Here is a 120,179-nt window from a genome sequence, read left to right as displayed (position 1 = left end):
ATTATAATTACAAACAAACATTGCGGTAATAATAATATGTTTCGGCTTTTCTTTTTAATTATTGTCGTTAGAAAAACCTATAAAATAATAACTTCGGGTCATTTAATTTGTTTACATATTATACGCGACGAGTTTGAGCAAAAAAAATTCAGTTTATCTTCTGTCACGTCAACGTTTTTGGCACATTGGAGTTACACAGGGTGAGCGGTTCACAGCATACCGGTGCGTTAATGGAAGGGACGCAGCGGAAATACAAGAAATTCTAAAGGACAAAACAAATTTGGTTCAGATCTGTGATAAATCATCCCCCTGTGTGTAGTGCTTGGAAAATGAACGATTTGAGCACATTCAAAACCCCTTAGGATATTTTTGCAATACAAACAGTATACGTACGGACGTTCGAGACATTTTCGCGAGCTGTTCATTCCAACTTTAACACTAATCTAAAAATATTAGTAATATTATTTGTTTTTTTCTTAAACATCATTAATTATTTTACACAATAGTAATAAATAACATTTCTTTTTTTTTTTTTTTTGGCACTTAAACTAACTAAGTTGTATTTTTATATTAATAATAACAACACGGTGGTTATACAGTACTGTTTTTTTTTTGTTCATTAATTTTGTAAATAATAGAATTATTATTTTAATTATTATTATTATTTTAAATAACTCCTCTGAAGCAAATTAGTTCTAACTTGAGCATTTTCATCTATAAATCTTTTTATTTCTTATATGTTTATTTTCCGCCGTAGATTTCGATGATTTTGTCCTGGTCGACAGTCTCGAATATGTGAGGTGCATCCATCAGTATTCCAAGGGTGCCGGCGGTGGTGACAAAGAAGAACAGATACAACTGCAGTCGATCAATAACCATCGCCACGTACTTCCAGTCTTCTCTTATCTGCAATCAAAATAAGTGGAGGTAGTGGTATGGAGAGACCCCACTCCCACCACCGCGTGAGTGAGTAATTTATAGTAATCATTGATATAATGATCACTCAGTTATTTGAGTGTTGTACTCAATACATAGATGTCAAATAACGAGCACTTGTTTCATAAGCGTGTTGATTTTAAACATGGAAATTTATCGGACGATTAATAAAACCTTTAAAACTATAAAATTGAATAATGATAAATTATCTTATTTTATGATTCACTTCTGTGAATAAGATTATCTTGTTTTTTTTTTTTTTTTTTATTGCAAATGAGTAAATGGATACTGAATAAAATTCAGTATGGAGTGATAAATGTTTTATTAATATTTTTGATAGTTTCAAGAAAGATTTTAAAGATTTGTTTTAAATAGTTTATTTTTAATCGTAAAAATATTTATTTTATGATTCTACGACGGTTCTAGATTTCTGGTATTAATTAATACAGTTAATAATTCATGTTATATTTTACCTTATAAAATTAATATTTTCTAACAATCGTTTACTGAAATACCATATTTTTAATAAATACTATATTTTTTTAATTTAAATATGTCTGGGTTTAATGAAATAGGTGACATGGTGTCACAATGTTACACATTGACTATGCTATCAATTCATTTTGATTTTATGTTAATATACAAACATTACAAACCGTATACTTTATTTCAAAAAAAGTAGTACGATAATAATATTTAAATTCTTTTATTATTCAATTTAAATTTACAAACAATACTTATTGTATTTTCAAGTAGACCAGAGAAATATAATTTTAATATACTTATATATTGTATTGAATGTTTCAAATTATTAAAATATTTGTGTTTAAGTTATTGTATGTAATATTTTTTTTCACTTTATTTTAAAACATACAATCTATAATTTAAGTTTACAATAAGCATGTATGTGGATATACATTAATTGGCATGCGACGCGCGAAAAAAGAAGCCACCCATTAGCGACACTTTATATATGTAATATAATAAAAAATAATATATATTCTGATGATCTGATGTTAATATGCTTTTATATCTGTAGTAAAAAAAAAAATTATTTAGTAATTTTTTTATATTTTTAAAATATTCATTGACAATAGTTTTGTGTTAGTGGTAGATAAAAATGTATGAGATTCAATAAAGAAAATAACCTTTTACGAAGTAAGTTTAAAAGGGTGGGAGAAAAAACAGTAAACTGTTATAATAAAATGTTCTTTGCAAATCATAAATTTTTTCTATTCGTAAATTAAAATGGATCTAAGTAAGGAAAAATTGAGAATAAAAGTAAATGTTAATACAAAAATATATCATTGTTGAAAAATTTCCAGAACTTATATTTTCTTTTTGATTTTGAGTGGTGTGAGGGAGATATTGGTTTTACAATGAATTATTTTTTCTTTTGGATTATATTTTCGTGCAGTAAAAAGTCACCAAAAGTTTCATGCAATAGTGTAATAATTCAATTTAGATTGGCAATAGAACACAGATTGTGCTTTAATACTTTAGTTATTGAGTTTCTTAGTAGTTTTTCGTAAATATTGAAAAAATAATAAACAAAAAGCAGTTAGGAAGTTTAAACAAGTAAATATAGTTTTTAAAAATAGACTATTTTTAGAAACCATGTTTTTTGTTTTTAATGGAAAAACATCAATGCACTGAGGTAATCAAAGCGAGACGATTGTCTATTATATTATGTAAGAATTTTTGAACAGATACCTTTATCAAAATTTCATGCCATTATTGATTAATGATTATATACTAAATATTTATAGATAGTATAAATTAAATGTTATGAGTTATTTAAATAATTATTCATAGTTGAATTAATAATATTTTTAGTTAGAAAAAAAAGTATAAAATAATATACAATTAAATACTCGTATAGTTCCACCGCACATCATAACCTGTCTAAATTTAAAGCATTAGGTACACAGTAAAAAAGAAAATTGTCAGCCTTAGTGTTGTTATTATTTGGCGAACGTAAGGTAATGTTTTCAGAAAATAAATCGCTGTAAGCGGTAAGCCTACGTACGTCTATCGAATCCCGTAGACGTATATTATATGCTCTTTACAATAGTTTTCAGACATCACATTTCGAGTGGAATAAAAATGGAGCGCGCGTGATTGCAATATTTTCAAACACTCACAGGTCGCTATAAATCACGTGGATAGCATGATTCTTATATCACGAAAGTCATTTTCTCAGTTTGAAAATGTATGAGTATTTTTGAAATATTTTTTTCACTTAATTTTAAAATCATAACAGAAAAACATTTACAATCAGCAATACATGATATTATCATACGTCTAATGTTATATATTTCGGTGAGAAGAACATTTTTTTCCGAGCATTTCTTGTAATTTTGTAAGCAAACATAAACATCGAATAAGGGCGTGACACGTAAACGTCTTGAAAAACAATCGAATGGCTACACAAGAATACGCGCTCTAAAGAGGCAGACGGGTAGTACAATGTAATATGGTGTGACCATTTACACGGTCAAACGAGGTCGTGAGTGCGCACCTCTATTGGTTTGGTATAATTTGCACATTAATATGGCATTAAATCGTCCTTGGCCATTTCGCGATTAAAGCGGTCAATAAATCACCTGTATGTATTGATCCTCGTTCCTCAAGTGTTCGGCGATGAACTCCACTGCTTCGGTGGCCTTGGACGCCTCCGGCGACAGGATTAGCGAGTCAGAGCTCTCGCTTTCCCTCCGCTCTGCGCTTGCCTTACGGTTGATCTTGCAGTTTGGATGATGTAGGTCGGCTAGCTCCATTGCCTCCATCTTGTGTTTGGACGGCGTCGCGGAACTCGGTGGCGCGGGCGCGGGCAGGTCCGACGGCGACGTGTGGTGTGGATGTGGCGGACCACTCATGCCCGGCATTTCCATCATCCACCTTAGTCGCGTTTTCTTCGGCCGTTTCATGAACATGCACGCCGGTAGATAGTATAGGAACACAGTCCTAATCCAAGGTGGCATGCGGTGGGTACGAGGCCCTGTGAACAGACCGATTCGCATTGCATACAGCTTAGAGTGGTCGCCTGGTCGACCGACTCGACTGTGCATCTCTAATTTTATTTAAAAACGAGTTGCGATCCAGAAGATTTTAAATGATTAGTCAGGCGTTCAAATGCCGAATTAATATTATAAAATATTATGATACTTAAAGATATAATGTTTTTAGTGATGTCATTTGTGGGACGCAAGTGTGAGTTAACTTGCAATTTCATTAGAATTTTTTTTTCTCAATACGCCTGTATCGATCAATCATACCCATTATTTTACGACCTATGATATATGGGTCTGGTTTTGCTTATAGTTATCATAGACTTATATCCTCCGAAATCGCGTGAAATGACATCACTTATACAGTCATGGACGTGTAATACGGTGGTTTAATTTCAACTGGAATCATCTTCAGAATCAACTAAAACAACGTATTACATTTCCATGCTGTAACTAAATTATAAATTCGTCTTTTTTAAACGTTCTGTTATGGATTTAAATAACTTATGAACTAATATTCGCAAAGTACATTATATTTTTATATTAAATACATGAAATATATCTTATAATTATCACATATGTAAGATAAAATAATTTATATAATAAATAAATACTTAATGATTAACATGCAAATACGTATTTAAGCGTCATGGAATAGATTAAAACTTAATTTACCGTTGCTTCAACTACAATACTGCACACAAAAACACACAGACTCACACGCATACAATTCATTTTATTAAGTTCATTAAATTTAGTTACCTAATAAAGTAAGTAGCAAATATTTTATATAAATATGGTCATCGAATCTATGCATATTTTGCATACGAGAATAATATTATTTAAAATTTTTTTTTATAGAAATTGTTGATTACCAATCAGTAAATATTTATATAAATTAATGTTAAATCCATACAATAAATATTCTAAAAAAAATATTGTTACAAATGTCATCAAAATTAATTTAATTTAATTTTTAAATAATTGTAATCAATTTGAATATAGCCAGGTTTTCCAACATTTTAAAATACCAGTAATTATTTTCCATCAAAACGGATTATAATTTAAAAACTAATAATCAGTTTATATGTTATAGAAACTACAAACAGATTAATTAGCATATAGCTGATAGTCTGGACTTATGTAAATACGTGATTATAAGAAATTACTTATTTATTTTTTTAATTTGATAGGAATAAGTTACATTTTTGCCCGACAAATAATTAATGAAGAAAACATGTTTAATATTTATAATTTATAGTTTCACTTTATTTGGTTATAATAAAAACCTAATTTATTTATTTTTTTTAATTTTTGTATCAAATAATTTCTATTACTTTTCACTTAAATAAAAAAAATATTGTATTAAGGATATATTATGTTTAAAAAAAAAACTATTTAAGTAGTATCCAAATATTAATTAAATAATAAAAAGTAATTAATTATATTTATATTTAATTAATCGTATTACGAATACACTAGAAGTATTTAATCTAATCTATAAATTGGTTCTTGTTTTTAACGTTTCGATACTTAAAATGATTTGTTTTTTTTTTTAATGATATTTCAGATTAAATATTCAAGTATATAATATACGTTGTTATTTTATTCATTGTTTCTATGGAAACTAAAAGTTCAATCGTTTTTAGTCATTTTTCAATTTGTAAAATTCATTTTCTTAAGCATACCATGTTTTGTACTCATTTTTGATATATGATGATAGACTTCAAAGGAAATAGGATTAATATTTGCGCATATTATTTTTATGTGTTAATGGAATTTGAATTGCTGAATTTTAATAATTTGTATTATATTCTCTTGGGGAGATTATTTCTTGTATAGACATATACAATGTCAATGTGAATGTAAAATTGTAATATGTTGTTAAAATAGATTAGTTTATTAATATTTCAAGGATCCGACGTTTAAAGCACTGTGAAGCTCGTAGCATAGCTACTCGAAAACAAAAATATTACGAAAAATGACGGAAAATCTGGGAATTTTGTCATAGCTTTGTTCAATAGACAAAATAGGAACAACAAGAATCATATACTCCTTTAAATTATGTTGGAGTTATATTTATTCGATACAAATTTGTCGTTTAGTAAAATAATTGTTATAAAAATGTTAATAATATTAATAGTGTTATGCATTTTCTTTAACGATCACACGGCATTTTGGTTAGGTATTTTGGGTATATCACTGTCGTATGATCACTGATCCTTTTTCTCTGAAGTAACTTTTAAATATTATGCTTTATTAAAACTTTAAACACATTAAAGAATGATAACTAAAAATAAATTAAAACATTTTTAAATACTTTCATTTTATAAACTAAACAATTAATGTAAGGTATTCTATATATACATTTCTTCAAAAAGTCCTTCTTAAACTTTTGATTGCCTATATTATTATTTATTATTTTATACTTCATAAAATCAAATATAATTATATTATATGACAAATGTTTATTAACTAGTGAAAATTTAATCAACGTTTTAATAGTTAGAGTTTTAAATAATAATTCAATTTATATTTTTGTTTATCATTTGGAAGAGAGAATTTAAATTGGATAAATATTATTATTCCTTTCTTTTACTTATAGAGGTTCAATGCATAAGAAAACATGAAATATTAGATTTTAATTGTATTGAAAAAAAGGATTATTTATCAAAAAATACGTTTGTCTTCTAGGTTTCAGAACTTTTATGTTGAAAACAGAGGGTGAATACGGGTTACTATACGACCGTGCGTATTATTATTTACAATAAAAGTTTATTATATTAGACAAACAATACTATCATTTTATCTGTTACTTAAAATAAAGGTTTTTAAAATAAAATCATATTTCATAACATTTAGCTGAACTCAATTTGAGATACTGGAGTATAGATAATACGAGCAACAATAAGGCAAAACTATATTCAGATCTCATATAAATTCGTCATGTATACAAATAATATTTCATAAATAAGTTAAAAAGTTAAAGCACAACATAATTAACATTTTGTTTTAAAGTTATATACGAATAATTTTAAAATGGAGTTTTAGTTTATCGTATTAGGTATATCGCGAGAGAAGCAAATTATGTTCATTTTTCTCAAAGCTGTATCGACATATTGTACCTATTTGAAATATTATTCGCAATAAGCACAGAAATAATAACAATCATTGTAAATGTCCGTTATAAATCTTTAAAAGCTGTCAAATAAAATATAATATTTATTAAAAAAAAAAAAAAAAAAACCATTATTTTAAATATAAGGTATATATAGTGTCCGCGTTTTGTATTTCTCATATTATTATTGCCTAGCTATTACTTTCACAAAAACACCCCGTTATATCTGCGTGTACAAGTGCTTAAGTGTATATATATATCATATCATATTGTATACATATAATATCGAATGTTTGACGTGTATTACACGAACCGTTGACCAATTATTGATTGCTGGTTCGCGGTATAAATTTCATTTCGGGCGAGCACGCGTGCAGTGCGGATGATGTCGGTCCGGGCTGAGTGAGCGGTGAAGGAAAAAAAAAACCATAATTCATGATTTAAAACTCTGACGGGCGATGTAGAGGAGGGGGGGAAAGGCTGAGCTGCCGTGGATAACGCGTACGTCGAGCCCTTCTCCTATTATTGTCATTATTGCACCCGTTTATACGTCGTAAGCATAAAGGGAAACATCATATATATTAATATTATTATTATTGTACGACGACGAGACATGGTGGCAATCTCGTGACATCCGTGGAATTTTCGTAAAAACGACCGACGGAAGAAATGCTAAAAACAAGTGCGTCTGGCGCACGGAACGGCGCTAGTCCTAGATCGTTCGGGGGAGGTGTTAAGGGGGGTTGAGGGGGGGTGGTTCAGTGTTAGGTATGTCTTCGCGACGTGGCGCGGCATCGGCGATTGCGGTAGAAGTCGGTCGTGGCGGTTACGCGGTAAGGGCGTTGGTAAGCGCATATACACACAGCATCTGCCACACGCGCACAAACACACTCGCGTGAGCTCGCACATTTCGGTGGCGGAAAAGCGGCGGCGGCAGCATCCCCAAATGCCCGGAATTATTGGCCTGACGTACACGCGCGCGCACACACACATACACACACACGCACCACGCACACATATACTTTTGTGGCAAAGCCCTTTGATCGCCGGTCCCGAGTCCTCGGTTAAGGCTCACAAAGCGTAATATGGTATTTTTTTATTTTTTTTTTATTATCATATTATTATTATTTATCTATCTATATATATTCACACACATACATACGGATAATGATACTGGCAAATTATAACGTTTTTGTGTGTCATACGGTCGGTTATATTATGGCTTTATGGCTATTGTTTTTGGAAAAGGGTATAGTTTTGGCACTGTTCAGATAACATTACTGTACACGGCGTACTGTTTTAAAATGATATACACACGGACACACGTGCGCAGTGTCCATTCACGTTGGTTTAATGGGTTTTCGTCCCCTCGCCACCGTCTTCACCGTCGCGCCTGCACCCCGATTTAGGCGTTTTGGTACGCGCGATGCAGTCCGAAGTGACCCGGGTTACAGTCGTTATATTTACTTGTACAACGAAATATCGTACCATCACGATACCTCCATGCATAGGTTGCCTCGGTAAGAACGCTACAACGACAACGACAACGACAACAACAGCAACAACAGCAACTGCTAAAGTAACACACACACAGACACACACACACATGCGAGCGCACATGTAATATTTAAGCTGCGTTACGTTACAGCGAAACCTCAGTTTACGGACACCCCTTAATAGCGAACATATTTTAATTCCCCTATGGCGTCCGCCGTAGAGTGGTTTCACTGCAATATTAATACGCTCCAAGTCCACTGCTGCAGGTATGTATTATTATTTAAATGTAAGCGGTGTACTACGGGATTCGGGGCCACGTTTAAGTTTTAATGATGGCGCTTAATCTTTTTGTCTGTTCGTTTTTTTCTCGTCGATATTTTACAATATCGTTGTATCAGGTAAAATAGGTATACATACTGACGAGTGTATCAGTAACTCGGATTTCAAGGGAAATACAAATTAATAACTCGGCCGGGTTATTTTTTTAAAACGCCCCAACAATTAATTTTCTGTGTATCGAGGTTTTTTGATCGATCGATATTCCACTGTATAGAATGGTTTAATAATACATTGTTTTAACGGCACAGCGGCGTATCGGTGATACTCCAACGCCGCAGATTTTTTAATTTACCTAAAAATGATTGTTAAATACTATTAGAGAAAATGGTTTTTCGAAATATTTTTCATCCGTGGCAGTTAAACTCTATTCCTCCCTTTTTTTTTTTTAACGTGGCACCGAGAATGGTATGTGACTGTCCAAGTGTCACACCAATAGTTCGTAAACTGGAATACTAACCTCGGAAATTCCAGTTGATTATGATGACAGTGACCAATATGCTGACTGTGTTCATGATAAACGTGAATAGCAAGTATTTGGCGATGAGCGGCAGTACTAGAGAAGTGGGTGGCAGTATTTTGGAGACGAGCAGTAGGAAGACGACTAGTGACAGTAAGATGCTGATGCCCAGCGTGACTTTTTCACCGGCTTCGGCTGGTAAGTAGAATACTAGCACACACAGGAAAGATATGAGGACCGTGGGCAGTATTAAGTTCACCGTGTAGAACAGAGTTTTCCTTCGAATCACTATGTAGAACGTAATGTCCGTCTGGGTAGGTGACTCCTGGTATACGTTCAGATACGCAGGTACCTTTGAACAGCGATAAGATAAAATTAAAGAAAATTAGCTTACAAGTTTATTTTTTTTATACATGTAACGTGTATTGGTACATTCTGTACCACATGATAGGTACTTACATTGTTTATGTATAAGTAGGGTAAGTAGGATCATTATACACTCATTATTATGAAACATATAAATGTTTAAAAAAAAATACTTTTCTTACTATATTTTATCGTTATAAAATGATAAATCTTGTAATTTTTCATAAGACAGCATATTTGTACATTTTTAATTCCATATTCTTAAGCAGAATAATTTTCTGTGAATCTTGTTATATAAAAATCAAATTTCAACAAGTTGTTAATTTTATTAAATTTATGTAAAAACAAATATTCTTTAAAAAATTGATACTTTTTAAATAATTTATGTTTACTGTTTGTTAAAATAATTATTGAATATACATATAAATATGAATGGCGTGTTCAATATTCTTGCGTCAAAAACTTGATATATATTTTTTGCGCAGTCATCGATAATTTTTCAAAAACTTTTTTTAAGAAGAATCTTGTAATATATTTTATTTAATGATTAAAATATATAATAATATTCGGAAACTTTGAATGCAAAATGTTTATGTATATATTACTATGAGAAGTGAAATTCTGGGAAGGTTTGCTTTTTATTAATTTAAATAATATTCAGAAGTTTAATTCTTTTCATTATTTTTCTGAAGTTACAAAAAACTTAATTATTGCACTAGAAATTAGTCTCTTATGTATTTAGTTACTTATGATGTCATTCATTAAAACAAAAAAAAAAAGTTATATGAGTTATTACGAATAAATAGTAAAAATATAAGCTTGATATTATTTTTATATTTTTAGTTAAAAAATATAATAAATATTCAATTTATGTTCATCATTATTGGTTTTAATGTTGACTAATATAAAGTAATAATTTATAAGTAGTTCATAATTACGGTAAAATTAGAGCATACATTACTTGTATTAAAAAATAAAATAATAAAACTGAAATTTTAAATTAATATCAATTTTATTAATTTTTTTTAAATTTAATTTCTGCTACATAATTATTAATACTATTTATACTTAGTTAGCTATATTGTATAGTAAAAATTAAGTAAGTGCAAAAATGTATTTTATTTAACTAAAATATTAATTTATCATATTTTTATACAGTTATAATAAGCAAAATAGTGGGTTTACCTTAATTTATGCAGCTATGTTAAAATATAAAGTAAATTTAGATTGGTTCCTTCCTAATTTTTATAATGGTTTGTATATTGAATTTAGATTAAATTTTTTCTACGTGCATAAAATATTTAACAACGTACAATAAAATAATGTCTAGGATAATCCATGAAAACAGTTTTTAGTACCTATTTATGTCCTATATTTAAGAATTTGTAATATTTTTTGTTTTCGATTATTCTTTTATAAATCATGTGTTCTTAAGAAGCCATATTTTACTATCTACAATAAAATAAAATATAGTGGTTTACTGGTGCCGTTTTATTGTAAATTGAATTAATATTATTCCAGTGAGATCAAATAGAAATACCAAGAGAATTCTAAGATCCAACACGAAAACTGTAATAATATTAGGCACATCATAAATCCATATCATTTTTATAAGTGTTTCTATAAAATTTGATTATAATTTATTTCAATAATATTAAAAGTGTGGTTTAATTTTGCCTTAATAATAAAATTATAAATAGTTTATTTTGCATAGTAATACATTAATTTTTAAGATGCATAATTTCATAGCTCCATAGGTAACCATTTACTATATACCTAGTAAAATATTAGAAAGTATAAATTAATTATTTTGACTAAATATTTATTTATTTTAAATAATCCAAAGTTGTATTAGCGTTATAAATATGACGAAAGTTATACCAATATTAAAGATATATAATATGCATACTTTTACTGCGTATTCCCTTATGAAATATAAAGTTTATTTTAATATTTAAAAAAATACATTCAAGTATTAATGATATAATTTTTAGTTACATTAATTAAAATAATAATACCAATATTCTAATAATTTCAATATTATTTAAAATGTAATTTGATGAATAATATAATAACTTATAAAATATTGAAATATTGTAAAAACCCACGAGTTAATGTAAATAATTTTTTAGGTACCTATAGGTTTAATAATAAGTTAATAATATTTATTCTAACATTTAAGTTACTCGTAGTATCAAAAAATTAGAACTATTTAATGTAGTTTTTTCATGTTATTTATTTGTTAGATAAAGTAACATATGCATGTGTGACATCCTTTTAACATTTTTGAAAATATTATTTTTTTTTTACATGATTTGAAGTCATTATAAGATTATATTTTTGTTAAAAATATAATTTTATATTTTGTATCATAATAAATTTTTATGTTTTACTTTTCCAATGACAAAATAAATTATTAATTTTATATTTTAAAGTAATATTATTTCTAAGTATTTTAATGTATGAAAATGTAATTCCAAATGAGTAAATAGTTAATTAGTTATAAGTGTTTATTGTTTTAACAATCTAAGTAGTGATTTAAATTTTTACGAGGTGCATTTAAAATACTTTACCCATCTAAATTTTAAACATTTAAAACTTATGAGTTATATCTAATATTGTTTATTTCGAAAAATACTAGCTATTTCGAATTAAGTTCTTGTAATTGAAATATACAGAATTTTTTTTAATCAAAAATTTAAACATTAAATAGAACATTTTTTTCTTATATTATAAATGTATAATATCGTTCAAAGAAATAAAAACATGATAACAAATAGGAAAAATATATTTTTTTTCTTCAAAAATTTGATTTTGTGTTGAGTTAAAATTATTAATTAAAAATATTTTTATTAATGTTTATAGTTTTCTAAATAATAACTGTATTACACTAAACAAAATTACCTTATATAGTTTTATAAAATTGTTTTCTCTAGATTTGCATTCATAATAATTTTAATTGATATAACTATTACATCTGTCCATACCTCTATAATATCCCAAGTTCCGGATTTCCAGTAGTCAGACAGGTCGACATACTGTTTGTTACTGTATAACGCTAACGATACTTGATCGCCATTAAATGTCCAAGAGCCGAATTTCATAATGCAAGTTTGTTGATCAAAAGGAAAATATGTTACGTCTATAGTGCAGGAGCTCTGTGAATCATAAAAAAACATAATGTATTTAATTTAAGATAATAAAAATATATTCTTAATACATATAGATATAATAAGGACACAGAACAAATATAATACATATTCAATTTATAAATTATTTTTTTATACAAACATGTAATAATAATTTCACTAACGCGGAAAAAATGAAAATTCCTTAGGTTTAATTCAAAATTAGGTGTATTATAATACGTGTTTATAATAACATTTTTTACTCTATTATATTCGTTTACAAACTTAATATTGAACATGTTAATGCTATTATATTTTGTATATGTTTGTGATATTGAATCTTCTCTTAGGTTTTTAAGCAAAAAAGAATTCGTACATGTTTAACATTTATTTATGTATTTATTAATTCAATTGAAATAAATGTTATTAGGTAGTATTGAAAACTTTTTTTTTTTTTTTTAAACACGATAATATCGTTTTAGTATAGCCTGTATAGGAGTATAATATATGACTACATCTTGTTATTTTGTAGCTTCATCGAATACTAAAATAATATTTTACACAGTAAATATTAATATTTATTGAGATATTATTCTGATTTAATATTTTTTTAAACATGTTATACCATGCCATATCCAATATAATACATATTTATAGTTGTAATTACATTGACTTTATTCGTGAAATGCTATAACGATGTTTTGTACAAATATAAGCAGTATATTAGATTCATGAGTTATGTCTAATGACCGAGTAAAGGTATTTTCCAAAATTATACAACTTTTTAAATCTTTATAAAAGCATAAAACTATACTTTAAATTTATAACACCCCTGAATATCGAATAAATGCTTTAAATTGTAATACAATACAATCCCAGTAGTTTGATTTGTTCCTACTTTTCAATGTTTTTGTCTACTTATTTTCATTCAGCTTTTTTTTTTTTTATACAATTCAATTATACATCAATACACGAGATTATATAATTGGTATTTAATTATTTAAGTACTGAATTATTAAATTATAAGATTAATTATTCTGTATTCATGTATTAGATTTTGAACAAATCTAAAATATATTGAAAATAAATAGTTGTATAAATTTTATTGAATTATACAATAGTTATCTTTTTTGTCAAGTAATTATTTTTTTTCCTGGTAGTCCTCAAGATATTATAGAAATAATTAAAAAAAAAAGAAAGTTAAATATAAACTGTAATCTAAGATTTTAATAAATATTTTAAGTTTTTATTAGATTAAATTGTATTTTTATTTAAAATTAAATGAGTTTATTTTAAACTGATATTTCTACTCATATTTGTTAAAAATTCTAAAAAAAAAAATGATCGATACGGTTAACTCATTCTTATTTCCTAATATCATTATTTTTTAAAATCTGACACCAAGATTCATAAAAAGAAGGATTATGTTAAGAAAGAGTTACTCGTGTATTATGATTTTCATCTCGTATCAATACATTGATTTTAGTATATTTGACATGTGTCAAATTTTTGTAATCTATGTTTAATAAATAAATTATATTGCCTGCTAAGATGTTGTAATAAAATATAAATTTGTATAATAGTTATTATTTTTTATAACCTTTGCTTAACACGTGTTTGTAAATAAAAATATAAAAATATTTAATAGCAACAACTAACAATATTAAATATCTGAGTAATACACATTATTTTTTTCGTTTTTTCATAAAATGTATCAAAGACATCATAAAATACGTACAAATAAAGAGTAGATTCGTTTTATCCTCATTTTTTGTATGCCAATAATATTGTGTTGTTTTTTTTTTTTTTTGTGTGTTTCATTTGCATTGATATGAATACATAAATAAACGAGAAGTATAAAATTGCGTCTTAACTTTATACTATTGGACGACGGCGGAAAAAATTACTAACGATAGGTACTGTTTCGAAGTATCTACAACCGTACAATTGTCTCATATTTTTTTAGCGCTGTGTATGTGCGTGTGTGGTCGCTTCTCAGTATTAGTTTTATTTTCATACAGAAACGATACTTGTGATTCAAAAAGCGTCTTAAATTATATCGGTGGTGGAAATCGCCCGGAGGGGATGATGAGAACAGTGATGTGCAGCGTATTTGCTTTTCTCTCCTTCACTCTCTCTTTCTCTTTCACTAGTCTTTATCGCCCATTATTATTGTGATCGCACCTGCAACTGACCGAATGCGTACCGGTGGCATGTGAACAAATGTACTAGTGTGTAAGTATAAAGTGTACACATACGTCACACACACACACACACACACACGCATGACGTGTAAGTGAGGTAGGTATAGTGTGTTATTGATCAAAGGTCAAACAGACACTGACGGGACGGATGGACGGTAGTTGAAAGGCTGAAAAATCGTTTTTATATATAATACCACCTCTGGTATAGTAGAATCCACGGTGAGGCGGCGCGCGCTCGGGACTGTGGAGCGTATACAGAGCGCGATGGTCGGAAGGCGTGGGACGATGCGCGCGCGCGCCACTCCCGTCCATCCGGCCGTTCGCCCACCCGCCCACGCTGCAGCGTCAGCGGCCCCGCGCGGGCATTTGTCTCCGGGCGGCATTTATCTCGGCAGCCGTTTAACTCCTCCAGCGGCGGCTGCTGTTTCGTAGTTATTATTAAATTGTGAAAAACCCACAGACGTTTCAGAGAAATTCGCCGAAAAATTGCCGACGCTTTCCGACAGCTGCGTGCGCGTATTATTAATGACACTCTTCCGTCGCCCTTTTGATTGCGACGTGTTTCTGACCGCCATCCCTTGCCCATCAATCGCTCACACCACATTAATTTCCTCACACTATCATCACTATTCGGCCCGACCAACAGTGCCAACAGTGGCATTTCTTTTACTACGCAGTCACATTATTGTTTCTCGTTGCCAGCGCACGTTATCACAATTTACGACATTGCCGATCGACATTATTGCAGTCAAATTTTTTATTGTTTTTAAAACGATAAATAAACAATAATACATGTATATGGGGTAATTATAATGGTAAGGTTTAGGTAGGGACCTATATAATGATACTCATGACTTTTCCGATTACAAAGAGCCTCGCAGAACATCCGCCGACTAATACTCGGGCGGATATTCCTTTTACTAAATAGCGAAGGACATAATTTGCTGGTTGCAAAGAACAGAATAAAAGGATACGCGAATCACAAGGGAGAGTTGATCTCCGGATTCTCACTTGTGGGTGTTTGGAAAATGATCTGTTCTTGGATAATTAAAAAATGGAGTCATGTAGTCGATAGTTTCACATCAGGAATGGAACAAGAAAAGTTAACATGAGATTCTGGGATGGCAGGTTAGCATTATAAGCTCACCTTCTGATGTGGTGTGCAGGACTTATAAATTATAAATTGTATTTTTAATTAAAATAAACGATGGTGACTAGCAGAATATAAATCATTAGGTTTAACTACAGTCTCTCTTTAGTCATCGTTTCAAAATAAAACGATATACCTTAGCCAGAAAATGAGAAACAGATAAAATGATGATACCCTGTATGGTATTAGTAGCAGTAAATCTGGTTCACACAACACCACATCGTGTAGAGTTTATCATTTAACGTGGTTCGTCATCACATATTTAGGTTTTTATTATTAATTTCTAGAATTCAGAATTTGTAACAGCGTTTGAAAACTTGTGAAGTTCTTTCAAATATGAGATTGCCATATTGAAATCTTTTATCCAGTTTCATCACAGGTTTGTATATTTCAAGGTTGCCATTATCGTTAAAAAAAATCTTCTAGGTAATTGTTATGAAATGAGGCACTCTTCGTTTAATAAATTTGAAGCATTTTCTAGAGCGCAATATTTATCTTTATAGGTACTGAAAAAAAATACTGGCTTTACGGAATCGATTTTTCACACATTCTGGTTTTAAGCTATTGCAAGCCAAAGCTATCCAGTTGACTGCACCTAAGACACTTATATCGTATTAGCTGTCAAGTGATCTTTTACTCTCCTTAAATATACGACTTATTTTTCAATACTAGTAACGCTATAACCAAAATAGATACTTTTAGAAAAAAGACCAATCATATCTTTGTCTTAAATATTGTCCTAAATTTTAAGTAATACAAATTAAAATTATTCATTTTCATTCCTTTGAAATTTTCTGATTAGCACCATTCGTCTTGCTTTTGACTTGTTTTTAAATAATGTCATTATTTTTTTAAATTCCTTTAAACAACCACTAGAAACTTTTAAAATATTTATTCTCATTTTACAGCTTACTTTATAGTTTCTGTTTGTAAAATTATACTGAAAATAGATAGAATTTTTCAGATCAATATGTTCGAATTTCGGGAGTTTTTACCTTTTTCCTAGTTTTACTCTTATTTATCCACTTGTCCGTAATTGTATCATTAATTTTATTTTGTTACAAACTTAAGTTTTACACATACTTTAAATCTAGTAAAATGTTCTTTCATACTAGTACATTGATTTTCTTTCTTTTTCAATTCAATAAATTTAATTTAGTCTGACTATGTCAGATTGTTAGAGTTATATGAGACGTATTATAGTGAGTTAAATCGAACAAAATTAGTGCGTATCTATAAAATATAGGTATATAAACACTGGATGTTCAATAGATAAATTGAGATTAAACACTGTAATTAGTTAATATTTTCAATAGTCAAAATTGCAGAATATGTTTTTTTTTTTTTTAATTTAATTTTAATAGTGGACACGTGAAATTTTACTTGATGTTTTGTATAAATTAAATTTAGTGACATTGTTGAAAACTTCAAAGTTCGGATAAAATTATGTAACTATAAGTATTTTTGAATACAATTTATAACACGGCATAATGCATTATAGACTCAAACAGTTTTGTAACAGAATTTAAATCAGAATGTCAATCATAACATTAAAAAATACTTAAATAGGTATTGAAGTGATTAAATTATTGTTTGTTCACATAAATATGACACATTGACATAGTTCCTTTATATTTTCAATAATGAAACCATATGAGCAAATAGAGTAGAACGAGTTTACGTCTTTATCAGCTAATACAATTCACAATTTATTTGGATTGTCTTGCAAATATATACGAATTATTAAAAAAATAGTACAACAGCAAATTTAGGTATTGATACTATAATTTATTATGTAATACAAGACACAAGTATTTATTTTCTGGAAAAGTTACCATAAAATTGTATTAATATTCTGAATGGCTCAATTTAAGTTATTATCTTTATCATTTAATTATAAATCAATTATCTGTGACTGATTCTAGTGGGTTATGTCAATGACATATCGACTTAGTCTTTACACTAATTAGAAAAAACACTTCTATTCAGTTCAAAAGATGTGACATCAAAAATGTTATAATTTTTTTTTAATTTTAACGGAGTAAAAGGTTTAAAGTGCCGTAACGTATTGAAAATATTAACGAAAATTGGCGCGCGCACTTAAATATCAATAACACCGCTGTGGTAGCCGAATACGGTTTACCGGGACGTGATACAGTGTCACTCATCTTGTTATTAATGTTTTTTCGCTTAAAGAGTTTTGAAACATTTCTATTGATTGGTTTGATTGCAAATCTTATGTAATAATAAAACAATTAAATTGATCATGATCTCTGTACGACAGTTAACTTGGTCTACCTATTGATAATAATAGATAATACTTTTGCAATGTTGTGAATAACTCAATCTCAATATTATAATATTAAGTATTATAAAATATAAATAAAGATATTAAATGAGAATTAACTTTTTTGGAGTTTCTCCCATTGCAAAACGTCGAATTATTGCTGAATTATTAATACCAAATAATTCTTGATGAAAATGTTATTCATTATCAAAATAATATATAATATGTATATATATATATATATATATATATATATATATATATTTACAATTTGATATAGTTTAATAAATAAATATACAATTAACCCAATAAAATATTATTCAATACGTCAAAAAAATGTAACTAATTAATTTTAAGTAATCCCAACACAAATAATATATTTAAATATAAATACCAGAAGTCGAGTACATTATTATAGATTATATTTTGATTTTTGAAAGTGGAATGTTTATTCACTATCGTACTTCGAGTATACTCTTTTACACTTCATAATTACAAAATAATTAAATTTTATAATTTGTTAATTTTACTACAAAACAATTTTTTTTTGCTAAATATTATTGATATTATATATTTATTAAATCTTATTTATTTTAGATTTTTTTTCCAAAATGGTGTTTATTTTAGTTTTAGACATACATTATTCAATACGCTTTAAAGTTTAAATATCATCACACAGAGTTAAAATGCATTTTGATAAAATTTTAAGTTGCTTATTCTTATTTCATATTAGTAATTTAATATTTAAATAAAAATAAAATATTTTACATTTAATTAAATGTTAGTTTTATGAAATTATTAAAAATAATAATTAAATAAATTAAGTTATACTGTTTTATTATTGAAGATTTTTTTAATGATACATTTAGTTAATTTTTATGTAGTATTGCAGTATTTTAGCAAATTTTATATTCTATACAGTAAATATTTAATAAAAAATCACATAATTAAAAATATTATGTTATTTTTTAGAAAAAAAAATATTAGATATTTAGTTATCTATTTTAAAATCGAGATTCAGTCACTAAGTTTTGGTTTAAACTCCATTCGAGTTTATTTTTTATTTAAATAAATGATCTTATGAACCAAATTTAATTACTTAAAATTTTATAAACAATAACTGTAGAGTTTGGAGGCAACAGGAAGACCATTTATTATTTTAAAGTGAATTGTACAAAACTGTCATTTTTTCACAGTAATTAAGTTGAAATTATTTAAAAACCAGAACTTAATTTTTGAAATCTTTGATTAAAACTTTTTTTAATGCTATATAGTTGTCAATTATATTTTATTATTATATCTTTTTATTTTATCTTATTATATCGTATTATTTAAAAATGTATGTATTTCTCTTTTCTCTGATGAAATGGCCTGTCAAACATGTTCCATCACTTTTTGTTAAAAGGCCATGTCCAGTTTATCTTTTAATGTTAGTTTTTGTCATTTGAATTCCTATATTGTTATTATCTTTGTATTTAATTACAACTTTTAAGGAATCCTCAACTCAATCAGTTTATTTTATCATTCCAAGTTAAATAATTAAAAATATCAGTATTATCATCGACTTTTGATAGTGAGATTTATTACTTAATAGTAATAAATGATCAAGTTAGTCTCACATTATTTTAGGTTAAATAAGTAATGTATATGTTACCGAAAAAAATTATAATCCAGAAATTGTCGTGATTTACTAGTCATTGTTGACAATGTTATAAATCCCTGTTAAAATAAATATCAACACCGCTTTATCGGTGATTGATCTGATTATGAAACATAGGTAGGTACCTAAAGTATACTCATATATGGTAAACCCGGTTGTATGTTATCATAACCTATTGTAACTATTTTCAAAAACATATCTGAATCGTAAGGATTTACAAGATACTATTGTAAAACACAGTGTAAAACCAATAGAAGTGCTTGTCATGCATCTACTAAATGTAATTTTAAGTGTAATAACAGTTTACCATGCAATAGTAAGGACAACAAAATATAAAATAATGATGTTACATAAACAAAAATCAAAAACAAATCAATTTAATAATGATAATGGTTAATCCTAAATATTTTAAGATCATGATTTATCTTAAATAGATAATAAGTATTATAATAAATATTTCGATTTTTAACTTAATTTTTAATGTTATAATTGGGGTTAGGGTGTTAATGACCTTAAAAAGACTAAAAAATACACGCGAATATGCCAATAAATAAAAAAATATACATTTAAAAAAATTAAATATGTCATTTACGTTATATCGAAGTTTATTTTATATTTAAGTTATTTTTAAATTTGTAAAATAAAATTGAATGTATCTAATTCTATGTCAACGAATTTATTACTGAATCTTTAATGTGTACGACTAAAAGAAAAAATATATAAAAATCATAAAAATCTTAATCCTAGTTATCATTAATGAATTCTTTTATTAGGAATTATCATCAATGACTAGTTATTAACGTTAATTTCTTACTAAATCAGGCATTATCGTTATTGACTAGACATTGTCAACATTGACTAAATGTCATCTTTTCCGGCAACATATATAAATATATTATAAGAAAGAATAACTTAAATCTTTTTTTTTAATTAGTAACTTTGTTGTATGTCATATTATTACATTATGAGCTAGTTGGTCTTGTATTTTTATATTGCATTTGTTACATATTTTATGAAAATTTAAATAAACATTATTTCACAATACATCTTATTATGATCCTTTATTTTAAAATCTGGTATTTCATACTTGTTTGCTAAAAAAAAAAAATTATTTATGTAATAGAAATTTTAAAATAAAAAAAAAATAGGTATATATTGCATTTAAATTTCTATTATACTGTAAACTAAAATAATAAAAATATTATTTAGAATTTGATATATAATTGTAGATTTTTATTTATGCTGCTTAAAATATACATAAATAAAATAATACGATTAGGTTATTCAATTTATGATTCTTGTGATGACATTCGATATACCATTAATTTAAATAAATTTCAATAAACATTTTATAAAATTAATTATCTAATATGTAAGATGAAACAATATGTAAAAATGTTAATTATTTAAATATCAATTTATCTTTGAAAATATCGGTTGTGGTATTTTACATAGGTAGTACAGTAGATTTAATAAATTGGACATCTATTGAATTTGAAGGGATGCAATGGTAAACTCAATCGAAAGATGTTAATAAGTAGGTTAAAATCCGATTTCCCGTTGAAGATTTTAAGGGGTAGTAAAGGAGAAATCCGATTCCACTTCCGTTATTCTCCTATCGTATAATAATATAGAAGACGGAGGTGTCGATAATCATATCCGGGGCAAATATCTCGTTTGATTCATGCGCACAGAACGTTTCCTATTCGGTATTCCTTATTGAATATATTCCTTTGTAGTACCAGATGGTTTTATTAATTGAACTTTGAGTAGTGGTGGAAAACACTTATATTGTAAACTTGGGAAACAACGTATGTATTAGATTAATTCATAGAAAGTTAATATTATGTTCTCTATGTTTAAACAGTGTGCATGGGAATTGAAAAAAAGATTCATTAGATTTTCTGTAGTTATGAATGTGATATATCGTTAATAATTTATTGTATATATTATTATGTTGTATATGATTTCACAATAAATTTAATGTGTATACGAGGTATCTAATATAGTTTTAATTTAAATTTAATTCAAATATATTGAAAAACAGATAAAACATTAAATTTTTATACTTATAATTAATGAAATAATATATATACAAATTTAACAAAAACAAAAATTAATAAATAACAAAAAATAATAATTTTATGAATATTATATTAGATTATGCCATGTTTATTGAAAAAGTTTACCATGTTTATTTTAACATTTCATTATATTAAATATTATGAAACCAAACTATATGCATATTAGTTTGGTATAGCTTTTCCTTCTAGTCATGTCATATTTGTGAAATTCAAAAGTTTTGTTCTATCAGTTCTATTTCAAATTTCAATATACTGTCAAAACGCTTGAATATTGCTATTTATGCGATTCGCAGAAGTTTTAAGAAATCAATTACCTATTCAACTATTCGGTTGATTTTAACATTTAATTAATATACGCTAACGATCAGGAGTATTGTCAATTTAATTTAGGAATTTTATAAATTATTATATTATTTAAATTTTAATCTCATTTATACGAATTATGTATATTGTATATAGATATAAATTGCAAATGAGGTTTTTTTATTTATAGTTTAATAAAATATTTTATACTATTAACAACTAGAAATTAAATTCCTGTATAAATTATATATACAAGTATTATTATCTTAGTAATGTTGTTATATAAAATAATATTTGTATATAACCATAAAGTACTTATTGTGTTATTGTCTTTAAATTATTAATATACGAATTTAAATATTAAATATGTATGTAGGACATTTTGCAATACATTTTTTAGTTTTAAAACCATAAATGAAATAATTTAGATTTGTATACATAATATTACTAATTAATGGATTTTTATTGAAATAACGTTAGTTTTAACGACATAACATAATATATTATATTATACTTTTAATGATGTTAAAATGTATTGATTTTATAGATTTAAAAATACGTTATGTTGTAGTGCAGTATAGATGTTATTAAACATATTTAAATTTTAAATAGGTATTTGAAATGTATGTTCCTATGCATTTTGGAATTATTTAAAAACTTAATTAATGCAATAATAATAAAAAAGATCAAATAGCATTAAAAAGGAAGCGTATTGAAATCGTTTGTGTTAGCCGAGTATGTATCAACAAACAGCCATTATAAACCTTTTATGTATGTTTATGTGTTTTGTTCTAACACATTTACGTTATACTCATGACATTAAGTGTTCATTAAAGGGTTGGGAAGTGTTCATTAATGAATAAGAGAGCATTTCATACATTTCAAAATTAATTTAAAGTATAATTTACATTATGTACGTTTTTAATTATAATTTGAGAGTAAATAAAAGAGAATTTTCTGTATTTTAATTATTTCATCCTTGGTTCATTTAAAATTTGTATTATTGGTTGTATTAACAAAATGTCCAATAATATCATTATTAACTTTTAAATAATAGATAACATAATTAACATTAAATATTTAGTTAAGAAAATGTTAAATGTACACATAATTAAATGTTCAATTATGTAACACATAATTGACTATTAAAATTATTTACTTTTTTATTTAATACACATTGAAAGTTTGAGACATATTTGATTGTATATATTTTATACTGTTGACTCTATGGTGTAGAGTATAAACAATTTAATTCTTTTAATACATTTTATTAGTTGAATAATACTCAAAAATATTTTAAGTTATTTCTAATCTATAATTCATCTATGATTTGTTTATGTATAGTAAAGTTATCATAAATAATAGTTTTAATATATTTTATTTATTTATCTATTATAAGTAAAAATAGTATAATACACGAAGACAGCATTATACTTTTTATTAAATCAGATATTTGATGTGTTTTTAACCATATTACACTTCCATTATATATGTACTAATTTGGTTTTAACCGTTCTTTCATGTGAGTTTAGTGTCCTTTATTATAATATAAAATGCTTATTTAAAATTATCCGTACTCACAAGAAAGGAGACTTTTATAAAAATATTCTTCAAAGATTACTAATTTAAAATTGTTTATACTTAAAAGATATTTGCTTATATTTGATTTGATTTAATTTGATATCTTATTATTTTGATAAATATTGTGCTTTATGTGTATGTATTCTGCGAAAACTTATCGATACCTATTACCTACAAATAATGACATACCTGGTAAATTGCCGGTGGTATCCATAGAAGTTCTCCGTTTGGTCGAATGAGCACGTTCGATTTGTAACGAACTTCATAATTTCCATCAGCACTATGGGAAAAATATTGCATTGTCATATTTATATTTATTTTCGTCATAAATGATAATTACGTTTGTAGGACAAATAGTACTGATAACAGAATAACGAATATCAGAATACATAGTGTAAAATATTATATAGAGTAAAAATAACTTAAATTTAAAATTTAAATAAGTATTTATCATGACAAATTAGATACGTAGGTATCATCATAGTTTTTAGATACGCAGCCCCTGCGTAGAATATTTCTTCATTTCGCCTACATCATAGTTCTCCATTTATTACTGGCCGACATTATTATTGCTGTGTAAATACAAAATGTTCTTAATTCATTGTAGATCCACAGAATAATCAAAATAAAAAAAATTATTATTCGGTGGTAAATCTGAGAAAAATGTTTTTCTCATTATAATTCGTAAATCGTTACCTAATTTATTCTGTGTACCTACTTAACTACTTCTGCACCGAATAAAACATAATTATTCGTGCTTTAGTTAGTATATTTTGCTAAAAAAAATAAAAAATTGAAGTTTGATAATAATATCTAATGATAACATGGAAAACTAAATAAAACAATTAGAAGTAGAGAGCTATGACATAGGTCGGAGGTGAAGGAGATGCGCATACTGCGCAAAATTAGAACAACTTTGATGATACCTATCTAATTTGTCATGGTATTTATGTAAATAGAATAGTACCAAATATAATAAAAATATAAGTAACTTATATGTATAACTTAAAAAAACTTAATTATAATCTTAGAAAATACATTTTTTCATTATTTTAGAAATATTTGAGAAATTATAGTTGTTTAATCGTTTTTATTTTCAAGTCTTCTAGATTATAACCATAATTGGTTTTATACTGGAGTTACTAATAGTCAAAACACAAAACTTGTCTGTTCTCTTGGGCTAGTACACGCCATTTGTTTTGAAACTTTTTGATACAAATTAATCTGTTTAATTGCCATTGTAATACGTTCATACTCGCTGCGTACCGCGTACGTCGAAATAACTTTTACTCACTTGTTGAACAACACTATATCCGGCTTCCACACTTTGTCCGGTGGTAACCTGAGCACCTGTATACCACCATAGTCTGCCTCGTCCCATTGTAATTGATAGTCCCTCCATACCTATAACAAAAGAAACATAGAAAACTGTTAAATAAAGTAATAGTTAACCAGCATTTTGAACAATACATATATTGAAAAATAGTATATATATTATTAACGAGAACTTTGTGTGTATAAAATATTTTAGTAGTTATTAAATCATAGTATTATACTATACATTTAAACTACAAATATTTATTTCTGTATGTAGGTTCCATAAGATCATATAACTAAGAAAATATTATGTGATGCTTGCATTTTATTATTAATCTTCATTTGAAGTTCTGGAGATTAACAAGAAAAACGTTGACCATACAAAAATTAGTAATTTTTACTAAGCATTTTCTATAATAAAATAGAATTTATCGTATACCCTTCAATATTTATGATTTAATGTTAACAATAATTGTTTGTACTGTTATTATGGAATTTATAAAGTTATGTCGACAAGAGACTTATCGAGCAACGTATCATTCAAAATCATTGTAGTTTAAGACTTTCAAAATTTAAATTTAATTTAAAATTTTCGGAAAAAGAGATTTAGAAAATTATAGGTTGGAAACTTATTTGATCAAGTCAAAAGTTAGTTTTATTAGCAAATAAATATTCAGTACCCTAGAGAGTTCGTTATACTAGAGTGATATAGTTCGTAATAACGTTTTTGAGAAAACTTATTTTCTGTACACCTTTTGTTAAAGGTGCTGTTATCATAGATTTTCAATATATAATTTTTTAAATATGTTAAATAAAATTGAAAAATTGACTTAACAATATTATTATTTATTTAATAGTCGTGTTTTAAATATTGATATTTATATATGACTGTATACATGCCACAGCATACATATTTGAACATTATGTACTAAGTTATTGTCATATCATAATTATAATAGATAGGTACACCTTAATTATACTTATATAATCGAATATTTTATTTTTAACTTTAACTACTTAGATATCACTTACATAATAGTAAATATTGACACTTATTATTAATGTTAAAACTTGTGATTGAATTCATTTAAATTTAAATTTAAAATATTATAAACCAATGTAAGATAGAATGTAAAAACAAAATATAATATACTCATATAATAAATTCGTTATTTTCATTAGATGTTTAAAACAACTTGCTTAGTTCACCCAATTACTCCATTGTATGATTTAAATATTGATTTTATCGGAATATAATATTAGTAAGCTTCAAAAGTATCCATTCATTTAAATTAATAGACCTAAAACTTGAATATAAAATTCATAATTTCTAGTTTTCATAAGCGTTGAAAAAATCAATAAAGTTAGAAAAATGTCATGCTTGATGTGTTATCAATTTTTCACCTTATCAGATAGTATTAAGCTAAAATTATTTTGTGCTTTGGCTTGTAATTTATTTGAACGTTTGTAGCTTGTAGGTAATCTTATGGGAATTACTCAATTTCACGAGATTGTTGTTTGGGTGTTCAGTGGTGCATACTCTATAACCTTGTATTCTCTTGAGACTTAATTACATGAAATAGGTTTCCAAAACTATCGTGATGTCCTGATTTTTCATTTTGTACAAATATTGTTGTTGTAGTATATACTTTATTGTATTAATATTTGCTAATGATTAATGCTTTTTTAATAATAATTATTGAAAATTGAATACAGATTTAACGTTAAATTAATCGTTTTTGTTTTTAATTTAATATTTTTCTCGGAAAAAACCGAGAAAAATCATAGTGAGAAGATTAAAAGATATGAAAGCAACCCATTTTTTTTAATAAAAAAAATGATGATACATTTACTTCACTTAGAATCGTTTTTCGAATATATTTATTGTTGTTTACAAAGTTTTAGAAACCGATCTAGTTCATCCATCTCAATTGTCAAATATTTTTTTTTTAAACTTAAATGTATTTATTTTTAAATATAGATATGTTTATAATACATTGTATACGTAATTAATATGGTAATTTTACGGTACGAACACAAATTCTAATTTTTTATAATCAGTTGAGTTGATTATTGAGTAAGGCTTAAATTATGATATCATCGCTACATACTTGCATTTACGTATAATATATAATGCAAATATTTTGAGGTAATGCGAAAAGAGCTTAAAATTATTTTTATTGTGTGTTGACTCAATTCGTATAAAAAATAATAAGAAGAAATTTTAAGCACTTATTTTTTTGATAGGGTCAAAGATTATAGCCTTATTAATCATATTTCCTATATTATTTCAAATTAACTTATCACACAGATTTATTTTTTTATCATTACTTATTTATTTATATTCACAAAATATTATTACTATCTTCATATTATTCTATCATTACCATTAATATTATTTATATCATGTTAAAATTGTCAAACTTAAATCTTGTGTATTCTTAGATGTAAATAGTCCATAGGCTAAAAGCTTTTTATTATTATAGAAATAATAAAAAAAAACTAATTCATTGAATTTATTTATCGACTTTCATATATTTAGGCTTGTATTAGTTTACTTAATATGATTTTTAAAAATTTATCAGGTGAGAAAAAATATTTAGGTAAATAGGGTTATTTAATTTAATGAATAGTTTGAAATAAATTAACCTGTTATTTTACTTCCATTCGTCAGAAATAAAATAACATTATAGATGATTAGTATTTAGAGGAAAGATTATAAGCGAAGACTCCTAGAAAAATAAAAAATTAAACCATTATTTACCTAATTAAAATGTATTATATAATTTTTGTCTTAAAAATTAATTTGAAATATCTTGAAATATGAGGGAATGATATACAATATTTTAATGAAATTAAAATAATAATAATATTATTGTTTTAATTTTTAAAATAATGGTTTCACTATAACAAAAGCAGCTAATCAGAATGCTTCATTTACTTTTTAAGTTAATTCTATTAGTTTACGTTAATGACAAATGTTCATTCTATTGTCTAAAATCTGAATATTTATGATGGTTGTAGTGACAATACAAAACGGTCTTCCGTTCATCAATTACAGCAGTCATAACTAAAAACATCAACCCAAATTCTACCTCTTTTGAAGTCTTGACAAGAAGACTAATAAAAGGTAAGAACTTGAATAATCTTTATAATGTTTATTTGTCTAAAATTAAAATACCAGTCTTTAAAATAAAAATAAAATTATTTTTAGAATAGGTATTAATACTCCTAATGCATAATATTATGCAATTTCGTATGTTTAAATTAATCTATATGTGTTATAAGATAAATTTCATTAGTTAAATAATTATAATTCTTATCAGTTTTAAAAAAGGATTTCAAGGATTTTAAGAAGTATAAAATTGAAAATTATATTAATTTATATATTTGTACATTTTTTACTAAGAATTATATTGTTAATTTTTATAATAAACTCGTAAAAATATGAAATTATTATAAGAATTTTTAATTATAATTGTTAAAAATATATTATTTATTTGCGTAAAAATATATCGAGGTATAATTGTTCCTATTTCATTTTTTAAGTATAGATAATTTTTTTAAAGTGTATTTTTAATTATCAAGTAGTAAACCGTGACATATTGTTGGTCATAAAGCTCTCAAGAAAAATTTATGCTTACTTTAGCACATTTATAGATAAGTTCATGTAATTATATATAATTTAAAATTATGTATATCGTTAATTTTCATATGAAATTAGTATAGATATGGTTTTTAAAATAATATTATTTTTATAATTTATATAACTTTAACTTATCTGGTACTACATGTACAATGTATAATGTACATAGTAACGTAATTGTAATAGATGGGTTTTTTTTTTTATTAATTTCATGAACATTATATTAAACACAACTTAGATACTCCTATTTTTTTTACCTTGAACAGATAATATCTTAACTTTTGTATACTTTACTTTTGAGTTATGAATAATTAATAGGTATTCATTTAAGCTACATAATCATAATATTATATTATTATTTGACAGCATTTTATTTTTGTTTTTTAAAATATAATTATTTAGATAATTCAGTATTGTAGTAGTGAACATTTAATTCAAAAACTAACAAGTGATAAAAATAAATTTAATTAGAATTATTTTATTTTATGTATAGTTGAACCATTTATACTATCTACTCATAAATTAAAAACCAATGTAAAATATTTCTTCAAAAGTTTTTATTAAATTCTTAATTAACAATTATGTATTATTTAATATTTTAACTAAAATATTTAATCTAAATAAACTTTTTTTTAGCCTATTATAATTAAAATAAATTAAGTAATTTTGTAATTAGTATGAGTACCTACTAAACATTAAATCTATTTTTAGTAAACAAATTAAAAATAATTTTATAACGTAATAAGTAATTAGTTCTAAGATTTGTCATGGCTATTCTGAAATCACATTTATGGTTATTAAAATGAGATAAATCAATGAATAGGTTAAAGAGATACTGTGAGACAAAAATATGCTTTTATAATTATCATCACTATCATATTTAATTTGTTTTACTCACTTAAATGAAAAGTGGCATTTTGTGAAAAGAGAACCCTTTAAAATTGATACTCGACCAATTTATGAATTAAAACTGCGTAAACATTTTTAAAATTATCCACAGTGAAAAATAATTTAAGAAAATTAAATAATAATAACGGATATTGAAATAGAACGACACCAATTACGTTGATTAATTGAAGAAAATAATAAATGAACGGTCCGCAGTCAAGCAAACATTAAAGAGAAAAATCGCTGAGTAGATTTTCTCCCTTTTATACGGTATTAGCTTCTTATACGGTAGGCGGCCAGAAAGTCTAATACGTCAAATAAGAAACTGTGTATTTTTTAATTTTCTAATTTATAATCTGAAAATAAATATATTAAATTGGTACTTACAAGTCTCAACCAAACGTTCGATTTCATTATTTGACTCTTTTCGTTCTGAAACAAGTAAGATACATATTATTTGTTTAAATATTTTAATAATAAGCAATAACTTAAAAATAATTAATAGGTATTATTTTATCTATTTTCAACGAATTATATTATTATACTTATTTAACTTAAATTGAATATAAATTAGATAAAAAAATTAGATAAATAATATTCGTCCTATATAAGTGTAGTTTGTATGTTTTAAATCAGTGTATACAAAAATTATGAAATAATAAAATGCATGTTATACATATATTATATATAAAAAAAAAAAACCATGAAATAAGAATACATAATGTTATATATGTAAATAAATGTTATGTTTAAATTTATAAATGTTAAAGATATTTATTTTGAAATCAACAATTAATGTTCAATCTATATTCAATATTGAATAGTCATATAAAACAACAAAATAATTTCTATTTCTATTGTATAAATGCATATAAATTATAAGGTATAGTTGAGGAATATTTGTATTTTATGATTTTAATTTTTTTTTTCTATAGATAGAACAAGTGATCTAAAAAAGTCATGAACTCATTTATGTATTATAGATATTATCTAGATAATAATACAAAAACTTAAATTTTAGATAATCAAATTTTTTATAATTTTTTTTTTTTTTCATACAAAAAGAAAAAAATTATAGACATTCGTAGAAAATTTTTAAAGGAATGGTAGCAAGTGTAATTAAATTAGTAGTAGGGTAAATTAGTAACTTACTATATCTTATATAAAATGTAACTGTTTGATATTAGGTACTTTCAAATTTGTATAAATTTATCACGTTAATGGCGTGTACATAATTTGTATGGGAAGGTAGATTAATAGAAAAAATTTATCTTATATACAAATAATAGTTATTTTATGATATTGTTAATGCTTTAAAATAAAATTAATAATTTATGCTTGTTATGTTAATAAAGTTATGTACATTTAAATAAATTACCAATGAATTTTATACATTGTATACATAATGTTTATTTATTTATTTATTAAGTTAAGGTCAAGTGTATTTTAAGTACTGTATTTTTAGTATATAGTAATTGAGATATATACAAGAATAATAAAAAAGATTCATATAGAATGAAGAAATTACATCTAATTTAATTAGTGCTTAAAGAAAAAAACTATAATTAATTATACATATTTTAATAGGTTAAGTCTTAAGACTGATGGGTTTAATTTCAAGTTGTGTATTAAAATTCTCAAATTATAAAAAAAAATTTATTTTATTTTTGCCAATTTTTGAGTAAACGATTACTTTTTTAGCTGTGATATGAGTATCGGTACTTACTACCATTGTGTGGACCCATCCATCTTAATAAGTGATGGAAAGATCGGTGACTAAATATATTGTGTATATAATATATTATAGGTAGTAGTAGATACTACATGGATAAGTTGCATTATATTATATTAGCATAATATTTTGAATATCTTAAGATTTTTAAGAAATAAATGTTAACAATATTATATTTTTAAGCTTTAAAAAAAAAAAAATGATTTTTGTTATACCTGATCAAAAAAAAAAAAAAAAACCGTACTTACATACTACTTACATCCTTCTTTGTTTACACATTTGTATTACATTACATTATTATCTTCTATTAAAATGAAATAAGTAAAATAAGTACTCAGTTCCGTATACTATTCGGCTGTTTTTTTTAATTTATTTATTGATAGGATATACAAGAGTATATCATCGATACGTGTTTTTTCAATAGTGTTGGTTTATGAGGTTCATAGTTTACACCCTTTAGTTCTAAATGATATAATTTTAGTTTTCATATTTTTAAATATTGTTTATTTAAAGTAAAATTTTATATTCAATTTTAATTATTGATGAAATATAACGAATTGTTGTTATATATAATATATTTAAAGGCAGTATTGAAAGTTCGATTCAAATTATGACATTGGTAACTTAACCAGTTGAAAGTGTTATGTTTAAACATGTGTATATGAGTATAATACAACCTATGAATACAAGTGAGTGACGTAATAACACGTGGTGTACAAATGAAAGTAATTTCAGATTTATAATTTCATAAATTTTAAAGACACGTATTGTTGTTTCAAGCATTTTGTAAATTCTATTACTAAGATTGAAATAAAAGTTTTGAATGGAATTTTATTAATATTATTTACTATAAATGTTAGTATTTTTAGAATATTATAATTAAAAAAAAAAATACAAATTAGGTGAATTACTTAGAGTTAAGCAATATTATTCGAATTCATTATTTAAAATATATATTTTAGTATTTTTAAAATTATTAAATTTTATTTATCAACATTTTTGCATTGTGAATTTTAATATATTTTAATAGAATTAAATGCATATTTATTTTTTTATTTCAATTTGTATATTAATAGTAAAAGAAATTCAACACTGTTTATAAATTATATTAAAATCAGTCACATATTAAAATATACAACTATTAAGTATTAATGGATAATTAATATATTGTATATTATAACATACCACGTTGATGAGTTGAACGAATGCTAAACCAAACTGTACATTGACTTTTTCGGTCATATTCTGGACTGGTCTGATTAGTTTATTGTAGCCCCTGAAAAGATCTCTAACCAGACGCTCCTCGTCTTCTGAACACCAACAACCTAGGGAACACAAACAAAAAACACAGATGTTATACGATGTTGTTTTTTTAAGACGTATACATACACACACACACAAATAGTCTCCAACTTTAGTAAAGGAGACTTTGGTTTTTTAAGAGATGTTAATCTTTTTCTTGGTTGACTTAAGTTTTATTATTATTAAAAGTAAACGGTAGAAGAAAAATAAATTTAAATATAAAACTAATCCAGCGAGCACGTCTTGCCGAGTGGATAACGAACGACCTGGATGTCTAAAGATACGAATGCACCGGCCGGAAAAAAAAACAGATAATAATAATAACACCGTTGAAAATCCATTCGGTACGTTGAGCTTTGTCTACCGACAAACATAGGAAAACAAAAACCGCAAGAAAATAAAACTTGGTACATGATGGAAATATATACATATTAAATAAAAAAAAATCTTGTATATATAAAGAACGAGTAGGTAATTGGTTTGAAAAGTCATTTTACTTTTCTCTGTTCTTTTCATCCACAAATGATGTGATGTTATATATATTATTATATATACCTTCAAAATTCACTAAATTGAAAATAATCGAGTAATTTAACTTTTTTGTCAGGTTTATTTATGTCATTTATTTAATAATCCACGGCTTATTTATTAAAAAAACAATTTAAGATAAAAGTGCAATATATTTATTGGGAAAAAGTAATTGCGATTAATATTCTCCACAGTAACATGGTATGAATGCATGATTCAGTTTAAAATGGATCCTGAAAAGAGAAATAATACTGATGGAAATAAACTGTCAGTTTCAAAAACTTAAATACTTTTTAATACTATATAAATAATGAAAGTGATGATTTTATAATGTGATATAATGGTTTCTGGTTCTATTTTAATGTTTTATGAACTGATGTAGTTATACTCGTATTTATAATGAGATTTGCGTTTTAATATAGTATCGATTATGTGGTATGGTTATAATTTGGGGAATTAAATTTTTTTTTCAAATTAACTATGAGTTGTATTGATAGTAATAGTAGCTACGTTAATGTATCTATATTACTCATGACATAGATAATCAAACATAATCAGTCTTGTTTATAGACACATTTATACTTGAGTCCTAATACAGTTTGTGTAGCTTAAATCAGGTTAAATATATCTATGAATAAGACACGAATGAATCAAACACGACTTTTCTATTGGAAACCCAATATAAAGTGTTTTTTCCATTATTCGAATGGTCTGAAAACGGATGTGAATAAAATTGATGGGGTCATATCGAAATAACGCTTTCTACGTGATCCGTCTAAAGCTGCGTTGTTTGGTTGAACCAAATCCCACGCACCAGAATCAAACTATAATAAGTAGGTATATTCTTTATGGTTTTATTATGAACGTCCAATTTCGTTTCACATATGTTTTCATTTTAGACTGATCGGTACTCTAAAAAGTATTAGATGACAACCTCAATTCTATGGTTTAAAAAAAAAAAAAATGTAGGTTCATGACAAAAACAGATAAATCAGACTACTTAAATCGTGGTACCTTCGGTACTGGGTTTGCTAAAATATTGATTTATTATGATATTAAATTCAAAATTAATTTTAGAAAATTCTTGGTTAACATGACGTTAACCAAGAATTTTCTAAATGCATACCGAATTTTCTTCAATATTTTCTTGATGGTTGTTGGTAAATTTGTTTAAAGAAACTATGAAACTATTAAGAAAAAAAATGTTCTTTTCAAATTATTATTTAAGGGTTAAATTCCAACCTAAAAGAGTACTGTATAGAACTTTTTGAACACACCTTTTATCCCAAAATATGAAATATTTGTAAAAAAAAAAAAAAGAAAAGAATTTAAAAAACGCTTTTTATCATGCTAAAAAATCAAAACATAGAAAAAAAATATGTTATTTTAAATTTTTGGTTGAATACTATATTTAACGACGTATTAAATTCTTTTTGATAATGTATATAAAAATATTTAAATGTTTTTAAATGATATTTCTCATATTTTTATTAGTTTTAAATAATTATATGTATTTTGATTTTTTATAGCTAATCATTATTGCATATTAATTATTTGCATTAATTGTACGTGTTAGTGATTTTATAAATTAGGAACAATTTGATAATGGACCACACCGAAATTAGAAAATCCTATTTGTGTTTTTATATTATAATGCTCAAGGTACCCTAGATATATATTTTTTAATTTTATTATTAATAAAAATAAATTTTATTTTTGGATAAATTAGATATTAAAATTTTTAATCTTGACAATAAAAATAAAATAAAATATTTTAACAAAATACGTTCATCTTTAATACTTAAAAAATAATTGTTCAATTGTAATACCATGTCGGGGCGTTAAATTAAATTGACTACATACACATATTTAAATAATAAATTTATTATGTTATAAAAAAAATTATTTTTTTTTATATTTATTGATTAATTTAAATTATTATTTTAAAACCATTAATAGCTACTACCTACATGTTAATATATTACTATAACTGCATTTAAATTTACGTTTAATAATACAAAAATATTATTAATCTGAATGTGTGAAATAATTATTGGAAGTAGTGACATGGAAATTATTTATTATTAGTGTTAGGTAGGTATATCAGAATATTGTATTAAAATATAATAAAATTAATTACATACTTCATATTTATATTTTGTTCAAAATAAGAACAATTTTATAATTGTTGAAGAATAGAGGTGCATTTAAACTTGTAAGCATTAATTTTTATGAGTATGAATAATCAAATTAAAAATATATACCTATTCATATTTTTTTTTTTTATAAGTAAAGTACTTTCTGGAACTTTAGTCAAAATAATTTTTAATAACTATAAGTAAGTAAGTATACAATATCATATTATATAATAAATTAACCTATAGCTGTTTAATATTAATAATAACTGATAAAGGAATTCCAAACATTTCTCATTAGCGTATATTTAATTAAATTTGTATACCTATTGCATTTCGAATACAATTTAAAACATTTTTTATCTTTAAAATAAATTGAAAATATTTTTCAACTACTATTCGTATGGAGTTATGTTTGATTTTGACATTGTTATCGATGGTTTGTCATCTACAAACGAAGTCATTTATTATAGATCTACTTTTTCTTTTACGTTTTTATTAAGTACATTACTTTGAACGAACAAGTCATGTTAAATTGTACCTTCACTCATTCCATACTGGCTTCCCATGCGCCTCTCATTGTTATCGCACAATATTTTTCTATTCTTAACACACTCTCTCCCGAAAACGGGTGTAGCTAAAAGGACTTTCCATGCTGGTCTAGCGGCTTTTCGGTTGATGACTCCAAAGATGTTGTGGGGAAGTTCTTTGTGGGTGGGAGAGTCTTACACAGGCGGGTGGGTTAGTTGTACTCGGCGAATAATATCGGGGAGGCTGAGGGGGGATTACGTGGTAAGGGGCTGATAGCGTGTAGAGGAATAGTCGACGACAAAGGATGAGGTTAGGCTGAGTGGTGACGGCGGCTCGCAACGTCCGCGGTGGCAACGACGGCGGGCGGTTCCCTGGCAAAGTACGTTCGGAGCACCGCCGACGACTGCGGCGCGGCAGCCTCGGCGGATGGGTGGGGACGATCGATCGAACCGCTTTGACCCGGGTGTGACTGCTGTTGCCGGAATTTTCGCGAGGATATTATTTTATGCATGCGAACGCCCTTTACTTTCAGTTATCGTCATTCCCGAATTATCTCAACGTCCCACTCCAAATTCACGTACAACCTGCTGCAGTCGTTTGTCCGGGACTCGGCTAACTATACGGCTTTTGGAACGTTTACATCTATTTATTGTAATAACGTCGCGATACCTGTAAATGTATCTTATGTAGGTAGCCAATACCCAATAGATATACCGCCGCGATGTACAATAACAACACTTAAGCGGTGTACTCCGGTAGGTACCATAATAGAACATAATAGCGTAGAAGTACCTATCTATGTATTGTGTATTCTGCAGAGCGAAGCCGCAGTTTCCTTTATAGGAATTATTGTAATATTTTCAAACAGGAGTATGGCATACGATATTTAAATTATTATCATTAAAGACATCATATCGTTGAACCGGATTTATCCGTTTTCAGCGATGTCGTTATTGGGTGTATAATAGCTTAATCATTTTTATAATTTTTCAATAGAGATAATATTATAAGTAATAATATTATAATTGACATATCATACTTTCTGATTTAAACCATTTTACCGTATAGGAGTAGCCATCAAGATATAGCATACCTATAATGTATATTTTAAAGATAACTTAAAAATTCAAGAATTAATTTGTTATCCACAATAAACGTAATAAATAGTTATTCGTTATAATGTAATAACATTATATTTTATAATGTATGGGTTAAATCTTATATTCTTACTTAAATTTTAAATTAAAATAAATTGGTTTAAATTTATAGTTTCAACGAATATTACTTTATTGGCTACAATATATTAATGACCATCGATATAGCTATTCTTAGTAGCCATGTCAAATATCAGCCACTATAAATCGTAGAATATTTATAAAAGGATAGTATACTTCAAAGTTCAAACGTATTTTCATTGTTTTTAATAATCTATAAAGCGGAGAATTTTTTATTTTGTCTGCAAAAAATTCAAACAAAAGAATCATTTGATATATTTTATGAATGAATATTCAACTTAAGATTTTTTTATTTAAAAGTATTTAAAGCATTGATAATGAAGTATAGCACAGAGTAAATTTGTGGATTATTTCATGAAATCTCATAAATCTTATTTAAATTTAAAGTGATTAAAAATAAAAAACAAATTGTTTTATTACAAAATATATTTTATGCGTCAACATTTAAAAAAAAAGTAATCTTCTTAAAAATAAAAGAAGTCATTGTTAATTTTAAAATTTTCTACACATAATTTCAAATAATAATTAAATTTTTTTACAAAATAATAGTTACCATATTTTTATTAACTGGTATTTCAAGTTTTAAAAAAATTATTTTTTCAAACACAAACATTGACTGTAACAATGAGTTTTAAGTATCATCCCGTGTACTGCATAGTGTTTTTTTTCAGTAACATTTTGTGTAAATATAGTTGGAATAACTTTTATTTTATTTCTATTGTTTTTATAACAATTAAAAATAATTAATTACGTCAAATAATAAAAAAAATAAATATTACAGACAAAAAAATTATATAAATGTAGTAAAATATTTTGTGGAATTCAAGTGAAAAAATAACTTAGACATTTCAGTTAATGATACTAAATTATACTACATGATTTGAACGTGATATTAGCGTACAAAATATTTGTAGAGTTCATATTTTTTACACTTTCTTTTTTTTTCATTGTTAAAATGTTATTATTTAAATCAAATAGGTACCTATATAATATTTTGAATTTAATGTTAATGGCTAGAATCAAAAAAATTAGACAAAGATTTATATTTATTATTAGACAATAGTCATCAATAAAAAATAACGGTAATAGATATACAATTTATATTGTAAATTTTTCCTTTTATTAATATTATGTTTATTTTAAATGAATTTTTCTCATTACTATTGTTTATAGTATTTAAGGAATTTATTAAAAATTTTAGTTTTTAGTTGTTGTTTGAATTGCAAAAAAAAAAAAAATAGTATCAAAATAAGAAATTTTTAAATGAAATAGACACATTAATTACACATTTAATTTGATATTGCATTACTATATAATAAAAATATAAAATAAAATTTCGATACACTTCACATATATAAGTAATAGATAGATCAAAAGATTTCTTTTCTATTAAAAAAAAAAAACTTATAATCTTTTATTTTAGAGTGACTAATTAAAAATTAATTTGGTGTAATTGTAATTTGTTGGCAACTTAATTATTGTTATTATTAGAATTTTTTAGTATTAGTACTATTAGTTTAAATACAAAATTTTAGAGTGACATTTAAATTAATGTTTTTCTTTAAATGATTATGTAGTTTATTAATGAAATATAATAACTTTAAAATTTAATTATTTCAACTAATTCTTACGATTAAATGATATTCATACTTACGTCATTTATAATACTGTCGTTTATATTTTTATTATAATCACATTTTTCAAAAATTACATTCCTTACGTTTAATACATCTTTGAATTTATCAAGGGGATATGGAATATGTACAGTAAACAAAGTTTACTCTATTTTTGTTAATCTTATATTAAAATACCATGATTATTAGTGTGATTGGAAAATATTTAATAATAAAATTATAAAATAAATGTATTCATATTATAGTTATTAAATTATAATAACATCATTTATTTTTTGTTCAAATTTCAAATATTAATGATTTAATCTTAATGAAATTAACATTTATTACAATATAATTTAAGTATGTGGTAAAGTATAAGATGAAGTAAAGACGGAAAGGGATTACCATTATATTTTTATTAATTTTTCAATATTATATATATTATTAATATTGTTATTTTTGGATAACTTTTACAACATCTGAAAGAGTTTTTCAAACAAACTAAATGCATTATTGTAAAACCAATATGTCGCACGTTTCGATCAAAGTCTATGGACTATGTTTTATGTAATTAAACGAATGGTGATTAGTGGTTATCCCATAAAACAAAATACCTATAAACACTAAACTGAAGAATACAAACTATATATTATTCACAGATAATATCTACTTGATTTTACGAATGGTTTAGAAAATTATCTCAAAAAGTGAATCCACCGTAAGTACCTTCGTTAAACATTAAACAGTTTAATTTCATTAAACCTGTGTAATACTATAATGTAATTTTATTTTATTTATACGCTTAAATTTTACTTAAAACCGCATTATATATTATAGGGAGAGATGGGAGTGTGACTTTTTAGGCCGTAGTACACTCGGCTCACGTTCGTACAATTTAAATTGCTCGTTTTATATAATATTATAATTAATTTTCATGCGATATTATGTGCTTTGGTTTATGGGTTTAAAAGAAGGCCGTCCCTTCACCAATCACCCGTCGTGGTCATACAATTAACCACACGTAATAACTATTTATTAATCGTCCTCTTTTTGATTCGATTATAATATGCACAATTTGGTATATGGATAGAAAACTTGAGGTTTGCGTTCAATTATTATAATTGTAATTATATTATTTTCCCCGTGCTCTTGTCGGATCTGCCGCATAACATTGAACGCGCGTTGTATCAAAGAGAGTATAGATTCGTTCATGAGAATCGTATGAGTATAATGCGGGAAAGAAAGACCGATGAAAAAGAACATAATAATAATGACGGATAAAAAAACCACCGTATATATAATAATCGGCTGGTGTTCGTATAACAATGTATATATATATATATATGTGTGTGTGTGTATAATGTATTCAACGAGAGGAGCGAGTGAAACGGTATAACGATATACAACACTTTACCGCGTTTACATTGGCGAGTGGTGTATATTATATATTATACGATGCGTTCATCGCATTTTGATAAATTAAGCGAGTTTTAAATTGCTCCTATTCCGTCATTATGTACGAACAGCAAAAGGAGTGCAGTGTACGAGCGATGTATACAATATATTGTAATAAATACTTAAGCACATACACACACATACGCACAACAGCCGTCTGTGCAGCTCTTGCCGACGCGCGAGAACTTTTTCGCCCCCAGAGTGATGAATGGCGGTAGGACAGCTGAAGCGGATTAATTATTAGAATTTAGAATAGCAGCTCGTGTGTGTGCAGCGTGTCTGCGTGTATATGTTTAATAATAATATACATACCGTAACCTACAGTATGTTCGGGGCAGAGCAATCGTTCAAGACATGTATTTCGCCCCTACAACCACGTCTATCTACGTCGGATACAATGCCTAATAAATATACAGAGTGATTCACCGGATGTACTCGACCCCATTTTTTCATTCAATAATTAATTTATTTAAAATCTGATTTTTGCAATTTCAAATTATATTTAAAGACGAAATTTTAAAAATCTTGAGATTTTTTTGTATTATCTACTTAAAAAATGCTCTGCGGAGATACAATAAACTTCTGCATTTAAAATGAAACCCACCTTTTTTTACTGTAAATTATCTAGTGTAAATTTTTTTTTTTTTTAATTTTTAATTTATCTAAATCAGAAACAAGTAATTTTTCAGTTATTAAAATTATAAGAATAATAGGCCTTAGAAATGGTTTAAAAAACATATAAGACACCTAAATGTAATGTCGAATTAAGTATTTTTTATACTAGAATTATTCTTTTAATAAATTACGGATATAGTAATAAAAAAAAAGACCATAATAATTTATAAATATGTTGTTTAAGTATATTTAATAATTCAAAAAAATTGATTTTAAATAAATCTCTGTTAAAGGGAAAACAATGAAGGACATTAAATTTGGATAATCACTCTGTATATAAGTATATTCATAAATTAGTGTCATAAGACCCCATGTTCAAAACTTACCACCTACTAGCATAAGTAAATCACTACATCAGTATCTACACAGCTAAAACATATGCAGCATACATTATGATAGTGTAAATCGCAAATTTAATAGATAGCGACTTTATTTTAATAATGTACAGCTTGATACGTGCTTTAACTTAACTTAAAGACCAATACTCTAAAAATAATATACAAACTGATACTGCATGGCCAATAACACGTGATATTTTTATAATAAATAATTGCATGTAGGTTACGTTTTACGTAGGCATTTTAGTAAATGAAAAAGTATGGCTAACGAGATATTCACATCTGTAACCTAACCTTTGCAAGGAATATCACAGTAAATAAAATACCAACTAAAGACACAATAAATGAAATCCAAAATATTATAACTATAAAAACACGGTAAAACCACTGAAGCTCAATTCCCAACATCAAACTGAGAGCATTAAAAAACAGTTTTCAAATGGGCATATCTAAATAATTCAACTAGAAGAGAGCTAACAGTCATAAATATAAAACTAGAGTAGGATACTTGTATCTTACTCACTCATACCTGATTATAAAGGTACCCACTACCTAGACCATGTATTATACATAAAAAACCGTCCTTAAACTCGAACATACAATTAGTCACTGTCCAAAATACTCAACAGCTATCTGTACAATAATCCAACATCATCGGAACTCAGAAGCTCTTGACCGACATAATACTGAGAATAGAAATAGAATTTAAGTTTTTTAACATATAGTTATAATATTATAATTTAAACCTATAATAATGTATTTACTCCAAAGCTATAGGCTAATTATCTATATTATAAGCTTGTATCTCTAAAATAATAATAAAAAAAATTAAAAAATCAATGCAATAAGTTAACGAATTGATGGAAAAATATATGCTTGGAATATAAATTCAACGAGGCAATAAGAGCATGGTAATCAGTGAACGAAAACTTCCTTGAATGGTATGCTACGCACATAATATTATCATTTTATTACAGTACTCCACGCGTACTCCATTATTACGTTGCAGTAAATCATAGAATTTTCAAAATGACACTCCAATCACATTGATTTCTGTCACGTGTAATTATATAATATCCCGTTGTGCATCAAACCTAATTAACTTCTGTTTCTGAATTCTGACACCTGTCATATTCTTCTTAACTGCTCTTTTTTCCCACTAAAACGTCAATCACTTTTAAACTCCTCTACATTAAAAATAAATCCTTTTTTACTTTTGCATCAAACACTGCATCTTTAACCATCTATCACATTTTAAATAATTTGTTCTTTTTGTAAGTTCAAGATTTTTAGTAATTTAACTATTGTAAGCATCTATTAATTATATCGTATTTCTTTTAACATTATTGATGAATTACTGTTATTACTATAAAATATTTACTACACAAAAATATGTATTAAAATAATACAGTTTATTCACTCTAAAACGCGCGCGCCACACACACACACACACACATACACATAATATTTATATATGTACGAAATACATGTATATTATTTCTTTAAATGAGTGATGTGCATTATGTTTATGCAGTCAAAATGTCGTTGGGGGCACAATATACTAATCTGTGCATGTGTGAGCATTATGGGTGGTTTTAATGAGCGCAAAGGGAAATTAAACTTTATGCGCTATTAACAGTTCCACTCGAGGCAGCCATTTTATTTCGATTGGTACAGCAATCGATTGTGCAAAGAGTGAAACCACTACAAATGCCATTATAATGCTATTCTACCGAATAACTGCAGATACTACTTCTATATAATATGTACCATTTATCCATATATGCCAGTTACACCACCGTAATATTATATTATACTACTTGATACTTCTATATAACTACTTGCCACTACTGCAACCGTGCTAAATTTACTAAAAATAGTTACTTATTTACTATATTCAAAGCATAATATGTTACAGTACAACGTTGATATACTCGTATTTTTTCCGAAAAATAATGCGATTTCCATTATATTTCTCAAGGTCAAATACACGAAACACAATGGTTAAACATTTACCGCCGACGTCAAATAATTTCCATCGGCTTATTACTATAATGTGATACCGGTAGACGCGAGAAAAAAATTGTCAACGCGACTGTGTCGGTCCGCTGCACACACGTGAGACGCGTGTAAATAAAATGATATCATACTAACTATTCCTATGTGGCTATATTATATTATATAGGTGCTGTCCAGGGATCGTAAACATAGTGTAGTGCATTAGCGTAGTGAGGTATACATAAGATGGTTTAAAAAGTCGTTATGTTTTATTTTGACAGCAGGGACACAGTGCTTGCAGGTGCTGACGAAGATATCATCATAGCCATCAATCCTACGATGACACTATACGTATATCATAAGTACTCGAGGTACCTATATTGTGCATCAAAATGCATCGTTATTGTGGAGACGAATAAAAAATGGAGTGACGCGAATGTACCGTAAATCGTAATATACCGTATTATATATATATATAGATATTGTATACATATATAAATAAATGTTGACTACTCGGCAGGTCAGTCAGGCGGTGTACAATATACAAACACGTACATAGACGTACAGTGTATAAAGGCGTGTTCATAGAAATGTTTGATAGCCTGAAAGCCTTGCAGTGTATACACCGTACATTATACATGTATCTTCGCACTCGATGCGACCACTTTTCACCCTATTGTAACGACGGTAATTAGACTTGTCACACGCGTTTTGTACTCAATATTATTAATTATTAAACATAGACATAATGTAATATGCTTCACATGTCCATTCTCATGGACGTTTATACACCGGCCTTTGCGTCACGGATCATTGTTTCGAATTTTATTTTACAATTTTTGAGTTTATAACCTATAATCGGATTTAATTTCAGACAAAATAATATTATCATACGAACAATTACTACCATAACCTTAGCATAATACTGTGGAATTATATAGTCACGATGCAACGTGTAATTGAAGATTTTTGAAGCATTCGTCTAATCTAATATCTATAAAACATTTATAGACTCTATATATTTATGTATTATTATTTATTGTATATTAATTTGTTTTTTAATAATACGATTGATACGAGGTCTACTAAAAAATATTATATTACGCAAAACGTATAAAGTAAGTTTCGAGTAACTATACGCAATTTATTTCTCTATTAGTGTATTATTGAAGATTGAACTTGATCTAATTTGTGCGAGTCATCGTATGTATTATAACATTTTGTTATTTAATTTTGTTTTTATGATTGATATCAAGCTTAAAAATATTCTGACAAGTGTCATGACAATATACTCGTATTTTTTTTTTTAATTATTATTAAACATATTGTTTTTTTATTTTATTTTATATTTGCTGATTTAGTATAGTTCATAATGTTTTATTTTATGACGAAAGTAATTGCAATGACGGCACTTCAATTAGCTATTTCAATCCAGCTATTAGTAAGTCAAAATGTTTCATTATTTTAATTCTTTTTCATGGGAAAATTACTGAGGAGGTACTTATATATAGCTCAGAATCTCGCAATTTATAATATAATCAAGTTAATAAAATATTAAATGATTTCAATTAATAAAAAAATATTAATTTTTTAATAACCCCGCAATATAATATAATATATTTTATTATAGACTCGGAAAAATATATTATTGAAAAATGAAAAAAACTCAAAAATTAATTTTCATAAAGTACCATCTCCTCCAAATGATATACTTGGAATTAGTCGACATGAATATGAATTTCGCGAGAAAGAAAGTGAAAAAAAATACGATACAGAGCTAAGCTCAAAGTTAAAGCCCAAAGTCAAAGTTCCAGAAATAAATAACGATAGCACTGATGATTTACCAGATGTGCCATCTCCTTCGGTTGGTATACTTGGAATTAGTCGACACGGATACGTATTCCTCAAGAAGGGAGATGAAAAAAAAATATGACATGGAGTTCATCAAAGTTTCGAAAATGGATGACATTTTTTTAGAGGTATAACATTGCAGTACTGCACACATTTTATTCGTTAATATTTTTTACCTACTTCTATAGTATTTACTGGTTACCAGTGCTTAAATATTTGTTGACAGGGTCATATATATTTATTTTCTACCTATAGTTCTAACTGTCCAAATTGTATTAGCTTCATTAATTCTACAGTAACACAAACCGTTGGCATAATCTGATGTCTCCTTCATTACTTTTTTCCGATCCAAGCACTGATAACTAAATCTTGTTTTTAAATTTAAATTCACACTACTAAAATATCGGTATAACAAAAACCAATGGCAAAAACAAATGCTATATTTAAATATACATAAAATTTATAAGCTATAAAATCTTATTTTTAAATGTATGATAATAATCCTTAATATATAAATAGCATATATTTCAACAAAATGTGCTTAAACCTTAAGTTGATATTATTATATTAATGTGTTTAGTGGAAAAATTTAAAGAAAAAATGGTCAGAAGAATCATAAAAATAATCCTTATTAAAAGAATAAGATTAAATCATGTTTTTATTGTTGACAAATCATCTGGAACAAATCTTGCGGAAGACGATAACTCTTAAAAATGTCGTTCATTTTCGAAACAGATAAAATCCATAAAGTATTTTTATTTTTTTTTTTCTTAGTCTTTCTTTTCGTGAAAGACATAACCGTGACGACTAATTCCAAATATGCCAAATGGAGGGGATGGTACGTTACGGAAACTTATTTCTAATTTTTTTTTTTATTCTATATTATTTATGTCGGATCTATCCATGTAGATATGAACATACATACGTAATATAATATGCACTAATAATTTTGTAAAAAATGCGATGTGAATTTTAACAAATAAACTAAAATAAACAAAATTATATATAACAAGTAAAGATTATAATATATCGATTAAATACATATAACATACTAAATGTATTATATATATCATTATACTATTCAATAATATGCAGCATATTATAGGCCATGGGATTTATGAAATAGGATGGTTCAACCTTAATGTCTTTTTCATATCATCACGCTAATGCATTTTTAAGTCACTCAGACTCTAAAGGCGATAATGTTTAAAAAATGTGTATCCGCCAAACTTATCGGTTTGGTAGAAGAGCGACGAACTTGAGAGGAGTTATGTATATGTAATGATGTTACACACTAGACTGTAGTTTACATGTAAATATTCGGAAAGTGATCATTATAAAAACACTAAAATAACACCAAAACATTTTAAACGCATATTTTGAATTGTTTAGTATACTATACTTGTTTAATATATTTATATATATAAATAAAAATATGTAGTAGTTTTATGTTAAGGATAATATTATCAATGTGATGTATACAAATATTTTATTTTTATAATATAGATAATGTAGATTAAGAATATAATAAATCAGGTTATTTATTTTACTATTAAACAATTATAAGATTCAAAAATATTTATTTAGACGTTATTTAGTTCCATATGTATACATTTATCTAAGTATTTAAAAGACAACTTTTTAGTTATCAAGCTCTAGTATATAGCTTATGCCCGTTTTATTCATAATAAATTATTATTATAAACAAATGTATAATAACGTTCTTTGTTTAATTTATGTATCTTAAAAAATATATATCATCATAGAAACTTATGTAATATATTACGTGGTTAGTTTATTGGTGGTGTATATAATTCAATTGTATGAACATTAATTTGTCAATTTATTTTTTTATCTTCAAAACTTTATTAGTAAAATAACAATAATATTAAATGTGTAAAAATTATAAAGTTTTGTTCAAGTTATATTTATTAACTATAATAGTAACGAAAAATAAATATCTGTTAATAAGTTGAATTATTTGATTGTTACATCTTTGAATCCTTATAATATGCTTTACCTCTTAGTTATGTCATGTAACGAAATCGTATAAGTTCCTCTTCGTATATTATGACAAAAAAAACTCTAGAAACATCTATTATAATAATTATTATACCTATGTCCAATGTTTGTAGCTTTTTTAAAATATAATAATGAATTTATTATCATTATATCATCACTGAAATAGCAAGGAAAACGAATTATCATTTTTAAAAACAAATGCAAGATATTATAATCTATGGTGGTTTTTTTTCGTCACATATGTAATTTATATGTTAATTTCTTTTGTAAAATGTCATGTGAATAAATAGGTTTTGAATTATACATGTTTTAAGAACGCGCACCTGACTATTCCAAAATAGAAACAGTAAACCCTAAAATACGAGTATATAAATAAATTAATATTGCGCTAAAATGTATACGTATAATAATTATTATTGCAGTGGTATCAGTACTATCCATTATTGACGCCATATGGCACCATATACGGTGCTTTTCGTTGACATACGGGGTTATTTGATATAATTTATTAAGGGCGTTAAGATTTCACCTAAATTATTATATCCAGTGTAAATAATATTATGTTCGTAGTTTACGTTACATATTTTAATATTATACACGCGTGTAATAATTTTTTTCAATCATATTCCTATTGTATATAAGTAATATCGTTATAAATTAATACGAATATACAATAATTGTAATTTGAAATGCATTTTATATAAAAAAAATTGTACGTGCATCTACCGTGATAACTATTATTTTTAATTTGTTTATCCACGTGTTTCCCAATCAGTGGGTCGCAAAATATTTTTTATGAGTCACCAGTCGCGACCAATGATTAAAATATTTAAAATAATTTTAACAGTAAATTTATAAATGGCCCAAGTTATATTTTATTTGATACCTCTACGTATAATAATAATTAATGTGAAGTCTCGCTAGTATTGCAGATTCTACAATGTATATATCAATATATCTTTAGTAAAGTTGGTATTATATTTTTATCTTATCGGTAGATGTATGTGCTAAATGCTAATGACTGTCGATGTGGTATCGGTAAATTGTCTATACAGTTGAACAATTAGCAGTAAATAGAAACAACGAAAGTAGGTACAAACGAAAAGTATTAGTTTACGATTAGACATTCATTTTTAAATAATTAAATTTTATATAATACTAGTAAATATTAAGTTTAAATTTTTTAATGGATAAATTTATTGTTCGTAAAACCACACTCGGTGGTACCAGTCAACCGTTTCATCAGGAAGTTCAGTACAATACAACATTTTTTTGTATTAGTGTTGATGGGGGTGGGTCGCGTAACCAACAAGCAGTAAATTTATGGGTCGCCATTACAAAAAGGTTGAGAAACACTGGTATATTCTATCCATTTTCTTCAACCTGATTTTACAGGGTCGTATACTGGTATTTAAGTACATTATAATTTACTAGCGATGGTAGTTCGGCGTTTATAGCGAAAGTCGAGGTAGCTCGTGATGGAACATCAGCAGTTCGGTTCACTGTTTAAGAACATTTAATTTCCCTGTAAATCTAAATCATTTATACCTGCTGAGGTATTAATAAAAGAAAATTCGAAAAATTTGTCCTTGGCTCGGCGCCCTTTACGAGATATGAATACCACGCGGTCGTGGCAGCGGAGACACGTACGCAAAGGGTCATATGATCTCTCAAACCGTTTGTTCACACACACACACACACACACGGTTTACTTAACATTTCGGGACCAGAGTAATTCCGGAATAACACTAGAAGCGGAGAATATAATATATGAAAGGTTCCGGGGACACACGGGGCGGACAACTATGCGGCGGACTCGGCGGCGGTATTGATTTCAAAACGGCTACGCGCGCGTGGCCGAGCAGCAGCAGCCCGGGTGGAGACGCGCTCTTCTCTCACATGCGATTGTCGCGAGTCACGAGACCATGCACACTTGCCATCTACCACCAGTACTATACGACACATTATTATATTATTATTTTATTATCGTTTATTATATCATACATGATGTACGAACGTGTTGTGCACTCCGGAATTGCATATAGACGGTTATTGACTACTGCTCTAAGTCTCTAGATATATCATTGTTATAATATAATATTACCTACGCATTTTCTTATTTTTTTAAATTTTGGTCAAACTCTGCCCCTCGCGTTGACCGAATATCGTATTTAACCGGGACGTATCCTTGAGTGTAGCAGTTAAAAATACAAGAACAAGAGTATTACACGTATAAAAATATATAGTTGGTTTTGATATTTATTTTATTTTATTAAAGGTCATTTTTTTTTTTATTCGGTCTTTGATGTTGATCCGACGGTTATATCGTGTACTTTGTAGAATTTCAAGTGAAGATCCATATCATACATATTATCATAAATTATTATAAATATTATGTAAGCCTATTTCGATACATGCGCCATTTTTATAACCATAATAGTTTCAAGTGAAACATAAGAAAATAACAACTAACAGTTTTCATTGAGTTTACAATTCTCTTTTCTCTTATCGATATTATATTTTTAAATCGTTTGGTAACATAACATACAAGTACATCAGCCTTTTAATGCGTGTATCATCTATATAGTAGCTATCTTGTTTATTGTTAAGATAGAAATTCTATTTTTTTATATATATATATATGTATAAATAAATAACTATTTCACTTTAATTGCATTAAATTACAAAATAATATTTATTTATAACTATATAAATCAAGTTGTTCTACAATATTAGAATTTAATTAAACTAATATATTGTGGAACAAAAATTTTCAATTATTTTTATATTATTCGTCTTGTTACCATTTTAACGTATTTTCTTAAACCATATTATACTTTATTTTTTTATTAATAACCATTATTATTAAACTGTGGTAGATCAAAAATAACAAAGCCTATTATACTTATTAAACTCATAATTCTTATTTATTAAGGATTAATAAAATGATTGACATGATTATTTTACGTGAAAATGTACGCTCAAATAAAAACACGGGTTATTAAGTAAAAAATTGTATTATATCGTGATATCCCTACAACCACTAGATCTGCATATTTTTTTTTTTATCGGATGTCAATAGTTCATTAAACTATATGTGTACTGTGTGTAACTGAACAAATTATTTTTTTAAATAACAATAATTATTAACTTATAAATTTAAACTAAATATTAGTAATTTATTCTTATTAATTTGAATCTTTTTTATTATTTAGTGTAGATTTTCTTAAATAATCATTTTTGTCATAAATATTTAACTAACATAATATAAATGAATAAAATATCATTTATATTTACCATAAAGTATGTTCAAATGTGTGGATTAATGATAAAAATTAAAACTTGTTTAAACATAATTATGTAAATATTGATTATGTTTAATTTATTAGTAATAAGATTGTTTAAAATACAATCAAATACAATTATACATTTTAAAACTCTTTAAAAATAATTTATTATTAATTTGATTAATTTTTGTTATCATTTAACTTCGTGTTTTAAAAGTTTTCAATTTAAATATACTTTTACCTAAAATAACCATAATTCAAGTAAAATATAATAAATACATTTTTTTTTAGATTTTAATTATCATAGAAAATATTCGTTGATATTACCTTACAAATATTATATACATTATAAATGAGCTTAATAAATAATAATAACAATATAATGTATTATCTAGACATTCAAGTACAAATAGGTATTGTTTGTTTTTTCATATTATGATTAAGTTAAAAGTTTCACGGACCATTTTCTTTTCAACCAATAGATTGTATTAACTAGGTTAATGAAAGATAAATTTGAATGATGATGTACTTTTTATGGAATTATTTGTAGAGTTCAGATGCTTGATTAGAGATGGTTATAATGGCTTAAGGTCATTATAGAAATGGTTCGATTATTAACATACCATGGGGTATTGATTATTATTCTGATTTCTGGAGGATATATTGTCATATAATAACTGAAATAACTATATCACTTTTATATTCGAGTTTTTGGATGCTCTTAAAAATTGGATTCTTCAAGAAGGTAAATTAAGTATCATTTTTATATATTAATATTATTATTTTCAGAGATAGTTTGGATTTTAATAGAAAATTGAATATTGATAAAATCCAAGGTGTAGTGATTTTAATTTTGCTTTAATGTGAGTTTCTCGCATGAGTCATTATCTATTTATATTATATATGAATGCTTCTTAGGTTATTTTATGGATTAGGTTGTATAGATGGTATTTATCAGATGTAAAATTTGACTGTTTTGATGTAAACTGGTTTGCAGTTACTAGGAGGTAGTACTTGAAAGGTTTTACCTATTAAAGACGATTTAATTTCCTTAATTTGTATTTTTTATTGTATAAAACAGCATTATAGTTAGGATGATTTTGTAGTTAAAAATATATTGTTATAGGATTTGTATCAAATGTATTTACACCAGTGTCATCAGCAAAAGATCAAATAGTTATAGTATCATTATAAAAAATATCTGAAGTGTATAATATATTGTGACGAGTGGGTGCAAGAATTCTTCTTTGAGGAAATTCAGTGTTGATAGAATGGTATTCAAAATAGATATTTCCACAGAAAACTTTAAAAAGTCGATTGCAATAATATTCGGGGAAATCTCTGTTTGTATAGTAAATCAGTAATTTAAACTCGTTAAAATGCTTGAGCCACGTCTAAAAACACTATTGACCAATAGTGTTTTTATTTTTCTTGGTTGACGCAATAACATCCATAAATTCGTATCTTTAGTAAATGATGAAGTGTTTATATTTAAAATCACATTGTGTATTGGAAATAATATTATTTTGTATTAAAATAAGATAGATTATTTTTAGAACGATTTATTCAAATAATTCGTATAATATTTTTGGGAGGCTTATGGAATTATATATTGTAAGGAGTTTAGATAGTTTGTTTGGTTTTTAAAATTGCTGTTATGTTGAAATTTCTCAAAAATACGAGAGTCCAAGAGTAGCATTGTGAAAATATATTAAAAATTATATTGTTTTTTTTTTCATATGTTTATTAAGATGAAATTATAACGCCATATCCATATTTTAATGTTTGATAATTTTTTAATTATAAGTATAATTGCAGGTGTTGTATACATAGCTGGAAAAGAAATCGGAAGAGGTTGGTTTATTAAGTATTCTATTGTATGGGAATGTTTATTTTAGTATATGTCAGTATGCGCTTGGAAGTATTATTTTAGATACGTACTTATAAGATAAGTTTTTTCGTTATTAGATAACCAAGAGAATTATTTGTAGGGCCATAATTTTACGATAATTTAAAAAAAATTTTTACTTATCCAGATTCAGTTTTAATTATTTGAGGGGAACTCTGTATAAGGTCGATATTTATCTGGAGATGGTTGATAAGTGGAAGATAAAGAGGATAAATATTTAATTTTTTTGATCAATAATTGTTTTATTTAACATTCTAATTCTTGTATTAGTTGTTAATAAACCCCAAAAATATTTTTGGTACTGAAATCATCCTTTCACCATTATGCTTGTATTAGTAAAAGAATTAATTAATAATGAAAATTCCTAGTATATTAGTTTCTTATTAAACTATGAGTATACTGAAGATTATAACGGAGATAATTTATAGATTATTTTATTAGAAATGATTTTTGCGTGTAGATTATTAAATTAATGTTTTAGGAGGAGAAAATGCATAATACTTATTTTCATTAAAATTACTAAATTTGCACGAGCTGTTCAATCTTGATGATTAAATACTTAGATATATGTAATGTAATTAATGAAATTGCTTAATTTTAACCTGTAATGCTATTTTCAGTTAAATTTTATGCTAAATAATTAAATTTGAATTTCAGAGATGTATGAAAAGGGATAGAAAAAATTTGATATTTATAAGTTATTTTTTAGAATTAAGTTGTTTATAACTATTATTAAAAGAGTAATAAATGGATTGATAAACGATTTTAGCTCATCTAGGAAGAAAACTAATTTTTGTCAAATATTATTGTTGATACTGATAAAGAATTATAAGTATTTAAATAATTAAAATACTGATTAAATATTTTTTTTTAAGTTAAGCTTGTTTACGGGTAAATTTTTTAATAAAGTTATTGAACCAGTGTAACTATTTCTGTTTTAATTATAATATATAAAAATTGATTATGTTAGTTTACATACGGTAACATATAATTACATTTTAAATAATAATAAATATTACAGAGATATCACTTAAAATCTAAATTGCTTAAAATTTCTATTAAAATTCCAAACTAGATAACAAACGTATTTCGTACTAAAATTTGGTTCCTTTCAAAAAAAGCTGAAGAATAATAAACTCAATTGAATACATCTCTAAACTCTAAACTACTATTAAATTTTAAAACGTTCATTATTATCATATATTATTTGTTAAGAATTAAGATTGATTAAAAAGTTAACATAAATACTCCAGAACCATAAGCTATAAAGTATAAGTCATTCATATTAATTTTCAACTATAAACCAATAAGTATAAAAAATATCATAGTATGTATAATACATTGTATATTGTTTATTTTACTATCAAAAACATTCTAAATTTTATTGAAATTAAATATGATATAATACATATAATATAATAATTGACATAAAACCAGTTTAAAATAATTTCTTATTTTCACTTAAAATAAGGTAAGGCAATACGGTATATTGAGATTTCTAAAATCAATAAATAATCAATGCACGTATAATTTTAATTAGCCATTATAATATCTTAAGACTTATAGTCAACCCTGTTAATATTATTTTAATAATAAATATTATTTTTTTCGTCCATTTAACACAAAAAGCGTTTTTTAGGCATTTTATTAATGAAATACGAACTTGTAAATAAACGTTTTAAAAAATTAAGAAGACTGAACGCCAAATAAAATAAAATATTAACCTAATACAATAATAATAAATTTAAGAATAATTTATTATTCTCAAGTCTTGACAGATCCCATAAATTCACCTAACCTAACCATTTATTCAATTAAATTTGTATGCACATACAATTTTAAACTAAATACAACAATTTTATATTTATATGAACAAATTGGATGCAATTTTATTTAATGACTTTATACCTTCTATGTATTTCCTATGATTTGACACATTGTTTTCGACGATGGTTTATCGTATTATTTACACGGAGCAAGTCATTTTTGTTCAATGATGATCCTGATTATCGATAGGCACCTATAGGTTTCTTGTCAACCTTAAACATGAAATACCATAATATACGGTTATGCAAAACCGTGTACTCGTTCACAATACCGAAAACCTATAATTTCTTCAATCTGTCCGTCTGTTCTCCCGCCCATCCGTCTATCGGTAGTCTATCTCTCCGCATCAATGGTTACAGCAGACTTCTAACAAGCACTATCTATACACACACACACACACACACACACACACACACACACATGTATATACTATACTATACATGATGGTCAGGTGACTTTTCGGTTCACGACTTGAAAACAGATAAAGGGGAGAGGGAAGCAGCGCACTCGGTTAGGGACTGATAGTGTGTAAAGGAATAGACGACTGAGGAAGAGGTTAGTCTGAGTGTTGTGGTGGAGCGGGTGGCGGCGGCGGGCGGTTCCCTGGCAAAGTACGTTCAGATAACCGCCGCCGCCGACGACTACTACTACTACGACGGCGGCAGACGATCGATCGAACTGCTTTGACCCGGGTGTGACTGCCGTTGCCGGCGTTTTCGCAAGGATATTATTTTATGCATGCGAACGCCCTTTACTTTCAGTTATCATCTTTTCTAAATTACCTCGTATCCTCATCCTACTTTTACACGTACCCAAAACCCGCTGCACCCCGATAACAACAATTATTTTTTAATAGTTAATGACTATGACATATTATGAGTACTTATCCTCGCGTGCTCGTCATACAACAACAAAAACAACAACAACGACGTAGCTCGGTCTCTTCAAGTGCGTGCCCAGTAAAACGGGCGAGGCCTCAGTTTCCTTTGAGAATTGTTTGTAATATTTTCAAACGTCAACAACTTATGCATAGCACGTAGTACCTATATTAGGTATTAAAATATACTATAGCGAATGCCATAAATACAATTAAAACAAATTTGTTTTTATAGATACTGATTTTGTTTTCTCATTTAATATTATGTAGGACAACATCTCTAAAACTGTTGTCCATAGCCCCCTGGAGGTCTGTGACACTAATGCGGGAGTCCCTAGCGTTATTAGGTAAAGCTCTGAAAGTTTTAATTCCATCCTTCACAAATTATTTATTCTAAAAAGCCTTCTACACTGTTGTTTTTATTGAAAACAAATTCTCCAAAACCGCATAACAAAACAAAAAGAATTCGAGATTTTATTATTAAAGCTTAAAGCTTTCATGTATTGAGTACGATATTCAAAAGATGATGTTTGATGTGTTACACCATCTTCCACATATAGGTTACATTAAATATATAAAAGAAACAAAATGTAAATATTAAATTTTAGTATATTAAAGATAATTATGAACCATACATGATTTTGTGTATTTCCTTATAAAATGTGTAGTATTATGATATTGACATCTATTTTTTTTAGATTATATAAGATTTATTGTGAAAATTTTATAAAACAAAAGGTTATTTGAAAGAAAATTAGACAAGGTATCTATGGACTTCAAGAGGTTAAGAGGTTAAGAGTTTAATTGTTTTTCCACTAAGATAATAATATTGTTAGAGAAATATTTTCACATTTTTTTGATGACTTATACACCTACATATCGTCGGATAAATCCATATCCATATTATGGATAGTTTATTTTATAATTTACAGACATTTCTATTATTAAATATAATATATTATTATAATATTAGTTTCATAGTTTTAAAATATAACTAACCTAATATGTATTCATAAAAATGTGTCGTCTGGTATAAACGAATTGTGTTTTTCCCCAAAATGTGTTGTGTATCTTATTTTAATGTTTCAATTTTAAATTATGAGTGTGCATAAAAACGAATAATTCGTTTCATAATTCATGTGATGCATGTATGTATACATAATTAGTAGTTATTGAAAGAATGGAATTCATAGTAAATATATTAAGCCGTGCGTGTGAAAATCGTCAAGCATGATTAATAGATGTTTGCAAACATTGATGGGCGCAAATATTTTACAAAATAAAAGATAAAAAGTTTTAAAGGATTTGTGTAAACAAACAGCGTCGTCAGCATACAATTTTAAAATTAAAAAAAAATATATATAATTTAATCTTTTAAACATTTTCTCTGATATTGATTTTTTTTTTAAACGTATATTTAAACAAGAAAAAAAACGTGACGACTGGTAAAACAGACAGTTATCTCTTTACATGTATATATTTTTTCATTTTATTAATAATATCACTCAGCAAAGGTAAAATAATGAAATATTCATCATTTTGATAATTGATTTAATTAACAAAAATTCGTTTAATTGTTTTTTTTTTTTTTTTTAGTTTTAATGCATTTTTTAGTTTCGATTAATTGCCGTTATATTAACAACGAATTTATTAAAATTTACCGTACGGAAACGCGCTGATATATACATTAATATATATATATATATATATATGGTATATATATATATATATATACCATATATTATTATTTCATCGTAAAATATCATTAATATTAGACTGTTAATTCAACACAGCTATATTCAAAACTTTTCCCGTAGCAATTTCCGGTACGATAGACTTACTCGTCGTTGTACAGTATATACTGCATATAGTAACTATAGCGATCGCCAAATTGTTATGCGCAATATAATATTATTTAAGAACTGAAACAGGTTGAAATCGCAATATTATTCGTAAAAATTTATTCGTCGGCAATCGAATTCAAATAATCGCTTTTTTTTTTTTCTATCAATAATACCGTACAACAGTGAAAAAAACGACCAATGGCCGCGAACGTATTATCCGCTATGAACCGGATCGACGCCGCCTTGCGGACCACGTCCAAACCGTGGCACAGGCTGTTCAACTGGGCCGAGGACCGGAGCGGCGTCAGCCGGTTGAAGCTGTTCTTCGGTTTGGTTTGCGCCACGTGCATGTTACTGATCTCGGGCAGCCTGTGCTCGATGCTGTTGAGCGACCTGCTGGGATTCGCGTATCCCGCTTACGCGACCACCGCGCTGATGATGCGCTCCGTCGAACAGTTGCCGGTCGGCCAGGCTGCCGACCACCGCGCGTCCGTGTCGCCGGCCAACAGATGGTTCACGTATTGGATACTGTTGGCCACCGCGCTGACGGTGCAGCAGCTGTGCGGCGGCCTGCTCGGTTGGTGCCGTTCTATTTCCTGATCAAGACCGCGTTTTTCGCGTGGTGCGCCGCACCGATCGAGGCCAACGGTGCCGCCTACGTGTACGCGGTCGTCGTGCGACGTTACTTCGGCCACGACCGTTGATCGGTCCGCCTCGCGACCGACACGAGTCTCCGGGTTTTGACTTCGGTAAAACCATTGATTATAGAATATACTATATTATATTCTATAATCAATGGTAAAACTAACAAAACAAGACCCGAGAACGTTTTCACTCGCGATCTTTTCCCACGATCAAATCCTATCCACTTGTACACCGATCGTATACAAATAATATACGATATCGTCTCGAAAGGACGCCGCTTCCGCAAGTTTTTTCTTCTACGTTTTACAAGCGCGTACACACGATAAACGTATGCGCGAGTACGGAAATTCACGTTTAGCACGGTTAGGTTCGACATTAGACTTCGTGTTTAACTGTTCTCAAATCCAAAGCCAAAAGTATTAATTGTACGTCGAGTTTTTTTTTTTTTTTTTACGACGTTTCGACGATTTTCGAGCAATTTATGGATATGTGAAGTATAGAAATTTTAAAACACTCGCGACGACTCGCTTAGACACGTCGTAAAATACACACGTACAAACACGAAATTCGCACCGACAATGATATTAACGAAGTTAAACTTCAGCTGATGTACTTAAAATTTGTTATGTCACTCACTTGTCACGACGAAAACAACAAATGCGGACCCGTTGAGTCTTTTAACAGTTATTTTATTTATCTTTTAACAGTTTATAATGTATATAAACTATTGACAATCGATGTAAAATTTAAAGTTGACCGTGGAAAAAAACTAACACGTGAGTAGGATGAAATAGCCAATTCAAAAACCTAGTTCTACTCCCTACTTCCTGTCGCCGCTGCCGCTGCAACCACCTACTCCTACTCCCTGTCGCCGTGCCGTACCTAACGTCTATTATCAGTTATTATCAGTTATTATCAGTTATTATCTATTACATTTTCATCAGTTATCACATTGTTATCAGTAATCAGTGTTATGCTTCGTCATACAGCCGAAGAAAAAAGAAGGATGTCGTATATTGTTCGTTAAAAATTATTTGTTGAAATTACAATATCTAGAGGAGAATATTTTTGAAACGATCATAAGAAAAACCAATATCATACGACCAGCTGTCTTAAATCAATTTGCGATGGTTGATAATTATATTGACTGAGAATTTACCGATGTTGAATCACTACCAAAAGCAAACGAAGAAATGATCATTTTTATTAAAAACCTCCAGGATGATCAAATCATGACTTAAATTTTGTTAGGCAGTTAAAAATGTTTACAACAAGACAATTAGCTGAACAATGGGTACAGCGATAGGTCAGGGAAATGTCACCAAAAGTAAATCTTTAAATTATATGACTTGTAAAAATATTTAATGTATTTTATTATTTTATAGTTATTAATTGATACAAAATGGTATAAAACCTAACCTATGCCACAGCCATCACCATTTTTTAAATTCTATTCGTAGGTCTACGGTCGACGATTTAATGCTGTCATTCTGATGTGATAAATCGAAAACAACGATCGAAACATAGTTTTAAAAAATATATTCTGACAATAATGATTCGGAATAATCTCTTTCGTAATACGATTTTTAAAAGACTGTATAAGCTTTAAACAGTAAACTGATGGTGTTATTTTTAAAATTGGCTCAAAAGTTTTCATATGAATACACTACAGAATTTAAGTGTACCTTAAGATTTTTTATTTGACAGTGATTGAATCGCCCGGCATTAGCTGCTATATTTTTTTTTTAAAAAATCTAATTCAAGTTTTAGTTTGAATAAGTTTTTAAAAGAACCACATGAATATTTTGCTTGTAAGTTTTTTAAAATAATAATAATTTTAAGTGATATATACGTTAAAAATATACTAAATAATAAAAATGTTTTTCAGTAAGGGTCGACAAATAATATCAAAGTATCACAGTTAATTTAACAACTATTCAGTAAAATAAATAAATTTGATTGCACTACAAAAATACTAAGCCAAAGCATAAAAGATATTGTAACTTATTATATTTTTGAACACACAGTACTTCGGGAAATAATAAGCTAATTGTTCTACTTTCTTTGGTGCATCCAAATTGCATGCAAAAATAATAAACGTAAACTGAAATGTCCGAATTGCATGCCACCTCTTAAAGAGGCCTGTACGAATTGCATGCCACCTCTTAGAGGGGTATGTCCGAATAGCATTCCGTATACCCACAAGTTTATCTTTATTTATCGTGCATTTATATCCACAACTTTATTTTTGATTTTTTGATTTTTTTTTTTTAAACGCATGAATAGAATTGATTAATTTCAATTATAGAGTGATTGATACGTATGACTGTGAAACAGTCACAATACACTGCAATATGTACAGTTTGGTTAAATGTTTACTCGGATATAAAAATATTTTAATTTAAAAACTAATCAGTTGTAACAACCCTATCATAAAGCGTTTTTATTCATGATTTTTTTTTTTAAATTAAAAAATTCAAAAATAAAGTTTAAGTTGTGCATACAAGTGTATGATAAATAAAGATAAACTTGTGGGTATACACTATACAGCGTGCGATTCAGACATACCTCTCTATGAGGCGGCATGCAATTTGGATGCAGTCTTCTCTTTTAAACTAGCGAGAATAATTCTCGTATTTCATCAGACAGTGAAGTTAATGTAACCAAAAAATTCATAAACACTGACGTTGATTCAATGTTTGCGGTTGATGAACATAGTTACGGTATAAATCCTCATACAGTTAAAATTGCTTAATTAATATGGTTACAATTCTAAATTTATTTTTTGATTTCAATATTATTTAATTTGTAACATTGGTTAAAACTAAATGAAAATTTAGAAAGACTACAAAGAAGCGCAAATGGTGAAAAATTTGTTGAAATTTATGGACTTAGGCAAAAAAGGAAGGATTTATTTTCGGGCGTCACGATTAGAGATTTTCATGAATTCAATCTTAATTATAAAACACATTTTCAAACTATACATAGTTATATAGAATCACACGTTGTTATTATTATTATTATTATTTAAAAAAAAAAGTTCAATGTACACCAAGATGCATCGAATATTTGTATTTTTTATTGTTGGAGGAAATGCTCAAGATAATCAAGGAAGATATTAAAAAATTATAAAAAGACTAGTACGCTTATAAAAGATTTTTTAGAATTAAAAAAAGGGGGTGATGTTAACGCATATTGAAATAAAAAAAAATCAAATTAAAGAACATATTATTAAGGATCCTGAAGCAACGGAGATCATTAAATTTTAATGAATTATATATTAATAGATTAATAATTATCGATATAATTTATTAAAATTATTTACATAAAAATAATTTATATATTATCAAGTATTACTTACCTATTTTATATTCTATTAAATTATTAACAAATTATATATTTGAATATAAAATTAAAAATTTAACTTATGAGGAATGCGTGTTTAATTATTAAGGAGAAAATTAAAAATACACAGGTACACTCTACTCAAATCACACGTAATTATTATTATTTAAAAGTCTAAATCTAAATAATAAAAATGTTTTTCAATAATGATCCTAATCTAACTTGAAACAAAAAAAAAGCATATTGTACAATACGAAAACATTGAAGAATCTGGAGTAAGTACAAACAAATTGTTATTAATTGATTGTTTATTAGTCAAAGTCCAGATGAAGGAATATTTGGGCATAGTACATATTTTACAGTTTATTCTAAATTTATTTTTAAGAACTATTTTTCTTAGTATAAGTATTAAGTATACATGCCCATAATACTAATTCAGAAACCTGCGCATTCGTAGGAGTGGTCGCAACATTTTTGGTAGCAGAATATGGTTTACCTCAACATAATGGCCAACAGTTTCCAATACGTGAACTTTCTGTTGGCCGGCGACACGGAAGAGCGATAGTTGGCTGGCAATTGTAAGACGGAGCGCACATCATCAGTGCGGTGGTCGCGTAAGCGGGATATGCAAATCTGCGTGGGTCGCTCAACAGCAGGAATGTTAAACTCAAAGTATTAAGTGGGCCAAATATATTGAATAGTTTACTATACTATATTATATATAATATTATATAAAAATTTAATAAAAAAAATAAATATTTTATACAAATTTTTCAATTTTTTTTCTTTTTGTTTACGAACATAGCAGATACAACTAAATTAAAAAAGTTTAGCTTATCAGAAGACAAGACAGTATAATAATGAATACAAAATAAATCATTCTCTAAGAATCCAAGACGGTTGTGACACGGCATTAATATTTATATATTATTATTTTTTTTTGTCCATTAATATTGGTAGCCGTGGGCCAAAAAAAATGAGCTGAAGGCCGCGTGTTTGACATGCCTGCTCAACAACATTGCGCACAGGCTGCTTGGAATCTGTAACAAGCGCATGTCGCAATCCGTGCCTGAGTACAGTTTCAAACGGCTGAAGCCACTCCGATCCTCGGCCCAAGCGAACAGACTGTGCCACGGTTTGGTAGTGTTGATTTTATTTTTAACGATAGTTAACACTGTGTAATTTAAAATATAAACGTTTTTTATTCCGTTTATTCTGTCTTACTGTTCGCGAACGTTTTAATTTTTTAATCTTTTAATTTTCAAAATCATTCCACCGTAAGTATTCAAATATTTTTCGTTCGATTTCGTCTCGAGTTTTAACTTTTAAGAGCTTAGGGTAAAAGTACTTGATATCAGTGTCTCTCTCAGTATTCATCGAGTGTATATTATAGGTTTTTTATGGCTTTTTTTATTTCACCCTTCCGTCCTCTCTTTCAGTCACCACTCTATTTCTCTTGTATGATAAAACGACTACTTCGCGTGTTATCATCAGTTTGTCTCGCCAGAAGCGTTGTTACATCGTCTTTACACTATCATCCTAGACCTCTTTTTAGTAGTTTCCGGCTAATCGTACGACCTGATAATGGTCAAACGCGCCCCTTAAAATGGAATTATATACTTATATACATATATATATATATGAACATAACAAATAAATTCAGAAATTTCTACGTATTTTAGTATTTGTATGTGTATATGTGTGTGTGTAAATGTTTATAAGAAGACCCTGAAGCAATTTTGGCGGGGAGTGCCGACGGACGAGCGTTCCACTATATTTTCACTATAGTTAATGTCCTAGTATCGATTTTGGTACGTAGTTGACTCAGGCAGTCGGCCGACTGGTGAGTGGGTGGTAGGCGGGAGGAGATACCAAAAGATAGGGCGGTGGGTGGTGGGATGGATAAAATTCTGGCAACAAAGGGGCTTCTTTTACCAGGTCCGCGCAAAAGGCTTCTCTCTCTTTCTCCGCTTCACTTTCTGTCTCTATCTATCTCCCGTTTTCTCCCACCATATCTTTATCATTGTCTCTTGTTCACCCCAAGACACTAGCAGGCTCGTGTTTCTAAACCCGCATGAATGGTTATGTTGGCTAAAAGCACTTCAGAGAAATTTGCCACACACGCAGAAGTACAATTTCGGACGTATAATGGAAAAGTTGGAAAAAGATTAAAGTCGGAATGTAACGCAGTGTTAATTAAACAGGGGTTAACCCCTCCCAATATACACCAAAAACAAACTGTGACAACTCGTTTATTACTATATTTATCTGCACAAAAAATATATTACGGACAATATATTATGATGGCTTAAAGTTATGTAAATGAATAATGAAGATTTCTCTTTTTGATTAGATAATTTGTATTGTGTTGTGATGATGTGATATCAAATGATACCAGAATGTTATTTTATTGTTATTTATTATTACATCAATTATTAGTTTATATCATACATTATTGTTATTAATCTGAAAGTAAATATTGTAAATCGTAGAATAGTTGAATAGATTTGTGGTATAAATAACTAAACAATTTTTCTTAATATTTCGAAAATTGTATTTAAAAAAAATTAAAGTAATTTAAATTTGTATTAGTTTTTTTTTATTAGTAGCGTAATAACTAAATTACATTATAATAAATAAATGCAAATTTCCTCGTTGCTTTCAAATTTATAACTTCACTGAAATTACGCTTAGCTGAATAAAATGGCAATGATTCAACATACTATACACGTCCAGTAATCAGTACTCTTTAAATTAAATTAAATAACTTTTGGTAATTTTTAATTATTATAAGTAATGATATTTTCTAATTAATAAGTTATAACTAAAATGTATAACTAATACTCACTTTTCTTCTAAAAAAACTCGGCATGAGATCGTATCATACTTTTTGAGAACCTTATAACTTTGAATAGCACAGCCTATCCAAGGAATTTATTAAATTTGCAATATTTTATACTTAAAATAAATTCATTGCATAAAAGTAAGTCAACACTTATTATTATTTTTCAAACTCATTAGTATACATCAGATACAGTTAGAGTCATAATACATATATATATATATATATATATATATATATATATATATATATATATATATACTCGTAGTTATCAATTTTGAAACATAAACATAGGTACTGACAGCTCTGTTACAACTTATAAAATAATAATTAAAATGTGTATAATTGTACTTTAATTTAGTAAATATAAAAGATAATTATCCTTTTTTTTTTTTTATCAACTTTTTCATTAACTTGTTTAGATAGTTCACACATTACGTTTGTTATAGGTGAATTCAAGTTAAATACAAAACCTTATAATATGGATACCTGCATATAACGTTGGCAACGGAAATAACAGTAATGTTAAACTTGGCGCTGTGTTAAAACGTCGAGTACATGCTATACACCGTTAATATCGCTTTATAGTTAGTTGGCGATGAAGTTTAGGTGGTTACAGAGTTTAACCACAAAGTTTTGGCTCTACATATTGATCTCAGTGGTATTTTTTTTATCGTGAACGTAGTCCACTAATACATCCTAAATGTTTTAATGTCTTAAATGAACAATATGAAAATTGTATTTCAATTAATTGATTTTATCTCCCATCACAATTTTTGCTTACGAATCATAATTATTTGATATTTTCTTAATACATAATTAAATTTAATTAAATCAAATTATCAAATATCAATATTTATTAATGAATCATAATATTTAGGTGTTGTATATAATTTAATAAATTATCTGTTAGAATAATTAAAATATGATTTTACTAGAACAATATAATTTTCAATTCATTCAAAAAGTAATGACAAAATATAATACATTTTCAAGCTAACAATAATTATATTTATGATAAGTTATCATATTATTTTTAAAACTCAACATTAATGAATAAATCTAATTTTTAAAATAATATATTAAATTGTTTTTTTACATTATGATTTAATTAATTACAAATTACAATAATTATTTTTAAAATTTTATATCTACGTTAATTTATCATAAGACTACGATCTGAAAAATACTATTTTCTTTGATAAATTTAATTTTTAATATATTTATAATAATCAAAACTAGTTAAAAGTACTTGTGTTCATTTTATACCAAGTTATATGAAATTGTATATTTTATTCGTTTATGAAAAATGTTGTTTGTTAAAATAATAAATGGTATTTATTATATCTTAGTGTTGAAGAAGCAAACAACTTTGTAAAATGGATATAAACAATGCACATTAAAGTCTGTAATTCACAACACTAATATAATTATTAAAATGATGGTCAAAATTATATTAATCTGTACAATTTTAGTGGGTTTATAGTTTATTAAACTACTAACTGAATTATTATCATTATTAACTCAACGCTGTTTCTCGAATTTTCATTTAGTCGCAATACAAATGGCAGACGTGAAAATTTAGCTGAATCATTACCGTTCTGCATTTTCGAAGTTCGTCTTGGAAATCAGTTTCCATAACATAAGAATCGAGGAAAATATTTACCTCGCCAATTTTGGTCGAACTAGATCCATTCGTTTTCAGCCGATGATTATACTCCAGTTAAATAGGCATGAAAAATGTTTTTTGAAAATATAAACGTGTATGTAAGTGCTAAATGTTTGTAGGGTACCAAAACGTGCTATGAACACGATATTTGTTGGAAATGTGTATTGCGGGACTGACAGTGAACACGTACACCGATACAATAATGACGGCTTATAAACATTCGAGACGAATCATTGATGGGTTTATTTATAGTTGGAGATGAAGTGTTTTAATGTAATATAGTACCAAACTATCAAATATACGATATAGTCTCAGACAATTACGTCGGGCGTACGATCGAATTGGTAGCACAAAGACAACTTTATCGTTATTATTCATAAAAACAATCGATTATCAACCTGAACTTTTAAAGCATGGGCAGGTACCTACTAACTACCGTTTCGTATTTTTAAATGCATCATTGTTCCTTTGTGTTTCATTAACTGCCACAAATTTTCTTCATTACACGTATGTATGTAAAATTTAAATTAAAGTTATAATTAATGTAACACAGATCCTGCCTAGTATTTACAATAATTTTATATTGTTTAGCTGTCTGATCGCTTTTATCCGAATTTTCTAAAATGTATATCTGTAAACTTGCTATAGGTTTTCAATTACTTAAAATTAAAATAATCCGTTTAAAATTAATAACCTAACAGTCGATAAATATTTTTAACAGACTCATTGAAATAAAATATGTTAAATCTATATTTACACGTATTATATCAAGTGATATTTTTAAGTAATGCTTTCCTTGATAAAAAAATTTAATTTTCCAAAATAATAAAGTATTAAGAATAATTATTATTCATTTTTGAAAAAAGATTTTATAATCAAAAATCGTGAAAAATAGATATATCTTTGCTCTGAATACCATTTTAAAAATCATAAAATAGTCGTAAATATTATTTACATTATACTAAATATCTAATACATTTATAAATTATAAAATGTGAATTAGTAAATTACATAAGCATGTTATTTTGTTTCTATAATATGTTTCTGTGCTAAATTTTGATTTTAATTGAGTATTAGACATGTAGTTAATACGTAGAAAGAGATTTACCACACATTTAAGGAATTTAATCCATGCTACACCATTTGAAACTTCGAAGAATTCCATTAATTTTATAGTGAAAATTATATTTAAGCATTCTACAATAATATATTCTTTAATTTATAACAATAATATAAATAATATAAAACACAAAAAAAAAAAATGTGGAAAAATAGATAAAAATCTGTTTTGCTGTACACTGTATAGTAGAAGTCGAGTATACCTCGTTATAAAGTAGGTCATAATGGATATGATAAATTTAAATTAATGATAGATTGTTGCATTTTTACGAAAAATCATTCTAAGTGGAGAGGGCCTGTCGGCATATATAATTATGTATAACTAAGTATATTTTATTATTTATTTTTATTACAATACAAAATAAAAAGGCAATATCTTAAAAGTAATCTAAATATTTTGAAAATGCAATTACGTAGGTATAGTAAAATAAAATAATATACAATGTATGTAAAAATTTTAAGCCCCACGAATATTTCTGAATTTCTACAAAATAATTAAAACCTTTGTTCTTTATTTGAATATCAAATATCATAAAAATGCGAACTTCAAAAGTCTATAGATGAAAAATCATGGCAATATATTTATTAGATTTTTTAGCAAGAATTCCTCATAAGAAACCTTATGTTAAATTTTCAAACTTAAGTTATAATAATTCAACTATTTATACAATACTAACTAAAAAAAAAAAAAATTAAATTTGTAAATTTTTACGATTTTGTCATCATTTTAACTTCAAATACTTGTTAATATTTACATTTTTTTAAATTTATTTGAATATTTTGAAAATATTTATTAAATATAGAAAATTATAATTTAAATGCCAGTAAAATGTTATAAGTTATCTTGGTTCGTGATTTTATATGTAAATATCTAAGTTTATCTAAATTTAAACTTCAAACATTCATAAAAAAAAAATTGAAGAATTAGATACAAGTTAAATATCTAGTAAAAACTAAAAAAAAAAAAAAAAAACCGTAAATTACAAATGTCTATACCTAAATAACTCAAAAAGAGTTAAAATATATCTAAAATTTTACCTTGTTTAGAAAATTCTACTATGATAAAAATATAAAATCGATTATGCCAAATTAGGTTTGCACTGATAAAAATTCATATTTTTACCAATTATCTAGAAAATTACCATGAATTTTTTTATTGTTGACCCTTAAAATCATCAACTAGATTCACGTTAGAAAATAAAAATATTGAAAATTTTTTTTGATGATAAACGAAAAATAAATAAAAATATATATCATTGTAAAATATATACATTCATTACTTCGATCATAATCTAAAAAGTATTAACTTATTAATTATTTTTGAGAAAACACTTTACTTGTAATTATTTATTTAAAATATTGACAAGTTAGATTACATGTCACTAATATGTAATGATTGCAATGTGCCAATGTGCATAATACACTGAATACTATATATGTTTTTGTTTTATTTGAATATGAGCAAATTTTAATTTCAGCTTTATGAAAGGATCTAACAATATTTCTGTTAAGTCAAAAAATTTTAAAAAAACCTAAATAATCTGAAATTTGAACAAATAAAAAACTACACTTTAATATAACGTAGATTAATACTACATACAATTTTTATTTATAAAAATAATAAGTAAAACATGTGTTTCATTTTAATTGTCAATGAAACTACATTTTCGGAACCATTGTAGCATTCCATTTTTAGATAAAACGTAATACGAAGAGTTTATTAGGGTCTGTTTCCGTATTAGTACAAAACGAAGGTCTATAACATAGACTGAACTTTGTGATGTTACAATGATTACTCTACGCATTTTGGCATTTAATCTACTAGTAACTTCTAATACAAAGAACGGAGTTGGTATTTGTGACCGTACGTACCGCATGTCACATACATTTTGAAAAATGTACCACGCCATTGTGTGCGAGTACTGTTGTGAAAAAATATGATACATAGCTTTAAAAACAAATGGAATATTTATTTTAACTTATTTACAAATAGGATTTATTTCTGACAAAAATAAAGTTTAAGCCATGATTGCAATCAATATTATACTATATAAATTTTTTGAACTGTATTATATAATATTACGCACCTGCTAATATAGTTAGTTCTCTCCTCGATAAGTATTTTTCAAACAATTATAGTATAATATATGATATTATATTGCATATTTAAGTAGGTATTCAAAGTTTGGTACACTTAAACTAGATTGAGCTTAGTTCAATTCATTATTTAACAGTTCTTACTATTTCAATCTAAAAACTAATTTGAACCCAATTGGTTGCTTTGTATAAATTATTCCTATTTATTTGAAAAATAACAATAGATTGCGAACTTTTGTATTGATTTACTTTTGAAATTTATTCAGCTCATTTAATATATGCAAGTATACTCGTATTTGATTTAATTACAGCCACAACGGTTTTTCAATATTAATATTATATGATTGGTATATTTATTTGATTTTACCTATGCATTTTTCCAAAACTAGTCCTTTAAAAATGTTCTTTCATAACTGAATATATTTTATATATACCTATATTATAATATATTATATCTACTGCTATAATTCTCACACGATTTCATAATAATATTTACTATAGTTTTTTTAAACAAGGTTTTCTTTTAGGTTTCAGATTTTTTCATTTCGAAAAGATATCAGATTTATTTACATACATAAACGTAAATTTATTTGATCGATAATACTTTACCTATATTTTACCATGTTTAATAACAAACACTTAAGAAGAAAAACAAATAATTAACTCTTTAAAATTTAAACCATTGTATAAATAATACAAATAAGTTTTTCAAAAATATCAATCAAATTTTATTTCATATCGGTTTCTAATAAAAGTACGAGAATATTTTATCATAATATAATATCGAAGTGAGAAATTTAATATCAGTGTATATTTTTTTTATTCTGCTTATTTTCTTAATATTTAAAGAAGGAAATTCAATTCAATTGATGCTCAAAGCTACTGCGCACTTGAATATTCTCCAGACGTAAAGATTTCCGGTGTATCGTGGTCGCGGGGAGTATGAATTACACCCTGTTCAGTAATTTAATTTAACCGTTTCGATGCCGTCGTCGCCGGTTAAAATTGAAATTTGTAATAAATGGCATTTCGCAAAATATAGAGAGCGTTTAAACGTTATAAACGTATTGTTTTACATACAAATATCATAAACGCCATCGACGATGTATTATAACACAGGAAGAGGTGCTTTATCTTCGATCCTCGCCTATCGTCCTTCCGATAAATAGAATCAAGCCATCAACTGCTCGCTAAAACGGCAGTAACGTTATTAAAGATTACTAGGTATCTATTTAATCCACTGTATAGTCGACACTATACCTATTGCTATTACTACTGTAGTCCCTTCCCCCCCCCCCCCCCACCGATCCGACCACTACTATTTTTAGATGCTATTATAAAATAACATTATATATTAATCCTCTTGATGATGGCATTGCCACTCATATCATACTCATCGCAGAGCGTGACGAACATTAACGCGCCTACCACAATACTACGCGCGTTTAAGCCAAACATGTAACGAAATGTCGCTTACCTCGGATGAACTGTGAACAGACGAAGAACACGGCCATCAGCAGTCCAACGGGAGTTTTCATGTTTTCACTGCGGCCTTTGGCACTCGTACAGTGGTCGCAATCGTCTCCGTCGTCGCTCTCGCAGTAATTTGAATAGCTGTAGTGAGAAAGACTATTATGATGATCTCGTCACGTTGCATTTTCGTTCACGCGTCCCGCGCAACGCAGCACTTCATATCGTCCAAAAAACAATACGTCGCGCCCGCTGCCGCCGCCGCCGCCAGTTCTGTTACCGCGCGATAGCACACGGTTACCAGCGCGGTAGTGGCTAGGGGTGGTTAGGGAGGGTCGGGCGAGTGGACCGGAAAAGATCGCTCGCGCGTTCTTCTTACCGCCGCAACGCGTCACGAAGTCCTCTCGACGCAATCGTGTCGGCTATGGAGGCGTTGGTGGTGATGATGGTTGTGGCGGTCACCGCAGCATCGGCAGCAACAGCAGCAGAAGCCGTGGCCGTTGCCGTCATCTCGAGACGACTATAAGAGTAACGCGGGGATCAGAGGCGGCCGTGTTCCGGACGGCGGTCCGGCGACGGCGGCGGTCGTCGTGCACCGAATCCGAAGACGGCGACGCTGACCGCGGGCATGACGGGAGGACACCACCTGCACCGCCGTCGGCCGTGAGAAACCGGTGGACGACTCGTTGGAGGAGACGATTACGACACGACGGCGATGGTAACGGTGACGTCGATCACAGCGACGACGACGAGACACGGAGACGGTCGGAAAAAAAAACCGGATGAAATCGGATGTGTAAGAGAACGAAAACGGACTGTCGAACGCGCAAAACGAAAGCTAAAAAAACGCAATTCGCACGGTGTGTTTTTGCAGGAAACGAACGTCGCGCACACCACACACAATACTGCTGCTGCCGCCGCTGCTGCTGCTGCTGCTGCGTGTACTACGCGAGCCCTCAACGTGTGCGCGCGCGTGTATATGTGTGTGTGTGTTTGTTTGTGTGTGTGTGTGTGTGTGTTGGGTGTGTGTATTACCGCCACTTAGGTTGTGCGCGAGCGCAGCAGTGTGTGCGTGTGGGTGGGTGGGTGCGTAGTATAGCGCGCTGCACGCCGGTTACCGGTACGCGCGCGCGCGTGTGTGTGTGTGTGCATGTACGCGCGAGCGGGCGACCCACTATGTGTTTGTGTGTGGGGCGCGGCGCTCGGGGCATGCGAAACGGGCGGCGGCCCCGGTATCGACCGTTGACGCCGCCGCCGCCACCGCCACCGCCGCCGTCGTCGCGCGCGCGTTAAGTTCGGACGTACGCAGCAGCGCACTATACGTCGTCCCCATCGCGGCCGCGGCAGCTCACCACCACCACCACCACTACCACCACCATCACCACCACCACCGCCGCCGCCACCACCACCACCTGATCTCGGCAGTGAGCGCGTCGTCTCCTACGCTGCCGCCGCCGCCGCAACACAGCTTTTTGGGGCGTCGTCGAACGGGTGCAGCGCTTGCGAACCGTTCGTACGCCCCCCCCCTCCCCTTCTTTCACACAACCACTGCCCAACGGTGATGGACGCCGCGAAGAACGGGGCCGGTTAATCGAATCAACATTTTTGTCCTTCGCTCCGGGAATAAACACGCCGTGTTTGCGGTCGTTTTGATGTAACGCCGCCGTATGAATGGATCGACGAACCCGCCCGTGTATATATATGTATATAAGTATGCGCGCGTATCCTCGCCGCCGCCTGTGCTCCGTATACCTACACAATCGCGCACGCGCACGCTCGCGACGTCCAAACCAGACCAGTCCACTTTAAGCGCGCGCGCGCGAGAAAACTATCCTCCCTCGCTCCGCCGCCGTGCACTGGCTTCACCGCCGCCCGCCCGGCCAAGACCGACCCGTCGTCGGGAATCATATACCGCGCGATGCACCTCGCGCGCGCCCACCTAGCGTGCGTGCCGCGCGCGCGACTTGTGCGGTGTCGACGGCGGCCCGGCGACGAAGCGACGCGCGCGAGCGTATCCGCACGGCATGGCACTTCGTAAAGCGCGCTGTCCGCGGGAGACTGCCCTACGGGGCCCCCGCCGTGTCGGACAGCCGCGATCTCCGCTGTGCGGCGGACAGGAGATCGCATCGTGTCCAGTCCGCCGCCGGACACCTGCAAACGCGCGTCTCGCGATTTTTGTTTTTGCACGCCTGTTTCGCGGCCGGCTTATTAACGCGTACGCGGACAGGTGCGACAACGCGCCGCCGCTATTATCGCGATTTCGAAATTCAACGTACATAATAATATTATTATAATATCATGAAATCACCTCTGTACCGCAATAGCGTAGAATCGTCATAAGACGCGCCGCGGTCGTGGCGGTATTATTTTCGATGATTTTATGACGCACGAAATGATGTCTTTCGCCGCTGCACGACGCTCGGCGGCACCTGGCGTTGTTGTTGTTGTTGTTTACGCTCGATATATATTTTTTTATTTTTGTATTTCGTAATTTTCAAGCGAATCTCCGAGTGAATGATATTTTATAATTTCTTTCTCACAAAAGAAACTTTACCATCCGCGAACGTGTGTTAATATTTGCTTTGTATAACAGGTAACACGGTCACGGCGTGTGCGGAAACGTTACCTCGCTGCTTGTTATATCGTATTTCAATACAGTATCGGTTGGCACCATCTCCGTCTATGTGTTTATACTGTGGTATACAATATCGTAAGCGATTACGTTATACCGTATTGTGCGACGCGACGACGACGGTAGGGAAATAGAATGCGTACAATATGTGATATTATATCGGGTGGCGATAAGCGGCTCGCTTTTATCCGCTTTCTCTCCTCGCCGTTGCGATGTCTGTTTCGCTCCGCACGAGCAATGTCCCCCGACAGATAAACCGTAAATAGCCTTTGAATACAGAGCGTTTCGCCGGAATAAAATCGAAATAAAAAAAAATAATAAAAAGTTGTTAAAATCATTGTTGCCACCGAGTTGTATAACATTATACAGTGTATACACGTATAGTTATAGTGCCGGTGCGCCATGCAGAATATGATGAGATGTTGTATATGATACGTATAAGTACTACAATCAACTGATTAAAAACAAAAAAAAAAAAAATTTTAAAAAAAATAAACAATAGACCTTTTGGTAGCAATCTTAATGACAAAAAAATGTTCACTCTTACCCTGTCTACGCGACTTGTGAACAATGGCGTTTTAAAAAGAACTGCTGAAATGCGGTTATAGAAGAAGTAAAATCGTTTTAAAAAAAATCTGCAGCATTTATAAAAATAATAATTCCCATATAAAAAATAATAATACAAATACTAATCGTAAAAATAACAACACGAACCTTTATACCGTCGAAATTAAACCGAGTTCAATAAAATACACATTTGTTCGTAATAAATTTATGACGAAGCTAAAACAAGTTGGTACAACATATAATCATGTATAATAAGGACTCTTCAATAACAATATTGATTGCGAATAATATTTAATTCGTAATAAATGTATTTATTCATATACGCAAACAAAGTACTAAAAGTATGAAGTACGTTTTAAACTTTTAATTACTTACTATAGAGTAGATATCTACTTGAAATCCCAGTCAATTGAACACACGAAATCGACAGACTGAATGTGAATATTAATAAAACACTTGTATGCTTCAAATAGTTTTTTTTTTTTATTATTTATTTATTCTTTTATAACTGAAGATCGGTAGTATTATTTCAACTATTAAATTACTTATAAAAGTATAGTAGTATAGTATATATTTATTTAAAATGTATTAGTAATCATTAAACACTTAAGGCAAATCTATATCAATAAAAAATAAACAAATAAATTAAAAATATTTTCTATTTATAAAATATATTTATATATATATATATTACAAATAGATTATTATTAGAAGCTACACTACATTGAGGTAGAATTTTGTAGGAGTACTTATTTTATTTTTAGTGACAATAAAAAAAGAGAGAAGAATAAAAATATTATAATAAAAATAAAAATAACACAAAAAAAAAACAAAACTTATAAGATTAAAAATAATTGAATGTAATAAGAAATTAATGAGCGTTATAATAGACATTTAAAAATAATTATTACTATATATTTAAAGATTATTGCAAAAATAATTTTTTAATTTATACTTAAAATGTGATTAATTTGAACAAATTAATTATTCTTTTGGAATCACATTTAGATACTTTAAACCCATTTATAAAAAAGACGTTGACGCTTTTTTAGTACTAAAAAATGGTATTACATGATTAATTTTTCTGAAGTTATATTTTCGATTTTTAGTATTAAATAAATTATTTTCGTATGGAAAGCACATTGCTAGTTTCTTGTATAAATTGTTAATATCAAGTATTCTTAATATTTTAAATAATTCACAAGAAGGGAATGTTTTTTGTTTATTTAAATTAGGTTCTTTTGTCTAATTTACAAGTTATATTTTAAAGTGATATTGCAACCACCCCAAGCTATTATACAGTGTTGAATCAATGATTGAGCCATTGCAGAGTATTTTATTCTAATAAAGTTTTTATTTAATAATTTAATTGCTATAATGAAAAAATATGATAATAATTGTCTTAGCTTAATTATTAAGATTTCAATATGAAAATTCCGTGTTAGATCTTGATCTATTGTTTTACCGAGATATTTAATATCGCATGCTTAATTAATTTAAGACAGATACATATTGTGGTGTTGCAACTTAATTGATTTTTCATAATAATTTCTTTCTTTTTTTTTTTTTTTTGTAGTGTGATTCTTATATCATCAGAAAAAGCAATCAATTTTGATTTATCATAATTTATTATTAATTTATTGATTTAAAATCACTGATATATTATTAACTTGTAAATTTCACATTAATTCCAAGCTGTATCCTGGTTAAAATCAGAGATTATGATGCAGCATCGTCAGCATATGAGTAAAATTTACTGTTTATATTAAGATTACTTAATGCAAGCTGCAGCTACATACATTATGTATAAGATTAGTGATAGAACTATACCTTGAGATACTCCATTATTAATTTGACCTATTTTACTAACTGTGTCACCAATTCTAACCTATTGCGTTCTTTGTTCTAAGTATAATTTAAAAATTATCAACTAACTTAATAATACTTGTATAGATAAATTGGTAATATTGTCAATAATTGTATATTATGATACAGTAACAATATAACTTATCTACTAAAGCAATGCTTTTGACTTGACAATAGGTAATTAAACTATCAGTTGCAGTCTACTTAATAGATTCTAACTTCAAATTTAGTTAATTACAATGATTATAAGTTAAAACCTATAAAATACATAATTTGAGATTTATTAAATACATACATATTTTTTTTTAAATTTAAAAATTAGTAAAATTTTACATTATGAGATACTTTATAAAGGTAATTTTTTTTTCTAGAAATAGTAAAATTTTTCAAATGATATTTTCACTCTCAACAATTAAATAATAAATGAAATATTAAATAAAAATACAATTAAAAAATCATTTTTTCTCAATACAAATTAAGTTATAAATTAAATAAAAAATTATTAATTTTATACACAAATAAATAACAAGCAATTATAGTTATAATTATTATAATTTTGTCATACCAATTCCCATAATTACTTTTACAATGATGAAGCGAAAACCTTTGAATGGTACACAAGATATCATCAGTATAAAATCAATAAAAACTAATGTTCTATAATATATTATTTTTTATAATTTTTAGCGTAAAAAATAATTAGGATTGAGTAGGTAAAAAATTTAGGTAAAAAAAAAGATTTAGTAAAATTAACATCAAAATATTTAATCATTTAAATATTGGTCTACTAATTCAGAAATATTGAAAAATATATATAAATACTATTGATATAGATGGCAATTAGCTTTAAGCAGTTTTAAATTAACTAAACATTGCTAATCTTCATTATTTATAAAATTTTAAAGTATTATAATTCCATATGGAAAATTTTAAAATGCATTTAGAATATTTAGATAATTCAAAAGTTATATACTACCCTACTACCCTTATATTCTAAATCCAATATTATACCAATGGCCAATATAATAGATCACCAAAAACGTCTATCTATACGTAGTGAAATACTGAAATCATAATTTTATTATATAATCTATTAAAAGGCATTAATATTATTCAATTACATATAATATCGGCAAAATAGATTAAATTACAAAGGTTTACATACAATTTTCAAAATCCATCCACAAAGTGCATATATGAAATTAATAATATTTCCATATTATCTAAAATCTATCCTTAATGCTGCACTGCATCAGTTTTATGCATAAAAAAATTTAATAAATACAACCCATAAAGTTAATTTAAAGGATTCATTTAGACTATATAATATTAGATGATATTACATGTATAAATTATTATGCTTTGAAACAACGGTGTTAAAAATCGGTGTAAAATCTTATTACTTGGAATGGCTTGGGAAAAAATTAAAGAAATTAAACAAAAAAAAAATGTCAATAACGATTCGATGCACGCATTTTATTTATATTTTATACGAATTTTAACTAAAACATAATTATTTTAAAAAATTCTGACGAGGTATTAAAAGTAGGGGATGGCTGTATGTGCGTTACCAGCATACATATGTTTGTGTACTACGAATTATTGATACATCATCTAACAGTGTATCATGGGATTATTTTGGGTACGTGCTCATCAACGGATTTACTTACACAACAAACATACCCAAATAATGTGTTCTGATGTTCGGAAAAATTGGGTAGGTACACCGGCACGAACCAAATGCTACAATAGCATCGGATACACTTGCGTATTGCAGCTACGATATGATAATGGTACATATTTATATTATACAAAAACTAGGTTTTTCTGCACCGGCAAATTGATTATAGAGTTATAGTATACCAAAATAGATAATAAAATAGTCATGTTCTCAGAGTGATATTACATTAGTAGTATTCAGAATACTTTTTTTTTAAATATTAAATACGTATCTTTTTCATCAGTGCTTAAAATTGAAATAACCACTGTACAAATATAACGTGTGACCCGAGTTAGACCAACCTTTTATTATTAATTTATTGGATATTATACGAAAATTACTATACTATATAAACATGCGGTGAGTCAGTGTAATCATGTGGTTATCACGAACCGGTAATTACTAATTAGTAATCCGCAATATAATCTACATAATATGTTATAACAAATCATAAATTGCTTTTCTATCACTACATTTTCAAGAGTTAATAATTTTGAAACATTGTAGTTATTTGTTCAAAATTGTTATAATTCAAATTGTATAGTAATTTGTTATTTATTATAGTATAACAATTGATTTAAGACATTACGACTTAAAGAAATAGTGGATAAAAATTAATCAAAAACAAAACATATTTATTTGCATATTTTTTGAAAAATCAAAAATTATAACTTTATAAGGAACTAAAAAATTATTTTAATTGAGCTTTAATAATTTTAAATAATATAATATCAAGTATACCTACGTTAACTTTGATTTAAATTATATTAAATTAAAATATAAATGAATACTTCAATATTCATAAATACTAATAAAATATATCCTTATTTTTTAGAATAATTCAATTAAAATAGATGATAGCGCCTATAAAAATTCAATATAAAAAAAGTGATTATATTGATGTGATATTGTTCAAGTACTTAATTTATTTAACTATAGGAAACTTAGTATGAAAAATGCTTAAACCTTAAAAATATGTATATCATAATAATTTTAACATTTATAAGCCTTCATTAATCATTGGAATATATTTAGGTTTTTATCTTATACAATTTCAAATTGAATTACAAATATCTAAAATATGTAGTAATTTTAATTCAAACTTACTGATGTATTTTTATAACTTCTATACTATTCTAATTTCCGTTAAAATTAATGATATAAAACTAATTTTTTTAATTAAAATAAATATTTTATTGATTAAACATTTATAATTACTATAAAATTATGATCAATATAATATAGTATTATATATATTAATTTATTATTTAAAAACAGAATTTATTTTCCTACGATTGATAAAATAATATAAATAAAAATACCTAACGATTAAATTATGTGAATGTCTCACAAAATAATTCTCTAGTAGCCGCTTGTATTTTAATAATGTTTAATAATATCAATGAAAAAATAGCTGAGTACCTAGCTTTAAAACATTATTGAGTTCACAACTCATGTAAAAGCTCTTATGCCAAACATAATACTTATGTATTCAAAATCTTGCGATTTATTTTTGAACGTAAATCTTTATCAACCCAATAGTAGGTACTATATATTATAGTCTATAGTATACAAACATAAAAGTGGTTCACATATGGAATATACATATTCTATATTATACGTTATATATGTATATTGTATATTGTATTATAAATATATAAATATAAAGATCATTATTTTTACTAACGTCCGGTAGAAAGTTTTGCCAAGTGGAGAATTTCGTCTTATTGTTGGTCATTATTTATAGTTAAAACAGTCGTAACCTCCACCCACTTTTGGTGGTCAAATTTTGGCCCGCCTACACGTCCATAACTTTAAAAGCACTGAATATACTCCTTTTAGTATAATACGTGTATGTATAATAACACTACACAAACAGTATACCATGTAAATAATATAGAACATTAAACCATTTTAAATAAATAAATATACTTGCGCATATAAATATAAGTATATAAATATGTATATATAGATAAATATATATATATATATAGATAAATATATATATATATATAGATAAATATATATATATATTATAGGTATAAATTTAAAAAAAATAGTTCTCTTAATTAATAATAATACAAAGATTTTGAGTCTTTCTATAATTAGGTACTTAAAAGTATTTAAAAAAAAATAAAATATTAAACGAACAAATATTTAATTATTAAATTTGTTCAAATAATGTATTACACATTTATTGATTTATTTTTATTGCGCTGGCTATAATCTCACTAATATAGCTAATATTATGTTATGCGTCTGATAGACATCTATTTATACTACCTATATATATGTACAATTAAACGTAAACGTAATATCATAGAATTTTCCAGTCACAAAATGGTTGTATCGAGAAAATTGTAATAAAGCATAGGTGTATAATAGCCAATGAATATAAACACCAAACAGTGTTTCTTTCGCAATAAACACTTAAGATAAATGTTGTGGTTCTTACTGTAAAATATTTTGTTATGTTTTTTTAAACTTTTTAACGTACAAAAAAGTATATCTATATACTCGTAGTATCATGTTATTCATATATTTTATATTCTATATTATAAAATATTTCTGAAAATATTAATATAGTGATGATTTTTATATTGTATTGTAGTTCTTACTTTTATTTCAAGAATAATAATGGTATTTTTAATCATACATTTATGTTTCGTATAATAATAAAATTGTTTAATCTAAAGTAAAATATCCTATATTATTTCTATCACATAGGTACTTGCCAAATATGTTTATTCAATCATATTCCTCACAAAAAATATAGTATCTAATTTAGACAAGTTCTGTGGAATGAGGTGGCACACAAATTATATTGTTTCATATTATCATTGATAATATTGATGAATACCTTTTGTTGCTAATAAACATTATCGTATGATATTATTCTTCAGGTTACTTTGTTTTAATTATCTTTAATGATTTATTTTAATACTTAATATTTGATTAATAGGTACATTTATAAAAACAATTCTCATATCTTAAATATGTCTTAAAACAAATCTAATAATCAAAGAAAAAAATAAAATATAAATTATATTTACAAAGTTTTAAGTTTACATAAATATTGATTCAAATCGTATAAGATAATATATGTTATTCATTTATTATCGTATCATATATGCAGAGGCGCTGAAAGTGGGTTTTACCTATGACACGTGTCACTTCGTAAATTGTTAGTACGATTAAGTGGTTTTATGGTAGGTTGTTTGGCGGGCGGGTGGCTGAGAGTAAATGTCGATCCTCGGTATTTTGCCATATAAGTTTCATATTACTAAGGTGTCTCTGTCTAATGTCTATATACACATACATACATTAAGCGCTTAAACAATACATGAATTATTGTATAAATTAATAATGTAATAATTTGTATAAACTTTATACATTTACTCATTTAGCGTGTTAAAATATATAATAATAATATGTCTACCTGAAATGATTGTGAATAACATAATAACATTGTGTATGGATAATTTTTGTCATCATAAACTATTGATCGTAATACAGTAGGCATATATGCATACTTAGTAAAATATTTTAAAAACTATATTGCGGAAATAAAAAAAAATATATTTTTTTATTTATCGTTTAAATATGAAAATATTGAATTCAGTCGCCTCGCGAAAACTTAAATCGAAAATTTATATATACATATTTCCAGTAGAGTGACCTAAAATGTATGATAAATTTATTTAGGTACAAATAATAATGTTTATTTAATGAAATAGCATTCTAGTTGCAAATGTATGGTAATTACAAATGTGAGTACAATATGTACAAATACGTAATACAAAAATAAAAGACAAAGAAATTAACTTAAAATATAATTAATATATACATTAATACACTAGTAAGCAGTTAGATAACTTGTATATTGTTATATTAAACAGATCCATGTTATTATTAATAGAATTTCCCGTATAAATAAGTACATTTGCAGAATAATACAGCATTTATTTTGTGTTAGATAATTAAAATTTGTTTCTATAATTAATTGAAGTTATCTTATAATATATTTGTTCTAGAAGTTTGGGCATTATAAATCAAATTATGTAGTTATTTAAATAAAAATTCAATTTAGCGTTTGATATATTTTATTTAATGAAACAATTAAAAAAACACCATTTATGTTAATATATTCCGAACGAGAAAGTTCTTCAATATCACAAAATAAATATCTTAAAAAAAAATAAAAATATTTTGAATAACAAGCAGGCTCTGACTTTGGCAAGTATTATTTGTGTACCAAATTAAAAAGGCAAATTTTATTTATAGTTTATGCTTTTCTCTACTTTTCCTATTCTACTAGTTAATTTATTTTAAATTATGAGTGATGTAAAACATAAATTCTATTGCATTATTAATTTACATTTCTGTTGATTGTTAATACATTTCATAATTTCAAATTATTAAATATATTTTTCATAAGCTGAATCAAAGCGGTACTTTTTAGATATTTTAAACATCTATCATTTTTTAAGTAGAATTTAAACTATAAATAAATCAATTAATTATAAACATTTGAAATAAATATATTATTTACCAGAGACTATACTATTAATATTATAAATTCAAAAGCAAAGATTATAGCATCTTTCCATGTAAAATATATAATATACAGAGACATTGGAGATGATTTTAAATCAATATATTTTTTTTTAACATCATTAAATTTTAGATTCTGAGATAAGCAGTGATTATATTGATTTTATAATGATCTTATGTTCATGATTACATAAATTATCGATAAACTGTTTCAATTTTCAAATATTTAGACGATTTTTGATATCAAATGGGTTCTAATTTTTATTTCAAAATGGTCAAATTCAAAAAACTCCCAGAACTTATTTTTATAGTTATGAAAACAAATAAAAAATTAAAGAAAAACAAAAATTATTACTCAATCTAAATTTTGACAAAATCAATTTTATAACTCGAAAACGAATAACAGCAAATAGTTAAAATGTTCACCGAATGTGTATAGCGTTTTTTTTATTTACAGTATTCACTTTCTACCTTTTCTATAACTGATAAGATTATAAATTGAACCTCATAGACTTATAAAAATAATAGTTCATTTTGTATCTATATAAAATAAAATTCTTTCAGAAAAATAACTCTACCAACACAAAATATACAACAAAATATTATTTAAACGTAATATGAAATTATCCAAGTTAAGTATTACCTAGTAATTTTAAATAGCCTTTGGAAAATATTAAAAAATGCATTAAAATTATATAAATAGACAGTTCATAAATAACCAATTTGTTCCACATACAAATAAAGTTCTTTTATTTTAAATTTTTAATTAAAATATTTAATAAATCATATAGAAGTAACAGTGTAAAGTGTAAAGAGTACTTATACTCAATTAGTAGTCCAAATTAAATGTATCCTTTCATAGAAGCATAATAAACAAGTATTTTTTACAAATAAGTAACTACTCGTACTATTGATTATAGTGATTAATTATTATCATTTGATGATATAATTGCTTTGTGTCCTTATTTTCTTAACATTAAATTTTCTTTTGAACGAACAATTTCAACTTTCAATTATCGTTCTTTTAAATAATTATCTGTTTAATGTTTATTCTATTATGTTTAGCTTTAATGTACAAAAATTATTTATTTATATTAATTATTAACTTTGAATTTTGACTGTAAGAAATTTTATTGTTTTACCCTTACTAATAGAATTTATTGAAACATGTCAATAACCACTACAATATGGGTAATCGTTTTACAGCTCTTAGTACAATAATTATTATAATTCCTGTTATTATCTACAATTGTTTGAACCTTTTACTAACTATATTATGCAAATATAAATATATAACTCACCACTCAATTATTAATTTTTAATTATTATTTACTACGCCGTTTTTCATGTGTAGGATTGCATTGTTATTTGAAATTTTCCATATACAATTTATATTGTATTGTTAATCATTTATTAATCTGAGCTTAAAAATATTTTTATATACAATTTTTTTTTTTTTTTTATTTTAAATAAATAATATGTATTTACAATCTGTAATATAATAAAACAATAAGTAAATTTGATAATTTTTTTTTTATAAGGTTTGGAGGCTTGCGTGAACATGGACATTACTTTACTTCAAACTGTTTTTTATTTATTTATTTATTTATTTAGCTAAGTAAATCACGAGGCCAATTACATTTTAATCAACGGGGAGGGTTACCAGGGAAAGACTTAGAGGAGAGGTTTGAAATTAGGGAGTTTGAATGATTATTAGTATAAGAATGAAATTTTTTATAGTGTGCAGAAGCCAGGGTGTGATGAGTTGGAATATTCAGGTCTTTATGAATTGTATAATTACTAACATACCAAGGTGTATTTATCAGAAGATGGAGACTAATCGACTAAAAGGTTTGGAGAAGATTTAAGTTTGAATTTTTAGTCAAGCCCCAAATTTGAATTCCGTATGTCAATACAGGACGAATTAATTTTTTGTAAGTATAGAAGTTTTTTTGTTACTAAGTGAAATTTTAGAACGGAAAAGTTGTCGAAGTTTATATAATTTTAGTTTCATTGATTTTCTTTTGGTTTTGATGTGAGTGGCCCATGTTAACCTTTGGTCAAAATGAATACCTAAGTATTTTACTGAACTTTCTCTAGGAATAGTTTCGTTATTGAGTGTAACCAAGGGGCTGTTCGTGGCATAAAGTGTAAATGTGATGTGTGATAATTTATTTTCATTTAATCTAATTCTCCAAATATTAAACCAATTTTGTAGGTCATTTAGATGAGATTGAAGGTTCTCCGTCGCAGTGTATATATCTGGGTCAGAAGATGCTATGCATGTGTCATCAGCAAAAGCTGCTAGACTAATAAGGTTAGAGTGAGGTATCAGATGTGTAAATATTAAAAATCGTGGGAGCAAGAATGCTTCCTTAGGGTACACCTGCTTTTGCAATATGGGTTTCGGAGAATTCATCTTCACAGCGCACTTGGAAGATACGATTAGAGAGATATGAGTTAATAGTAAGGTAGAGAGGAGCAAGAAAAGATCGGGTTTTGTAGAAAAGCCCTTTATGCCACACACGATCAAATGCCTGGGCAACATCTAAAAATACAGCCGAATAAAAATATTTTCTTTCTAGTGAAGAAGCGATGTTATAAATCTACAATTCTTTGGACTTGATGGAGGGCTGAATTTTTTTTTTCTTAATTCAAACTGAGTGTTTGGAAATATACAATTTATATGAATTTATGTGTATGTTATTTAAAAAATAAATAAATATTAGGCGTAGTTTTTTTAAATTAATATTTTTACTACTTGTCTTAGAAATATTACATAATATACTAAATGTAAATAATTTATAATATATAATTGTATTATAACTTATAGCTAAGTAGGTATAACATGAACCTGCGATTATTTACAAGCAAGTTAATATATTATTTTTGTATTTTATTTCAGGACAAGCACGTATTACCTCGCCGGAGTATCAAGATTTCTCCCAATGGACAATACAACCTACATGAGTCCCTTAAATTATATAGGTTTCTCTTAAACAAACGTAGGTACATAATATTTTCGCTGTCTTGAAAAAAAACGTAAAAATAGTTTATTCAATTAAACAAAAAAATATTTATCTTCAATAATAAACACTACGCATAAATGTAGTTCATAAAATTGAAAACTACAGAATAATCAATTGACACCAAATTTTATACACATATTTCTTGAAACTTGATAAGAGTTCAAATCTAAGTATGCAAAGCTTCGTTTTTCTACTCCCTATAAGTTGCCATAGTGAAGTTCCCTAAAATCAAATATTTTTTATATGAATTATAGGGTTGCCATTGGTTACAAAAATAAAAGATACTTTTATGTAATCTATATATATAAATAAAATGTACTATGTTTATAGCTTATATACTCAAAAACTACTCGAGCACTTTTGACAAAGATTTCGAATGTTTCTAGAGATATCATGAAAGTTTAGAGAGTAGTTTGAATCATGTTCGAAAAATACAAAGTGCTATATCCAATCCGTTTCATGCGGATTTCCAATCTCATTCAAATTAATCAACAATGTTAAGACGCTATGTACATCGATACTAATTTTCTCTTGAACTGAACACTAAAATTGAAATAAGTACACCTAAACAGCGCCATATATTTTATCAGCTCGTCTTTTATGGGCAAAGTTAATTTATACTGTTATACAACTAATAAGTATAATATTAAAAAATAAATAAATAGGCAAGACTTATGCATACAAAAATATATTTTAAAAAACGTATATATTATTACAATAAATACTACATATTTTTAATATATTAATGCTCATATTTAAATATTAGAATAATATTAATTTATTTAAATGCAAAATACCTTATTATATGTTATACATTAAATAAATTTATAGATATTCAATCAATTTTAAAACTATCAAATGTAAATACATTTCTAGAAATTATAATTTTTTCTTAGAAAATGCATCCAATAACTTTATAAATAAGTGTCACTATTTTTTAGTTTTATTATAACAACAATATGTTTTAAAAAAATTTGATTAAATATTTTATGGACCAAAATCAATACAACGATACTATACTTTTAATCACGTAGTTACACAATGTTTTATAGTATTAACATTAACTATTTGAATATACACCAAAATTTAAACTGCTGTATTTCAAAAATATATAATCTGAGGGTTATATTCAAAATATATATTTTTTAAACTTATTTTTATTTAAGTGTCTGTACATCTGAATGCAACTGATATTTTTATGATATATTGACAATTTTTCTATAATGTTTGATTTAGTGTTGATGCTACTGAAATATCATTATAGGTAATAATGTTTCGATATTCATATATTCATAACAATATTAAGCAGTTGGGTAAATCAATAATTAGATCAATTTTGGGTTTGAAATTTTGTTTTTCATTTATTCTAATTTTTACTTCTATGGTATTTTGAATACTCTATATTTAAGGTTTTAATTTTAAAACTTTAATGATTTTGTATAAAGTAATCGTGCTAACAAAAAAAAAATAATCAAGAAAATTGAAATCGTTTATTTCATACTTGAAACTTTTTTTATTTAAAGATTTTCGTTATATTTAAACGTGAAATGTTAGCGTTCTCGTATTTTATTCCAAATGTATATATATTTGTAGAATATTCGTGTATATTATTTTGAAATTTTAATAATAAATAATGCATATTGTAGGTTTTGGTTGGAAGATTAAGTTTTTGATAAAAATGAAACTGAAAAGATAATGAGACTGTTGAAATCTATTGTTTAAAGCAAAAGTTTTATACTAAGGTGGAGACCTCGTGACAGACCGTGATTATCTGAGACAAGGTCAAGGTGACGGTAAAAATTGTTTATACGATTAAATATTTCGTTTAGAATTGCTAGAGGGTAAGTTTTTTGGGTCGTTGGTGGATAAAATGTTTGCTGTGCAAAGTTCATCTCGTTTCGTTTTCCCCGAAGACTTATATACTATAGTGATGAAAGATAATAAAATAATCTTACCGAGTATATATCGATATACTCGTATTATAGTTCAGCTATATATGTCGATAAAATCACTGCCTATATATATCTGTTATACCTACTCTGAAGGTTTCCGATACTGAATGATATAATAGCCTTGTCATTGATAGCGTCCAGGTAATGTGTGGTATTGACATGACGCGTCCATGCCTTAAATAGATTGATCTGCAATAAATGTATTTAAAAAAATAAAAAGGAAAAACATCAAATGACATACATCGATCTTGTCATCACATTGATCACAAATAAACTGAAAAAAAAACCCTAACCTTGATAATTTTACCAATAAGTATTAAGTACAGTTAAAAGTTAAATCAAAATTAAAGTTCTCAAAAATAATCTTTAAAAAAATGTTACCCATTATATCGCGATATCAGCTGATAATTAAATTAATAATTAAACGTAAAAAAAATAACTTGATGATGTACTTATCGATTTTTCAAATCGTTTTTTTTTTTTTTGGATGAATTTCATTACCTTTATAAACTGAATATTTGTTTCAAATTTCAACTTAATAAGTATTTTCAATCTCCGTAACTTTTTTTTAATAATTGAGACAAAAAATAGTAAGATGACAACACTATTTATGCAACGATAATTTTTAAAAATAGTATTTTTTTTTTTTTTTTTTTTTTGGGGGGGGGGGAGAAATTTAAAAAAGAAATCTCATAAAATCTAAACATTTAACCAAATTCTAGTATAAATACCTATTTTCAAGACATGAATAAAATTTTTTAAATTTTTAAGCTTTTTCTAAGCTATTAATAGACATTAAACTTTTTTTATTTATTTTAGTTAATTTTTTCTTAGCCAAATGCTTGGAAATTTAATTAAAAAAAATTCATAAGTCTTTTTACAGCAGTTAAAAATATATTAACATTGCATAGTAATGTTTTATTTGTTTACAAACGTTTAAAATTTGAAATTAGTTAAAATAAAGATTTTTCTTCGAATGATATTAGTTACTTTTTTTGTTATTTAAAAATTATACAAATGTTTTTGTTTAATTACTGCTATTAATAAATATTTGTATTGTAAACTTATTTGGCTTAGTTCTATGGTAATACCTATGCTATTGGTGATTTCAATACATAATTTTCCATTAAATACAATTGCAATTTTCGTAAATTTTAAAAACCTGTAATGAGATATGTTATTTTGTTTAACATAACAATAATTTACAAAATTTAAACATAATCAATATTACGTGCGAATAGATAATATTGATTATACACATAAAATAGATATTTTAAAATATATTAAAGCCACGATTGCATCTAAATGAGAGAGGAACACCTTTGAGTCAAAAAAACAGTTTAACGGGTTTGCGATTTATATTCACTTGTATGTAGTATATGCGTATGTACCTATGTATAACGCACATCATAAATATGAATATTTTACATTTGTTTTCAAAGAAAATACAAACACGTACGACGTACGTTTACATTGAAAAGGGAAAAAACTATTAAAATACATCAAAACCGTATGGAAAAAAAAATACGTGGATATGGACCCGCTGACATTAACACGGCGTACCATTAAATTTAATGGCGTTAAGAATAAAAGGTTATAAGTTTTGAATAGCATATAGAGGGCTTTTAGTTGTAAAAGGCGTAAAACAAGTACAGATTCTGTGCATATTTTCCGTCGAGCAGAGGATGCTTTATAATGTATGTATAGAGCAACAATGGAAATTAACTTCTAAACGTTTATCAGTTGCCTCTCTCTCTCTCTCTCTCTCTCTCTCTCTCTCTCTCTCTCTCTGTATAAATGTATGTATACAAGAATATACAATATTTTATGCATCTTGTGTCTTATAAGTTATACACGCAATACGTATAATGTTTAGACATACATTTCAGCATATAAAAAACGCTGTATACACGTACACTATAATTGTATGATATAAATTATATTAAATTTATAAAAATATGTATTATATATTTTTATAATATACATATACAGCATCAAAACTCTATATTATATTGTATACTTATCTTTGGCACAATTTCAATTTTTAACATTTTAGATTGAATTCTAATTGTGTTTCAGATTTTTGCATAGCCATTATTAGATTCCATCCTATCTAAATCGGTTTGATGAAATGCTTATAGACTACCTAGTTAGAAAAACTTATTCAACCATTTAGTTTTCACCTTCTCCCATATATTCTTAAATTTTTTTGTAAAAGCTCCTTGTTTTCTAAAAAAAATACAATCAATAATTATGATCATATTATTGTTATTTTATATTATTTAAATTTTGAATTTTGTTAAAATAATTATTGGAAATCTTCTTAAATTAAATATTTACCATTTTGAAAAATTTTCCTTAGAAAATATTTTAGTTGTACTCCTATTAAATATAATCTATTATTTTATATATTTATAATTAAATTAAGTTAATTATAAATGTATAACTAAAAATCAAAAACCCGATTAATTTTTAGACTTACTGATTTATACATTATTTGCATATGATATATGTCTCAACAGCTAATCATACTGACATATTATGCTAATCACGTACAAAAAAAAATAAAAATATAAATGTATATTTTTAAGTATTATGATAACAAATAATAGCACACAACGTGGAATAAAATGTGCCGTCGAATGTATACTCTTACTAAGTCTATTATTTTTATATTAAAATGTTAAAACTAGATATTATTAATTTAAAAACTCATATATTTACAATATCTTCTTCTCAGCAAAAAACAATAAAACCAAACATCTTTATATTTTATATCGTTTCTATAAAATAAATATTTTAATTCGATGATTTTCAAATGTAGTAAAATAATTTAAAAATGTGATAACACACAATATAATTTATAACATTATTTAAAGGATTTTTTGGAAGAAGGGCTTGTTAGTTTGACAATTCCTTTCTCAATATTTGCGTATAAATATGTAAAATGGCTGTTTAAGATTTATGCTGCACTCAAGAAATAATACTGATGCTGTCACGTTAAATTTATAGCAATAGATTGTAGGTCTTTCAATGTAATAGGTGTAAAATAATATACTTATAGACTTATAGTCTTATAGCCTTATAGGTTCGTTAGATGATTTAAGTGATGTTTTTGAGTAAATAATTTTTCAAATAATATACTTTTTAAATCATTAAAAATCTAAAGTTTTGATCTATTTTTGATATTTTTTTTTTTAAGTTCAATATTTTTATTAAAAATGTATACCAATAAAAATATGATATCGTTATTAGTTACAGAAAAATCAGCTAATTTATAAAACCATTATGCTTCATATAATAATATACAGGTCATATACTACGGTCTACATGTCACACGCATGCAAGAAGTGTATACGAATCCATCGTACACCATGTTAGTGAGTAAAAATGTATATCCGTTAGCCGGCGCGTCATATAGGCGATTTCGGTACATCGGCGTATTGGTGACTTTCGAATGATACCCGCAAAACTGGAAAAGCGGTGTAAACTAATTTTAATATGGCAATATTCATCACTCGCTATGGCGAAATTAACGTATGTGTCGAGTACTTGTATGAACTACGCAAAAAATGTGACTAATGTTTATAATAGAAAAATTATTATGCCAGAAAATTCGTTGATATCAAATTGCGCAATAACAAAACAACCATTTTCTAAAAAAATATTGATGATGTTTAATTAAAAAAAAAAAGTTGTGTATGACTGATATCGAACATTGATATTTGTATTTTCTATCTATCGTAATAATAATAAAAAAATAATTATGTGAGTGTACTTGAAAAAATAAACAATAAACAAAAAAAGTTATAATTCAATAACTGCAAATATTGATTTAGGTAGAAAAATAAATTTTATTAAAACCAAACATAAGATTTACCAATATTATTAGATCGTCTTAATAATTAACATTATTAATGAAGTGAGCGAGAATGATCGACATTAATAAATCAAGATCGGCTTTGTATAACATGGTACGTAATAATATTTGACCAAACGTAGTTATCAAAATAAATTACAATAAAAATCCATTAAGATTGAAATTATTTCGTTTTAATTGTTCATTATTGTTTTATCCCGTATAATAAACTGATAATATATCACACTCGTATAACGCTCTTGTGATTATATAATAAAAGGACGAAGTTCTAGAGAGTATGAAAAAATGTAAACGAACAAATAAACAAAGTCGAACGCGTTTACAATTACTCCTATCCGACCCCGAATCGTCACATTTTAAAAATTAATTTATATGTTTGTCTACGATCCGTATACCGTAACCGTACAGCGACCTGTAGTGTAATGTAAAATAATAAATGTAAGTCATTAGGTGTCCGCTCCCAATTAATAAACGGAGACGCTCGTAGTCTGAAACCATATATATCATATTATTATTATTATTATCATTATTATATTATGTTATAGAGCCAGGCGGCGAGGAAACGCGCGACTCGAATGTACGACGCCGCCGCCAACGCCGCTCGTCTTCCGCATCCGGTCACAGCGGTGCCTCGTTATATTATATACCTATACATAATTAGGGTGTGGTAAAAAGTTTCCTCTTGCCGCCCTATTCGTGCTATAATGTACGACGCGGTGCGACGATGTGATGCTAATGTTATAATACGGCGAACAGACATTTTTTTTAACGTCAACACATGCTACACAGTATATTAATGGGTAATAATTATTATACGAGCATATTATTATATTTTAATGACGTATACAATACAATAATTAATAATTATAATGAGCGTGTGCGATACGATTCGCGCCTACAATAATATTGCGTCGATGTGCTTAAATTGTTAAGAATAATAGTTATTTGGCCTATATGCGGTGTTTATATACCTACATATTTGTCTTTAAGAGCTTACGAAAAATACATCGACGCGGTCCCCAGTTTATATTATACTTAAACCACGTTTGTATTTGAGTGTTATAAATTTATTTTATTTTTTTTTTCAACTCTATACACAATATTTGGCTTACTGTTTATAGTTGTGTACGCAGAACTCCTTTCTCGCCGCCATTAGCCAATAATTTAATTTCAACCCGAATTCACTGCGACTCTCGAATGATTGTATCCTCGCGCGTGTTCAACGGCTAAGCCCGTGTATATTATAAGTAAATAAATAAATATCCCGCGCCTAACGACAGATTTATTAATCTTTGTGGTGGATACGGGTTCGTTGTAGGTATTAAACGTCACGATAAATAATGCGCGGCGATGAGCGCCTACATATTTTATCCATACGAAATTAACATAATATTGTGCCTGGCAAATAGGTATATAGGCTAAATAGTTATATAGTCGTCAATAAATATACTTATCGGGTATATTACATAAGCTATTCATGCCCTTTACGTTATTATTGGGTGGTTGATTATACATTTCCTTTAATCATCGTCATATTACACAGTATTATGGTAACAGTGTACGTATAACAATTTAGTCGTTACAACGAAATGGGTGCCGATGTGATGTAGTGTCAACTTCAGGGTACGACTGGCCGTGATCGCGTAAAAAAATAGTGACAATCGAATGCCCGGTTTCGCGGAACACATCACGTTCACCGATATTCGTACGACGATGCTCGCGAAAAAAAACGCCGCTGACGACACCGGAAACGCTCGTATAAACGAAAAATAAAGTCTTGCTGCACCACACTGCCGCAACTACACCCCTCTCCACCACGATTCGATGTCTCATACATATTACATATACAGATAGTCATCCCGCGGGAAGGCGTGTGCAATAAACTTCGGTAATTTGACAACTTTGGCGGTGCATTCGAAAAACACGTTTTATTTTCTTTCCGATATACCCACACACTCACGCTCACGCGGATGCATACAGAGTGATTCACCGAGCACAGTCGTGCCCTTTTTTCTTCAATCGTGCAGTTGTTTAAAATATGATTCTAAGAATTTTTAAATACACTTGAAGACTATACTTTCAAATTATTGAATTCTTTTATAACACTTTAAAAGTTTCCCGTGTTAATACACAACTTCAAACTTCAAGTGTGCACGACAAACTTTGTCAGTTTATCAGTGTATGTAACCAATCGCGATCAGCGACTTAATTTTTAAAATAAAATATCCCCCTTTTTTACTGTAAATTATTAAGTGGATAATTTTTTAGTAACTTTAGATGTATCTAACTTAAAATTCAAATGAGTAGTTTTTGAGTTATTTAACTTTGTGGACTGGGGGTTATAAATCCGTGATAATGAGTTTGGAAGACACGAGAGCTATAGTAATTTCTAAATGTTAGTAATTTATATTAACCTATCAACATTTATAATCTATAAACAAATAAAACAGGGTAAAAGTATAATAAATACTAGATCCTATAATACATCAAGTTTATATTTTTGTAAAACCATTTTTTTGGACTATTATCCTTAATATAAACATTTCAATAACTGAAAAACTACTCGTTTAAATTCTGAATTCGATACACCAATAGTTTTAAAAAAAATGTTCTACTAAATAATTTACAGCGAAAAAGGTGAGTTTTCATTTTAAAAATAGAATTTTATACTTCCACAGGATACTCTTTAAATATTACAAAAATTTCTCATGAATTTGAAAATATTATGGTCTTTAAGTGTATATACAAATTTCAAATATCAGAATTTGAATAAATTCATTATTAAATGGAGAAATGGCTGCGAGTATGATTATATAGTGAATCACCCTATATAATATATTATGAACCTTTGTTCCACATAATCATGTATATAAGTATGTGTGCGTATTAGCATGTACGCGGATTAACAAACAAGATTATATTGAATTATGAAATAGGTGAAAACAATATTGGTATTTCACAATGTCTTCTGCCACCATCGCCTATATAAACGATAATTTCACAATGTATAATAGGTAAAAAATAAGTTAAAATATTGGTTATTAATTATTATTCTAAATAACTCAACCGACAGTGGCGTATTTTGGTTGATTTTTCGAGAGATGTCCAAAATATTCCTTAATAATCCAATAAAATTTTAAAAATTCCTGGATATTCCGAATAAACTATAAGCTTAGCTTAAAAAATACCTCGAAACGCGTGTCATAAAATTAATTTCACTTTGACAGTTTTGATATAAATATTTTGGTAGGCACGAGTAAAATATTTTAAATATTAATACATTGAGCTATTTTTATTTAAGTCAGGGGTACTTAGACATAGAGGACCTCCCCTCCCACCCCTAAAAAATACGCCACTGCTAACTAATAAACTTATATCGACGTACATTCCGTTTAGTAAGTTTTTATATTTAATTTCAAGGGCCAACCACTTACAGAAACGTTTATATCAAGTAATAACTCAAATGTTTGATTTCTACTCCCTAAACCACGCGCAATATAGCAAATATATGTTCAGTAAATACAATCTTAAGTTGTTAGCCTATTTAATATTAGAGACAGAGAGAGAGTGACACAAGATCTGGAGAAATATTCAATACTACATTACTTTATGATTCTACGTGATAATTAAGTAAAAATAAACGAACACAATGCAAACATAATTAAATAATATAATACCTATGATCAATAACGAAGTAGGTTAAATTTTTTTGATATCAAAAGTCAAAACTTATTATTTAATACAGAATGGCTATCAATAAAAATCTATTATAAATAGACAAACTACGAATTTAAAATTTCTAAAAAAGGATAAGACCATTATACAATTATGTTGTATTGGTATTAGTCACCTACTATATAGTACTTAAACCCATGTAAAATTTAACAGAAATTATTCATACATTATTTTACATTCTTTGAATCCAATATTATACTTATCTTGAATCATTGTAAATTTTATGGCTAGAAAATTACAAAATATTCTATAAATACATATAAACATTGTTCATAAACACTTTATTATTGTGTAATCAAATTAAACAATCCGTATTATCACTGTGTCTGTGTCAATACATATTGTATTTAGATAAACTCTGAAATAACTGCAATGATAAACAAATTTAATTTGAGTATGTTTTTTTTTCTAATTAGAAGGGACAGTAAAAATATTATTAAATGCAAAAATAGATTAAATTAAAAAAATTATGAACATTAGTACAAAACACAGAAATAGGTAATGGTTCTAAAAATATAAAGGAATAATAATATAATATTGTAAATGGAAACAAATAACTGTTAGGTATTGCATCAGAAAAGTTCAGACATCATTAAATATTTGTATTTATGTATTATATTTTAGTGCATAATTTTATTTTATATTATGTGCAATAATACAATTTTATATTATTTATGTTAATTTACAGTAACAACCATATTAAATAACAAACCTTCACATAATTATCTTCTCGTATATTCTGTCATCAATGAAAAAAAAAAAAATTAAATCGTAAATCGTTTTGTAAACCAGTCTTCTGTTGTTTTATACACTTGTACATTCACTGTTTATTTTTACATTTTTCTGCATTTAATTTTTGAAACAAATTTGCGTAAAATTAAATAAAAATACATTTTAAGTTTGAATTGCTTTTGCTCTTCAGTTCTTATTGGTTAGTAAAACATTGAGCTTTCATAAATTAGATACAATTTGATTTAATCATTCGAACCATAAAATATAGGTAGATACGACTGAATAACCTAAAATAAAATCACACCAAACAATACGATTCATTAATTTTTAATGTTAAGTATACGATTATTTTTCCTTCTACAGTTTCAAATTTTATTTTTGCAACTATTGATGAGTTATAAAATGTATAGTAGATACGCGTCGTGCCAATTAAATACTTCTGTAATAACCCATCCAAGAACAAGCCTATAAAACCGAGGACTTTTGAAGTGTTTACACTACCATATCGTACAAAAAAAAAAGCAGTAGTCGAACAAATTATGTTTTGATACTTATCTGTAGGGCATGTACTCGTATATAATAATTATAGCTGGATCACGTACATGTTTAAGAAGTACATCTACCTTAAAAATAATGATTAAGTACCTAATTAAATACAACTAATATAAATATTTAATAATATACCTACTTCATACTAAAAAAAATTTCTCCCATGTTTTATTTTCACCACTAAGATAATGAAATACCAACCAAGAAAAAAAATAATTAGAGAAAAGCTGCAAACCATCTGAGGATTGAAACAATAAAAAAAAACCCTACACTTGACGATTTGATAATGTCTTACCAAATTCCCACCTTCTCAAAAATCTTATTTTATATCCCGATGATACACTCCACTCTAATTTAAAAATACTCACTGACAGTCACTATCTTAACTCTACTTAAAAGGCATTTAACAACCCACTATCTCACATTCTAACCCGCAAGTTGAATTATAACTCAACTTTTATTAGTAAATATTCTAAACAATCTAAACAACCCCAATAGAAGATTAAAAAGACTAGTTTCATAAACTAATTATCTAAATTAAAAAAATTTATTTAATAAATAAATAAATAAATAAATAAAATGGTCACGAAAATGAAGAGGAGGACATTTAGCCTTAGATCATACACAATTATCACTTCATTTATAAATATTGTAACAATCACAGAAGTGTTCATTTTCAGAAAATATCATTCTACAACCTACATTTATATTTAATTAAATATAATTTAAACAAAAAAATTGTCTTGACAGTCATATACACGGAATGGTCATTCTTTTTTTTTTTTAATAATTAATTTTTAATAAAGATGTAGAGATAGTTGATTCAGACAAGATTCAAATAACACAATTAAAAACTCACAAAGGAAAACATTTAGTTATTTAAATGCCTTATAATTAAATATTACTTTTAAGTCAGTGCAACTAATTTTTGATTTTTCAAACTAAATAAAAAAGCTTGGAAAGTAACAGATTGAATATTGCCATGTAAACATAAATACATTTTTCCTTATAAAAGTCAAAAGTTCATTAAATTTCTTGAAAATCAAAGATGTATAATGATTAATGACATTTATTAATTTAAAAGAATTTAGTCAATGCTGTATAATGCACATTATCTAAAATAAAAATAAATAATTGTATATTTCTGGATTAATATATCATTACTGAATTTTAAACTAAATATTGAAGATTAAGATTAAATATTATATGTCAGGAGAATAAATAATCACCATAGTATTATAAATTACTAATTGAAAGTCTTCAACATGAATCAGCATTACATACAATCAATATGTATACAATAAATTATAATTGAGAATCAAATAATAATTTAATAGAAATAATTTCTTATTGTAATTATTTATTTTAATTATTACAAATAATTCGGAAAATTTAAAATACTGAAAAAAAAAATTAATAAAATATTTTTAAAACATGTAACATATGAAAATATAAATTATATTGGAATAAAAATGAATAATATTACATTTTATGAATACAACTAATCATTTTTATTCAATTCAATTATCTGAATCACTTGTACTTGAAGAACTAACATTCTCAATGCTACTATTAAAAGAGAATTCTTCAGCTTTTACACGTTCTTTATATCTTGCAAAATGTAACTCATAGTCTTTAACATAACTTTCTGAATCAGAACTACTATCACCTAAAACAAATACAGTACAAAATAAAAAATTTTCTTTATTTAATTTATAGTATACATTTTATTATGTTTCATAAAATGCAATAAATATAACAAGCTAACAAGTACTAACTTTGTACATTCCAGTGTTTTGACTTAGAAATCAGCCCTTGATAACAATCTTCTTCACTAAAAAAAAAAAAAGAAAAAAATTAATTATTAAGTTATGGTTATATTGTTAATATTAACTTTGATAAATATAATATCTATATTCTTAAATAAAGGAAAGTACTAAAAAGTGAAATAAGAAAAAATTAATTTTAGAACTCAATAAATTGAATTACCTATACTTTTTTATGCATTACATTATCTTGGTAGAGACAGGTTAGAAGTTTAAGAACATAAAAGCATTTATTAATTTATATAGATTAAGTCCATAATATATTAAATAAATAAGTGTAAACTTTTGTAATTATACTTTGTTTGATTTGAGAAACACTAGATTCCTGCATACTAAATTAGATTGTATGTTTACTACCTAATGCCAAAGTGTATTGAATGAAAAATCATTTTTGACAAAGGACTGGTAGGTAGTTAGTTAGGATAGTGCTAGTAATAAGTAGGATGAATTGTTTTAAAATGTTTTTGTCTGCAGCTTAGTCATTTTTAAATTTATATAAATAAAGTATAGCTGAATAGTATAAAATAATTACTATTTTTGAAATAAATACAGCTCAATAAAGTAACATAACTTTATAGTATGTTTTAAATGTATCTTTTTTAATAGATTATTTTAACGGATAAGTTAAATTTGAATTTAACAAAAATTATTACATACAAAGAACAATTCTGTACAACAACCTGAGAAACATCTAATTCTAAGAATATTTTATAACTTATTTCTATTAGTAACAAATTAAGTAAAAATTATTTTTACCTAATACATCACTTATATTAAAAAATTTAATATTGTTATAATATTATAAAGTGTATGGTTATTAATAACTTACAAGTCAATATAAAGTAGAATAGTATAAATAGGTTTATAGACTCAAAGAATAAATAGTTTGACATTTTTCTAAATAATTTAAAAATTTCTTGAAGAAAATATCATTAAAAATTAATAATATGCGTAATCATACAATGTTTCATGACCCAAAATTAAATACTTTTTTAATTATAACAAAATTAAAATCTTAAAGGTATTTGAATTGGATAAACAAATTTTATTAAAATAGTTTCAATATCTATAAATAGATCAAAAACTATAATATGTATAGAAAATGCTAATTTTAATAGTTGTTCATTATAAAAAAACCACTTTAATCAAAACTTGATAATTTTTTTTCCAATTAATTTGAAAAATACTCTTAAATTTTTACTTCAAAAAAAAAATATCAATTAGAACTAATTCTAACAAATTATTGAAGACTAAAGAATTTTTTTCTGGTACAAAAATAACTTCAAAAAAAAAAAACCCCCCATTCTTAATGTAAAAACAATATATTTATAATGCTCTATTAAGAATCTAAAACTGTGCTAATTATTTGTTTATAATGGTCTCTAATGTTATCAATGTAAACACTTGATTGCTGATAGAATATTTTAATACTATTTTTACAAAATAATTAAAGTAAGTAATAAAATGTTTTACAATCTTATATTATAACTAACTATAATGTATTTAATGATATATTATTAAAATAAAATTACTCATTATCCATTTCATCCTCGTCAGGATAATCATTTCTCCAATTCCCTTCATCATTGGAATCATCATCATCTTCACAAAGCGAAGAATCATTATCAGAGTTATCAATTGCATTGCAGCTATTATAAAAATTATCTGAATCTAAACCATGTACACTAAAAACAATGTATAAACAATTTTTAATTCTTTTAAACATGTAAATGTATAAATAGTAATTAATCAATAATAGTACCTATCAATATCTTGTAAATCAATTGTTTTATCATCATCATTTAATGCATAATACAAGTCGTAAACGTAGTCAATTGAAATTCCTTCATCTATTAAGGGCTTCTTATTATCTTCTGCTTGCTTAACAAAATCAACAACTTTTATTTCTAAATTTTCTCCATCTATTTCTTCAATGGGTACTGTATCTTGTTTAACAGCTCTGAGAGCATTAACTAGCTAAAAAATTTATTTTATGTAGATACTTAATAATTTAATATTATAACCATGAAATAATTAATAAGTATTGTCTACTATTTAAACATTTTATTAAGCTAAATATATTTTTTAAAGTAGGTACAATCAGAGAATAAAAATTAAAGGACTAATTCTTTCTTTAATTATAGCATAAAATATTATTGTAATATAATATTATTATTAATTTAAAAACAATTATAAATTACTCTATTCAAGAAATTACTTTAAATTCAGGATAGTAAAAAAAATGTGCTCCAAGATTTCGAGAACAAAGAATTTATAATAAAACCTTAACATTACTTACAAAATCTAAAATGTATCACCATATTTAACTAAGATGGTTATATGGCAAAATACAAGTATAGGTAATTATTTATTTTTAACTTTTATTTATAATTGCTATTTTTAATGATTAAAGCACCTACTTTATGAGTAATGAATGATAATTATAATTTATGACAAACCCTTAAACGTTTAGTTTTTGAATGTTCGACCACATCATTAATGTTTTCGTTTTTGTTCTTCTTTGTTAATATTTTTACAGATTGTTCTTCTCGGACCTTTTTCAATATTTGAGATATGTTTGTATTCTAAAATAAAATTTTGATGAGTTTTTCTATACAACTAAAATATAACAATAACATGGTGTATATAATATTACTACCTGTTAGTATCTATAAATTAAAACTACCTAGTTCTCAAACTGCAAATAGTATGCAAATAGCAAAATACTTTAAATACTGAATGATGATAGTATAGAAAATTAATAAATTCATATTTTTCCTGATGTTTATAATAGATCTATTATTTGATATTTTTATACATTATTATTGTTATACAACATTACCAAAAATACATTAAAAATCTATAATTGTTGACATATATTGCAAGTGGACATAAATAATTTTTAATTACAATTTAAATCTGTTTGCAATACATATTTTACATTAAAATCTTAATCATAAATTTCTATTAAGCTATTTAGTTTATTCGCACTAATTAACATACATAATAGGTAGTATAAGAATGGAAATTTTGATTAGTTTCATTTTGGGTTATTAAAGGTACTTGAATAATATGTTATACGTATATAGATAGTACAATAAAAACAAAGTAGCAGCATCCATAGTTGTGTTCATGTAAGATATTTAACAACGATTTTACAATACATTGTACAAATCTAGAATTAACATTACACTTATAATAGTAAATTAAATATTATTAAAAATAAAATATTAACTGTAAAATTGATATTTTTACTTACGAGTCTTAGTTACAGTAAAAATTACTCACTTCGTGCGTTAAAGTGGCGGCAAATTGAAATATACAATCTCTACTGGAATCAGTATCGATAGTTTTTAATTTTTTATGGGATACAACAATGGAGTTAAATGGGTCTTCATTGTAACGTCTTTTGACACGAACAAACGCCATAACTATTACTTATTATTGACTACGATAATAGTCTATTTCGATGAATAATTACGTAGACTTGAAGCATAAACAATGTACTATATAAATCTACATCCAATGTCAAATGGAAATCACAATGATTATATGATTAGATTTTTTGAGATAAGTTAAAACCATAAAAGCTGTAAAATACTTAAAATATAAAATGTTACATAAGAAAACGAGAGCTTCAACTCAACTTAGCAACTTGCAACTTACAAGTGTACAGCACTACAGCACGAACACGATGTACACAATACCTATTGTATCATTTTTATCACAAACGTTCGGCACCATAACAAAATAAAATGTATAGTTTTATGTTGTCTGTGATATTTTACCACATACCACGGTCGAATATTATCTAACAAAGATGTAACCATGTAAAAAAAACCCTACGTTTTTGCCGCCAATTTTTGTTCTATCATCCGTCTAATCATTTAAAAAAATAATATTTAGAAATCAAAATCTCTAGTTAGCTCTTACATTCTTATCATTCTAAATTCTTAAAGAAACCAAGACTGTAAAATTCCAGTTTTAATTTTTCCATACCAAGTTATTCAAAAGACTAAAACAAAGTATAAATATAATAAACATTTCTATTAATTATGAATGTAATGATACTTAACATTTTGACAATGAACCATAATCATACCACTGTGCTTAAATATTTTTTAAATTACTATTGATATAATTTTGAATAGAATAACTTTGGCGAATAATTTATGTCTTATAACTTGGTAGCCATATGATGGAACTCTCTTTGAATTTCGAACAATTACAACTTAAATCTGAGTACTTACACACTAATTCAAAACATACACACTTTCATGAGGATGGTGAAAATAATTTGTTTGTTTCATGGGACGATTGCGTCATGGTTGTATATTCATTAAACAATTTACCTGAAGCTAGTCTTTGGAATCCTATTAAACCCATTGTAAGTTATTATAAAATAAATTGTTTTTAAATTTTAAGAAACCTAAAATAGTTTTAAAGTTATTAATTAGATATACCTATCTGTGTTAAGTACCTAGAAACCTTATTATTATCAGTTATAATATTAAAATGTTTTTAATTGATTCATATATATATATGTATGTATTTATATATATATATATTATAAATGTATTTTGTATAAGCTATGTATATTGAAATTAAAACAATTAAAATTTAATTGATACATTAATATATTATTATCATTTGTAAATATATAAATTAATGATAAATCTCAAATTATATAATATGATCTATATAAATATAAACATAATAAACTAATAACTAATAACTTATATGTATTTTATAGAATAAATTATAATTGTATACTAAATTATATGTATTTGTATATTTTTTTTATTATTTGTTAGGTATATATTATAAAAATCAAACATAACTATGGTAAAATAAAAAAATATGCATACACAGATATTTTAACAACATAAAAGAATAATAATATTATATTCTATTAACATCTTTATTTTTACTAGATTGTGCCAATAAGTAATCCAATAATATCAATATTGACCTTTAATTCAAAAATGTATTGTGTTGATAAAGTTGGATCTATTTATTATCTAAAACAAGTTCAACGGTAAGCCAGTAATTTATTCACTGCAATTTCTTTGAAATAAATTTATTTCAGTTAAATATTTTAGAGATTCTCCAGACTTATTTGATTGTTCTGAATCTGCTCAAGCTACTCAACAACCGCTATCCTGTAACTATGAATGGAAACCCTTCTACTCTCAAAAGTGTCCATGTGAAGTTTTTGGAACTACTTGCTATTCAGATGGAATTGCTTTAATAACAGCAGTGGGAGAATGGATAATGATACAGATGTTAAAAATTACTATTAATGATAATAATGAACCTATTATATTCAATACCTGTAATAAGCAAATTAGATCTCAAAAATCGGTAATAAAATAGAAAAAATGTTCGAATACTAATAATAATAATTGTATGCACAATTAGTTTCCATTTGTAGTTACTTCGTTTATATCTTTTACTTGGAGGAATTGGTTTAGCAGTCAACGAGTTAGAGAACTTTTTGGATTAAATATAATTGATAGTCAAGATATTTTTATAATAGCAACAGAAGAGTCAAAAATATATTGTACAACATCTAATATTACCAATAAAAATGTTTCGTTATTTTTAAATAGTCCACAAAAAATTCTACATATTCAATTTTCTGATTTTGGTAATAATTTTGGGATTTTAGCTTTATTTACTTTATAGATTATTATAATTGTATCAATTTTTTAGAATCAAAAAAAATGCTATTAGTGTCATCCAATGGAATTCTTACAGTCATCCATTGTGCAGAAAATATTGATACAGCATTCATTTATCTGGCAGTTACAAAAACAGTTGCTACATTTATTATCGATCATACTGTGATAATAAGTGATGGTGTTCATTTATTTGTTATTACATTGGATAAACTATTTTCTAAAATAATCAAACAAGTTGTAACTCAATTAAAAGGTACTATTTTAATTTTATATTCCTTTATTAGAATTATCTTATTGCATTTAAATCTATATTTTAGGAGTTATTTCATTACGCCCATTTCTGTCCAATAACATTATTGCAATGACTCGATTAAATAAAGTGTATAAATTATCTACTAAACTTGAAGTGATCACTCAAGAAGAAGAATTCAAGTTTAAATTTAGCGAAAAATCAATTTTAGAAAACATAAAAGCTCTTTGTAAGAATATAGAGTCTTTAGAAAAGCAACACGATATTATGAATAAATACATAAATGCAGTGTCTATTGTTGCTCGCAAAGATTTGGTAGCTCAATATTGTTCATTAAACATTTTAATATATTCAGGTTGTATTGTTTATTTAATTTTACATACTGATTTCAATAAAATATCAAACATTTTCAAATGCAGGTGCTAAAGCTGTCAAATTAGGAGCTTGCCAAGATGAATATATTTTTGCAATCAAACTTTCCACAGACTGTTCATGGTTATCATTTCCATCTTCAATTTGGCAGCTTTTGGTTCGGATTACTGATAATAACAATTTGTCATCAAATTGTGGATTACATTCTTTTGACGTTGATCTCTTCAACAATAATCATCCATTAATGGTAAAACACCATTTATTGGCGACTATTGCTGAAAATTGTACATCTGGTTTAGTAAATTGTGAATTGGTGTGTCAAGTACAAAATGATTCAATTAATCATTGTTTAATTATTCCATTAAGTCCAATAAAATTAAATTCATTATATTTTGTCAAAGCTGAAAAACGAGAAAAAATACTAGTAATTAATCCTCTGGAAGATCGACATAAGTATGTTTTTAAATTTCCAGAAAATGTATCATTAGTAGATTGTTTAACTGTTATTATAAACAGAAATAAACACAGAACAGCAAAGTCATTTTATAAAAATATAATCGGTAAGTGTTAAAATTAGTAATTGAGTCAATTAGTACATTAATTATAAATACGATTTAAAAGTTATATATCCATTATCAATAATTATTATCTAGTAATATGTTTGATAAATAAAACAATTAAATTATTATAATGCTATTATTCTTTAATAAAACAGTAGACATATTAATATTTATAAGTCCATCAATCTATGAAATTTTAAAAGAGAGATTCACTTATTATTTTGAAAATTATTAAATTAATCAATAAACGTCTTAATTAAATAATTTTTTTCCAAAAAAAACTAACAAATAATTATAATTATAAAATTAAAAACTATTAATTATAAGAATTATTTATAAATGCATCGCAACATAGAAGAAAAATTTTTTATTGTATTGCATTAGTAAATGTTAAAAAAAAAAGTAATATACAATTATAATTGAGTGTACTTCATCATTGAGTAGATGACTATAAATGAATTTATAAATTTTAATTCAGAATGGAGACAATTTAGCCTTTATATGACTAAATTTTAATTAATTTTATTATTAGTATTACAGTGTAAATAGGTGATAGCTTAAACTTAATTTATTTATTTTTTTAATATTGTAGTATTAAATAAAATAACTAAAATTGTTATTTTTTATTTATATATCAATTTTGTTAATATTTGGGCTTCAGTCTACAAAAAAAAAAAAAAAAAAAATGAGACAAATATATTTAATTTTTGGCTTTTAGTTAAAAACTAATTATAATGAACCTTGTATGAATTTTATACTTTCAAGGCATTTTTTTTATTTTAATATGTTTTGTCAACATTTGAATTTCAAACACTTGATAATAAAAGTTATGATTATGTATTTTTAATATTGATAAACTTCTTAAAGTTTAACAGCTTATTTGTGATGTTGTATATATTTTTAAGCTTTTTGACAGTTTAAACAGTTTTATCATCTTTTTATTTTTTTATGGTAATTTTTTGTAACTTAATCATATATATTGTAATAATCATGTAAACATTTGGTGAAAATTTCAAGTACCTACAATGATTTATTTTTGAATTAAAATAAAATAAAATAAATTTTCTTAAGCATTTATTTTGTGTAAAAATTTCAGCTATCCCAATTTTAAGAAAAGTTCAGGAAATTTATTTTTGTTTAAATTATTTTTTTATTCTAGATAATACACCAAATACACTGTATTTAAATTATTTTGGAAAAATAGTCTCTATAAATTTGGATAACAAAATTACAAATACAATCACTCTAGAATGTCTAGATCAAGATGCTTTGATTGCAGTTCGTAATGGTGTTTTTAGTGAACTTTCATCCGATCAACCAGCAACTATAAACTTTTCAGTTCTTGCAGACATACAAGTAAATATCATTAAAGTTTTATTTAAAGATTAATATAATATTTTATTTATCTGGTTTTTAGAAACAACTTTGTTTAATAGAAGAATTATCAGTTAAAGATCGTCAAAACAAACATATTGTTAAGGAAATTAAAACTAATATTCAAAACCAAATTAGTAATCATCTACCTGTGTAATTAGGCATTTGTTTATATTTTAATACAATAAATTATATTACATTTTTCAACAAATTTAAAAAAAATAACACATAATATTTTATTCTTAAATTATTAATTTTGCAATAAAAACGTAATATTTAAGAATAAAAAAATGTAATTTATGTTATTATTGATAGTATTTACTGTTTAATATTTATTTCATTTTATTTGTAAAGTATCAAATTTGTATTATGGCCTTATACAGAAAATAGATACTAATTTAATACATTAAATAAGGAATATGTATACAACATACATATTCATTGAACCAGCTTTATTAATATTTAACTTTGTCCATTCTTCCTGATCCCTGATAATATGGTTACTTATAATTATTATATTATCTTATATATTTATCTAGTATTTTGTTATTAATTTGCTATTATGTATTGTTAAGTTGAAATGAAACATTTTATAAAATAAAATAATTATGACTTGATATGATTGAATAATTTAACCTATAGAAGTAGGTATTAAATTTATGAAAATCCTGAAAATTAGCATGTTCTAAGAATGGAATTTTCCTCACTTACCCATTCATAATATAGAATAAGCAAAAACAAATAGTTTTATAGCACTTATTGTTATTGTTACTATAAATTAATGAAAGTAAGTCAGTTATTAAATTAGGAGAATTTTAAATTACATTAATACATACAAAATACAGATCAATTAGGTATACAAAAATAAATGATAATAAACTCTTTTTATTTTATTTTTCAATTTATTGTATCTAATCAAAATCAGCTTAGTAAATAATAGTTAAAAGCTCCAAGTATTAAAAAAAATAAAAATAATGATGGTTTTACTTATAATAAATATTTATCGAGTATAAAAGTTAGAGATTTATAAATGTTTAAATTGAAAAAAATGCAAATTAAGCTGGTAAACCAGCATTAATTTGTCCTTCAATGCCACACTCATCACTTCCTCTCAATATTTTGAAAAAGCCATCGCTACCCCAGTCAGTATTCCATGAATTAGCTACCAACCAGTATGGTATTTCACCATTCTGAACACCCCAACCAAGGATTCTAATTGCATGACCTCCAAGAGCCTTACCAGCAACATGTTTATATACTCCTGTAAACAAAAAAAAATTATTAATAGTTAAATTTTTAAATTATTAATTATTAAAAGTTTTACTAACCAGCTCTGTAAGCTATAAAATCTTCATATACAGTAAATGCACCTTCTACTGGACCATTTTTATAAATTTCTTGTCTTATTTGGTCAACGTCATTGCTAATAGAGTATACATTTTTACCTGATATTAAAAAAAATATATACAACAAAACTCATTTTAAAAAAACATTAGTATTTTTCATTTTATTGAATTTAGATTATTTACCGCGATGCAAATCTTGCTCATACGGCACCTTATATCCTTTTTCACACTTCTTTACACATTTAGGAGTTTTACCTCCTTCCTTACATGGTCCTCGTGTACCATTCACATGATGTTCACAAGGAGCAATTTCATATGGTATACATCCCTAAACCAAAAATGAATAATATATTAAATAGGTATTCATAATTTAATTATATGCACCATATTATATACATAAGCGTAACTAGGGGAGGGGCTTAGTCTCTCAAAATAAATAATGCTTTAAATGGGTTACTTTTGGTATAATATTAAGGTGGGTCTGTAGCCCCCTCCCCCCAAGATACTGTGCTAGTTGCGCCATTGATTATATCCTTGTATATATGAACATGTTAAATAGGACTCATTACTTTCTTGAAGATAATTAAAAATGTAAATTACTCGTTTAACTTAAAAACAATTAAATCAATTTATTGTAATTTCATATCACAGTTATACTTATTAAAAAACATATTACCTATATTTAATATATGTTAAAAATAAATACCTACATAGGAAATTATAAATATTTAACTTAAATTGCAAAGACCGTTTTAGTATACAATTGTTGATGGAGCTCTTTGTTTCCTAAAAGGGACAAAGGTGAATTACCAATGATAATTTTAGTAGTGATTTATTATAATCGTCACCTATCGGTTAATTTTATCACAAATTCCGCTGAATAGCAACAGAGCAGCTATTGCTAGTAATCTGGTCTTGCACCATTTAAGTACAAATAGATAATAGAAAAATGGACATGAGCTATTGAAACATTTGACACACGTCATACTATTGCCTATAGGTTATATTATTATAAATATAATGTTTATAATCAATGGTATTTATAATTAATGGCTATTGTCTTTAAAGGTCCCTTTCTAACACAGCGTAATACGTATTTTCATTGATTAGGTAAAACATCAAAAATTATTTTCTAATAAGGTCGTATCTATCTTTTTTAATTTTTTCAGGTATCTATATGAAAATACTAAATATCTAAGTATAAATACTTTCATACAACCTCGTCCTCTTCTAAATAGTAAATTGTATCTATTTAGAAGGTAGATACCTATATTTAAAAACCTAAAAATATAATAAATAAATATTATGTGTACCTACATAAATTATTACGACTTTTAAGTACCAACAGATACAATAATAATGAAAAATTGAAACAAGCCGTAATAATTTGTATTAATTTTAAGTAATTTTAAGAATTAATAACATTACCATTTTAGATCCATATGGACCTCCACTAACAATGCCTTTAGTTTTCCAATAGTGCCATGCAGCTCCTGGGAAGCCTCCATTGCATCCGAAACCGCAAGTCCAGCAACAAGAAACTAAATTCTCGGCCGAAAAATGGAAATTTTTAGTGCCATTAGAATGAATGCAGACACGGTCAGACATTGCTTCTACAGCTCCAAAAGCCTGTTAATATCAAAGGAAAAGTAAAAATTGACGTTAAACGCAAATTAAAATTGATATAAATGTTAAGGGAAGTGAATTACCCAACAAGAACCGCATGAACCTTGGTCCCTGACTTCTCTAATGGTCGGGCAATTCGGCCAATGTTCCCTAGCGTCGAAAGTCTCCGGCAGGTCAATCGGCTCTTCGTTGTAAGACAACACTTGTTCCAATTTAGGGTAATTCTTATTCAACTCGTGTACGCCCATCAACCTTTTGAAATAAGAAATCGGCGTGTTCTTGTGGAAGTTGCGGCCAGCCTGAAATAATACGAGAGAATAACGGTTATACCGCGGGTAATGGACGAAACACGGCGGTTACATCATTAGACGTACACTCCAATAATATTGTATCGAATTTATGTGATCGATGAACTCGTCCGACAGCGGATCCATGTCGACGCGGACGGCATCGTCGCCGCGAGCGAGACTGAAGATCAAAAAGCTCACGACCGCGAATATCGTCGGTTTGAACATTTTCGTAAGTTTGGTACTTGCGGTTGGAAAACCACGGTTACTGAACTGCAGCAGCTGTACGACGTGCGACGCGACCTATACCGGCGAGTGACGGTAGAGGACTAAAAAATGTATTTAATTTTTAACGTTCTACGAGCACGAACGTAAAAACAACGCATTTGTTTCGGAGGACTTTGATCGACGATAAACACAAGCGTACCGTCCGGTGAAAGACTGAAGAGGGAAGCCGCGTCGTCGGTGTTTTATACACGGTAAAATTATATTATATTTTATACATGTATATTATGTGCAATGCCCTCCTATAATGGGCACGACGATCAGAGGTTTTCGTTCGAATCTCGTTGATAAGTATACATCGTACAGCACGTTGTAATGTTGCTATAAAAAAAAAAAATAGTAACGAACGCACGCGATAACCTTTAGACGCCGTGTGCATATGCAGGAACCGTGTATTTGATCGACCTCAACCGGTTTTATCGCCCTGACTGATCGTAGAGTATGTCCCACAACTCTGATGCACTGCCGTCGCCGTCCTTCGCGATCTCGAGGTACCCAAAGACATGTCGCCATGTCGATCATAATAATTAATAATATAAGTACATTATATTTCACATTTGTATAAACGTCCGTTTGGTTTACACGGTACGCGTCCCTCGGTAATATGATTTTGAACGATACGTCAATCGTCCGATCGAGTGAGGGGCGAGATGCCGAGAGACATAAAATAATGTTATTACTTATTATGACACATCACTTGTCCGATGATAAATTATATTTCCCACAAAGGAAAAAAAATCGATATTAAAACGTATCGACGGACGGACAGACGGAGATCTTTTCTCCATATTATGCTCCGATGATTCTCCGTATTGTGTGTATACATACGCATTGCATCTAGAGCTAAGACTCTACCGCCGAAGTGTTGATGTCGTCGAAATTCGTGTACTGGAAAATTCAAAAAAATCGAACGCTAAATTATGTAGCTACTGGGACACCCCCCCCCCCCCATAGATAATAAAATCGTACTAATGTTACCTAGATGCTATAGCTATAGCTGTATGTTTTGAACTTTGTAGAGATTGGATTTGGTTTTTCGCGACTTACATATAATTTAATATTTATTGTCTATTAAACGCGTTTTATGTACGTTAATTATCGTCTACATATTGTAGCTATGTATACCTGATGTCTTATATTAATATATTTATGTGTAAAGGTTAATAATCATTGTTTACCTATACATTCGTAAGCGACATGAAACAATTGCTATGAAAATACAATAACTTAACGCGTACCCTGTATGAAGAAATTATGTGTTATGCCTTATACATAATATTATTATATTAATAATGTGTTATAGTTTACGTTGATGTATTATGTATATAATGATTATACAGTAGTCGTATAAACGTCCGCCCGTATTGATACTTGTTTAGAGGGGAAGGGTCATAATATTTCTATCTGCGTATTACGATTTTTTTATTATTATTGTTTAAATATTATATAAGCAATAGCCAGTAAATACAATGTAGGTATACTGATTTACGTTAGATATAAGACGTATAAGACATAAAATATTTTATGCGTCATTCGACAGTTGTAATAATATTTGTAGGCATGCATGATTGTACCATTGATTAAATATATTTGATCAATGGTTGTATGAATCACGGAAAAAATACAAATTCGTATAATGTATTATATATTAGTTATAATTACACAAATTCAACTATAATTGAAATTAAAATGAAATCTATCCAAATTATAAATTTTTATTACGTAAAAACTGCCTATACTTTTCTATGTTGGGAAATTTTAGGTTGGACGCTAATTGTCTATGGTATATGAAATGATCTGATTACAATATATGTATGGATATGTAACGTCTTTACAGAGTTACAATAAATACTTAACCTAACCTAAACTATCTGCATTCTATACCAGCCACTTTGGAACAAATAGAATAGTAGAAAACCTTAATCGAAAGTCGTATTAACAAAGTATTAGATAAATATTTTAGGAATTTTTTTTTACAATATCTCACCTTAATTGACATCTATATGAGATTAAACGAATGTTAACATTACACTGTCTTACTGAAGATTAAAGAGGAAGGCGTCGTATTGGTTCTGCTAAATGTTGATACTAATGCTAATAAATAATAGTAGGTAGATACTTAAATAGGTAATACAATACTTATGTCCTATATATATTTAGGAATTTAATTTTAATTGTATTTTAACATCAAAAAGTCATTTTCCAGATGTGATAAACATTTGATGTGTAAACTGGATCACAATTTTATGTAATTAGACAAATTTTGAAAAAAATTGAACTTCAAATCTTATAAAAAATAAATTGTGACTATACATCACTGTTATTTAGTTGCAGTATGAACAATACTTATGAGTTATGAGTTATGTGAAACCTTGAATGAATTTTCAATATCTCTGACTCGGAAAGATGTTGTCATCATAAGTCTAAAAAAATAAAAATGAGTCGAAAATTTAAAATATATATAAATAATTCAAAAAGAGTTCTACTATTTTGAAAATAATTTAACTTTAAGGTAATACTAAAATCAATCTAATTCAAGCCGAATTTTTCAAACTCCTGCGGTTATTATTATTCATCAATTAATTTCTATATAATGTACAAAATAACAATATTTATTGGAATACATAAAGAGATGATGAGTAAATATTACCATTTTCCATCTTATTAGCCTTTCCCAATTATTTTAAAGAGTACTGAGAACTTTATATTTTTACTCTCCATAATAAGTGACCAGATTATCAATTAAATTCAATTTTTACCATAAATTAGCTTAAAATTAAATATTGATGGATTTTCAGCTTCAGAAAAATAATATAATTAAGATAATAATTGTAAAATGATAATAAATCACTCTTCTAAAACTCTAAAATGAAAACTGAAAAAATATTAATCAAATTTGATTTTATTGAAAAATACTTGAATAATTTTATTAATTATTGATATTTTTCGTTTTAATTTGTTTTTTCTTAATTATTGAGAATACATTTTAAAACAGCAAGAACACGGAAATATTTATACATTGACTAAATTGATTTTCTTTTTAATTTTTGGTTTTACATACAAAAATTAAAACCATAAAAATGTATCATTTCCTGCACCAAATATTATAAATCATTTTCTAGACATCGTATAATTTTTAAGACTTTTGTACCTACTATTTATAGTTTATAGAAATTTTAAATTATTCACCTATTCCTTTGAAATTATTTTCATATTTTTAGATTTTATTAACAATGTTTTAGTTTCTACATTTTTAAAAATCATGAAAATTGTATTCAAGGTCATAAGTTATACTTACAGAATTTATTGAACATAAAAATTAGTGTCTACATTATTATCAGTAATTCAGTGTTTTACGGTTTTTAAAAAGCATAATATAATATATATTATATATATTAATATGTGAATTTCATTGATTTTCAGAGTCTTGATTTTCAGATTAGATTATAACAATTAAATTATAACTACATTTTTTTTTCCCTATAAAAATAAATTTTAACTCAACTGTAATAATTATTAAAATAAAATTTACATTGGAACATTAACTATGTAGAATGCCGAAAAGCATATTATAATGTATAGCCGTATATAGACTCAATAAAAATATAAAATATATACAATGTGATATATAATTTACATATTACAAATAAATAAAATCTATACTTGTCAACTATATGAAATTTTAAAATTACCCTTAAAAGCTTTAAACAAAAAAACACTACCATGACGAAATGTATAAAAAATAACAAATGTATTACTGTCAAACATATTACACATTACATGATAATAATCAAAAAAATCAAGTATTTAAGTAATACAAATTAAAAAATCTTTATTTTATTTAATTATTTATCTAAATAATTTACAGTTTTTTGGAAATTAAAACTATGGAAAAATATTATGGATATGTGCATTTTTTTGTTTTATTTCAAAATAATAATATTTTAATGAATAATAATTTAAAATTTATAATTCTTGTTTTTTTAGACGTATTTTCTTGCTACTATCAATTATGTACATGATAAAATACATTTTTGTTACATATAGATTAAATTGGGTCTTGTTTACAGTAAATAAAGTATTTACTAAATGTAGATGTTTACTTAAATATAATTTTATCATCAAATATTATCAGAGCTAAATTCTCCAAAGAACTTTTTTATTACCTGATATTCATTACATTCTTACAAAATATTTTAATCGCTACAACAAATTTATAATCCGAGTATAATGTAGGAAGTAGAATAAACCAGCCATTAGATTAGATTCCCTAATAATTAAATCGATATCAACATTCTTTGGAATGTGTGAATAGAATTCGGAAAAAGCTCTGAACCAAGCCAATTAAACAAAAGAAAAACAAACTTCTCGCTATTTTGTATAGAGTGTAAGTAGATATACTCATCAGTAATCATTAATTAAGTATTAAAATCACTGAAATTTGTATAAAATGTATTGGATTTGTGTCCTAAGATAAATCATTGCATATAAAAAACAATCTTAGGCAAAGATGATTTGTAATTACATATATTATTTACTATTTGTAATCAATTTTTCTATAGTACTCATACGGTAAATTGAACTAATTGTTTCCAACAACATCGCATTATTATATTATTATTATATTATTTTATATAATATTATTGTTAAATTGAATAAAATTTTAAATTCATGTCAATTTACTGTAGAAATATAGAATGTTAAACACAATTTTGTAAAACAAATAGCTTAAAATTGGACTAAATAATTTGGAAATTAAATTTTGTGTTAAAAATTATAATTATGAAAAAATCTTTTCTTTCTTTTTTTTTTTTATAAAATACATTTACAATATGTATATACGAAATAATACGATAGGTAGACTTTAAAACATAAGGAAAGGAAGCATCTATTGACACACTTCGATGGAAAAATTTTCTACAGTTAATTTGCCATAAATGTTTTGATTTTACAATTACATTTGCTTGAGGGTGGTTCCTAATTGATAATTGGTATTTATAGATGTCAAATATTTTCAGTACTTTTCTAAATAATAAGGAAAAGCAGAAGTGTTTACACAAAATAATATAGTTTTCAAAAAATCGATTTTTTTATCTTGCTATAGTACAAAAACGAATTACTGTAGATACTAAATATTTTCATCAAATGTTTACGTATATAATATTTTTTTACATAAGGTATAATTTTAAAAATATTAGCTCTTTTTAAGCTCTTTATAGACTTAAAATTTTCTATTTTTTTTCCTCTGTAAATATAGATGAAAAATGTATGCTTAGTCAATAAGCTTAACATTTTAGTACAAATAGTTTCTCATAAACCATAAAGTCACAAGCTTATAACATAATACTTGACTAAAAAAATATAGTGAGTAACTCTATAACTATTTTTAATTAAAGAGTTCACAAGATTCGAAAAAATCGCAGAATTATTTTATTGTTGAAAACTCATAAAATTTTTAATATTTATACTTTAGCTGAAAATTAAATACGAGGTTTTCATTCATACGAGGAATTTTGTATTACATTTTTAAACTTATAATATACTATTCGATAAAAATGTTATAATCGTCAATGAAAGTTCAAACATAAAAAAATCAATATTTTTAAGTTTTCTATAATAATAATTTAAAAAGTGCCAATATATTTAAAAAATTAGATTATACCGGGGAAATAAGTATTTGTACAAATATTTGGTGAAAATGTCAAGTCTTCATGATTTTTTTTTTTTATTTAAATAACAACATAACACAAAATTTTAAAATGGATTTTGTGAAAAATTAATGTTTCGTTAAATATTTAATCATAAATATCGCATGTCATTTACTTGTCAATAGCTTCTGCGTTTTTAACCTGTATTGATATTTTATATAACTTCTAAACGCGTATAATATTCAAAAAGGAATTTTCTTTTATCATTAGTACTTAACAATCGTATAATTATATAGAGGTTTAGGGTCTTTGTCCTTTGTATATGATGAAACATACACTTATTAATGATAATCTTGATTTTTTTTTTTGCTATTAAAATTTTTTATAATAATATTTATAAAATTTATCTAAGAAATTTAGTATTGTATTTTTAAACCATAGATAATATTAAATTTTAAATGTTCATAATTTTAACAATATTTATGTGAAAACTATATCTACATCAATACTGATGCAATTATTAGGTAATATTTTTTCTTTATACAGTATAATATAGCAGTACTAAAAAAATAGTATGCCGATTAAAGTTTATAAATATGTATTTAATTTTTTTTTATTCGTTTCCATATTTTACCACTCTTGAATTAGATAGACTAACAAATTACGCATGAAGTATATAGGTAAAGTGTGTTAGTGAGTATAAACATTTTTTTTATAAATCTTTAGCAGGAGTTAACACAACAGAATGTATTTAAAGGTATGATGCGGCACAGATTTGTATTTTACGTAATATTATATTATACAAAAAGTATGATTTATTTATTTATCAAACCATAGCAATTTAAATAAATTGAACGTTTTATAAAGAATAATAATTTATGTTCCTTTTTGACTCAAGTATTCCAAAAAATTTCTAATTCTAACTATAATTTTCTAAATAATAGAAAAATGTATCCCTCTCTTATGGAAAAAAGACTTAATATTTCCCTGAGTTAAACAATAAGTTGATTCAATTTTTTGTTGATAACTTTTTACCTTTTTATAAAAAACACACAAATTAATTTCTTTGGTATAAATTTTTGTTATTTAAATCATGTTTTTGCCAGATAGGTAGACTAGACGTCAGTATAGCTATATCATATTAATATTTAAATAATATTTTAGAGAAGCAACATATTTAAAGCAATTTATTTTACTTTTTGCATATTGACGCAGTATCAATCCACAGCACAATTTTATTGTTTATAATAAGTATGATATTATGTATAAAATATATAATACTATCAACACCTCAAACACGTTCCTCCAGCATATATTACACATTTTGTAATGACATGATTGACATGATATATGTAACAGACAAAATTATGGTTTTATGCTGTTATTAAAACGAAAAAAAATGTGTTTAATAAAATTTAACCCAGTTGAAATGTATAACTATGTACATATATATATATACATAAAAAAATGTTAACTAAAATATTCTAGATTTAATATATATGTTAAGGCTATAGTCCGAAATATGGCTAAAGTGCACATTATCCGGATATTGTGCACTCTAGCCATACTGGTAGGTTAAAGTAAACACTTAACATTTAAAATCATAGTTTTGTACAAATTACCCGGCTAAAGTATTAAATATTGATAAACTAAATTTGATGCAATATTAAATTTATTTTTATTAGATATTATTAACACTATTTATTAGATAACATTTTTTATATTAATATTTATTTGGACATATTAAACTTTGATGACATTTTGAATTGCGTACAATTCCTGATGCTTTGCATTTGCATTTATTTATTTTGCAATTTAATTTACATACATAACGTTGATAACCCTGACCACCTAACAATGACATATTTTTTACCATCAATCAATGGCTAATGTTCAAAATACTAGGTTAATATAGGAATACCATGTAGTTTATTAATATGTAATTATTAACATATATTAATTAATTTTATTGAAATAAAATATAATTACATTAGCCATAACACGATGACTAAAGTTACTTTAGCCGGGTAATTTGTACAAAACTATGATTTTAATGTTAAGTGTTTACTTTATCCAACCAGTATGGCTACAGTGCACAATATCCGGATAATGTGCCACTTTAGCCATATTTCGGATTCTAGCCGTAACATATATATATAACTAATGGGCTTTGTATTCAAAATTAATAAAAAAAAAAGAAAAATAATAAGGTAAGCGGTGGACTACTGGTTTTGAGAAATAATAAGTTATATCTCATGAAAATGGTACAGGAACTAGCGAAATCAGAAGACTAATTATTATTGACAGATTTTTAAACAAATAATTCACTTACAACAATCATTTTTTATTTATTTAGTAACATCATCATTGATTAATCATTAGGACGTAGGTATGTATAATTATTTAGCATTTACAAGTAATAACGTTATACAATATAATCAATATCAATATAAATATTTGATTTTTTTTTTTTTTAAATTTGAGTTAACTTACTATAACTTATTACATATTTATAAACTTCAGCTTCTCACAAACACTGAATGGTCATATTGTATGATTAATAATGATACAAATTAATTTGATTAAATTTTGTTTTTTAAATTGATTGTTCTCGGACTGGGTGATCACAATTACGACATTTCATTCTTTTTACTTAGAAATATTATAAAACAACTAAGAATCAATTGAAAATGTTTAACAATTTTCATATATCGTATATTAAAACAACAATAGAATAGTAGAATATGAATACCTACTTATATACGTATAATTAGTTTTAAATAACTCGTAAGTAAATAATACTGTCATTTTAATAATATGAAACGTGGTCTCATTGATATACCCGTAGTTTTTAGTTGTTTTTTTGTAAGAAAAACGTGTATATAGTCTACTGTCATAAATAATTATTATTTAATAACAATTAAAAATATTCAAATGTTTTCCATGTACTAATTACTATCATTTAACGGATATAAAATTAAATATTTTTCGTTGGTTGCGCAATCGCATTAGGTTTTTTCAGGTGAAAAATCCAAAAGGTAACAGTTCATTATAGCTATAATATGACCCATCGCCTATGACTTATCACTTATGAGTCATATTGTTGATAATTATTATTGTTTGCTTATAAATAATAAATGACAATCACTATTAAACAGACAATGTTTAATATGAGCATATTATATAGTATATTGTCCAATACAATACGGTGTAATATACATCATACAATTTTAGTTGATGAAATATAAATAATTAGCTATACGAGTTTAATAAATATTTAAATCCAAAAATTTTAATTACTCTGATACTATATTATATTATGTAGATTAACTGTACATACCTATAACCTTTACTCAATGAGGTACCTATCCAGAATTTTAGTAGGTACCTATCACAGTATCACAGATCAGCGTAGATTATAAGAGACCATCACTCATATAGCACCAACCAACTACCTATTATTATAATTTATAAGCAACAATAGCGATTTACTTCATTTACCTAGGGATTTCAAATGTTGATATCATGTATAACTAATTTGCAATACAAACTTCTATAAAAACAGCAAATACTATTTTCTTTTGGGATCCAATCGTTATAACATTTTAATTGTTATAACTTATAAGTAAATGTGTACCTACTTATTAATTGGTCCCTGCTGACAAACTTTTCAAATAGATACTGCTACGCATGTCAGGTTTTATTGTACCTACTGAAATAAACTGTAACTTGTATACCAAACTCAATCTGTATAAATACTTTATATCAATTTTTATATTTATTTTTTAGTTTCGAAATTTGACACTATATTCTATAGTATAATTACCTACTTATAGTCAAGGTTAGACATTAAATCGTTGAAGAGTAAAATTTACATCAAAATTGGCTTGGTTGTCATAACGAATTACATTATTTTTTAAACAAATACTTAACTTGTATCATACTAAGTTGACATGTTCTATGATATGCAGTTATTAATCAATTAACTAATTTTAAAATTTGAGTCAAGTTAGGTTAATTTTATTCCATTATGAAGCTCAAGGATTTAAAATACATCTATTTTTTTTTAAATAAATAAATAAATAATCATGAATATTTTTATAAAAATATGTACTAAATCGTAACTGTTGCAGAAGTATTATTGATTTGTACTATTGCTGGATTTCAATAAATATCAATAAGACGCATGAATACAATTTTATGTACATTTTCATAGAAATATTCAAATATATATACTCGCCTTAACACAATTAACACTTGGATTTAAAATAAAAGATAAAGAGACACGGCTAAGAGTACCTGCGGCCTGCAGGTAAACATATTTTAAAAAGCAAGTAGGTAGGTACTATTTAATTAACCACTTATACAAATATACAGTTATGTTAAAGTGGAAACAAAGACTGTAGTCTATTTTAAATAATAAAGTAAAAAGTTTAAATATAAACAAAAACATAAATAAAAATATGATTGAACGTCAATTGGGGTTAAAGGTAAAAGAATAGAAACACTAAATAGGTAATCTATATAATATACATTTATTGGGAACGGAAACTAAATTCTATGCTGAATTTTAATTCGAAAAAACTAATAGCTAGAAATTAAGTTTAAAAATATGAATGATGTTATTTGTAGTTCGATGGAAAATGTATAAAAAATAAATTAACTTTAAAAACGGTATCAAACAAGGACCGAAAGTAACAACTCTGTTGTACAATAAATAGGTAGGTACCTATATTAATTTATTTTATTATTATAGAAATATTATGAATTTAATTAATTTTTTCTGAAAACGTTGGATTTATTGATTACATTATTAATAATTAATATAGTACTTTGTACCTTTTATGTATATATTTATATAATGATAAAAATAATAATACATCATTGTAATTAACTTTTGAATAAATATCAATGATGTGTGAATAGTTTCAAATATATATATATATATATATATATATATATATACATCAGTTTTAAATGTCTCAAACAATGTTTTTAAATCATAATAAAATAACTAACACTGTTGATTTTTATTTAATTGTGTAATTTTGTTAAAATTTAACTTTAAATGCTTACGAGAAAAAATTGTGTTCATTCCAATATTTTTAAATACCTACTTACGTACCTATAAAGTTATAAGAACTTGGCAAAAAAATTGAATTAAACTAAAGAAAAATCAAAAATTTCTCATGTTTATAATTAGTTCAAAAACAGTCAACATATTTAGATTCTTATATGTAGAAAATGCTAACACAAACATTTGTCAAAAATTTTTTAAGTATACATGGGTTATTCCTTTTTGGGTATAAATTCATGTTTTTATTTTATTTTTTTCTCACTTATTATGAAAACAACAAAGAATTTATTATTTCTTAAAAATGCAA

General features: G+C 26.7%; 4 protein-coding genes across 4 annotated transcripts; 1 reads left to right on the top strand and 3 right to left on the bottom strand.

Annotated features, from left to right (window-relative positions):
• Window positions 1-601: 601 nt before the first annotated feature.
• Window positions 602-71,311, bottom strand: LOC112598527 (acetylcholine receptor subunit beta-like 1). Its single transcript, XM_025345027.1, has 9 exons — window positions 70,329-71,311; window positions 32,890-33,029; window positions 30,360-30,404; window positions 25,416-25,525; window positions 24,311-24,401; window positions 12,712-12,882; window positions 9,359-9,710; window positions 3,543-3,937; window positions 602-906 (listed from the first exon to the last, which is right to left on the bottom strand). Exons 1-9 carry the CDS (start codon window positions 70,387-70,389, stop codon window positions 742-744), a joined length of 1,530 nt encoding a protein of 509 aa, XP_025200812.1. The 5' UTR covers window positions 70,390-71,311; the 3' UTR covers window positions 602-741.
• A 25,703-nt stretch (window positions 71,312-97,014) lies between these two features.
• LOC112598479 (probable RNA polymerase II nuclear localization protein SLC7A6OS) lies at window positions 97,015-101,067 on the bottom strand. Its single transcript, XM_025344952.1, has 6 exons — window positions 100,652-101,067; window positions 99,823-99,948; window positions 99,126-99,340; window positions 98,896-99,048; window positions 97,316-97,371; window positions 97,015-97,206 (listed from the first exon to the last, which is right to left on the bottom strand). Exons 1-6 carry the CDS (start codon window positions 100,790-100,792, stop codon window positions 97,058-97,060), a joined length of 840 nt encoding a protein of 279 aa, XP_025200737.1. The 5' UTR covers window positions 100,793-101,067; the 3' UTR covers window positions 97,015-97,057.
• A 264-nt stretch (window positions 101,068-101,331) lies between these two features.
• Window positions 101,332-105,820, top strand: LOC112598444. The gene is made up of 9 exons (XM_025344908.1): window positions 101,332-101,750; window positions 102,298-102,401; window positions 102,466-102,727; window positions 102,785-103,013; window positions 103,079-103,300; window positions 103,365-103,652; window positions 103,717-104,229; window positions 105,389-105,585; window positions 105,647-105,820. The coding sequence occupies exons 1-9, from the start codon at window positions 101,559-101,561 to the stop codon at window positions 105,758-105,760; spliced, it is 2,121 nt and encodes a 706-aa protein (XP_025200693.1). The 5' UTR covers window positions 101,332-101,558; the 3' UTR covers window positions 105,761-105,820.
• A 764-nt stretch (window positions 105,821-106,584) lies between these two features.
• LOC112598415 (cathepsin B-like) lies at window positions 106,585-109,405 on the bottom strand. The gene is made up of 6 exons (XM_025344858.1): window positions 108,950-109,405; window positions 108,659-108,874; window positions 108,378-108,578; window positions 107,133-107,277; window positions 106,932-107,048; window positions 106,585-106,864 (listed from the first exon to the last, which is right to left on the bottom strand). Exons 1-6 carry the CDS (start codon window positions 109,088-109,090, stop codon window positions 106,659-106,661), a joined length of 1,026 nt encoding a protein of 341 aa, XP_025200643.1. The 5' UTR covers window positions 109,091-109,405; the 3' UTR covers window positions 106,585-106,658.
• Between the last annotated feature and the right edge of the window lie 10,774 nt (window positions 109,406-120,179).

This window comes from Melanaphis sacchari, unplaced genomic scaffold (genome assembly GCF_002803265.2).
Source record: "Melanaphis sacchari strain LSU unplaced genomic scaffold, SCAv2.0 Contig48_pilon_pilon, whole genome shotgun sequence".
Lineage (NCBI taxonomy): Eukaryota > Metazoa > Arthropoda > Insecta > Hemiptera > Aphididae > Melanaphis > Melanaphis sacchari.
Note: the sequence above shows the minus strand (reverse complement) of the source record. Positions and strands in the feature narration are given on the sequence as shown.

Excerpts from the sequence above, each read along its gene's own strand:
- LOC112598415 (XM_025344858.1), bottom strand. The coding sequence starts at position 109,090 with ATGTTCAAACCGACGATATTCGCGGTCGTGAGCTTTTTGATCTTCAGT. Across the intron at positions 108,579-108,658 it reads GTTCATGCGGTTCTTGTTGG|GCTTTTGGAGCTGTAGAAGC; the intron begins GTAATTCACTTC and ends TGATATTAACAG. Across the intron at positions 106,865-106,931 it reads TTTTATAGCTTACAGAGCTG|GAGTATATAAACATGTTGCT; the intron begins GTTAGTAAAACT and ends TTTTGTTTACAG.
- LOC112598479 (XM_025344952.1), bottom strand. The coding sequence starts at position 100,792 with ATGGCGTTTGTTCGTGTCAAAAGACGTTACAATGAAGACCCATTTAAC. Across the intron at positions 99,949-100,651 it reads CCGCCACTTTAACGCACGAA|AATACAAACATATCTCAAAT; the intron begins GTGAGTAATTTT and ends ATTTTATTTTAG. Across the intron at positions 97,207-97,315 it reads AAAACACTGGAATGTACAAA|GTGATAGTAGTTCTGATTCA; the intron begins GTTAGTACTTGT and ends TATTTGTTTTAG.
- LOC112598527 (XM_025345027.1), bottom strand. The coding sequence starts at position 70,389 with ATGAAAACTCCCGTTGGACTGCTGATGGCCGTGTTCTTCGTCTGTTCA. Across the intron at positions 24,402-25,415 it reads GATATAGTGTTGTTCAACAA|TGCTGATGGAAATTATGAAG; the intron begins GTGAGTAAAAGT and ends TTTTTCCCATAG. Across the intron at positions 3,938-9,358 it reads AATCAACTGGAATTTCCGAG|GGCCTCGTACCCACCGCATG; the intron begins GTTAGTATTCCA and ends GTCTGTTCACAG.
- LOC112598444 (XM_025344908.1), top strand. The coding sequence starts at position 101,559 with ATGATGGAACTCTCTTTGAATTTCGAACAATTACAACTTAAATCTGAG. Across the intron at positions 103,014-103,078 it reads TATTCAATTTTCTGATTTTG|AATCAAAAAAAATGCTATTA; the intron begins GTAATAATTTTG and ends TCAATTTTTTAG. Across the intron at positions 103,653-103,716 it reads AAACATTTTAATATATTCAG|GTGCTAAAGCTGTCAAATTA; the intron begins GTTGTATTGTTT and ends TTTCAAATGCAG.